A 130,967-nucleotide genomic window follows, 5' to 3' on the forward strand; every position below is an offset into this window, starting at 1 on the left:
AAAGCCGATTTAATAAGAAATTCCTCGTACACACACATACACACAAAAATTACAATAGGAAAAAAAATTTTTTTTTTTAAATAATTAGATGTATAATCTGGGCAACACTGAATGCCGCGGAAGAACCGGACACAAGGCCACAGTACGAGATAGAAAGATTCACCCATCATCCGGGAATATATTTCGAAAAGATAGGAATATTACACCAAGTAGAGTCTTCCTGGAAGGTGATAATCAAAGTAGACGCTACGTCACTAACCAAACGACTTACGCAATTAGAAAAATACATACATAAAACAGACAATTTATGTCAGATGATAGCCGTAATCAGCAAGGAAACATGCACAAACTTGCATGAAATTATTAAGAAAGGCTTTGAAAGAACCAATAACCTAATAAAGCGAATAAACGCAACGTACAAAAGACAAACCGCACAAAAGAGAGGATTGGTTGATGGAATAGGATCTGTGGCGAAATCATTGTTTGGTACCATGGATGCAAATGATGAAAAACTCATCAACAAGCAATTAACAACATTGCATAATGCTCAGGAATTAAATAAACATGCAATAAAAAACCATCTGAAAATAATGAAAGCGACAATAGCCCACATTGACAACAACGAACGAACAATACGACAAAATGAAAACACTCTTGCAGACGCAACTGACAAATTACGGACAAAACTTATCGAAGACGAAAAACAGAATAATCTACACGAACATTTCATAATTATTAACGCTATACTAGCTGACTTAACGCGAGACGTAGAAGACGTATTAGAATACGTAGCAAATGTCAAAAAGGGAATGTTGCATCCTCGCCTAACACCCATCAATGAAATAATAGAGTCTCTTAAAGACGCAAGCTCGAAATTGCCTGAAGGATTATATTTCCCATTTAGAATAGGCAAAGAAGAATGGTCGACAATAGAAAGATTCGCGGAAATAGGCGCGTATTGCGACCATTCTCACATATACACCATTCTAAAATTTCCGCTCATATTAATACTGAAATATGAAATTCAGAATGTAATTCCACTACCTATCCCAGATCAGAATAACATCTTCTCATTTATAGAAGTAAACCATCCTCTCGTAGCGATAGATACAGTACAGCGTACATACATAATACTAGCGAATAGCGACCTACAGAAATGCGTAAAAATAAATCGCAAATACTTATGTACGCAGAACCATCCGGTATATAGAATAAATGCAAACTCCATATGCGAAGTAAAAATATACGCGGAAATTAAAGAAAACAATAGAGACTGTAAAATAAAAAATACTATATCGAATAATAGTCTTTGGATAACATTAGAAAACTCACACTCGTGGTTATACTCGACACCGAGAAGCCAAGTAATCACTATACACTGTAAAGACCACGGACAAATAAAAGAAAAGATTGAAAGAACGGGTAGAATAACATTTAAAAATAGCTGTAAAATAGCGACGGAAAACGCTATAATAAAATCACTCAAGGCATCACATGAAACGCGAGTAGAAGCATATCTACCGCAATACAACATCTCGCTAATACAAAAGTCTGATTCAACAAACGACACAGACATAACGAGAAAAATAAAATTAAAAGAGGTTATACAGAACCCATCAGAACTAGAAGGCTATAAGCAGAAAATAGATGAAATAAATAACGAAATTGAAAAAAGACCAAACTCGATCTTTCAATCGCCACACTTTATTTTTCCAATGGCAACAAGCGGGACAACCATTGTAATAGTTGTAATAGTGAGAATAATAGGGATTATCGTGATACGTAAGAAAATGCGCGAATCACGCTAATACAAAATAGAATAGTACGCGATTCTATAATGATATATATATTTATATAATAAATTGTAATAAATTTCTCCCTACGGGAGAGGGGCGCATGGCAGTAACCAGCACGTCTCGAGTTAGCAAAACGTGACACACGATCACGTTACAGCGAATTGCCGGACTCTGGCAAGGAACGACACGTGCACCAACGGTGCACAGCTGACTTAGCTATGACCATATATGGTCCGATAATGGGTTTACTACCCCACCAAATACCAATTTTAGAAAATTATGAAAACCACAGCAGAGCCGCGCGACAAGAAAACTCGTATACCAACACGAGCCAAGTCGCGTCAGTCAAGTTTCTGTGAAAAAACCAAGATCAAAATGAAGATCCCGAAGGAAACCGAACAGCCAATCGATGGGGTGCGCCCAATTGACCACCCTACTCGCTACGAGCGGTTTCTGAGGAGCATCTGCCTGCGGCCGACCGAGAGGTGCCTCGTGGAGAACGAATTCGCCTGGAGGCGATGGTGCCACAGGTGTTACCGGCCACACAGGGCCCAGTGCAAGGTACGAGAACCAACCTCCCACGGGTACCGCACACAGCTGGCGACAGACGAAACATGAGAAACCATCACCCAGTGTTTCCTGTGCAACACCATCCTCATGGACGTCCGACCAACAAGGGACTGCCTACGATGCCTTGCAGTGTTTCTGGAAGACGAGGACGCCATCCAGGAGGCCCTCAACCTTAACGTCAGCTACGAGACGTTCCAAAACTGCCGATCAAGCGACCCCGCTAACTAAGACTACCAATGTATGTAATACAATACCTGCGTTTAAAATTAACTGCGCTCATAGAAAAAATTGTACTACACTTTATTGCGGACCATCCGCCGTATAGTCATATTAGCAATCATAGCGAAACTCTATTCCGTAACCGACAACTCAGCCCCCTCGTTGTCTTCCTAATAAGGGGGAGGGATGTTGTGAGTGCATCACACTCACATACGGCCTATTGCAAGCGATAATAGGTGTCAGATGACACCTCGCGCGCGGACATCGCCCGGCCTACATACCGGGCGTCGCACCGGGAAATACACCCAGTTGCCTAAGACTCAACACCCAAAATCATGTGATTTTGGGGTAGAATCCGCATAGCCAGCAATTGCTGGCTAAGCACATACACTGTCTAAAGGCCAGTGACCGTGGAAGTACCTTCCGCGGTCATACGCCCAAAACCGGTATATAAATACGCCGGTGGACAGACAACGAATGGGCTTTGCTATACCGTATACAGCAACGAACGTATGTCGCTGGCGCTCTCATACTTATTACGGGTTATTATATACGTGTTATCAAGTGTAACCAAGACAGAATATATATATATATATATTGTTAAAACTGACTACAATTTCTCCAAGACCTGACCCGAGGAGTATCGACAAGCGATCCCTATTACCTGTGACCCTTTATCTAAGAAGGGCCACAACAAATCATATATGTATGTATGTATTCTTATGTATATGTATGTATGTATATAAATATAAGTATGTACACACACACACACACACACACACACACACACACACACGTGTATATATATATATATATATATATATATACACTTCTCGCAAAAATTAAAGGAACAAAAAAATTTTCTAAATTTTTTGCCAATTTTCAACAGGCTGTATTTTAGTGAAAAATGGTCGTACAGGAAATAAAAAAACATAGCTTTTGAAGCTTGAAGACTCTAGTTTTAGAATTTTTTGGTTAAAAATTTTTCTGAGCACCGGTAGCCATGCAATTCTTGGATAAAGCACGAAGAAAAAATTTTCAAAATTTTTTACATTTTTTTTTCGCTCTACGAACATGAAAAAAATTTTTCGAGCTAAACCAATGCATAGGTCGCATAGCCTGTTCATTCAGCTTCAATTTGCTTTTTTCGGAAGTCAGATACGACTATTTGTCTTCGAGATATCGAATTTTGAATGCAAAAGGACCCTTTTTCACTCAACAGCCGATATCTCTGAAACTACTGGTCGCTTAGCGAGCTGACGAACGGTTTCGTTTTCTGCAGAAAATTTCCTACAAAATCTGTCATGGTTGATTGAAAAAAAAATTTTGTCCCACCTGAAACGGTAACGTGAAAAAAGAGCAAAAAAATGCCATTTTCCCCTTTTTTGGTAAATCGACTGTGTCTTCGACAATATTGGGGTAAAAGCTTAGGTTAGAAGAAATTTTTACAGTCTAATGTATCCCAAAAACCCCCCTAAATTTTTAGATCGATCGGTTCAGCGGTTTCCCCGGACCGATTGATTGAAATTTTGAAAAAATTAGAGAACAAGACTTTATTCCTTAAATTTGACCTAATCTTTTTAAAATTCAATAATTTCATTTTTTTTTACTTTTTACTCAATTTTGAGTTTTTTGAAGATTGAGTAACAAAAAAAAATCCAAAAAAATTTTTTCAAAAATTCCGAAAATTTCCAAAAAATTTTTTTTTGCGACCTCACGTGTTACCTTTAGCAAGGAACAGGAGAGGATTTATTTTTATGCAGGATAATGCTAGGCCTCATACAGCGAATATCACCCGCCAATTTTTTCAGAGAAACAACATTACATTGTTAAGGCATCCTGCAATGAGTCCTGACCTGAATCCGATAGAGCACGTTTGGGACATATTGGGCCGCCGATTGCGTCAAAATTATCCGAATCTGAATAATTTGGCAGCATTAGAGAACGCTTTGATAAGAATTTGGCGTCAGATCCCTCAACAGATGATCCGAAATTGCATTTCGAATATGCGACAAAGATTGCAAGCTGTGATTAGGAGTAGAGGCGGGAACACTCGATACTGAACACGAGACACACACACTTTACACACACACTTTACACACACACACACACACACACACACACACACACACACACACACACACACACACTTTAGAAAATGAGTTTGGAGTCGCAAAATACTGTGGAGCTGACGAATCACGGGGTCTCATTTTTTTCGAAGAATCATTAACACACGTGCGTAAGCACAAAAGAAGCGTAAATCCGACCGTGCAACCTCCACGTGGTATGCTTTGGATAACGCTAATGCCGGCGGTAAATCAATCATCAATCAAAATTTTCGTCAAAAAGTTTGATTTTTTTAAAAACGAAAAAAAAGAAATTTTTTTCAAATTTTTTTTTAAATTTTCAAAAAAAAATTTTTTTGGAAATTTTCGAAATTTTTGAAAAAATTTTTTTGGATTTTTTTTTGTTACTCAATCTTCAAAAAACTCAAAATTGAGTAAAAAGTAAAAAAAAATGAAATTATTGAATTTTAAAAAGATTAGGTCAAATTTAAGGAACAAAGTCTTGTTCCCTTAATTTTTTCAAAATTTCAATCAATCGGTCCGGGGAAACCGCTGAACCGATCGATCTAAAAATTTAGGGGGGTCTTTGGGGTACATTAGACTGTAAAATTTTTTTCTAACCTAAGCTTTTGCCCCAATATTGTCGAAGACACAGTCGATTTACCAAAAAAGGGGAAAATGGCATTTTTTTGCATTTTTTTCACGTTACCGTTTCAGGTGGGACAAAATTTTTTTTTCAATCAACCATGACAGATTTTGTAGGAAATTTTCTGCAGAAAACGAAACCGCTCGTCAGCTCGCTAGGCGACCAGTAGTTTCAGAGATATCGGCAGTTGAGTGAAAAAGGGTCCTTTTGCATTCAAAATTTGATATCTCGAAGACAAATAGTCGTATCTGACTTCCGAAAAAAGCAAATTGAAGCTGAATGAACAGGCTATGCGACCTATGCATTGGTTTAGCTCGAAAAATTTTTTTCATGCCCGTAGAGCGAAAAAAAAAATGTAAAAAATTTTGAAAATTTTTTCTTCGTGCTTTATCCAAGAATTGCATGGCTACCGGTGCTCAGAAAAATTTTTAACCAAAAAATTCTAAAACTAGAGTCTTCAAGCTTCAAAAGCTATGTTTTTTTATTTCCTGTACGACCATTTTTCACTAAAATACAGCCTGTTGAAAATTGGCAAAAAATTTAGAAAATTTTTTTGTTTCTTTAATTTTTGCGAGAAGTGTATATATATATATATATATATATGCAGGTGTGTGTATTTTATTTTTCATTCTGCTTTTTGTGTTCTTTTGAATATTATATAATATAATTTTCGTCTTTTCATAGTAAAAAGAGTATTTTATAGATAAAATTGACTAGATAATAAGAAAAAAAAGAAAAAAAATACAAAAAAATTGATACACCAAATAAAAAAAAGAAAACCCGAAAAAAGAGAGAGAGAGAGAGAGAGAGAGAGAGAGAATACACAACATATACATATATGTAGATACATACATCCTTATATGTACATACGTACATATAAAAATAAAACATACACATAAACACATTATCAGCAATGTTATTTTTTATTTTGTTGTTTCTGATATTTTTCCTCACTTCGTCTCTCTCTCTCTCTCATAATAATTTTTTATTGCAAAAATATATATACTATCTAAATAAGACGCTTAATACTACAAAATGCGTGATATCTAAACAAAATTACCTTTTTAAAAAAAGGTTAAAAAAGGCGCCAAGTGTGTGTGCGCCTCTAAGAAAAAAACTATTATATTAGGTAAGTTGTCTTATTATTCTATTGTTTTATTATCTTATTGTTTTTTCTACAAAATAATTGATATAAAGTAAATGCGCCAACTATGCGTTAACCTTGAAACGGAGAAAACATAGACCAAGTACATAAACGCTTTTAAAAATAAATTTAAGATCAGTACAATTAGTCAAATATATTTAAAAAATATTAAATAATTAAATGATTAAAATCAATCAACGGGATTATAGTGAAGCAAAAACTTGGCGTGCCCGGCTCGTTGAAACGCAATGACCCACCAATGTTATACAATGTGAAAATTATTTGTGCAAATGAAATTATGAAAAATAACCTATTAAAAACTTTACAAAAATAAAAAGAATATATCAAATACATAAACGCATTCAAAAATAATACGAGATCAATACAATTAGCCAAGTATATTTGAAAAAAAGAAACCTAGAAAAATTTTATAAAATCTATTAAAAAATTAATTAAAAAATGGAAATGTTACAAATAATAACAGATAATAAAGCAGAAACTGCTTATAGAGAGTAAAACAATACTCAAGCCACATTAATCGCATTCTTGTGTATTTTTTGATATCAATAACATAGAATCTTGGAAATATAGAAAAAATGCGAGCCGGGCACGCCAAGTTTTTGCTTCACTATAATTTCGTTGATTAATTTTAATCATTTAATTATTTAATATTTTTTAAATATATTTGACTAATTGTATTGATCTTAAATTTATTTTTAAAAGCACGCGTTTATGTATTTGGTCTATCTTTTTTCCGTTTCAAGGTTGATGCATAGTTGGCGCATTTACTTTATATCAATTATTTTGTAGAGGAAACAATAAGATAATAAAACAATAGAATAATAAGACAACTTACCTAATATAATAGTTTTTTTTCTTAAAAGCGCACACATACACTTAACGCCTTTTTTAACTTTTTTTTTAAAAAGTAATTTTGTTTGGATAAGAGCATACGCGAGCCACCGACAGGAAGCGTGGAGCAAGATAATCAGTTGAGCCGAGAACGTGATAAATAATACCGTGCACGCCAGCACGGGATTCACACCAAACGAATTGTAACGAGATAGAACCGAAATCTTCGGTCTACACAGAGATCTATTACCAGAGAGATACCAGACGATGAAATGGAGAGAAAAGATACGAAAGACAAGGCGAAACCTGGCAGAGAGCGCGCGAAAACGTAAGGCGCAAGCCGACAAAAAGGGACACGCCAACGACTACGAAAAAGGTCAGAAAGTATGGATAAAGCTGCATCGACAATCGGATGCCAGTCGAAAGGTGACCAAAAAGATTCACCTCGTCTATGACGAACCATACCGTATACTACGGGTACTTAGAAAAAACGCTTACCTGATAGGGTGACGATGAAACAGTCGTAGGAGCGTATAACACCAGACAGCTCAGACCTCACAGACGAGCAACGTTAAAACGATTGAAAGACGACGAACGTTACGAGACAAGCGACGAATCCGATCAAAGCAGTAAAAATAACCGCCAAAATACGGCAGATGTACGCGACAGCGACGCAACAGACGAGACGGAGGAGGAGATAGGCGAGGAGACGTCCGAAACGAACGAGTACGAAACGCGAAACGCGCGAGCAAGCGACTTCGACCAAAACGAATCGAATCACGAATGCGAGACGGATAGCGAACAAACCGTGCCAGCGTCAGAGCACGACATCGACAAGGACGCGATAGGCGAGGAGAGCGAAACTAGCAAACATACCGTAAGCAGTATCGATTCGCGAAAGAGCGAGCTAAGCGTAGGAATAAAAAAACAGCAAGACGAGCGTAGACGTCGTAGCGACAACGACCCAATATTATTCGACTCTAGCGAGAGCAACGCAAGCGAACGCGAACTAGCAAAAAGCGGCGTGATAACGCTGACGAGCGATATAAACGCGAGACAAGCGGATATAATAAATCTCGATATCGTGGAATACTACGATAAAAATAATTTCGAACAAGCGATAACGGCCGACAAAGGTTACGTGTTTCGAAGAGGCAGGCGAAGCCAAACACGCAACGGAAACGTAAATTATACGCTCGAGCAGGGTTACTACACCCCATGCTCAAAATACCGTGCGACTACAACGATCTATGGATAACAACCGAAAAAGCGAAAGCGAGCGAAGGTTACGAGACGCGCGATAGTAAAGTTGGATAATTTGTTAAAGAGATTAGAAGCCGCAACGCGTGACAAAACTGCGACAGAAAAACGGAAACGCGAAGATAAAAAATTAACGCAAGCGAACCTAGCGATCGACGATAGCGTTATATCCCAAGCGATCGAATCGTGCAAACGGCACGCAAGCGACCCCAACGCACCTACGTGGTATCAGTTGATCGAGCGAGTGCATCATAAAGACCAGACGACCAAGCGACAAGGACCAGATTTCCATGGAGAACGCGCGGATCGCAACGCCCGACTCAAGTCGTCGCCAAACCAGAAAAAAGCGCACCAAAAACAAACTCAGCGGAAACTACCGTGCTGAGAGACGATATATATCCCGATAATCAACAGCAAGATCCTCTATGTTGGGATATATCACCGATCATCGTGAACGAAAACGGAAGAATTAAAGAAAGCGACGAGCCAGAAAAAAAGAAATTGATATACTCGATTCCAACGACGAAGCAACCGCGAGATCAACCGAAGCGCCAGCTGAAATATCGAAAGCAGAGGCGAACGGCGAGAATTTACGGCAAGCGCGCAAAAGAAAGCAAACAAGCGATAAAGTCCGGAAGCAAAGCAAAAAATCTACCGCCAAAAATACCGGCAGAACGACCAGCACGAGAAATGGCGAGTATCGCGACAGTAGTACCGACGGAGGCGACAGTGGCGCGAACCACCAGCGCGACCGCGAAGCCAAGCCAGTCGCGTGTAGAACAGCGAGCGGAGAGGACGTGCGAACCAGTACGCTGAGAAATCGCGATAGTGAAAAAGGCGCGAGGAAAAGAAAGATGAACCAGCGAGAATTCGAGAAGCTGCTGGTGGAGGAAGAACGGACGAGTCAAGAATTCAGGAGATATTTGCGCAATCGGATTAACGTGACGCAGATCCAATCAAGGATCGAAACGATGCGCAGGTTTATGGATTCGAATCTAATTACAGATCCAACACTGACGAGACGATCGAGCGGACAAATAATATGAACCGCGATAATATAATCAACTGGTAGCCGAGCATAATTTAGAAACGCAAATTTTAACGCAGGTAAGATTACCGTAAAAAAACGAAACGGTGAAAGCTTAGCAAAGTTCAAAATCACAACGCACACCATGCGACATTCGACAGTGTCCGACGAGGAAGACGTAGAATTTTACGTAGTGCTGAAGTACTCAAACCGACAAATGACACTGACGCAATTTCACCCTAAAGCCGAACAATAGGAAAAAGCGCCAAATACAATGGACGCGAAGGCGCAACCACCAGTACAGACAGATCCGGCGACACCAAGTGGCAACTACGTGTCAGGATCACCTGAGCGCGAGACCGAAAGAGAAAAACGGCAAAAAGACAAAAACCAGCGACAAACGCAGAAGAAACGCGACAAGTCAACTACCGAGAAGCGAAAGAGGGACCTAACGTCATCGACAGTGAGGAGAGCGAGCCCCACCAAAAAACAAACCGGGACAAAAAACCCCTTAGACGCAAAGATCGAAAGATCGATGGGCGATCAATCAAAAAGCCCAAATCTTATGCGCGTGGTCAAGGCGGCAAATTCATAGCTAAGCCAAAGATCACGGACGTACGAGTGTTGAAACCGGCGAGCCGAGCGAGCGATACAGTAAACGCGAAAGACAAGGGCGCGGACAAATCTGGTAACGGTGACGACAGTGAAAAGGGCCAAGCGAACCTGACGCACACTGGTGGAGACAACCTTCCACAACAGCCCCAGCCAGCGACGTCAAGCGAGCCCAGACCATCTACATCCAGAGAGCCGGATTATTAAAAGAAAAAGACGACACACATGTAAATAACCGTATTTGAGACATGCATATGTATATAAACACTAAAAGTAAAAATAAGTCACACATATTAACCTTAATTCAAAATTAAAAACAAAAAAAAAATAATATATGTACATATAACAATAACATTTTTACCATAAATTTAAGATACCCAGGTAGCAAGCTCACGTCATTTTGACGTCCCAAAATGGTCATTTACTGACTATTCTTGACGTCACGAAATGACGCCTTTATGACGTTAAAGTGACGGCCGAATGTCACAAATTCCTGACGTCATGAAATTTACCGTATTTTGACGTCATGTAATGACGTGAACAATATGTTGTCAAAAAGATCTCTAAAAGATATCCTGTTTCTGAAAATGATAACATAAAGAGACTTCTAAAAGATAACATATAATGTCAGAATGTTAACCAATGCGTCGTTTTTTTAGAACAGAAAGATATCATGAAACTAATACCTAAAAGATTTCTTAAATCGGATATCTTTAAACTGCAACTAGAAATAAAAAAATAAAATAAAAATTTCATTTTTTTTTAAATTATCAACAGTACATACTAAATTTGGGACAAAATTTTTATTAATTAAATAAATTTAAATTATATTATTTTATTTTATTCTTACTTGCCGCTGGTAGGTTTCAAACCCGGGACCTTAGGATTACGAACCTTGTACTCTATCTACTACGCCAGTTTGAATCATCGATATAGGTATTTCCCAAAGAACACATTATAGTCAAAATGACATCACATTGATGTCATAATTACGTCACGACAGAAAAAGTCAAAATAATGATTTTTGGTAACAAAATTTGACGGTTTATTGACGTTAAAAAAATGTCATGCTAGTAATATATTTAGTTTTATAGTAATGTGTAAGGTTTTTCTTTGCTATAGTTAAAAAATTTTTTGAAATACAGTTATAGAGTAAAAACATATGTGAAACAAATTTATTAAAATTTTTATATCTTATAATTATAATAGATATAATTGAACAAACAATATATACAATATATAGTACTAATATATATATATACAGGGTGTCCCTAAGCACCCACGCCAATGCTTGTAAAGAGGTAGAAGGGATCGAGACAAACATAAATACCCAATATTGTTTGGGTTTGGTTTACCAATAATCGAGATATAAAATTTTTTAATTGTGCGCATGAGAGCGCGCGGAAGGAAGAGCTCGAGCCGCTCGAGCCGTAGCACGGCCCACTGTCTCGAGTATTGTCGCCGGCGGCCGGGGGGAAGAGGGAGAGTCGCGCCGCTCTGTGCTTCGCTGCTCCCACGTCCCACCGCACCGCGTCTAGACTCGCATCAATGGCCGCTCTCGCGTCCCACCGCACCGCGCCAAGACTCGCGTCGTTACACACATTCATGACAAATGACATAATTATGAATATAGTAAATTAATTAAAATTTTTGGTACATTCACGATAGATTCTTTCTTTTTCTTAAATATCTTATTTACAGTATCATACAATTCTAACTTTGTTTCTTATCGAATTGTATCGTACTGTTAAATCTTTGATAACGAAAACATTGATAAAAAATTATCCTAAAATTCACGATTGATTCTCAAATTGAGTTTTTTTATACGTGTATTATAATATTTGCCACATCGAGTTCTCTCATCGTTATCTTTTTCTCTTACACGATGTCTTCATAGATATTTTTTTATACTGCAACAATGAAACATACTTAACTAACAGGAAATGAGAGAACGATAGAAAATGATATCATTTCTTGAAATTTTTTCTTTTTGATTCAGAGAAATGATGGATTGTGAAATATAAAACGATTAGATTCTCGTGTTTTTTTTTTTAAATAAATCACTGAAAATCTATCGTAATTAGTAAGTATTTCGGGAGATAGGAGTACGGAGCATTTTAGGAAGAACGCTCAGAGGTAGCTAGAGCGATGAGAGAAGCCTCTGCGCGACAGGATGAGCGCTATCTCTAGATACTCGACGCGTCGCATGCTCGAGCGCGCTGCGTCTCGCTCTCTTGTATTCTCTCTCGTCGCTAGATCTCTCTCTCTATCCTCAGTCTCTATGCTCTCTCTCTCTCTCTCTCTCCTTCTCTCTCTCTCTCTCCTCTATCTCTCTCGTCTCGCTCTCTCTCTTCTCTCTCTCACTCACTCTCTTCCTCTCAAGTACTCATAAATACAATAAATATTATCACTTTTAACAACATCTTCACATTGTACTATCTACTTATATTTTGTGTAATTTAAATAAAAATTTTTATTAAACACGTTCGAAAAAAAAATTAGCGAAAATTATCACTAGAACTGCGATAAATAATCAGCGCGATATTTTCTCTCTGAGTTTGTATCGCGTTTAATATTAAAAGTGTTAAAGAAAAGTAATCTCGTTAAAAAAAAATTTTATGACACATAATGAAACTCGAATAGTATTGATTGGAACTGTTGTTAGAAATGCTGTTTATTGTAAAAAATAAACAAAGATAAAAAGATGTATGTCGCGAATTTAGCAGAATATCTTTCTCTCTAAAGTATTTACAGAAACACAATAAACAGCATTTCTAACAACAGTTCCAATCAACACTCAGAGAGAAAATATCGCGCTGATTATTTATCGCAGTTCTAGTGATAATTTTCGCTAATTTTTTTCTTCGAGCGTGTTTAATAAAAATTTTTATTTAAATTACACAAAATATAAGTAGATAGTACAATGTGAAGATGTTGTTAAAAGTGATAATATTTATTGTATTTATGAGTACTTGAGAGGGAGAGAGTGAGTGAGAGAGAGAGAGAGAGAGAGAGAGAGAGAGAGAGAGAGAGAGGTGTCGTACTAAAATGCGCGAAATACTTATCCGAAATACTTACTAATTACGATAGATTTTCAGTGATTTATTTAAAAAAAAAACACGAGAATCTAATCGTTTTATATTTCACAATCCATCATTTCTCTGAATCAAAAAGAAAAAATTTCAAGAAATGATATCATCTTCTATCGTTCTCTCATTTCCTGTTAGTTAAGTATGTTTCATTGTTGCAGTATGAAAAAATATCTATGAAGACATCGTGTAAGAGAAAAAGATAACGATGAGAGAACTCGATGTGGCAAATATTATAATACACGTATAAAAAAACTCAATTTGAGAATCAATCGTGAATTTTAGGATAATTTTTTATCAATGTTTTCGTTATCAAAGATTTAACAGTACGATACAATTCGATAAGAAACAAAGTTAGAATTGTATGATACTGTAAATAAGATATTTAAGAAAAAGAAAGAATCTATCGTGAATGTACCAAAAATTTTAATTAATTTACTATATTCATAATTATGTCATTTGTCATGAATGTGTGTAACGACGCGAGTCTTGGCGCGGTGCGGTGGGACGCGAGAGCGGCCATTGATGCGAGTTTAGACGCGGTGCGGTGGGGCGTGGGAGCAGCGAAGCACAGAGCGGCGCGACTCTCCCTCTTCCCCCCGGCCGCCGGCGACAATACTCGAGACAGTGGGCCGTGCTACGGCTCGAGCGGCTCAAGCTCTTCCTTCCGCGCGCTCTCATTCGCACAATTAAAAAAATTTATATCTCGATTATTGGTAAACCAAACCCAAACAATATTGGGTATTTATGTTTGTCTCGATCCCTTCTACCTCTTTACAAGCATTGGCGTGGGTGCTTAGGGACACCCTGTATATATTAGTATACAGGGTGTTTGGTAAAGATTTATGCAATTTTTATAAGCAGGTAGAGCGCATTAAGCTGAACATAAAATCCTCATCGTTTTTCCATTTTCACAATAGTTAATGAGTTATAGACTTGTAAAATTTTCTGTATTAGCCCGGCCTACCGGCAAATGCAAGCTCGCCGAGCGCCCGACCGCGGCGGCCGCCCCTCCCTAGCGCTTGAACCTTGAGATTGCTAGGCGCGCGGGGGGAGTTGTTACAACAAGCGGCAATGGCTACACACAATGTATACGTGTACATACATATGTACAAAAAAATATCAGTTCTAATGCTTAAAGAAGCAATTACTAAATTTATTTTTTTTTAATAAATAATGATTATTTTTAATAAAAAATTTTTTTTGGTAATAGTCTTAAATGTCGTAAACTGTCATAAATTTTAAAAAAAGCTATTATCATGTGCTCAAAAACAAATTTATCCTTCTTTAAACAACATTAGAAAATTTTATCGATTAAAATGGAAATAACAACCAAATAAAATGTTTGTTTCAACTTTATATTCTTAATAAAAATTAAATAACGAGGATATTTATATTTTTAATAAAATTAATCCTTGTGATAGACTTATAATACACGGAAAAAACTTTATGGTAAAAATTACTCTGGTAAGTAATAAACGCGTGACAAAGAGAAATTATGAAAATTTTTATTACGTTTTTCATCAAATTACGATAATATTTACATTACTTATATGATATAATTCTCTGAAATTTCTTCTTACAGTTCGTGGTTACTATCATAAATAATAAATCATACATAATTTTATTCTAAAATTTTCTCCGTGTAGATTTACGAATATATGAATTTATTAAATGTTTGAAAACTTATAAACAATATTTATTTAATTCAAGAAAATTTAGTATGTAATGTGTGTGTATTTGGTGTGTGTGTGTGTGTGTGTGTGTGTGTGTGTGTGTGTGTGTGTGTGTGTGTGTGTGTGTGTGTGTGTGTGTGTGTGTGTGTGTGTGTGTGTGTGGTGTATGTACGTACATACGCGAGAAAAGAATAATCACTTTGTGACAGGAAAATGAATAATCATTCCTTAGTTCGCGATTTTATATCACTATTATTATTCATGCTGATTACTATACAATACACGCACACGTAGAAAAATATGATTCTAGTTTTAAAAAAATCAATTATTCATTTTTAATTTTATTCTTTTTTAATAATTATCTTATTTTTAATGGTTGAAAAGAATATTCTATTGATAATAAGCACCTCACTTTACACAAAACAAATAATGTTTAACATTTTCGTGTATGTATCACACACACACACACACACACACACATATTACATACTAAAATTTTCTTGAATTAAATAAATATTGTTTATAAGTTTTCAAACATTTAATAAATTCATATATTTGTAAATCTACACTTAGAAAATTTTATAGTAAAATTATGTATGATTTATTATTTATGATAGTAACCACGAACTGTAAGAAGAAATTTCAGAGAATTATATCATATAAGTAGTGTAAATATTATCGCAATTTGATGAAGAACATAATAAAAATTTTCATAATTCCTCCTTAGCACGCGTTTACTACTTCCCATAGTAATTTTGACCACAAAGTTTATTCCGTGTATTATAAGTTTATCACAAAGATTAATTTTATTAAAAATATAAATATCCTCGTTATTTAATTTTTAATTAAGAATATAAAGTTGTAACAAACATTTTATTTGATTGTTATTTCCATTTTAATCTATAAAATTTTCTAATGTTGTTTAAAGAAGGATAAATTTGTTTTTGAGCACATGATAATAGCTTCTTTTAAAATTTATGACAGTTTACGACATTTAAGACTATCACCAAAAAAAATTTTTTATTAAAAATAATCATTATTTATTAAAAAAAATAAATTTAGTAATTGCTTCTTTAAGCATTAGAACTGATATTTTTTTGTACACATGTATGTACACGTACACATTGTGCGTAGCCATTGCCGCTTGTGTAACAACTCCCCCCGCGCGCCTAGCAATCTCAAGGTTCAAGCGCTAGGGAGGGGCGGCCGCCGCGGTCGGGCGCTCGGCGTGCTTGCATTTGCCGGTAGGCCGGGCTAATACAGAAAATTTTACAAGTCTATAACTCGTTAACTATTGCGAAAATGGAAAAACGATGAGGATTTTATGTTCAGCTTAATGCGCTTTACTTACTTATAAAAATTGCATAAATCTTTACCAAACACCCTGTATACAGGGTGTCCCAACGCATGTGGACCACCACTCGTAAAAAGGTAGAAGGGATCGAGATGAACATACAGGTCCAATATTTTCTTGGGTTAGGTCTACAAATAATCGAGATATCAATTTTTTTAATTGTGCGAATGAGAGCGCACCGCGGCGCGCCGTAAGAAGAGCCGAGCCGCTCGAGCCGTAGCGCGGCCCACTGTGTGAAGCATTGGCTGCCGGCGGCGGGGAGAAAGAGGAGAAGCGGCGCCGCTGCCTGTGCTTCGCATGGGTGACCTCTTTTTGGACACGTAACGATTGGACACCGCTCGATTGGACACGCACGATTGGACACGGCTCGATTGGACACCGCACGATTGGACACCACACGATTGGACACCGCACAATTGGACACCGCACGATTGGACACCGCATTATTGGACACCGCACGATTGGACACCGCATTATTGGACACCGCATTATTGGACACCGCACGATTGGACACCGCACGATTGGACACCGCATTATTGGACACCGCAGTCTTCTAGTGAATAACATTTATATATCATATGACAGATTATCTAAGCTTAGAAATATCTGGCAGAAAAAAGCTTCGATTTGCCAGAAAAAAAATTGAATTTTAAATATCTATATACGTATTTTTAGGAGCATCTCGTTTTGCGTGGAAAGTTTCAAACCTATGTGGTGCAGAAAATGCTCGCACGCACACACACACACACACACACACGGGGGGGTGCAAGGGGGGCCTTCGGCCCCCCCTCCCGCACCCACCCCGTCCAAGTCGCTAACCCATGCAAACTGTATTAGAAATCTGCATACACACACGTAAATGTGTGTGTGTGTCCAATTGTACGGTGTCCAATAATGCGGTGTCCAATAATGCGGTGTCCAATAATGCGGTGTCCAATAATGCGGTGTCCAATAATGCGGTGTCCAATCGTGCGGTGTCCAATAATGCGGTGTCCAATAATGCGGTGTCCAATCGTGCGGTGTCCAATCGTGCAGTGTCCAATAATGCGGTGTCCAATCGTGCGGTGTCCAATAATGCGGTGTCCAATCGTGCGGTGTCCAATCGTGCGTGTCCAATCGTGCGTGTCCAATCGAGCGGTGTCCAATCGTTACGTGTCCAAACGGGATACTCCCTATTCAAAGCCCCTCCGTCTATGATGGAGTTTTTGCAAACAAAGGGAGATAAGTTACCTGTCCCCACCAGTATCTACAGTCCTAGAACTTTTATCTACTATCTTAAGCGAGGTTGGCTCCTATTCCACATTAAATACGTACCGGTCGGCAATCTCTCTTCTCTCTTTCGACGAGGTTGGGTCTCACTCTCTAGTGAAAAGATTTTTTAGAGGAGTTGCGGCTCTGAAGCCTCAACGTCCAAAATATGATTTTATCTGAGATACAACCTCAGTGCTCGCGCGTTTAGCCTCTCAATATCTTCACGAGCAGCTCTCTCTCTCAAGTCCGTCTCACATAAACTAGTCACTCTTTTAGCGCTAACAACTGCTCAGAGGATGCAAACACTAGCGGCCATTCAACTTTCAAACATTATTATTGCGGACTTTCTAATTATTAAGATTCCGGCTAGACTTAAGACTTCAGGCATCGGGAAGCCCCAGCCTCTGCTCTCATTCAAGCCTTTCTCGGAGAAACCAGAGCTCTGCGTCTATTCCCTGACTAAACATTACTTAGAAATTACTAAGGATTTTCGTCAAAAAGATTGTGACACGTTTTTTATTTCCTTACGTTTTCCGCACAAACCTGTATCCGCCCAAACATTGGGCCGATGGGTCAAGGCAGAACTGAGTTCTGCAGGAATTGACATCTCGGTGTATTCGGCCCATTCCACACGCCACGCATCCACTTCGCTCGCTGCGAATAAGGGACTAAATGTCGACGAGATTCGTTGTACCGCGGGCTGGAGCAGATCATCCGAGGTTTTCGCCCGTTTTTACCAAAGACCGATCATTGAGAGCACTTCTTTTCAATCGGTGATCTTGAGCTCTTATTAATGGAGCGGATTAAGCGTATTACTTGGTTCGCCTTAGTTGAGTGGCAGTGTTTGTGTTTCCTTGAGCGCGTATACACATATGTATATATAGATGTAATTGTATACAGGTACACTAATAGACATGATCATGAAGCCTCATATACATGTCCATTATTTCACCCTTCACAAATCTGTGCTTTAAAAATCTACACTGATATCCCCATCCGGACGAGAAGTGCATAATTGATAGGTTGAACGAACTTACCACCTCTGTGAAGTTAGCCATCCAATTTCGGCTTTATTAATTTTCACTAATTGGTATCGTTTGGTGGTTAGCCGTTCTCCTGTAATATCAAAAATAAAATTTGGGTGTGAAGTTAGCCCGACATTGTTTATTTTTGCACCAATTTTAATTTCAAGTAGCTCATTCGATTCGGAATTGTTTGGTGGTCACGAATATGCTAATGAAAACGTTTGGTGGTCAACCGTTTTCGTAGAAATTAGAAAAAACCGTTTTTGAGTATCACTGGTTTTGGTATCACTGGATATTCCCCAGATAAATATTATTTATCATACAAATTCACTTTCAAAGGCGTCAACAGATGTAAAATCGTTTGGTGGTCACGAATAAACTAATGAAAACGTTTGGTGGTCAACCGTTTTCGTAGAAATTAAAAAAAACCGTTTTTGAGTGGCATTGTTGCAAAATTCCACAAACGAATATTATTTTTCATACAATTTCACTTTCAAAGGAGTTATTGGATGTAAAATTGTTTGGTGGACACAAATAAACTAATGAAATCGTTTGATGGTCATCCGTTTTCCTAAAAATTCGAAAAAACCGTTTACGACTGGCATCATTGTAAACTCATTAGACAAATATTATTTTTCGTACAAATTTATTTTCAAAGGCATTATTGGATGTAAAATTGTTTGGTGGTCACGAATATATTAATGAAAACGTTTGGTGGTCAATTGTTTTCTTTAATTGCAGAAAAAATGCTGCCGAATGGCCTTGCTGTAAAACTCCCTAGAACCATTTTAATTTTTCAAGCAAATTTCGCAAAGAATTATTCAATGCGTAATCATTTGGTGGTCGCTAATTTTGTAATTAAAACGTTTGGTGGTTAATGTCGTTGTGAAAAAAAGGTAAATGACGACGTGCACGCGTTTCATGCGGATAGGTCATTACACGACATCGCGGAATTAGCGGAAAAAATTTCATTTTTTTACCAATTTCACTTTGCGAGAGATCATTCAACACGTAATCGTTTGGTGGTCGCAAATTTCATAATTAAAACGTTTGGTGGTTCGTCTCATCGTCAAAAAAGCTAAATGATTGCGTGGGACTTTTTATTAGGATTAGGTCATGTCACACTTTAGAATTTGCTAAACAAATTTTGTTTTTCTCTACCAATTTGACTTTGCAACGGGTCATTCGATGCGTAAACGTTTGGTGATCGCGAATATCATAACGAAAACGTTTGGTGGTCATCCGTATTTGTAAAAATTCGATAAAACCATTTTCGATTGGCATCATTGTAAACTCACTAAAAAAATATTATTTTTCATACAAATTTACTTTCAAAGGCATTATTGGATGTAAAATCGTTTAGTGGTTACGAATATATTAATTAAAACGTTTGGTAGTCAACCGTCTTCTTTAATATTACAGAAAAAATGCTTCCGAATGGCCTTGCGGTAAAACTCCCTAGAACCATTTTAATTTTTCAAGCAAATTTACTTCGCAAAGGATTATTCGATGCATAATTGTTTGGTGGTCGCGAATTTTATAATTAAAACATTTGGTGGTTAACCGTTTCGTTAAAAAATAAACAAAACCCGTATGCGTTCTGTAGGTGTAAATGGGTGCTCAGATTGGTCGTTTGTTGGACTCGTGTTAGCCCGGATCTATAATAGTGTAGTAAGTCTTAATTGCCATAAGGAAAATTTGCAACCACCAAACGATTACGCTTCGAATAATCCTTTGCGAAGTAAATTTGCTTGAAAAATTAAATGGTTCTAGGGAGTTTTACAGTAAGGCCATTCAGAAGCATTTTTTCTGTAATATTAAAGAAAACGGTTGACCACGTTTTTTGATTAATATATTCATGATCAACAAACGATTTTACATCCAATAATGCCTTTGAAAGTAAATTTGTATGAAAAATAATATTTGTCTAGTGAATTTACAATAATGCCAATTGAAAACGGTTTTTTCGAATTTTTACGAAAACGGATGACCACCAAACGTTTTCATTAGTTTATTCGTAACCACTAAACGATTTTACATCCAATAACGCCTTTGAAAGTAAAATTGTATGAAAAATAATATTCGTTTGTGGAATTTTGCAATAATGCCACTCAAAAACGGTTTTTTCTAATTTCTATGAAAACGGTTGACCACCAAACGTTTTCATTAGTTTATTCATGACCACTAAACGATTTTACATCTGTTGACGCCTTTGAAAGTGAATTTGTATGATAAATAATATGTATCTTGAGAATTTCCAGTGATACCAAAACCAGTGATACTCAAAAACGTTTTTTTCTAATTTCTACAAAAACGGTTGACCACCAAACGTTTTCATTAGCATATTCATGTCCACCAAACGATTCCGAATCGAATGAGCTACTTGAAATTAAAATTGGTGCAAAAATAAACAATGTCGGGCTAACTTCACACCCAAATTTTATTTTTGATATTACAGGAGAACGGCTAACCACCAAACGATGAGACTGGACTACCAAAGACCACCAAACGACCACCAAAAGATACCAATTGGTGAAAATTGATAAAGCTGAAGTTGGCTGGCTAACTTCACAGAGGTGAACTTACCTGAGTGAAGTTCAACCTTAATTATGCTATCTCGTCCAGATGGATAAATCCATCCCTCCCGTTCCCTTTGGGACAAATTTGTGTTTTTAAAGAATGATGATACAGGGATGCGCAGGCGCGGCGGGGAGACGCGCCGCACAATATCGGCAGGACACCAAAAGATTTATGCTTCAAAATTACCTGTTGTGGGTAACGCAAGGAATGCGACTACACTGATATCCATCCGGACGAGATAGCATAATTAAGATCGAACTTTACTCAGGTAAGTTCGTTCAACCTATCAATTTTCTGTTGATCTATTATACTCGAAGTCCAGAGTCGGGCCTCTTAAAACTATTTCCATTCCTCGTCTCGAGCTCTGCTCAGCAGTTTTGTTGGCAAGATTGTGGAGTAAGGTGTGTTCCATCCTCGAGACAAAAATCGCTAAAGTTTGTTTGTGGTCAAATTCCACGATTACGTTGCGGTGGATCGCCTCATGCTCGAGAAAATGGTCGATGTTCGTCGTAAATCGCATCGGCGAAATACAGCGGCTGACTTCAGTTTCGGATTGGCGGCACGTTTCCTCATCCAAAAATCCCGCCGATTTGCTATCTCGGGAAGACGACCCGCTAGGTATTGCGACGTTGCTTTCCCCCGGGAACGCCAGGTCCAAGGGGGCTACGCCCAATTAAACGTACGAGAACGGTATTTTTACTAATGCTCGAGAATGCTTTCGAAGCGATAACGGTAACTTGCATACGGTATCCCCCAAATATCGGGCGAGATTGCTCTCGACACGATAGCGGTAACTTGCAAGAGCGGTATCTTCCCAATACTCTAAATTTTTGGGCGCCAGGCGCGACTTCTCGCGCCACACAATAATCAACGAGAATGCGGTAACCAACTAGAAAGCGTTACAAGTGCCGGTAGCTTTTTTAGGGAGCGTCCCAGATGCGCACAGTAATAAACGGACACCGCAGGCTGAGTGAAACGAACACAGTAACAAACGGACACAGACCAAACGGACACAGTAATAAACGGACACAGTAACAAACGAACACAGTAACAAACGGACACAGACCAAATGCGCACAGAGTGAAACGGACACAGTAACAAACGGACACAGACCAAATGCGCACAGAGCGAAACGGACACAGTGCGAAATGGACACAGACTAAATGCGCACGGACCAAATGCACACGGACCAAATGCGCACACTGCACATGCGCACACTGCACGCGCGCCCGGACCAAATGCAATCCATGTACATTGCAAGCAGAGTAAAGTCCACATAGGTTAGCGACTTGGACGGGGTGGGTGCGGGAGGGGGGCCGAAGGCCCCCCTTGCACCCCCCCCCGTGTGTGTGTGTGTGTGTGTGTGTGTGCATGCAAAGCATTCACTGCATCACATGGGTTTGCGACTTTCCGTGTATGCATTTGGTCTGTGCGCATGTGCAGTGTGCGCATTTGGTCTGTGTCCGTTTCGCACTGTGTCCGTTTCGCTCTGTGCGCATTTGGTCTGTGTCCGTTTGTTACTGTGTCCGTTTTGCACTGTGTCCGTTTGTTACTGTGTCCGTTTCGCACTGTGTCCGTTTGGTCTGTGTCCGTTTGTTACTGTGTCCGTTTCACTCAGCTTGCTGTGTCCGTTTATTACTGTGCGCATCTGGGACTCACCCCTTTTTTACTCCAGACGGTAGAGTGGCGTGGTTCTTATTGAGACTAAAAGTGTGGAGATGTCGGATCGAGGCAGGTCGTATAAAGACTCGGTACTCAAATTGTTAAACAATTAAATAGTATATTGTATTTCTGTAATAGTGAAAACGGTAACAATGCCACAATGAGCTTACTCGAAGCGTCTGCATACAATTAATTCACGGATATACTTTGGTAGAGACAGAAACGAATTATAGACACAAAAATGCGAAAACTACAGAATTGATAATATGAGGCGGGAGGCCGACGAGGCTCTCCGCTCGAACAGAGACAAAATTTATTAATCGCGGAAACAATTCGCAGTAACAATGATTCTAATCTATCTATGACTGTCGGCTCCGGCGCAGTCCGAGAGGGACGCACTCGCGTTATCAAATATTCGAGGCTGGTCGGTCCGGGCCCTCGTGCGGCCACAAAACTCTACTCTTTACTTCGAGTTACTTTACACAACAATAGCACTAACGGTATCAGATTCGGATGACCGATGTCACCAGTGGAAACGGTATCCGGTCCCGCACGAGGGTTGACCGCCTTTTCCGAACCTTACGTATTGATGGCTGCCGAGTGGTGGCCTTACAAAGTGAACGGTGTCCCGGTCTTCGAAGTCCTTAGCGGTAACTGTCGGTATCCTGGGGCTCGTCCTAGCCACAACGTATCCTGACACGGCCTGCCGAACAGTGAAGAGCCCCGGTCCCGCGCCGGCCGGCTCGAGCCGCCGCGCATGCGCGTGCTTCGATTTTCGGTCGATCCGCACGCCTCGATCTCATGCTGCGCCGCATCGCTTTTCTAATTGCCTCGTGATCCGCGCGTGACGACTTCCGCCGATGAGAGTGCTCTAGCTCTGCCATTTTCGGTTGGCCCGGCTGGCCATGCCGTGGCCGAACCGATCTGCGTGGCGGCGGTTGACAGTTTGACGGTCGCTCCCCCGGTCTGCAGTCCGGTGGCGTGCCCTCGACGTGATTCCTTCCAAAAATCTTTTATGTCGCCATGCGGTATCCTAGCTGCCACGGTTTACTTGCGGCAACGGTATCCTTGCGGCTCAGGACGGTAACAAACAGCGGGGCCTGACGCACGGCTTGGCTGAGAAACTCTTGGCGGGGCACCTCGCCTACTGTCGATTGCTCGCGATACTATTCCCCCGATGGCTGCTCCTCCTCCGTTCTCGGTACAATAAAATTAAGCCCTCACTCGGTGCCTTAGTCCTAAATACCCTAATTAATCTGACGCGGTAACACGGAAACTAGAAAAGAAAAGAAACAAAACAAAGTCGCATCTTCCTCGGCTCGGCGAGGAGGAGCCCCAAACCGACCCCCTCGGTCGGACTTACGCCCTTGTGACGAGCGCGACCGGACGCGTTACGTCACAGTATCGTGAATGGCGTGTCGTAGTGGCACGGTCTTGAATTTCTCAAAAGAAGCGAAAGCAAAAGATCATGACCTGAGAACGACGCGTTTATTTCGGAAACCAAGGTGCCTGAAATACGAAGGACGTCTGCTGTCGTTACTCATGTAATGATAACAAACCCGATCTCAGAGATTATTCACCGTTTTTCAAACTTAGATAAATTACGCCGAATCGTGGCCTATTGTCGGCGATTTATCAGGCCGCGGACTTCTCAGCGGAGAGAATCAGGGACGCAATTATTGCACGAGGAAATCTCGAGTGCGTTGCACGCACTTTGTAAAATAATGCAACAGGAGGAGTTCTCAAGGGAATTAGCTCAGTTGAAAAGAGGAGTAAAGATTGATTCCTCCAGTTCACTAATTTTATTGTCGCCTTTTTTGGACAATTGCGGTTTGTTACGGGTTGGAAGTAGGCTAAGAAACGCACAATGTTCGCGCGACGTGCGTCATCCCATCCTGTTACCGAAAAGTCATCATTTTACTCGGCTTATTGTAGAACGAGAGAACGTACATAATTTGCATGCGGGGTTGCAGGGCACCGTGTCATCGGTTAAGCAAAAATTCTGGCCACTTTCGTTGCGTTCAACGACGCAGAAAATTATTAGACAATGCATTGTTTGCTTCAGATGTAAACCAATTGCGTCGGAAGCGAGGATGGGAGATTTGCCGCCTCCTCGGGTAGTGCCGTCGCGACCATTTTTTAATTGCTGGGTTGACTACGCCGGTCCACTAACAGTGCGGGAAGGTAAACGTCGGAACGCTCGAAATACTAAGGCATACGTGTCTGTATTTGTATGCTTAGCCACTAAGGCAATTCACCTTGAGCTGGTGAGCGACTTAACGACGGAGGCCTTCTTAGCCGCCCTTAAGCGTTTTATTTCGCGACGGGGCAAACCATTAGCAATGTACTCAGATAACGGTACAAATTTTAAGGGAGCGTCACAACAGCTCACAGAGCTGCACGCGTTTTGCAATGCAAACGAGAGACGAGAGGAAATAAAACGTTTTTGTTGTGATTCCGAAATGTCGTGGCATTTTATTCCACCAGGCGCGTCGCATTTCGGTGGTCTATGGGAGGCGGCGATAAAGTCCGCGAAGCATCATCTTCATCGTATCGTAGGTAACGCGCATCTAACTTTTGAGGAATTGCAAACTGTTCTTTGTGAAATAGAGGCTATACTTAATTCACGTCCATTAACGCCGCTGAGTTCTGATCCGAATGATTTAACTTATATCACACCGGGACATTTTTTGATTGGTGACGCGTTAAACGGGTTTCCGTGCCATGATTTAACTGACGAAAATCCAAATTGACTCATACGTTGGCAAAGAGTCGAGCAGCTCCAACAACACTTTTGGAATTGGTGGAGCCGCGAATACTTAAATAATTTGCAGCAGCGGCACAAATGGAAGGAGAATAAGGGCGAGCAGCTGTCGATCGGCCGAATGGTGCTCGTGGGGCGGTCTGCAATACTACCAATGCAATGGATACTTGGCCGAGTAAGCGAGACGCATCCTGGAACCGACAGCGTCGTAAGATCGGCTACTATAATCACATCCAAGGGAAGCATCATCCGACCATTGTCCAGGCTTGCAATATTGTCGCTGGAGGAAGACAAATGAGACGCGTGATCGCGAAACGTCACAAACAAATAAAGTTTTTCAAACAGAAATTTGTAAAAAAAAAGATTTAATCAAAATTCTAACGACGACGACGCTCAAATGACTCTTAATAAATATGCGTCGTCCAATTATCTGCATTTAGTTAGCTTATTAATATTTATTCATTTATTTATTTATTAATAACTTATTTAATTTATTTGACTCTATCACTTATATTTTCATTATTTATATTGCTCTGTTTATTTATACTTTTGTACATTTCAATATTTACATCTATTTTATTATTTATGTAATGACGAAATTTTAATTATTTATTGTATCTAATTATATTAATCAAATGTTTCAAATTTGAAAGACACAGTCTGCCAAGGCGGGCGGTATTTCGTATTGCTTAAAAATAAAAATATATATATTGACGCGTTGAGTAAAGGCACACGGTTCTAACAGATGATGTACACGGACACGCCGCGTGTTTATCTCAGTTTAGTTTATAACGAACCCGACTTAACTTGAATTCAGGAGATTTTTGGAAATCCCGTCATCTCCGTTTGTACATCTAATCAGGTGCGATCCTGCTCGAAGATTCGCGCCACGGGCACTCCTATAAAAGACGTCGACTCGTTACGAACCTCCGCCCGACCTATCTTGAACTCAGATTCTAATAAAACTCAAGATAGTTGCACGATAAGACAGTTTTCATTTAATTATCTGCACCACCATCCGCGCTCGTCTTCATTATAATTGAACAAAGGCCAATGCCTTGAATTGCGTCGCCCGTGGATCTACAACACCCGGGATTTACACGCGAAAGAACAAACACCTTTCATCGTATTTATAATCATAATGATTGTGAGCATAAAAAAACTCCTTGTACGTGCACAGCATATTTGTTATTTTAGAATTTTTAAAAGACACTTTAGCCATGTTGTTTATCACCAATTCGATACACCTTCCAATACCAGCAGGAATTTTTAGGTACATGGCATCGGATGTATATAACATTTCTTGAGCGACTTGCTTTGCTCAATAACGATTACAATGTTCTGGATACACGATTTCATCGTTCCGACACTGATTTAATATCATGATATATATTTTCCGCCTCACATGATAAGGTCAATTATAAATATATATATATTGTTTATATACACTCTATTTATCGCAACGCGTTTAAGCGTTTCACATATACCAAGTTCTCGATCATGTATAAATTGCACTGGTGATATTCGTTGCACATTCATGTTTTTTTCTTCTTGCCAATCTTCTAGCGGTTCATTGTTAAAAACATGTTTGATATCTTTAATGTCTTTCTCATCCATGTTGCGCAGTTTTATAGTAAAAGTCTCTACAGTGCGCACTCTGGGCACATATTGCATGGAATTATTACATACACGTGTTGACAGCAGTTCGAGCAATCCCGATAATTTAAATTTTCGAGACGATCGGTTTGATGCTCCCCAATAGCACTCATTCGGAAGTATCCCGTTTGAACACGTAACGATTGGACACAGCTCGATTGGACACGCACAATTGGACACGGCTTAATTGGACACCGCACGATTGGACACCGCATTATTAGACACCGCACGATTAAACACACACACACATTCACATGTGTGTATGCAGATTCTAATACAGTTTACATGGGTTAGCGACTTGGATGGGGTGAGTGCGGGAGGGGGGTCGAAAGTCCCTCTTGCCCCCTCCCGTGTGTGTGTGTGTGTGTGTGTGTGTGCGCGCGCGCGCGCGCGTGCGAGCATTTTCCGCACCACATGGGTTTGAAACTTTTCACGCAAAATGAGATGCTCCTAAAAATACGTATACAGACATTTAAAATTCACTTTTTTTCTGGCAGACCGACGCTTTTTTCTGTCAGATGTTTTTAAGGTTAGATAATCTATCATATAATATATAAATGTTTTTCACTAGAAGACTGCAGTGTCCAATAATGCGGTGTCCGATCGTGCGGTGTCCAATAATGCGGTGTCCAATAATGCAGTGTTCAATAATACGGTGTCCAATCGTGCGGTGTCCAATAATGCGGTGTCCAATAATGCGGTGTCCAATCGTACGGTGTCCAATCGTGCAATGTTCGTGTCCAATCGTGCGGTGTCCAATAATGCGGTGTCCAATCGTACGGTGTCCAATCGTGCAATGTTCGTGTCCAATCGTGCGGTGTCCAATAATACGGTGTCCAATCGTGCGGTGTCCAATCGTGCAATGTTCGTGTCCAATCGTGCGGTGTCCAATAATACGGTGTCCAATCGTGCGGTGTCCAATCGTGCAATGTTTGTGTCCAATCGTGCTGTGTCCAATCGTGCGGTGTCCAATCGTGCGGTGTCCAATCGTGCGTGTCTAATCGAGCGGTGTCCAATCGTTACATGTTTAAAAAGAGATCACCCCACTTATTCCCTTTCTAATGTCTTACATATCAATTATACACTCGGCACAGAAGGCTTAGAGCACCACTCGTAAAATAATAGAAAAATATTGCGCAATGTTTAGTGCGTCCGTTTAACGTAAAAAGGTCCGCATGTGATACAAAAAGCCTTTGCTGGAATAACTCGCGGAATCACTAATAATTGAAAATTCGTCTTTATCGCTTATCATATCTTCATCGAGATTTTCAATATCATTGTTTATAATAACGTTTTCATCGTCAGACACAATTATGATGCCTTCGTCGTTTGAAATACTCACGACGTCTTCCGTTGTTAACAGGATTGACCGTATTTACAATACTTAGATACGATTCGCACGCATCGTAAGCTTCGCACCGGCTGTGGTACTTTGCGCTTCCCAACCAATTATATATTTCATCTATAACCTTTTGTCTCTTTGTCTCAACCGGAGCATTCATCATTTTTTGTTTATACCTATACAATTTCAAAGTGAGCCGCTGTTTCTACGAACAGCCTGATATAGGCGCTAGACTGCGAATCGCATCCTGCAAATCGTGAGGCGCTAAAGTGTGATCTCAAATCGTGTTTACAAATTTTTTAGTCGCCGGGCGACACTTTTTGTTTACCGCTGATAGCGGAGGGGTTTTAAAGACTTATTTCCCCCTTCCCACACATCTTCCTTTATTAAAATATCACGAGCACGAGAGTACCGCATGGATGGGAGCGAGAGCGCGCAATGGGTGAGAGCGAGAGCAAAGATAGCATAAGAAAGAGAACGCGTGTTACATATCGCGCTTTTTTCCCGCCATCTCGCGACATAGTAGGGGAGAGAGGGGTAAAGAGCGATATTTTTGATACCCTTAATAAAAACATATTGACTTTTCAAAGGCGTCTCTGAAATTGTTTACGTCTGATAAGCGGGATATCGGTTTACTTCTGATAAGCGGTTTTTCTCGGGACCCCGGGTGACGTCATCTCTCTCCGCCGTAACACCCCCCTGCGCCTACAAGTCCCCCCGCACATACGCACCCCCTTCGGAGCTCCCGGTCCAGAACTGGTCTAGTATTCCTACTTTTTTTATATATAATAAAATCGATATAATAAAATTATCAGTATGTATCAGTAAAATAAAAGTCTACGTCTATGATATGTGTGCGCAAAGTTTAATTTTTTAATTCTAATATATGGGTAAACAATTTCTCGTTTTTTAATATTATTAATTAAAATTTTGATAAGATTGACACCCGCATACATAATGATGTTAGGAATATTGCAATTAAGCTCCGCTTGGTTTGATAAGGTATCACAAATTTATACGTACGAGAGGTCGCATGAAACCTACGCAAAGTACTGGTAAAGAAATCTACATAAATAATTTCTTTGGTCTCGATGCAATAGTATAAATACGTTTAATTAAAATTGGCTTAATAATATGTTTAAATCTAAACCTTTCTGAAATTTTTATTACAGTGCATGAATTAGAGTTGGTATCTAACTAAAGAAGTGCAATTTTTTTGTAATCGCTGTGATAATATTAATTTTATCGACTGTGTAAATAATCTATTATATTATAAATAGTTGTGTTACGTCCGGGGAATTTCATGTTTTATTACCCGCTGACCTTTTAGAGATAAACAAGATAGACAAAACGCTTTAAAACTTATCTGTCGTCGAATGGTTGCGAGAAAAAAAATTTCCGCGCCGCGAAGGTGTCTGGTTCTCGAGAAAAATTTAGGACACTAAAGTCATTAAAATTTGGCAGGGGTCAGGCCCCGGTGAAATAAAAATGAAAATATTTACTTGGTTCTTGACAGTTTAAAACACTTACGGAATTTTCCTTACGACTGCAGATAAGTGCCAGACGCGAGTTGGATTAGTTGAAAAGGATGAGGGCGCGTTTGGTTTCCAAAATAATAAAAAATATATAAATGGACCCAGTGTTTATCAAAACCGGACCACATCATGTCTGAAAACTATAAATTTTTTTTTTTAAGTCAAACACGCCTATCAAGGCGCCTGAAAAAATGCGCGGCTGGAAAACATAAATTTTCTTCCCCTTTCCAGATAAGAACATCCAAAAATTTTAACCCTTTCTCCTCTACTGGATCCGAAATTTTCAAGCGAAGACAAGAAAAAGCGAAACCAATGGTCGGAGAGCTTAACAAACACCACTCCAAAACCAAGCAACCACCTATCCAAAGGAAACTCTAAAAACTAGTTTCCACGCATTCCTGAAAGGAATCCCGCCAATTAACAGCCTCGAAATACCCACACCCAAAATTTTCCTTTTTGGGGAAATTAATAAAATCGATACTCCAAAAGTCGGAGTTAGTCGTCGTAGTCGTCGCCTTTATCGCCACTCCGCTTTCTGAATTCTTATGTTGCTCTGCAACTTGGTTTCTTCTTCTACCAAAAGTGAGTGTTAGTTAGAGTCGAACTCACAACTTAGTGTTGGGTGCTGAACTTTCGAGTCTTACAATTCGGTCCAGTGAGTGTAACCTTTATTCCGAGCCTTACCACCTTCGGCCCGCATTGCCTCTGACTCGGACCCGTTCGGCCAGCACCAGGTTCGACCTATCCGGCGGGAAACGCCCTGGCAAGGAAGTTTAATTTCAACCCCCCAGCGGGTGACCTTCTTTTAGACATGTAACGATTGGACACGGCTTGATTGGACACGCACGATTGAACACGGCTCGATTGGACACCGCACGATTGGACACCGCATTATTGGACACCGCAGTCTTTTAGTGAAAAACATTTATATATCATATGACAGATTATCTAACCTTAAAAACATTTGGCAAAAAAAAGCGTCAATCTGCCAGAAAAAAAAGTGAATTTTAAATGTCTGTATACGTATTTTTAGGAGCATCTTGTTTTGCGTGGAAAGTTTCAAACTCATGTGGTGCAGAAAATGCTCGCACGCGCACACACACACACGGGAGAGGTGCAAGGGGGGCCTTCGCTCCCCCCTCCCGTACCCACCTCGTTCAAGTTGCTAACCCATGTAAACTGTATTAGAAATCTGCATGTGAATGTGTGTGTGTGTGTGTGTGTGTGTGTGTCCAATCATGCGGTGTCCAATCGTGCAATGTTTGTGTCCAATCGTGCGATGTGCAATCGTGCCGTGTCCAATCGCGCGGTGTCCAATCGAGCCGTGTCCAATAAAGACCTATAATCAAAGATGCGCCAATGGTCCCCCACCGTGACTCTTGTCCGCCATCTTGTACCCATACTGGTGATTGGATGGGGATTGGGAGGCTGGAATCTGGAGTAGTGGAGATAGTAAAAGTAAACAATGCGAGCCTGCTCCAAGTTCTACGCAACCATATAGCAGCTGTAAATTTAATTTTTCTTGTTCTTCCTGAGTGTATCGTCAAAATATAGTGACTCTCAAGAGTGCAGAGATTGAATTACCTTATAATTTCTGACACATTCCTTTAACCTATATTGCTCAGCACAAAGCACTCTCCCCTCTTCCTTGCCCAGCGTGGGTACGCAATGGCGGATAAACCACGTGACTCAAGTGACCAATCAAAATTGTGTTCGCCATTGGCGAATCTTTTATTATAGTTCTTTAGTGTCCAATTGTGCGTGTCCAATCGTGCGTGTCCAATCGAGCCGTGTCTGATCTTTACGTGTCCAAACAAGATACTCCCATCTGAAACTTACTGAAAGATTGATATTTCTGAAAGATTCTAATTAATCAATAGTTATTTGTGCAAAGTGATTTAAGGCAGCGATCCCGTAACTTTTTTCTTAAGGTAAAAAAGTAAAAAATGCAAAAAATGATAAAATTTTTCTTTATTGCCACCACGTTTCTAATCCTTAATTGCATTTATTTTTTACATATCCATCTTAAGGGAAAAATAACATGATTGCTACCCTAAACTCACATTTGCACAAGTAACTACTGATTTGTTAGAATCCTTCCTTAATCTCTACAAATGATCAATAATGTTAGCAAGTTAAATATTCTGTTCAACAAATCAAACGGCTAATGGTTTGACATGATCATTCGCTACACAAATGATTTGTTGGAAGAATCAAAGAATGTTAGTAGTCTTTATGGTAATAATTGCTGCCACAACAAATAAAAAATAACAAATTAAATTTGTTCCTCGAACTGCTATATTTGTTGTCACTATAGTTACAAATCAAATTTGTTACAGTAGCTTTTGTTAATTTAACAAAAATATTTGTCTCAGTGCGGTAATCGAATTTTCGGGGCCCTGCGCACGTGAAATTTTGCGCTTCCTTCTCGGCAGCGGCTCCTCGTTTCTTAGCCAAACGCATCCTCCGTCTCCGAGACGTGGTCCTCGCCTCTCCATGAACGGAAAATATGCAGTTGATCTGCGTAGCCTTTGCCGGGAATTTTGCGGGATTTGCTCCCTAGCTGCGCCGTCCGGGCGCCCTTCCTGCGCGCCTTCCTCGGATCCTACAATCGTAATTCGTCAGCAGTAACAAGACCTTTTAATGTGCTGAAAAATTGCAAGCAAGGTAAAGACGACTTACGGGCCCCTCGCTCGAAAGGAGTCTTCATAATTCCCTCGTCGGTAGCTCACTCCATGATCCCCGGGAAGGTCCTCAGTCGAGACGAGACGTCAAAAATTACAAGATAGATCCCATTGGTCACCGATTTCCATAGCACTCACGAGGCAACACTCTCAAAAACTTTAGTGATTAGAAAAAGAACAACACACGAGATGGTACACATAAAAAATACGACGCGTCACGTTTCCGCGTCCGCTTCCGAGCAGGAGGACGCAGGACCCGCGTGATGTAAACGCATAAGGCCCACACAGTACACATCTTTCAGAAAGCTTTCTGAAAGATATCTTGTAAATTAATATTGAAATATAACATTGTAATTATTCAGAAATATTTTTAAAACATTTTATTAAAAGAATTTCCGACTATTTCAAAAATATTTTGAAATACTTTAAAAATATTTTGTATGCAATGTCTAAAATATTATTAAAAGTTTTCAAAAATATTATATTTAAAAGCTTTGTGAAAGATATCTTGAAAATTAATATTGAAATATAACATTGTATGCATTCAGAAATATTTGTGAAACATTTCATCAAAATCATTTCCGACTTCTTCAGTGAAATATTTCAGAACTATTTTGCATGTAATGTCTAAAATATCATTGAAAGTTTTAAAAAATGGTATATTTAATATAACAGCCGACATTGAAATAATCCTGAGTGTCATTAAAATATTTAATACAAATATTTCTTATTTGATTTCTAAAGTAAAATGTAAAAAAGTTTTTAAAATATTATTAACATGACTACTTTTGCTTTATTTACATTATTAACTTTTTTTTTCGCGTCGATGTGAGCTGAGTACAGCTCCATACAGCACATCTTTCAAAAAGCTTTCTGATAGATACTATATTTGGCAGTGTGTTATGTGGAAACTCAGTAAAAAACTGTAAAAATTTACTTTATATTTATTTATAAAAATATAAGTTAATTATACATGTTTTATTCTTCTGACAACATCTATTAAAATGATCTATAACAAATTTATGGATGCATAAACATGAAGTATTCGTGGATCATCACTACGCGTTAGGTTGCGTGCGATCATTAAAGTCAAACAACGTCGATGATGGCAGACACTTGGATGGGTGACTGTTTTTACACAACATCGGAAGATTTTAGAAAGTTTTTAAAAAGCTGTCAATGGAATATAAAATATGTCAAAATAATATTTTGGACATGTTTCGAATATATTTCAGACACATAAAATGTCCACTTACATGTCAGAAATGTATCTAAAGTATTTCTGAAAAGTTTCAAAAATATATTTCCGATACATTTTTGAAGATTTCAGAAATATTTCAGATACATTTCTGACATTACATGAAAGCGGACATTTCATGTATCTGAAACATATCTGAAACATGTCTGAAATGTTTTTTTGAAATATTTCAAATTTTATTGACAATTTTCTGAAAAATTTCTGAAATCTTTTAATGCTGTGTGGAACATACACACAAATTATGATACTAAAAGTTTCTTGAATTAAATAAATATTGTTTATAAGCTTTCAAACATTTTATAAATTTATGTATTTGTAAATCTACACGGAGAAAATTTTATAGAAAAATTTTAGAGAATTAAACTATGTGAGTAGTATAAATATTATCGTAATTTGATGAGAAACATAATAAAAATTTCCATAATTCCTCCTTGGTTCGCGTTTACTACTTACCATAGTAACTTTTATTGTTTTCTCTGTGTATTATAAGTTTATCACAAGAATTAATTTTATTAAAAATATAAATTTTCTAGTTATTTAATTTTTAATTAAGAATATAAAGATAAAATGAAAATCTTATTTGGTTATTATTTCGATTTTAATCGATAAAATTTTGTAATGTTTTTTCAAATTTAAATTTTATTTTCGAGCACATGATAACAGTTTTTTTTTTAATTTATAATGACAATTTATGACGTTTAAGACTATCATCAAAAATATATTTTTTATTAAAAATAATTATTATTTATTAAAAAATTAATTTAGTAATCGTTTTTTTAAGCACTAAAAATTGATATTTTTTTGTACACATGTATGCATGTACACGTACACACATACTTTTTGTCGTTAGAAAATTTTATTTTCATTAGAAAAAGTAAGAAACTATCATAACTCAAAGGGAGAATCCAGCGTCGCTCGTGCGTAGCCATTACCGCTTGTTGTAACAACTTCTCCCGCGCGCTTAGTAATCTCAAGGCTCAAGCGCTGGGGGGGGCGACCGGGCGCTCCGCGCGCTTGCATTTGCCGATAGGCCGTGCTAATACAGCAAATTTTACAAGTCAATAACTTGTTAACTATTGTGAAAATAGAAAAATGGTAAAGAACTTTTCTGTTCAGTTTGATGCGCTCTACCTGCTCATAAACGTCCCATAAAGTTTTACCAAACACCCTGTATATGTTTTTATATGAAACATTTTTTCCCGGGTGCTCTGCAAAAATCTCAGATTAAATCGTGGCTAATACTTTTTAGTGAGATATTAAAAATAAAACCATGAAATTTTATATGCCTCTAAATTTGATAACAAAATTAGCAGAAGAATTTGAAAGGACTTCGGACGGGATTCATAGACCGATCTTAAGCTCAAGCATTGTCTTAAATCTAGCTTCGAGCCGACTTGAGACTTACTTAACCAATGAAATAACAGCATTGACATCTCAAGATCGTGCTTAAGCTGGAACTTGAATAAGATTTGACTATGAATTCCGGCCTTCGTTTGCCTACAATCCCGATTGCCTACAGCTTTGTTTGCACACAAATTTAGCAAAGCTGTTCGATTGCCTACATTCCCGATTGCCTACCATCCCGATTGCCTACAGCTTCGTTTGCACACATGAAAATAATTAAGGTACAAGAGTAAGATTGCACACATGACATTTCGCATATGTACATTGCACACATAACATTATTACGCTCATACACATTGCACACATGATATTATTTCGCTCATACACATTGCATACATGACATAATTTCACATATACACATTGTACACATGATATTAATACGTTCATACACATTGCATACTTGACATTATTGCGCACATACACATTGCACACATGACATTATTGCGCACATACACATTGCACACATGACATTATTGCGCACATACACATTGCACACATGACAATATTGCGCACACGCACATTGCACACATGATATCATTGCGCTCATAGACTCTGAAGGCACGATTCCAATAACTTGAGCGCCTTGATTTGATGATGGTTTTTGATAGTATTTTTTATGCTTAACAAAAAAATGTATAGATCTTATTATAAAGCTAACTGCTTTAGTTTTCGAGATATATCATATTAAAAATAAAAATAAAAGTAGATTAAAAATAAAAAGAAAAGTAGATAAACCTCGCTTTGCATGGACAGTCGCAAACCCATGTGATATAGTACAAGCGTGGACGTAATTTCAATCAGATTACTGTTTTAGTTAATGTTAGGATAAATTTATAGAATTTGATTGGTGATGTTCGTTTTACACTGTGCGCATCTGGGATTCTCTTTCTCTTGCTTACAGAGTGTATGAATGCAATGATATCATGTGTGCAATGTGCATGAGCGTATTAATATCATGTGTGCAATGTGTGTGAGTGTAATAATATTATATGTGCAATTATGTGTATGAACATTTTAATATCATGTGTGCAATGTGTTAATATATGTTTTTTTAGCTTATGTGTGCAATAATGTTATGTATGCAATGTGTTTGTGCGCAATACCCAGATAGCACAGGACGTCCTTAGGATCATCCTGAATATGTCCCGGGATGTCCTGGGATCTTGTCAGGATATAATAGTTGTATTATTGTAAATATTTTATATAAACATTTTATGTATAAATTTGACTTTTAAAGTAAGTTTAGAATGTTAGATTATATAATAGTATTAATATAAACTAAAATTGTACTTATGTCTTGAGGACATCCTTGGGATGTCCTGAGGATATATGTATTCTAGCTGAAAACGTTATTCTTAAAATATTGTATAAAGAGTTTCATTAGTTACAAAATGTCTGAAGAAAAACTTAAATATAATGACTGTATAAATACCAGACATTTTAGATAGCACACAATGTTTTAAGAATATGATACCCTGAGAGTCCTCAGGACATTCTAAGACAGGCCTCAGGATATTCTAAAACAATCCTCAGGACATTCTGAGACAGTTCTTAGGACGTCCAAAGAGAGTCTTCAGGACATCCTACAAAAGTCCTCAGGACATCCTAAAATAGTATTTAGGAACTTCTTGGACGTATAGTAATTTTGGAAAAAAACGGGTAAATTAATATAGCAAGTGAGAAATTTTTGAATATCGTACATATTTCTAGAATGTATTGCAAAATCAAATGTGTAAAAATGTTGACTTCAAAGTCAGATTGAATGTCTACACTTATTGAAACAATATGGCATATTAACAATACTAAAAAATTATAAAAGATGACATTAAATGATTTGTTTATTTTATTTTATACAAACGGCGCAAAAACAGTTTTTTTAATAAGTTATTCCACATGCTATTTCGCGCGCATATGTAAAAATGATTTTTAAAAACTGTAAAACTTTATATTTATTTATAAAAATATAAGTTAACTATATATGTTTCATCCTTCTGACAACATCTATTGTAATGATCTATAACAAATATGTATGCATAAACAAAAAGTACTCATGGATCATCAGCGTTAGGATGCGTATGGTTTTCGAAGTCAAGCAACGTCGGCGATGGTTGATACTTGGATGGGTGATCGTTTTCTCGGGTACAGAGATTAAACATGCTTTAACAGATACAACCGTCGCTGAAACATGTATAGTCTTCTTCTTCTTACAAAATTATCGTAGAAATAATTTGAACTTTTAATTTTTTGTTAAAGTTTTTTTTCAATTCTCAAAAACTGTTAAAAATACTTACAAATATTAAAAAATTTTCTAAATTAATTGGAGTTTTTTATTTTTTAAATTTTTCTGAGAAACGTTTCAATTCTCATAAAAAATCGATACATTTATCAAAAATCCTAAAAAAAATCTAAAAAATCTGACAAAAAATGGTCATTGTTTGCTATTCCTGAGAATGTCTTAAGGAAATCCTATGGTATCCTTTAGGACGTTCGGTGGACTGTCCTCAGGATGTCCTGAGGACTAAAAAGTGGCGCTCGTTTGCTATTCCTGAGGATGTCCTGAGGACGTCCCGAGATAAAATCAGGACGTCCTCAGGATATCCACGAAGTCTGTCCTGGACGTCCTGAAGACGTCCTAAGGACGTCCGTGTGCTATCTGGGTAATGTCATGTGTGCAATGTGTATGAGCAAAATAATATTATGTGTGCAATATGTATAAGCGTAATGTCATCTGTGCAATGTGCATATGCACAATAATGTCATGTGTGCAATCCTACTCTTGTACCTTAATTATTTTCGTGTGTGCAAACGAAGTTGTAGGCAACCGGGAATTTAGGCAATCGAGCAGCTCTGCTAAATTTATGTGCAAATAAAGCTGTAAGTAATCGGGATTGTAGGCAAACGGAACCTCTTCAAGAATTTTTTTTAATGCGAAGATTTGCATTCATTTAAATGCCTTTTTTATTGAAATTGAATGCGAAGAATATGTTTAAAATCAAATAAATTCTTTTGAATGCGAGAGTTAATATTTGAAATGAATTAAATCTCTCCAAAAACAGAATTCAAAAGATATTCAATTGAATATCTTCTGAATTCTACTTTTTGCAAAATATCAATATTTTTTAATTTTTTTCAATTCGACATTTTATGCAGAGTACATATTTGTAATTGTAAATTAAAGGTTTTTATTTTTGTAAGAAAAATGCTGTGCCATCAAAACAGTAGATAAGTTTGAAAGCACAAAACAATAGTATTAATTTAATTGTTTATACTTCTTCATTATATGAATAGAATAACAACAGTTAGGTATATGTACATGCTTCCGCAACCTACACATCAGTAAGTCGGGTTGCCTATCGAGAGGGGCATGCTTTACCGGTAAGGTAATATCGGCAGGATAAGATTAAATCGCAAGTTTAGCGGGGAATGAGGCAAAAGAAATTGAATTTTACCATTCTATTACAATGTATAATTAATAATGTAATAAAAAACTATATTTAATGATACAAATATCTGACTTAACCTAACATAAATAAAATTTAATAAATATTTAAAATTATAATTATAAATATTTATAATTATAAAACAATTTTTTTTAATATGCTTATATAATAAATTTGTTTTTAAAAAACCACAGGATTGCGTTTTTAACGCAATCCTGCACATAAAAAAAATTTTTTGCTTAATTATAAGGAGAGTAATCTCTGAAAATAAGTTACGATTTCTATTTTTTAAAATTTATTTTCCAAAAATTGATACTTTAATTCGTTGAAAGGCAAATAAGTTTTGTTTCTTTTGTAGAACATGATTAGACCTGCTGGATTCAAAAGATTATCCACTTGTTTTTATAAAAGAAAGTCTTTCACAGAGATAATAAAAGAAACCGTAGTCTGGATGTCACTCGAAAATTTTGGAACGCAAAATGCTGTCACTATGTTTGATTTTTTCTATTTAATATAAATAAGGATTATGTTCGTTAACTGCATTTGAATTTTAACAGACGCTATATGTTGTTTATTCGATGTGTTATTTTTCTCCCTGCACTTCTTGCGCTTCTCGTGTCGTAGCCTTCCGATCATTTTTTGTTTGACAGACATTGGCGTGAGTCACAGAGGTTAAAATGCGTTAAAATTTAAGATATATCATAATGGAACCGGAACAAAATCATTATTTGTATAAAGAATTAACAGACATGATTCTTATTTATGGCGAGTGTCGAAAAAATCAAATGCAAACAGCTGCACTTTACACCCAAAGGTTTCCGGACAGACGACACCTAGACCACGGTTTTTTCATCGTCTTCACCAACGGCTAGAAACAAATGGGCAATTTTATAAATTGAGCAAACCGATCCATGTTCCACAAAGAAACCAAGAGGCAATTGAAGCTGTTCAACAAGCTCTTGAGGCAAATCCTCATACAAACACAAGAGCAATTGCCACAGATTTAAATATGCATCATGTTACGGTGCATAAAATAATTAAACATTTGCTGGGTTTGCATTCATTCAAACAACATACAACACACAAACTTAAACCTGGTGATATGCAACGACGTTTAAATTTTTGTGAATAGGTTATTGATCACGTAAGTTTAAATTTTCTATTTTTTTATTATTCTATAAAACCGGACATATTATACCAGACACGTTGTTACTATTTATCGACTTGCAACGTTAATTTTATACTAAATTATTCAGTTTTTACGGGTAGATTTTAATGATGCTGGAAATAATATACTTTAAAAAAATATTTTTTTGAGTGATGAAGCAATTTTCGGAAGTGATGGATGCATAAACCGTCATAATGAACGTTATTATGCACAGCACAATCCACACTGTATAAAAGAAAAAAATATTTAGGGCAGGTGGACTCTAAATGTGTGGCTTGGAGTCATAGGAAATCACGTCATTGGCCCTGAATTTATTGACGGAAATGTGGGTAAAACATCATTATTCACAATTTCTTCTCCACCGGCTTGATGAGCTTTTGGAAGATGTTCCACTAGCTAATAGGTTAGAAATGATCTTTCAACAAGATGGACATCCTGTCCATACTTCTCTTTTGGCGAAAAGAGTTTTAAATCAAAAATTTCCTAGGAAATGGATCGGACTTCATGGTCCTCAGGAATAGCCACCACGTTCTCCGGATCTTACGCCTATGGACTTTTTTGTGTGGGGTTTTTTAAAAATAAAATATATCAAACTTTACCAATAAATAAAGAGGATTTAAAAAATAGAATACGCAACGCATGTGCAGAAATCACTTCTGCCATGCTGGATAGAGTAAGAGAAAATTTTATGCGCAGAGTCGCGTTATGTTTAGAAGAAAATGGTGGTTATATTGAGCATTTATTAGTATATTTTACTATAAAAAATATTAACCTTCTTTTGTATTAAATTCTATTATTTGTTCAACGTTTATTAATTTTATTATTATGTAATTATCAATATTTGTACCATTAAATATCTTTCATCTATATTATTGAATTATACTTGAGTACAAACCGATTCTTCCCCCCCGCCCCCTTGCTTCACCATCGGACTTGCAATCTGAGGTTCTCTACGAAAAATTTTCGCATACGAAAAAGATGCTGCGCGTTCACTGATAACTAAAAGGTATGTATCAATTAGTAAAAATTATAGCGCCTCTTTTGTATGCGAAAATTTTTCATATAAATTCGAAAATAGAACTCAGATTGCAAGTTCGATGGTAAGTGAAACAAGGGAAATCGGATTTTACTCAGGAATAGTTCATATAATATAGATAAAAAATATGTTTTATAGGATAGATATGTTTAATAATACAAATGTTAATAATGCCGTAATAATTAAATTAATAAACATTAAACAAGTGACACAACAAATTTATAAAACAAAGTTAAATATTTTTTATTTAAAAATATGCTTATAATAAATGTTTAATGTAACCACTTTTATTAAATACAACACAATTCTGTGCATAAAATTTTCTCTCATTTTATTCAACGTGTAGGAGTAATTTCTGCACGTCTTAGAAATTTCATTTTTTTAGAATTTTTTAATTTTTTAGGAATGTTTCATATACTTTATTTTTTAAGAAGTCCCATAAAAAGTTCATAGGTATGAATTCCAGAGAATAATGAGCATTTCTGAAAACCATGCAGTTCGATCTCCCACTCTAAAAAAATGTTTGAATTAAAATGATTCTAGCTAAAAACGAAGGGCGGGATATCCGTTCTGTTAAAATATAATTTCTAGTTTATTCGCGAGTGGCACGTCTTCAAAAAGTTTATTGAAACGATGGAAAAGAAATTCTGAATAATAAACATCCCAGTAAACACATTTTATAGCGGCAATATAACATGGAAGTTACATGTAATTTAACATTGTTATTCTTGTGATATGTAGGTGATATATAACATGGAAATAACCTGTTACGTAATATTTGTTATACGCAAGTGATCTAGCTGTTATACATCGTTTTGGCGTTACAGTTATTCAACAAAAATTGTATAATCGTAACATAACACGTTCGTATCAATGTTATTACGGAACGATGTGTCGTAGTTGACTCAGAAATCAGACATTATAACATCCTGAATGACAGATCTATTTAATAATAAAAAAAATTATTATAAAGATAATGTTTTCAAAAATAACGGTTTGTCTACAATTACTGCAAACAAAAAATGCACAAAATCTAAATTCATCATGTGCTGAACAAAAACAGAATAATAAATGTATACTATTCAATTTTTCTTAAAATTATGATCTATACAGGATGTCCCAGAATGAATAATTTTTATTTTACAGAATGAAAGAGAATAAAATTTTAAACTAAAAGTTCTTTTAAAAATTTTGGCTTAGACTATTATTTACTGAATTATTAATAAATAAAGTTGATCAATCAGACGGCGCACGGCCGGCATATGCAGCAGTGTAGCGTGCCATGTGACTCCATGGGCTCTCCACGCGCTTATTACAATTTCCCTTACTTAAAACTTTATTTTTATTTTTTATATTAATGAATAATTAAATAAATTTAAATTAATAAATAAATAAAGAAGTAAATAACTAACAATAAGTAAACTAATAAGTAAATAAATAAAAATAAATAAAATTAGAAATTATTTCAATTTCTTATTATTTTTTATTTTTAGTTGTTAATTATTTATTTGTGTACTCGTATTTAATTACTTAAAATATTTATTTGATTCAATTACTTAATTCTCATAGTTGACTTAGCAGCGATAGACAAAATTAACTACGGAGAGTGTGTTATACAAAGGTATAAAAAAAATTGTTGATAAAAAGTGTTAAAATAAATTGTTAGTGAACAATTTTTTTAAACAATTTTTTAAAGAATTATTTCAACATGTGTTTTTTTAATTATTAGAGTGATTTCTTTTGTAGCAAAGGAGCTATCAATTTTTACTTAAAAACAGTTTTTAAAAAAATGTTTAAACAATTTCTTAAATAATTTCTTAATATCGACATGCATCATGCGTTCCTTATGCAATTTTTGCCGTAGAACTCGGTGTTATTATTTTAAATTTAATTAATAAAAATAGTTCGTATTCTACCATTTTTTATTTTTTTCTTATTATTTGAAAACATTTTTTAAAGAGAAAAGGAAGGAGTAAAAAAAATTTTTTTTTATTTAAAAGTAAACATTTTTACGTAAATTGCGGCTAAGATTTGTTTCACGTTTTAGGTTTTTGTGGCCCTAAAACACATGCTGAAATAATTCTTTACAAAATTGTTTAAACAAATTGTTTATTAACAATTTATTTTAATATTTTTTATCAACAATTTTTTGATACCTTTGTATAACACACTCTCTGTAGTTAATTTTGTCTACCGCTGCTAAGTCAATTATGAGAATTAAGTAATTGAATCAAATAAATATTTTCAATAATTAAATAAATACAAGTACACAAATAAATAATTAACAACTAAAAATAAAAAATAATAAATTGAAATAATTTCTAATTTTATTTATTCTTATTTATTTACTTATCAGTTTACTTAGTTATTTATTTCTCTATTTATTTATTAATTTAAATTTATTTATTTATTTAATTATTCATTAATATAAAAAATAAAAATAAAGTTTTAAGCAAGGGAATGTGTAACAAGCGCGTGGAGAGCCCGTGAAGCCACATGGCACGCTACGCTGCTGCATATGCCGGCCGCGCGCCATCTGATTGATCAACTTTATTTATTAATAATTCAGTAAATAATAGCGTAAGCCAAAATTTTTAAAGGAATTTTTAGTTTAAAATTTTATTCTCTTTCACTCTGTAAAATAAAAATTATTCATTCTGGGACACCCTGTATAGTTAACCATCTAATTAATCATTTGAACGCTTCAAAGATTAGTGCTAAATAGATCGCAACTTCCATCAAATTATTAAGGTTATGGAAAAAGATAAATTTAACAATAAAATTAATAAGTAAATAAATTAATGCTATTTATTTTTAATGTTTTGCAAAATTTAATTGCTTTTATAAAAAATAATATAGTTGCGTCAGTTTACATGTGTAGGTACATGTAGACAATAACAAGTACCCATATCGATGAGTCAAATTGGCGTAGCAGGTAGAGTACAAGGTTCGTAATCCTAAGATCCCGGGTTCAAACCTAGCAGCGGCAAGTAAGAATAAAATAAAAAATAACATAATTTAAATTTAATTAATTAATAAAAATGTATCCTAAATGTAGTATGTGCTGTTGATAAAAATAATTTTAAAAAAATGAAATTTTTATTTTATTTTATTTTTCTTTGTAACTGTTGTGTAACGGTTAGATAACATGTAATTATAACATGTTATATTGCTGAGTCGGAAATTGTAACTTACATGTAAGTTACGTGTAATTTCAGAGTAACGTAACCTGTTATATTCGGTTACATTGCTGTTACACTGCTGCTATATTACTGTGTTCACTGGGATGCATCCACATTTTCTTGAACAAATTCGAGGTCAACAATGTGATAAGCTTCTAGCCACGTATCCATCGGCCTTAAATATTTTTTATACAGTATGGATTGCGTATATAGTAATGCAATATGTCAGATTATACAGCTATTGGTTCTAAAAAATATTTTGTCAGAGAATGTTTTTCATAACTAAATAAATTTTTGGTATCACTGAAATCCATCTGTTTAAGTTAAATAATTTAATATAAAATTAATGACGCAAGAAAATAACCAAAAATATATTGCAATAAAATATTAAAAAACAAACTTACGTGTTCAATAAACTATTCACAAAAATTTAAGCATTGTGACATATTGTCAGGTATAAATTTTTGTTGTTTAAATGGATGCCAACCCATAAAATATTGTAAAAATGTAAAATTGTTTTACACTTAGAAGAAATTGGTTACATATCAAACATTTATTATATAAGCGTTTCAAGATAAAAAACATTTTTTGTTCAAATATGTTTATCAAATTTTATTAGATTAGATCAGATATTATTATTTAATTAGTAAATATATATTTCATATTATATTATTGGATTTTACACTATATTAAGTTATAAAATTCAATTTCTTTTGCCTCATTCCCCGCTGGACTTGCGATTTAATCTTATCCTGCCGGTATTACCTTACCGGTAAAGCATGCCCCTTCTGACAGGCAACCCGACTTATTGATGTGTAGGTCGCAAAAGCACTCTACGCAGTATTTTATAGATAAATTTAAAATTTTCATCAAAATATCAACAGCATAGCTATAAATTACTACACAAAAAAAAATTGTTTGTATAAAAACAAATATAAATATATAAAAAATATGTCCAGATATGTTTATACTAGGTTTTTTGTAAAATTTTTGGTTGATATAAAATAAATAGTAGTACGTCATATTAAAATTATTTAAAAAGATATTTTTGCATTGTTTTTTTTATGAAAAGTTAAGTTTAAAGAAATGAGAGAAAATTGCTTATATATAATCATATATATTTTTTATTCATAGAATATACTATGTGATTATCTATGGATAATTTTTTCTTATTTTTTATACTTAACTTTTTGTAAAAAAAACAATGCAAAAATGATGTTTTTAAATAATTTTTGTCTTTTCAGTATGACGTACTATTATTTTTTTATACCAAACAAAAGTTTTAGAAAAGAAAGAAATTAGTATAAACATATATGAACATATTTTATATATGTTTTTATATGAACAATTTTCTTCCGGGCAGTATTACATATAAGATTTTCTTATAATATCTATCTAAAAATATAAATTAATAAAGCCAAGAATTTTTTTCTTATATAAATTACAATATAATAAATACAATAATATAAAGAGAATTATTTTGTTCATTTTTATTTTTTTGAGATTTGTATAGTTTTACATTTTACACATTGTTTTATATAATATAGTACGTTCTATCTATATTTCATACATACATAAATATATAAAATATAGATAGAGCATTGTCTTAAGGTAATATTAGCTGAGATAAAATTTTTCTTTTCCACGCATGCATGATCGCGATACGATATGTATTTTCTTATCTTATTTAACGGTTATCTTTTAAGAAGACGATGCTCCAGCTTACATTTAATATAGCTATGATTTGTATTCAATGCTGTGTGTGTAATAAACCTTTTTGTCTCTTTGATACGAATAATTTATAAATTGCCTTAAGACAGTTTAAAAAGTTTTAAAGATAAAATGAGATACGTATTATACGTTTTCCAATTATATTTACGATATATAGTTGGAAAATTGTTCCTATCAGGAAAATAGTTAATGATTACTAATAAGATAATTACTATAGATCAATTTTTTTTATTACTAGAATGCATATAAATGACGTACAAAACATGAGAATATAAAATCTCAAAAATGTAAAAATGATCAGAATAAGTCTTTTCATGTTATGTTGTAACAAAAAAAATTTTTGACCTTATATTAATCTATATTGCATATTTTATTTTTATTTACACATCTTATACATTTTTGTTATTAATACTTTTGTATTAAAAATCCAATAACATTTCCAATACATATAGACAAGAAATAAAGTTACACCAAGCAATTTATGGAACCATGCAACAACAACACTCTATCATTAGGGTAATGAGATAAATTACATTTTCGTGTTAGATAAGCGGCGATGCGCTTATAAATTTAGGTGCGAAGATTGCACGCGACGTTCTTAATATCTGAAAATCGTGGAAGCAACATGGCGCAAATCAATGTTGCTTTTTCGCTATTATGTGTTCTGTGCGGCATAACGTTCTCTTTTGCCTTCGTTTTCGAGGACTGCGGTAAGGGTGTACCCTAAAAAAGTTTGGAGAATTTTTTAACAAAAAGCTCAGTTATTATTTCTTTAACAAAATTGTCCGTTAATTTTATATTAATTTAATTTAATGGTAATTTAATTAATATTAACTAGTTAATTAAAATAATTAAAATGGACAAGAATAATGTTACTGGTCTATCACTTAATGCGGTAATTTCCGTTGCCTGTAAAATAAATAATTTTGTTATATTAAAAATAATTTTTTATTGTCATAACTGCATCTCAGACAGTATAAAAATTGGAACATCAGATATCTTCAAAATGAGAAATTCTTTAAACGCCATGTCATTAAAAAATTATACTGAAAAAAAATGTAATATATTCAATAAGATATGTCATTGCGGGCTGCCAATTACAGATATACTTAATACAATAATATATGCTATTGCAGTATCAACATTGTACTTGCATTAATAGCAAATATTATTGTATTGAGTATTTTATGTAGTTGGCAGCCCGCAATCACATATGTTATTGACTACATTTTTTTTCTGTGTATTAAAATGATTTTAAGTCGTTTGATTTGCGTGCTATTTGGAGTGAGATATTTTATGCTACAATTTATTAAACAATTTGAAATCGATTTTAATGAACAAAAATGTAGCTTTTATGTTTAATTAACATAAAATTAACATACAACATATAATTAACATATAATAAAATATAATAAATTTAAATATAGTATAAAACGCTACAAAGTTTAAAAATTGAAGAAAATGCAATCAATAACAATGTACAAATATTTTTAAATTATTAGATTTACTATAAAAAAATTATTTTTAAATTTATCCAAGAATTTGCAATTAAAACATAATTTTAGATTATTCTGTACACTTATATATAATTTTTCTTAATTTCTTTAAACACTGATAAACACTTTTATTAAACAACAAATGTAATTATTAATTTTGACCTGACTGGCCTTATAAATATATTTAATTAATTAGCGCACAACGTTTCGACCGTAGGTTTCGGTCCTTTTCAAGTGCGTGAGTACATGGAATATATTCGCTTATTGCCTTCGGGTTTCAGATATATATCTGAGAACATGTCCTAACTCAAAAAATGTGTACAAAACCATTTTATTCCATGTACTCACGCACTTGAAAGGGACCGACACCTACGGTCAAAACGTTGTGCACCAATTAATTAAATATATTTAAGGCCAGTCAGATCGAAATTAATAATTACATTTGCTGTTCTTTAGACTCACTGGCGAACAAACGATCATATTACTTTTATTAAACTTAGAATTATTTCTTAAAGCAATAAATGTTATATTTTACGTCACAAAAGTCAGTTATTAAAATTGATCATTAATTTCCATCAAAAAGAATTAAAGTTAATATAAATAATAAGTAAATACAATATTAACTTCATAAATAACAAACAATATATAAGAATCTCATGACATTGCTTAAAAAATCTTAATAAGCATTAAGTGTATTATTAATGATGTAATTTTAGCCGTTAATTATAAATTAGAGGACGATTATTTACACAATGAGGATCTTTAATCAAGAATCTAATAGCGGAAGCTATTATACGTTAATTAATTTAATTACTTATATTTGAGTGTTTATCCGATGTATATAATCATTTTGCAGCAATTAGCTTACATGTAACTTTTTATTACTACAAGACGTAATTACAGTAAATTAGCAATATAAAGAGAATATCTTCACGTGATGTCAAGATTTATACGATCTTATAATTTATAAATATATCATTAAGAAATTTTTGAAATTTAAAAATGTAATTTTAAAAAGTTTATTTTATTAATTTTGCTTAAATTAAATTAAATTTGTGTTGAATAAACATTTATTTCTTTTCATTAAATTTGTCCAATATATGCTATAATGCATATCATTTATTTGTAATAATGTGTGCTTACTAATTTTAAACCTACTTTAGGTTCGGAGATAGGAAAGATGACTTCGGTTTCGATTTCAACTTGCGATGTGGCCGATGAGAAATGCTCATTTCCTCGTGAAAAAAAGATAGATGTAGCTGTCAAATTTATACCAAGTTAGTACAAAATAATTATATTTCAATTGTATGCTTTTTTTCTTAGAAAGTTTAATATCGGTAGGAAGAGTGATTATTCAATGAAAGTGTGATTATTCAATAACAATTTTATTTACTTACTTACTTAATTAGAACTTTCAATCAAATTTTTACACTGATAATGTAATAAGTATATTTATAAAAGTAATTAAATTATATTAAAATATTTTCTATAGGCATTGATGTTACGGATGTCAAAGCATATGCATTTGGTGTGTTGATGGATGTGCCTATACCCTTTCCCCTAGAAAAACCTGATGTCTGTAAGGATCCGAATTCTGGGCTTAAATGTCCTTTAAAAAAAGATCAGGAGGTTGAGTATAAAAATTCATACGTCCTGGAGAAGAAAACGCCCACGGTAATTTTTCTTTGAATTACAATGTTAATTTTTTTAAAAATCCATTTAAATCTAAGGTAGATTGAGGCAAATCGGATCAAAATAAAAACTGAGATCATATTCGTTATATTCTTGTCAAAACTTGTAGCACGCAAATTATTTCGTCTCTTTCTCTTCCGTACCTAAAATGATAAACTTAAAACCGTACCAATTAATCAATTCTTTTGATCCGATTTGCCTTTATCTATCCTACATTTTCCTTCTAGATCTACATTTTCTTTTTATTATATTTATTTTGTTATTACTTTTAAAATTGTGTAATTATCTTATCACTAAATCATTTCCTTTTTTTTTAGTTGAGCATCGATGTTATATGGGAATTTAGAAACGACAAGGACCAAAAGATTATGTGTATAAAATTCCCGGCGAGGGTTGTATAAGAGTATGGAATTTTTGTAGCGATTATGACAGATTATTCAAGTGAACACGTTACCTATACATTAGTTTCTAAATAATAAATCTCGCTACACTTTCAATGCATGTTGATGCGAATTTCACTTATTGTGAAATTATGAAAATAATAAACAATAGAAAAAAATTCTTGATAACATTTGTATTTTTTAAAAATATTTTATGGATATTCTTTTAATCTTATCTAATTCTTAGTTTACTTTTCATGGGTTTCAAAGATAAAGAATATCACACAAGCGATTTCTATTTTTATATGTACCATATATATTTTTTCTAGTTTTATTGGAAATGTAATAAAAAAATTTTCTGCCAATGTTTTATGTTCTAAAATATGCAACGAGAACAGTTTTTATTTTATTCAGCATTGTTTTAACGCTATAATTAATATTATATTATATTTAAATTATATTTAATTAACTGCACGCGTATAATCTATGTAATTTTTTTATTAAAAAATTTGTTCTTTAAAATATTACACAAAGATTAAAATTAAGTAATAAAAATATTAATATAAATATAACTTAAAAAAACATTGACGATAAAAAACAACAAATAGAAAAAGAAATATTCATTTACGTGTTTAATTTTGCAAATTAGAGGTATTTGTTTTTTTTATTATCTGAAAAATTTATTTGGTAATTCACATTTTTCTGCTACATTTATTTTATCTCATCCGTGTTCGGCATTTCTTAAGCTCCTTGATCCACTTTGGAATCAAAGATCGTGTTCGAAGGGATAATGTCATACGTGCTTAAACTTAAAATTATCTATATTTATATATATCTAATAATAAATGTATGGAATTGAATTCGTTATTAAATATAGTATATCTGGGTATATATAACAAAAAAATTCTTGCGATAATGTAAAATAATTAAATGATAAGAATTTTAAATACCTCTATTAATAACAAAGTGATTAAAATGTTTATATTTAAATAATTACGTTTAAAATTTGTTCTTTTAAACTTTTAACAAAATTTAATTACAAGTTATATTTGTAATTTTGTGTTTATAAATAAAATAACATTTTCACTACACATTTATTATAAAAAAACATTCGTAATTTTTATCCTTTTTTGTCATATTTTTGTTCATTGTTAATGTTTACCAAAACCCAAATTTATTTTCTCTTGCACAACATGCAAAATATGTATACTAAATCTATAAGTTACACAAAATATTGGAATAATTCCTATATTGTATATTACACCTAACAAAAAATTAAAAAATTCTTGGATTTACAGATAAATATTTTATTTATTTTTGCACACACATATTATATAAAACAAATTATACATATAATTAAATATAAATATAAAAATCTATAGTATATAAAAATTCAAGTAGATACTCATCATTTTATCTTTTATTAATAATTCAGAAAAAAATTTGATAACATTTTCCAATGAAGATTTTCTCAACGAGAGCGAGAATAAAGTTGCATGAGACAAGTCATTTATAAAACCATTTGCTATAACAATAATCTGTTATTAGCGTAATGAGATAAATTACATTTTTGTGTTAGATAAGCAGCAATGCGCTTAGAAATTTATGTGCGAGAATTGCATGCAACATTGTTAATATATGTGTGAAAATCATAGAAGCAACATGACGCGGATCAGCGTTGTTTTTACACTATTATGTGTTCTGTGCAATATAATGTCTTCCTTTGCTTTTGTTTTCGAGGACTGCGGTAAGTGTGCATCTCTAATAAGCATCTTTAATAAGTTTGGAGAACTTTTCTGCAAGAAGGTTATTTTTCAGTATTTTTTTAGTACGAATGTAAGTATGTTCCTAATTTAAAATCTTAATTAACTATAAAGTATTAAAGTTTTACTTCTTTATTAAATCTTTAATTTTAAAATTTATTAAGAGCTAAGATTACAGTGTGGCAATTTGGTTATTAATAAGCAAAAATGCAAGAATTGAAAAAAACTAGATTTGCTATAAAAAAATCTTCTTTACATTTCTAATAAAATTTGCAATTAAAAATAATTTTAGAACATTTTTGTTTTTAATTTTATATGGGCTTTTTTAAAACTTTTAAAAGCATCAATAAAAGTTATTATTAAAATTTAAAGTTCTTAAAAATGAAAAATTTTATGTGTATCATGCAAGTTTCTATTATTAAAATTCATCTTAATTTTTTTACTAAAGACAAGAAATTAAATTAACGTAATCAATTAAATATGATTAATTTCGTAAATGCTAACAATTTACAAGAATTTTTTTAAATCGTTCTAAGAGCAATCCAGCAAATATAACATAACACACTATTAGTAATGTTCGTGTTACTAATAACGTATTATGAATCGCTTTTAGCGTTAAATATAAATTAGAAGAAAAATATTCGCATGATAAAAATCTTTATTTAAAAATATAATACCGGAAGCTATTAGCAACATTACCCACGTTAAGCTATTTAATTACATATCATTATGGATGTTTGTCTGATTATTTATGATTACGTTGCAGCTTACAGCTGTAAGCTTTTATTACTGTGAAATATAATAAGCAAATCAACAATATAAATTACTTATATAAAAGAATATCTTTACGCTATGCGGATACATTTGTGGAATTATTAATTAAGTCCCTTTTTTTAAATTAAATTAATTTAAATTTATGTTAAGTATAAACATTTATAACGCTCATCTATAGCCCAAATTATTTATAATAATATACTTATGATTTAAAAAAAATCTATTTCAGGGTCGGAAATAGGCAAGGTTAATGAGATCTGGATTTCAACTTGTGAGGTGTCCAATAAGAAATGCTTGTTAACTCGTGGCAAGGACATACATGTAAAAGTAAAATTTACACCAAGTTAGTAAAAAATAATTTAATTAATAAAAATAATAAAAATAATATAATAATATATTCTATTGTGTAAAATATAATATTAAAAATAGTTACATAAACACTATGTAATATTTAATATATAATAGTATTACATGTAACATTATATTTAATTTAAATAATTGTATTTTAATAGTGTACTTCTTTCAATGTGTTAGAAAAAAAATTTGATATTTTTGGTATAATTTGATTATTTGTTATAAATAAATTAATATAGATACATATAGGTAGATTTAAAATTCTTATTTAGAATTTTAAATTATAATTTTATAACTATAATGTTACAATTTTATATGGAAAATATTAATTAGATATTATATATTAATATATTCTTTTACAGATAAAGATATTTTGAACATGAAAGTATATGCATTTGGCATGTTGCTCGATGAGCTTATACCCTTTTCCATAGAAAATTTTAACGCATGTAAACATCCAGAATCTGGAATTAAATGTCCTTTAAAAAAGAATCAAGAGACTCATTACAAAGCTACATTCACTGTGGAGAAGAAAATTCCCTCGGTAATTCCATTTAGAATCACACTTAATCTGTGCCACTTTTTCTCGTTATTTAAGTATCTCGTAAATTAAATAATCTCGTAAATTAAAAATCTATCATATGTGTGATCTACATTTTTCAAACTTTTCATTATTATATTTTTTGTTATACATTTTAAAACAGTGTTAAAAGCACTACAAAAGCTATTGGCTTAGATTTTATTTTGAAAATTCAATCTATTTGTTGTTTAAAAAAATGTATTAGATATATAAAATTGTGCATCTATATTGTATATCGTCATATCTCAAACATTGTGAATTAAATATTGCGTAACATTGAGAATAATCCAATAGAGAATTGAACGCTTGTTAACTCTATTTAAAGAAAAAAATATATACACATAAGAAATATACACATAAGAAAATATACACGTAAGAAATATACACATAATAAATACAAAGGGTGACTTGTACAATTCTCATATAGCTCCTTAAATATTGTTTGAATTTTTATTGTTCTAAGTTTTGTTCTATGTTTTTTGGTTTTATATATTATTTTTTAAATATATTTACTATAATTTAAATATATTTACTCAAATATATTATTCCATTTAAATAAAAATAATGGAAACATCTTAAGAAAAAAAGTAAAATTTATTTTTAAAATGGTAAAAAAGTTGTATGATTATCTGTCCCAAGTAACAAGCTAGGTCAATTTGACGTTAAAAAGTATGTATTATTAAATATGTCACTTTGATGTTAAAATGACAACAATTAAATAACGTTAGCTTGCTACCTAAAATGTGTGTGTGTGTGTGTGTGTGTGTGTGTGGCCATTTTTTAAAATAAAATAAAATAATTTTTTAAAACAAATCTATTAATAATATTGTTATAAGCAGAATAATTGGAGAAAATGTATTTATGAAAACAAATTTATGACCTTTACGTAATTAAAAAAACTATTTTTTGAAAAAATTAATTTTATTCTATTATTTGTTTTTCTTCAAATCATATATAATTTTGGTTTGCAATGTTTTTTCTTCCAAGATATTATTTTATTGTATCTATTACAATGAGATATCTATCGCTTTAAATTACTATCTCTTTAAATTTTTATTATCTATTGTTTTTAACTTGTTTTTGTTTTTCTTTTAGTTGAGCGTTGACGTTATATGGGAATTTAAAAACGAGAAGAACGAAAAAATTATGTGTGTAAAATTTCCGGCGAAAATCATGTAAGAATGCAGCTGGCATTTTTGTCGTAATATATTATCTCAGCTTAATATTTAAGTTTAAATAAGTTGCCTATATAGATTAGTTCTTAAATAACGAATCTCGCAGCGTATGTTGATGTAAACTGATTAAAATTATAAAGATAATAAAGGATAAAAAAATTCTTCAAAGCATTTGTATTTTTAAAAATAATCTATGTGATTCTTTTAATCTTATCTAAGCTTACTTTGCATGTACTCGACGAACAGCAAGGATAAAATGATGTACCTGGGAGTACCCGGGTGATGTTTCGGAATGCAGTCTAAAGATAAAGGGAATATATCATAAAGTTTCTATTTTCATTTTCATTTTCCTTACCATTTTTAATTATTATTAAAAATATAATATTATAAAAGAAACATTTTTCTATAATTTATATTATACAACAAAAGAATAGTTTTTATTTTATTATATTGTAATAGCGTCGCGCGCGTGTGTTTTAATTGTTTTATTATCTTTATTTAATCGTGCGTAATCTATGACTTCTTCATTAAGAAATCTGCTCCTTATATAAAATATATCGTACAAAAAAGTACTTAAAGATAATATTTATTGTAAAATAAAAAAATCCTCTATAAAAAAAAAGTCGATAAACAAGAAAATATATTAAAATACTTATCGTTGAAAGATCGTAAACTTCTGACTCGATCGGTACGTCAATAATCAAAATGGTTTGAAGACTGTACTCTTTTGTTAGTTGCTACCGGGGGACGCGGTACGTTTTGTTTGAGACAACTGCCAGTAGACGCCTGCAGACCCCAATACAGGCCTGAAATCATCGTAGCCGTTATTAGTTGTGTGGCAGTCGTACGAGTAGTAGCAACATGAGCCGAGTTACGATTGTTGCGGTCGCGTTCTTCTGCGCGCTATATTGCTCCGCATGTTGTCTTGCCTTCACGTTTGACGATTGCGGTGAGTGAGCGTTTATTATTGTTAATCTGTTACTGCGAAAAAGAATCATTTTGTAATAAACTTGTGCTGGATGAAAGATAATAAAGTGATTTACAACAAATCTACGTCAATGAAAAATAATAATGAATTATGTTATAACAATAATTGTACGATGCGCCGAAGAAATGGTACGTTTTTGACAAATGTCCACTGCGCGTTTATTTATTTAAATAATAATAGAAAAATTAAAACTATTATAACAAGTTTACAAACCTAAATTAATTGACGTTAATTCGCTGAATATATAAAATATCAATTATTAATTATATTATTAAAAAATATCGAATTCTCGAAAAGTTATTTATGTTAAATTATCATGTTAGCGTTTAAAATTACAAAAGTTTTATTCAGTATTTTGAACAATACATAAAAAAAGGATCTAAAGAAAATCTTAAAATTGAATAAGAAAGAAAAAAGCATTCTCGATATTCTCCTTATAATTAGTGACGTTTAAAAAAATTTTTTTCTGCCTTTGCAATCTAAAAGCCTTTGTTACAGATAACGAGCAGGAAGGCATAATGTATACATTATACATATTGAATGTATGTACATATATAGATCTAGTTTCAATGAGTTCAGGTTACAACAATATATATAGTTTCATTATATACATATACATAAAATAGGATTTTTTCTTAATACTAAAAAGTATTTTAAATGCGTCCAGCATCTTCCTCTCATTGCAATTTTTTAAAAATTACATTAAAAATACGTTTTAATTTTAATTACCTAAATTAATTAATTAAATTAAAAATACATTATAATTTATAATAGATTTTTTTCCTACCTGATCAAAAATTTTTCATGTAAAAGTATGTAAAAATCTGTAGAATTATGTATCAAAAATGTCCATGCAAAATTTTACATTGTATATTTTTATGTAATTTTATATAATTTTGATATAATTTTAGAGATTTATACATACTCTTGTATAAAAAAATTTTTGCCAGGAAACAAATAGCTTATTTACAATTATATATAATTACATATAATTATACATAATTATATTTAATTATATATAATTACATATGAATAATTCTTTCTCAATAAAAAATGTTTCATGTAAAAGTATGTATAAATTTATAGAATTATATCAGAATTATATAAAAGTATATAAAATTATGTAAAATTATATAAAAATATACAATATAAAATTTTGCATGGACATTTTTGATACATAATTCTACAGATTTTTATATATTTTTACATGAAAAATTTTTGATCGGGTAATTGCCTAATTTACTTTAATTTTTAATTATTTTGATTTACTGTACATTTTTTAAAAGAAAAATATGATTGTATTAATCAATTTTCTCTTTTGAAAAAGACAGCAAGAAATTCTCTTTTTAATGTTCAATAATTTTTTTGAAATTAAATATATTATTTTTTAGTGGCAATGAGACCCATGCTACGTTTTGTTTATTCTTTATGAAAGACTGATTACGTTATCCATTCAGTAATGTGAGAACAGTTCTAAATAAGGGATAATGATATATATGACGTGTATTTTCAATGTGAAGAAAGAAATGATATGACTCGCACCTTGTAAACCACAAGAATTCAGTTATCATCAGAGATAATGCATAATAAAAGCAGGACAAAGTACAAAACATAATTGGTGTCACTGACACTAAGTTTTATCATCTAAAAAATTTTATTTATAAAATTTTATTTATAAAATTTTATTTAAGAAATTTGTTCAGAAATAATAAAATTATATTATTATAATAAAATTTTCTAAGCAAATATAAATAAAATTCTTAAAATTTTGGTATATAATGTTTTATTACTAAATATAAGTAATCTGATTTTTGGATATATAATTTTTGTTATTATGATTATCAAAAAAGGATTATAAGAAATTTAATTAAATATGATATATTATTTTAATTATTTTTTAATGGAAATATACAAAAATAAAATTAAATATATATTATTATTTTGTACAATTACAGATTCAAGAGCACAACTCTTTAAATTTGAATTTGTTCTAATTAATATATAATAATTATTAATAATTATATTAATTACAAATATATATTTAATATATTTAATCTTATTTGGTTTAACATATTTGAGATTAAACATATGTATTTAATATATTTTATACTTATTTTTATCCCATTTAGGCTCAACATTAGGAAAATTCACAGAAGTATCAGTTTCGGGATGTCCAACATCCGGAGAAAAGTGTGCTTTAGTGCGTGGCACTAATGCATCTATATCTATTAAATTTATACCTAGTAAGTGTACAAATTATATCCTAACTCGCAATTTAATTTATCCATGAGACTTCAATTTTAATTAATACATATTATTAAGAATATTATTTGCCAATATTATTAATTAAAATTCAAATTATTTATGATCAGTAATATTATTAAATAATAGTCATTATATAATTGCAATTTGTGTATTTTTTGTAGATAAGGATATTTCGCAAGTCAATGTACGTGTATATGGTGTACTGATGGACGTACCGGTACCTTTTCCATTAGAAAAACCTGATGCATGTAAGGATCCTAATGACGGAATTGATTGTCCTTTACACAAGGATCAAGAATATCATTATACGACTACGATGTTCGTGCAGAAGAAGTTTCCTTCGGTAATTGGGATTTAAAATACAATATATTTTTGATTTCTATATAATACGTACATAGTATATATTTTTCCATTTTTAATTGAATTGTATTCAGAAGTAATTTTATTAATATTTAGGTACAATTTGAGTAAAACATTAAATTAAATTTCTAAATAACTTTTGAATTAATTTAACAAACTCTATTTTGATAAACAAAAAAATATGACTCTTTATCTTTAATTTAAATTTTTTTAATATATTGAAATATATACTTAATCGTCAAAGATATTTTTTATATATAAAATGTCATTAAAATCATTAAATTTCAAATAATTACAATATAATAGATAATATAATCAAAAATTTATATTTTTGATTATTTTTCAGGTAAGCGTCTATATTAAATGGGAGCTTGTAAATGATAAAGCCGAAAAAATTGTATGCATAGAGTTTCCAGCCAGAGTTAAATGATTCAATTATTATTTCAACAATTTGGAAATAATACTAAAGATTATATCTTGAGAAATATAAATGTGCCATTTTAAATAAAATATTTTGACATAAATTCAATGTATTTTTTATTTAACTTCAAATATTACTGTCAAAAAATAAATGACAAAAAAGATAAATTAAAAAAAAAAACATTGATGTCTGTACCATAAATATGAAATTTCTTAACCCTTGTGTGCACACCCTGGTACTCGGATGCCCATTTTGTCGTATTTTTGCTTATAACTTGAATAAAAATTGGAATCTCGACATAAGCTTCCGAATCCCCATTATTTAATTCTTTTAGAAACTAAAAACACACTGGTGATTTTTTTTCAAATGTTTTGAACTTAAACTAAATGACGTTAAATTTAAGTACATGTGCTTACACACACACCCGGGACACATCCGGATACCCGGATACCCACTAGATGAAAAATGATCTTTTGACCCAAGAGTTAATTAATAACATTAATAAATATTTTGAGGTAACAGGAGTTAATAAATAATTATAAACAATTACAATAATTTTTAAAGTAAATTAGATTATTCTTACATTTATTTAGCGCAATCAATACATTTAATTGTCGATACACAGTGTTCATCGCAAATAGGCTTTTTGCAAAATGAACAACATTTTCGCGATTTTCTGCGTCTTTTGAGTTTCTTTGTAGTAAGCGTGACAAGAACCTGTAATTTTTTTTCTACCAATACTGTCTCGAGGTTGAGTCAATTATCAATTCGCAAACATTTTGTCCAATTTATTTCCCGTTGAAAAGATGAGATGAAAATCCAGATGATTATCCACATGTATGTGGATTCCATATTGTTATCTATATAGAATCCATACAAAACCATCTAAAATCCATTGGAATCCATATACTACATGTGGATTCCCATACAGCACACATCTTTCAAAAAGCTTTCTGAAAGATATCGGAAAGATATCTTCTGTCGGATATCTTTCAGAAAACCTTTCTGAAAGGTGTTTCTGAATGCTGTAAGGGTTATAACCATCTGGATTTTCATTATCTTTTCAACGGTGTTGGCATTATTACCGTCTGTTTTTACTATTAATATTAATATTAATGTTGTGTAAAATAAACAGGTTTTAAATTAATTTATATTTATTATTTCCGATATATCTGCATAGAGAAATAATTTTGCATAATGTATAAAAATTATAAGAACTAATTTTCCATTATAAAAAACATACTGTTGCGACTGTTACACCTTTATTTGGCTATCTGGGTAAGTATGCATCTGAAAAATCTGTCGATTTAACTGTGTCTACATGTTAATAATCGATTTTATTTGGAGTATGCATGCTCTAGATATTAATTACTCTATAATCTTTGATATCAATCGCCATTTCGTCAAAACTAATCGCGCGCTACTTGTGCAGCGCTGGGAGACCTTACTTCTATTTTTTTCATGAAAACTGTAACAGGCTAGGGGACTTAGAAATGGCTTAGATAGTTTCTATTGATGTTTATTTAATAAAGTAAATTGATTCCAAACGATTACGTTCATATACAAACTGAGAAATTAAGAAAAACTAATGGTAGGCATCCAGGTACCCTGAGTGTGTAACAACGTCGTAAACGCTGGGTGTGCACATAAGGGTTAATATTTACTATAAATAAGGTATTTTTGGATTATTATAAATAAAAATTACGTGTAATATTATGCATCTTTTACTTATTTTATTAAGAATTTATCAAATTATTAATAGATAATTTTCTTTGTAGCTATTACTTTAAATTGTACTAAATTTTAAATAAATAAAATTTCTAAAATTAATAAATAATTGATGTAATTACTTTATTTTAATTTGATGATCATTAAAATATTAGTAAAATTGGTATTCAGATTTAGCTATTTTGTTTCTGTAGTCCAACTATGTATCTTTTGCATAGTCAAATAGTTAAATATGAAATATGAAATAAAATAAAAAGAAATTACAGTAAAATGCAGAGTTTGGCTAAAAAATGAAAAATATTTTCATTTATTTAATCTAATATGAGTCTCGGTAACTTTAATTTTCTCTCAATTTTTTATAAATTATCAACTGTCCATTGCGTTCTCGATATTATCTTGCGATCGATTGTACATTTCAGTTTGATGAATCGTTCTTTTATTACGTTGAACTTCTAAACTTGGTAGATCCTTTCTTAAGGTTTTCTGCGCCTGGTAGATAGGTTCATACTCTCTTAGCTGCGTCATAAAACCTAAGTTCGGATTTATACAACCTCTTTTTTGTTGCACCAGCGCGAATGCACGCCTAAAATAATATTTTAAAGATTTTTTGATATCACAATTCAATAAACAAATGTGTAATTATATAATAAATAATATGTAAAATAAATAAACAATTCTGTCAATAGATCAAAAGAATATGAGAACATACATGATGATATATGTAGTTTTCATGAAAAAGAAAAAAAAATTACGTTTGTGAAATTTCGAGCGTTTCCATGACATATGCCAAGACTAACGCGGCGGATCTAGAAATACCCGCGTTTCCATGAACCAGAACTCGACCACCCATATTCAAAGCTTCATCAATGAACACTTTCACCATTTTGAAATGTTGAATGATATTTTCCGTCATTGTATCAGCAATCTCCAAGACTAGATATCTGTAGAAAATATAAGTATGCAAAATATAATTAAATATAAATCGGTAAATAAAATTTAAAAAGAAAAAGGAAATAGAAAGATTGTATAGCATAAAATTATATAAAAAATTATGATTATCAAAAACATTGATATAATTAAACTTTCAACCAACATTATGATGAAAATATGAAATTAATAGTAAAATCAGACTAATGTAAGAGAATATCAAGACAAGATTAATTATTAAAAATATTAAAAGAAAAAAACTCAAGTCAGAAATAAGACATTTTTTTAGGTTCTTCTTAGAGTCTTCTTTATTAACCATTAGTAGCAACCATTAGTAAGCTATCACAGCCATGATTACTTACTTGAAGATGTTAGGAAAATTTGGCTTTATAAGGTTTGCCTCAATAGCATGCCTGACACAAATTATATGTGTTATTCCATGATCAAGCAAAGATTGCAATTTAGAGCGACTGGCAGCACTGTATGGACCGAGAAAGACTCCAGGTATTATCTCCTGCCATACATAATTAAATATCAAATTAAGGGCTTTTTCTTATAAAAATAATAATAAGCAAGAAAAATATTTTTAAAATAAACTTTAAAAAACTATAACTTAAAAAGAAAGTATTTTTATATATTTATGTTTGTACGACATTTATTTATCAATAGAATTAATAGATTATTGCCATAGTAAAGTTTTTGATCATTTTGTAAATATTTGTTTTATTGTTTCAGATTAATATAATTACCTGCATGTGCCTTCTCATCGTATAAGTCCACTCTCTAGATTCTAAATTTATCACTTTATCTGAAGAATTCTCTGAACTATCTTGATCCGATTCTGATTCAGGGGCACCTGCACCACTGCTTCCCTATAGTAATAATAAATATTTCAAATTATTCATTATGCTTATAAAGCTACAAGACGTTGTAGTGTTTTGAAATCATATATAATATTTTGTATCGAATTGTATGCTGAAGTTTTTTTCTAGAAATTTTCATGATTTAAGAGAAACAAAATTCTGTGGCTATCTGAAGATTAATTAAATTTGTTTTAGCTCTTAATGTTACAGAACATTAGAAACATCAGAAATATTATAAACATAATAATGCATTATGCAAGAGCAATGAATCTTTTAGTATTTTTATCCATTTAAACCATATAACGTAATCTTTGGTGAAAAAAAGGAAATCAAAGATACGAAATGCATTCAAAATAGAACAAAATCTGTATAAATGTTATTACTAAATTCTAATACTTTGCACATCATTGCACGTTCTTTGGTTGATCGTCGTTGTTTACACTGTCGAAGTGTAGACAGTGAGCGTATAATTCCGCCCTATCAGGTGTCCGACAGTAATCCGATGATGAATTATTGCCGATTAATGACAATTCCTTCGCGCTAGGATCCTATATTAAATGGGACTCTCCTTCGCGCTGGTGTATTTGCCGTTAAATAAGTGCTCGAATTATTAATTGTCATCGTTAACGACCACTATAATATAAGAATGTATGATTTTATAACCTATCATAACAAATCTTTTATATATAAATATATTTCTTCTTCTTCACCCAGCTGGATTTCCGTCTCTTACGAGACAAGGTACCATTTATTCGATTCTTACGATAGACAACAGTCGTGGGAAAAAGCTGTGCCTTTATTTAATTCAATAAATATATTTGAATGAAGTATGTTATGTATTTTTCGTAAGCAGCGTTTGTGGCGCCGCCGCTGCAATTAGCCTACATTAAAGACCTATAATCAAATGGTCTGTTCTTTCTAGCTGCACTGTTGTACCGGTGCAATAAGTTAAAGTAAAGCCTTCGGCACACGATACGAGATTTCATGCTAGATCGCATACGAGGCGTCTTACTACGTATCCTCATTGGCTTACGATTGATGACATAATCATCCGAGCCAATCGGGACATATATTAAAATGCCTCGTATGCGATCTAGCATGAAAAATCGTATCGTGTGCCTAAGGTTTAAGAAACAATTAGTCTGTTCTTTCTAGCTGCACTGTTGCACTGGTGCAATAAGTTAAAGTAAGACAAGTATATTTTTTCTCATTCTAACTTATTGGACCAGTGCAACAGTGCAGCTAGAAAGAATAGACCAAAGATGGTTGTTTAAAATCAACATATGACCGTATATTAGGCTGAAATCACATGGTGCGGAATAGAGCTGCGGAATAGAACGTGCGTCATAGGCTGCGTTCCGAAATTTACTGCCAGTACTGAAAATCTATAGTACACGTTACATGAACTATAGATTTTTAGTACTGACAGTGAATTTCGAAACATAGCCATAGAAGCAGCCAATCAGGGGCTCGATTCTTGAATTCATTCGCAAGAAAACGTATGCGAAAATATCCGCTCTAACAGAAAAGTTGCAAGTTTATTGGTTAAAAGTCATACGATAGCCAATAAATTTCCAACTTTTCTGTAAGAACAGAATTTGCGAATACGTTTCTCTTGCGAATGAATTCAAGAATCGAGCCCTAGAGCTTTGCCGCAGTGTCTACAACCTTTTCTGCATGCGCGTTCGCGTCATTGGCGTCGTTGCGTCATATGGTCTATTCTTTCTAGCTGCACTGTTGCACCGGTGCAATAAGTTAAAGCAAGACAAGTATATTTTTTCTCATTCTAACTTATTGCACCAGTGCAACAGTGTAGCTAGAAAGAACAGATCAATAGCGTCATAGAACATCACAGAATTTGCAGCCATAACCAAGGACGGGATTCATAGACCGATATTAAGCTCAAGCATTGTCTTAAGTCTAGCTTTAAGCCGACTTGAGACTTACTTAACCAATGAAATAACAGCATTGACGTCTCAAGATCGTGCTTAAGCTGGAACTTGAATAAGGCCGAAATCACATGGTGCGGAATAGAGCTGCGGAATAGAACGTGCGTCATAGAAGCAGCCAATCATAGCTTTGCCGCATTAGAATGCGTTGATGCGGCAAAGCTCTGATTGGCTGCTTCTATGACGCACGTTCTATTCCGCAACTCTATTCCGCACCATGTGATTTCGGCCTAAGATTCGACTATGAATTCCGGCCCAAGTAACAGTTGATCTGTGTATTTGAAGTTGAGCCAGTTTACTTTTTCTATATTTGATAAAGTGAAAGAAGTATTGTTAAAAGAATGGATAAATGTGACTCAAGTCGAGTACGTGATAATGTAAGTACAAATGTAATTATTCATATATTACTTTAACATATTAAGATGTGGATTAAATAATTATTTTTTTGTAGTATTATACCTGCTTTTACTGCAAATTTTTACTGCCAAAAGAGAATTTTAATTATACGGATCATTTATGTTTTTCGCGCATGAATTTTAAAAAGGAAACATTGTGTGTGGATGAAGAAAATTGTTTATTTAAAGGTTAGTTTCCTGTTTTGCTATATAGAATTTGATTGAAATTTTGTTGTACTTTATTATATATGCACACATAAATAATATCAAATATATGTTAAACAATTTTAAAATTGTAGGTGAATTAAGCTCTGCTAAAAATTCTTCAGAGACAATGCCTGAGAAGGAGAAATTGCTACAAGAATTGGAAATACATAATGATTTTGATGTAGATGAAGATGATATAGATGAAGATGATGTAGGTGGAGATGACGAAAGAGAGACGGAAGAGAGTTATTACAATCCACCAACAAAAAAAAAATGTCGAAACAAGCAAGACAAACGTTGGCTGGAAGCTGACGAAATTTTAATTACGGCAGTTCAAATGAGACCCTGTCTGTGGGATCATACAATAAACGTAAAAAAGAGAAATACGTTAAATGTTAGCGAAGCATGGCTTGACGTTTTGAAAGAACTAAAAGGTAAGTAAAAAGTAAATATATTTAAATTTTTCTGGCATTGGAAACTTATTTTATGAATAATTTATATATTTATAGATTATAAATTTAACTTGGAAGATGTAAAGAAGCGTTGGAGAAACCTACGAGACTCTTTTAATAAATCAAGAAAGAAGAAAACCTTGTATATACCTAGAGGTTCAGCAGTGCCTACAACAAATGATAGTTTTCGACATTACGGAAACATGTTGTTTTTAATAGATAAAGTGAAGCCCAGGCCGTAAGTGTATAAAAACTATTAATAATAATTTTTTAAATAATGGACAACATATTTTATAAAATAATTATTTTATTTTTCAGCACAAAAAGTAATATTTCAGAGAAAATGTCACATTCATGTGGCTCTAGTGAATCTTTTTCGATTTCCATTGATGCAAATGTTATTACAATTGAAAATCCGATGGAAGACATTGATAAGGATGACTCCTTAAGTACATCCTTAAGTACATCTGGAATTAATAGTAATGTTTCTGAAAACAGCAGCTTTATTGAGCACACTAAACGTAAGTTTGCGTAAAACATTTTGGAAAAATATGTATTATAGTATTAGCATCTTATTTTAATATATTTATTGTATTTTTATCAAGTTTTATGCTTAATATTTTTGTTATGTTTTAGGTTCAAGGAAGAAACCTGAAGAAACCGTTGAATTTAAAAAACAGTTAGTTAATAATCTATCGGAGTGTAATAAGTCTGCTGATGGCATCGATGGATTTTTAGTTCATTTGGGTGACATTCTAAAAAAATTGCCATACAAAGAAAGAAGAGCTCTTCAAAAAGAAATTTTAGATTCAGCTTACAAAGCGGAAGAAAGAGCAGGACTTATTTAATAACTCTTATAATATGTAATACTCGTCTATGATTCCGGTTGAAAATATTAAGATCTTATCTGAACTGCAGTAATTAAAATTTCATTAGCTTCGAGCCAACGTCTATTTTACTTTGACATTTTTTTTGTTGGTGGATTATTGTAAGGCTGAAATCACAGTGCGGAATAGAGCTGCGGAATAGAAAGTGCGTCATAGAAGCAACCAATCCGAGCTATTCTGCATTTTCTATCATGCAAGCTAAGGTGTTTTTATTATAATAAAGATTGTTTTTACTACGTATTAAATTAAAAAATTATATATGAATAATGGAATTTTATATTAAAAATAGTGAAGTAAGTAAAGAACAAAAAGATTTTGTAAGTCTATAAAATCTTAAATATTTATATGTATTGTTTTCTTAGTTTAACAATTAGAGGTTAAGTATAATGTTAATTGTTTTTTGTTACAGTATTATCAGTGTTCATACTGTCATTTTAAACTGCCAAAAGAAAATTTTGATTTATTTAAACATTCATGCTTTGCAAACATGAATATTGAGACGGAAAGTATTTGTGTTGATGAAAACAACTGTTTATTTAAAGGTTAATTTTTTGTTATGTTACGTATTTGTTTTTGAAATACTTATATCTTATTTCTTATTAAATATTATCAAAGAAATTAAAAGTGACAGTTTAATATATAAATGTTATATATTATTCGAAGTTAATTATTTCATTGTTAGTATATGTTTTATTGGAACTTTTGGGTGTACTTCCGAAAAGGTGAAACCTCCAATCGCGCTGAAATTTTAACCAAAGCTTACCCTTGATTAGAGAAGAAAGTCCCTAAAAGGATTTTCACTGACAAAGCTTTATTTGCCCTTTATCATTTCCTAAAGTTGCAAACATTTTTACTGTATATCTGAAAGTATTGATTTTAGAGAAAAAAGTTTCAAACAAAAAATGAAGCTCATAAAATGCTCTACAAAAAAGGTTATATACATTTTTTACGTAAACCTATTATTTTGGCAATTATAATAACTGTTATGAAATAAAATAATTTTAATTTTGGATTAACAGGATTTTACTCGTATAAACACACGCGCGTGGATGGGTCTATTGTAGGCACTCTCTTGGTTTATGTATATCCAATTGACATTGTAACATGGTCAATTGGATATTCATAAACTTAAATAATGACTTAAAATTGATTGGATTAAAGTTAGGATTACAGTAACAAATGCGCACGGATCAAATGCGCACGAACTTATCACATGGGTTGCAACTTTTCAGAGCACCCCTACCGACGGGATGGGTGCGGGAGGGGGGCGAAGCTCCTCCTTGCACCCCCCCGTGTGTGTGTGTGTGTGTGTGCAAAGCATTCTCTGCACCACATGGGTTTGCGACTGTGTCCGTTTCGCACTGTGCGTATTTGGTCTGTGCGCATTTGAAACGAGATTCTTATTATATACGTATTCATTTGAATTTTGCGCATTTCTGTTCAGGGTATCTCTATTAGCGGGATACGGGAGGGAAAGAGCCAAAGGCCCTCCTTGCATCCCCCTGCGCGCGCGCGCGCGCGTGTGTGTGTCTTTATAGTACGCATTTTCTATACCTATTTTTTACGCTAATCTTTTCTGAGATACATAATGAAAGCTTTTAAAATGTTGAGAGAAAAAAAGCTTTTTTTCTTCATGATAGCCAAAATAATAGGTTTACGTAAAAAATGGACATAACCTTTTTTGTAGAGCTTTTTATGAACTTCATTTTTTGTTTGAAACTTTTTTCTCTAAAATCAATATTTTCAGAGATATACAGTAAAAATGTTTGCAACTTTAGGAAGTGATAAAGGGCAAACAAAGCTTTGTCGGCGAAAATCCTTTTAGGGACTTTCTTCTCTAATCAAGGGTAAGCTTTGGTTAAAATTTCCGCGTGATCGAAGGTTTTACCTTTTCGGAAGTTTATCCGAACTTTTTTCAGAGAGAATAGATGAAGAGTCAACATTAGATAAAAATAGCAATATTAACGAGTTTGAAACACCTTCTAAAAAAAAGACCCAGAAATAAAGCAAATAAAGTTTGGAATGACGTTGACGAAGTGTTAATAAATGCTGTAATGAAAAATCCATGTTTGTGGAATCATACCATTTCTGTGAAGCTTAGAAATCCATTAACTGTAAAAGAAGCATGGCTGAAAGTAGCAAAAGAATTAGATGGTAATATCGATTTTAATTTTATAAAAATAAACTTTATTAAATACATATTTTTTCAAATAAATTTGAGGTAGAGGAGATAAAGAAACGTTGGCGAGATCTTAGAGATTCTTACAAGAAAGCAAGAAAAAAGATAACTGCTTATATACTTAGTGGCTCAGCAGCATCTGCATCAAACAACGAAGACAGTTTTCGATTTTATGATCAAATGAATTTTTCGAACGACTCATTGAATTCTAGACCATAAGTATATGAGTTTAAAGATAATATTTAAACAAGAATAAATTATAATATAACTTTAAATTATATTAATAAAAAAATTTATTTTAATATTGCAGTAAAAGTAATATTTTACAAGATTTTGATTTCAACGAAGCAAGCAACTCCGATGTATTTTCTGCTACAAATGAACAATCTATTGACAACTGGTTATACGTTTAGATTTAACAGGAACTAAGAGCAAGAACCAATCGTGTTGAAGAATTTTACAACAGTTGCAAAACTGCTTTTTCTGCTGAACGCAGCCATTGACACAGCAGTAATTTTGTCCTTGTCCCTCATTGAATATTAAACAAAGACAGAAATACTGCTGTGTCAATTTGTGTTACTTGCTGGAAAGTTCCCATTGTCAGTAAGAGCTACTTGCACCAAACTCTGATTAACTTAATTGTTGATTAGCCCATTGAAATTGACCAATCGCATTTGTTAATTTTGCTTAATGACAAATACGATTGGTCAATTTCAATAGACTAGTTAACGATTAAGTTAATCAGAGTTTGGTGCAAGTGGTCCTAATTCTATTGGTACCGACAAAGTATGGTGGAACCAATAAGGTGTTTCAAATTAATACTTTGCTCGCGGTATTATTTAACTGGTAGGAATCAAACAATGGAAAACAAATTTGTTTTTAAAAGTTTTATTTTTACAAAAATACAAACAATATAATTTTGAATTAAAAATAGGTAACAATGTTTAATAGCAGCATGCTTAGTCATGGGAGCACCCGATTGACCACGTTGCAACCACAACCATTTACAGCAATGAATGCTTAGAGTTTTTCCGTTGGACGACCAATTAGAAAAGCGGTGGTCAATTGGGACGTGGTCAATTGGAGCGCTCCCCTTAGTTATATTAGTTTTACTACTTAAATCTTATTTTTTAATCGTCCTTTTTGACAATCAATTTTTATGCGAAATAAAAGAAAACATTTTATTATTTTATTGAATAAGTTTCCGCAGCAAGTTTCTAGCGTCACAACGAATATTAACCATTTTAAAAATGAAGAATTTTATTAAATTACAATTTTTGTACATTGAATAAAATTTTTAAAGCAACAATACAAATAACTATAAAGGGTTCGTTAATGCTAAGCAAAAATAATATGATAAACAGGTTAACGTATCGAGCCAAGACAAATTTTCTTAATACATTATAATTAGATAAACATTATATAATTATAAACGCGACTAATAACACTGTACGTGTTAAAGATTGTTGAAACGTTTCGACTATACTTAGTCCTCTTCAGTCATAATAAATTACCAATATGTATGATAAAATTTTAAACATTAGGAATCATGATTTTTATGATTATGCATTACATCATGCATTATGTTTCTTTTTTCTAACTTTTATTTTTTATAATATTATGTTTTCATTGTTTATACCTTTATAAATGACAATATCTTTTACACAGTGAGAGTGGAGTCCCATGGAGCGGATTATGCGGAACGAGCGGATAACCAATCACACGAATCATTCTGAATCTAGAACTCTTTCAAAGATTCCGTCGAAACGGTCCTGTGATTGGTGATCCATTCATTCCGCTTCCGCATAATTCGCTCCATGGGACTTCACCCTAACACACCACTGTTTATGTTTACGACGCCATGTTTTGTCGAACTAGAAATGATGTCCAGACTCTTATTATAGGGATTCTGGTATCGGCATGTTTTACACAGTCAGGTGAGAATCTTCAAAATTTTCAGAAATCGTAAGTTACGAGAGCATCAGAGACAAAAATAACAAAACAATTATGTGCACATGGTGCACAGCCACGAATTCTAGATGTTTAATTACAGATGATAAAGACGATAGATCACTATCGTGTCTTGATATTGTAATTGAGTAATAAATCTTAATTCTTCTGAAATAATAGTCAAGCACAAGATGGTAAGAGCTTGTTGTGTAAACACGTGTAAGTCGGGAAACAATGTGCCAAGCCATGCATTCCCGAAAGATAAAGGACGGTGCAGAAAATGGTTGGTTAATTTGTGCCTCACCAATGTAGAGGATGAAAAAGAAATTAAAAAATTAAGAGTTTGTCATAAACATTTTAAAGAAGATGATTACAGTGGATCTGCAACCAGACGTGTCTTGATACATTCAGCAATCCCATCCACAAATATCGCACAAGAAAATGTGGAAATGATTGAGGCAAATATTACAAAAGAGACATCGTTAATAGATGCACCATGTAAACAAGAAAATGTGGGAATGTTTGAGGCAAATATCACAAAAGAGACATTGTTAATAGATGCACCATGTAAACAAGAAAATACAAATCAACATCAAGAAATATCGCTGACAGAGATTCAAACTACATGGCAGAAACAAATTCAAGAAGTGTTACATAGACATGACGTAAAATTACAGCAACAACAAGAAGAAATTGAAACTCTCAGAAAAACATTATACGTGCCAAGGAACCAAATACGACCTGATCTAAAAGAAGTTACCAGGAAAAACAGATTAAGTTTTAAATCTAAAAGACTTTATAAAGCTAGACGTTATACAATAGAAGAGAAAATGTTCTGCATAGGTATTTACCGTAGATTACGTTGTTCATATAAATATCTTTCAAAATATCTTCTATGTCCTTCCGTGACCACTTTAGACAAACAAATGGAAAATATCACTTTTGATACTGGGTGCAACAATATCATATATAAATATTTAAAATTAGTTGCAAAAGAAATAGATCCTAAAGATTTAAATATTATTTTAATATGGGATGAAATGTTGTTACAACCTTCTATTGCCTATGACAAGAAGAAAGACAAAATAATTGGATTTGAGGATTGGGGAATGCAGAGGACAAGAAAATTTGCAGATCATGCAATCTTGTTCTATATTCGATGCCTTTCATCTGGTAATCGTATGCCTCTTGGATATGGCTTTTGTAATAGTACAACTCGTACTACACAACTGGTGAGATGTGTCAAACAATGGATTACATTTCTTGTAAAATGTGGATTTAAACCTGTGACGACTGTATGTGATCAGGGAGGATCGAATACTGCAGCAATAAAAACATTAATTAAAGAAACAAATGAAATGCGACAGAAGCAGCATAAGAAGTTGAGTAAGGAAAACATTTCATATAAAATTGTATCAATATTATTTTTATTCATTACTACATACACACACACACACACACACAAATATGTAAATATATATAAATTATTAACTATATAATGAAATATTAAATATATGAATATATGTGTGATATTGATAATAATGTGATAATAATATATATATGATATTAAATATATTATAAAATTAAATAATATATATATATATATATTTAATAGATATATAAATATAAAAAATTATAAAATATAAATAATTTAATATAATGTTGTATAGCGAAATTTATATTAATAATACATTTAAAAAATTTTTATATTTCCACAGAAAATACATTTATTGTGAAAAACCAGGAAGTAATTCCATTGTACGACTACGTACACTTACAAAAAGGAATTCGTAATAATTTACTTAATAATGATATAGTAATGAATAAAACTGTGAAGAGCTCGGAAAAACGTTTTGCAACTTGGAAAGATATTGTGATTGTTTATGAAATGGATAAAAATTCTTTCTTAAGGCAACGGCAAATGCCAAAATTAACTGACAGACATATTTTTCCACATCTTATTCCAAAAACGAAAGTTAAATATGCTACACAAGCCATAAGTCACACTGTTGCCAATTTTATTGATGTAGTGCTTACATTGAATAAAGGTAAAATAAATAATTGATAATAATATGCTAATTATGTGTATCTACATAATGTAAACATAAAATGCAAAAGCACTTTTCATTATTACAGGTAGTATAAATACAACCAAAGGAAATATGCACTTGCCAGCTAATGCTGAGGCAACATCGGAATGTATTTTATTTTTTGACAATTTATTTGATTCGTTCAACGCTAAAAAAGGAAAAGAAAATTGCAGTATCATTACCAAATCAAGTAATCACATTTTATTTTGGCACAATTCTATAGATATGCTTCGTAAAATGGACTTTATTGAAAGTGACTCCCACAAGTACATTCATCAGAATGCAAAATGTTTATCAAATTGGATTTGGACAATTCGTAGTGCACAACGCTTGTGGAACACGCTGCAGAAATCAGGATTTACCTCGCTCAATTTAAAGTTTCTAAATCAAGATCCAATAGAAAATTGTTTCAGCCAAATTAGGGATCACATAAATAACAACCCAACACCTTACCAATTTTGTGCTTTGTTTAAAACTCTTATTACAACCAATTTTACATCAAAACATTCCATTTCGTCTAACTGCAAAGAAGAATACGAAGGTAAACCAATGTCATTGGAAAAAATAATTTCCAAAGCTGAAAATATGGAATTAATTAAAAATGAAGAACCAGAACGTGCAGAAATGCCCATACCAGAAGTATTGAATATATTTATTAATGTGGAAGAACTGATAAGTATTTTGACTGATAAAATTAAATGTGAAAACTGTGCTAAATGCCTTCAAAATGAAGAAACTGTAAGAATTATGCAGTATGCATTACAAAATACAGAATTAAAATTTTTGAGCTTTTGTCACGAGGTAAATATAAAAGTAAAAGTAAAAAGTATTTTGTATTTGGAAGCATTTACAAAAATATCTATACATTGTGCCACACACGAGGACTTTTTAATAGAGAAAACTGCCCAACATTTTATTATTCAATGGTGTAAATACGTAAACAAGTTATTAAAGGGAACATTAGAAGATAATTATTCTGACAATTATATGTACAACGAAGCAAGAAGAATGTCAATGAGATTTCAAAAACATAAATTAAAACAGAAGTAAACATTCCAATTAAATATACATTAAAAGGAATTGGATTATTTATAATGTAAGTATTTCTATAAGAGAAAGGCTACTCTATGGTGATACTTCCGAATGATATAGTTTATTGCATTTGTTTCAGAACGGAGCAATTTTCGTTCAGTATATCGCTAGTGGACAGAAAGCCAATTTTGTCATTGTCTTTCCTAAAGCACGGCATAGTAAAAAATGTAGCAAAAGCATCATCTTCTAATCAAACTAAGGATGCGAGGACAATTCAATTAGTCCTTCATCTTTTACATTCGAAATCCGTGGAAATCTGAATTGAAAAACTTTTTTTACAATCACACACTTTTCTTTCTTCTTTTCTTTTTTCCCCTTCATTTTTAAATTACTGTTGATAAGATAGAATTTTACTCTTCCTACAAAACCAGAACAATAACACTGTGTCTCTGCTTCACAACTATCGGGAGTGATGATTCGGTTACATATGAATGTATTATCTTGAAATACTTTATCATAATCTAAGAAAGCCACTTGTGTTCCTTTTCATGTGTAATAACATCATTAATATAAGATATATTAGAATTTTTAAATAAAAGTTCTATTGGTTCTTAAGTTGACTTATCGGATGAACAATATTTAATGATAAAGATTTCTCAGTTTGTTGAGCAACCAGTTTTTGTTGTCATGTTATCCATTAATTTACTTATCTCTTTAACACTAGTTTATATCTGAAAGTAAATTTTGTTCATTATTTAAATATAATAATTACCTTGATAGGAAAAGATTTATAAAATTGTATGACAAAATATTGTAAAAGATTTTATAATCCATCATTATGAGGGCATAGTTAAGAAAATAGATGTAGAAACATTAACCTTTTATAAAACATTAATAAATATTTGTGCAATTAAATTTTGAAATAATATGTTGGCATAACAATAGCGATATGGCGAATCATCTTAACACATTTGCAAAATTAAATTTAGAAATAAATTGTGCAATAACTGAGAAAAATATTTCAGTCATAACATGTTTAAAACATTTAGAAATATAATTGTGCACAAAAGACTCAAATTATTCCTCAATTATTCCTAAAGTATGATGCACAAATATTGAAACATGGAATGTGTAATATTGCATGTTTCAAGATTTGCATTATAATGTAGGAATGATTTAAGAGTTTCTTACTGCTATTACTATCAATGAGATATTTAACTCTCCAATGAACGCAACTAATCTGTCAGACAAAGTGCCTCTTTTAATCTTTATTAAATGTCTAGTGAATAAGCGATATTTGTGTTAAATTCATTGTAATACCGTTTTATATTAATTTTGAATTAAATATTAAAGATTAAATGCTGTAAATATTGCACATTAGTATTGCTGCATTATATTGTGAAAATATTGAAGATTATGTGATAATTTTAAATGTTGAAATAATTGCAAAATATTTATGTTTCAATATTTGTCTAATCTTTAACAAATATTATTTAAGAATTATATTCTGACAAAACTGTTGCATTATGGCAAATTATCTTAACACAATCTTTAAATGTCATTATTGTGTAATGTTTGTAAAATCTTCCTATCGGGGTATATAAATACAACAATACTAATAAATAATAAAAAAAAACAAATTTACCTATTTATAGCAGCAGTTGGATTTGAACTTTTTCTTTTATAAATTGGAGGAAATATTGTGGGATTGAAGCTTGGACTACGAGATCTTCTGACTTTTTATTTCCAATAAAATGCTGACTGCAGATCCGACTCTTTCTTCCTGGTACCCAAGGAGATCCATCAATGCTAGAAAATATTATAAACAGTTAAAAAAATATTTCTAATACTGAATATATTGGTCTGTTTTTTTTTTGCTGCACTGCTGTACTGGTGCAATAAGTTAGAATGAAAAAAAATATATTTGTTTCACTTTAACTTATTGCACCAGTGCATCAGTGCAGCTAAAAAGAACAGGCCATATATCATACATGAACTTGCTGTACATAAACACTCAAGTATTTACTTTCAGAGTCGTAATGCTTTTAACTATACATTTCGTCTATTCAATTTACATGGTGTAATTGATGATGGAAATGTATAAAAATCCATCTTTGGCGATCTCTAGAGTTATTTGAACAGTCGATTACATAGCACTTTTTTACGTTATTATTAGCAAGCTGCCTGCTTGTTGCCGCGTACAGCTGTTGTCCTACAAATTTATAGTTATGTTCGTCAGTACATTTATCCACTTAATTGCATATTCTTCTTTGTTTACACAAAAACATAACTACGTATTTACATGAATATTTATTAATGTTTTTAACTTACTTTGCAACATTTTTATTACTGTTAATTTCAAAAACTAATATTTTTATTTATATCTATCCTTCCTATATATTTGCTGGAACCCAAAACCGCCACGAGACACGAGTATTGCTGCAGTCAATTTTATAAATGTGTACGGAGTGAATAGTCGGTAAGTGGTTACAAAATAGCACCCCAGGACATGTGACCCAATGTGACCCAAGGTCTGTAGATGAACGACGGGAGAGAAAGGAAGGTCATCGCATGAGCGCCATTTTGGAGTCATAAAGTGTATGTGTAGTGTTTGTTGTACGAGAAAGGTGAATGAGTAGTAGTAAGGAGAAGGTGGAATTGATACATTGTATTGGCTCCGGCCATTTTGGGGCCAAAAGACTAAATATGAGTGGGAAGACCTTCTTTCCCCTCCCGTCGTTCATCAACAGACTTTGCATGTGACCCACTGACCCCAGTTCAATCTCCCTTAATCTCCCTTATGCGTTATGCACAGTTATGCATTATGAGTAATGACTAGTGAAGTGAAGGGAAGCCAGCCAAAAACGTGTCTTACCTAAAATGAGAAGAAAGATGACTTGGTTTCTCTATTCTTGCATTAAACAATAATAGAGAGGATCATTGTCTGATTAAATTCAGTGACTTTATGCGTTACCCTCCGTCGGTGACTGATTAGTATCAAACCGGCGCCATCAGAGAGCGCAACCAGTTTTGTTTCCTCGTTACATAATTGTATCACAAATAAGGATCAAATTGTAATTAATCTTGTGCTTTATATATGCAATTTATATATGCAATTTTTTTAATAAAAAAATTTTTTTAATAACAATTGTCGCTCAGTACGTATGGGATTAGTATCGCGTGATAAGTCAAAGGGAAGGAATATCACGAACTTCCCAGATAGCACAAAATATTTATAAAATATTTATAAAATATTTATAAAAAGGAAAAATATTTATGATAAATATTTTTTACATATTTTTATGTCCAAGTTTGTCAAGTATAAAAAAAATTATGATAAACATTTATGAAAATATTTAAAATAAATATTTATACCATTATTATCAAAGAATATAAAAAATATTTCAAGTTCTTATACCATAAATATTTTTTAGTACATGTTAAAAATATATTCTATATATTGCTGACAATAATGTTTGTATCATTTCTAAATGGTTTATGAAAATAATTATATAATCTTTAAAAAATATTTTTTGAAAATAAATTTGTAAAATATTTATAAATATTTATGATAATATTTTGTGTTATCTATTATAACTTATTAATTATTTGAAGAGCTATAATTTGTTTTTGTTAGAAACACTTTCTTAATACCGATCTTAATACCAATTGCAATATTGTTTAATCTGTTATTTAGCCCATATAAAAAAATTTAACCAACTAAACAATTTTAATTTTAATTTGTTTTTTTTTAAATTAAATTTTAATTTCTAATTTACATAGCAATCCTTAACTTTTAATATAAGTTTTAGGGTAACCAATTTGTAATAAATAATTATTTACAAAATCTGTAAATAATTAATAACAAAAAGGACGTGTATAAAAAAGAAAAAGTGAGAGGACAATATAACTTATTACAAATGTGATAGAGATAATTAATAACTTTTTTGTATTACTTGCATGTACATGGTGTATAATATTTCTTATATAATTTCCTATAAAATATGTTTTAACTAATTTATTTCAAATGTGCGTTTATATATAAAACATTACGTGACTAATAATTAATAGCAAAAATGTTTACATAACGAAGTGTGTTATGCGTTATTATGAATGTGACGCTATTAATATGATTTCTTTCATTTCACTAATTACATTAGACTTGATGGGCAATAGTATATTTGCTAATCATCTTATCCTTATCTTTTTCTTTTTTTCTCTTTTTTCTCTCTTACTTTTTCTTACTTATTCACTCTGCAGCGACATGAAACAGCTTAGTCTTTCAAGTTTTGACTATTGTTACTCTTATGCTCTACCCTGTATTTTAATTATATTGTGAATTTTACATTTGTATTTATTATCATTTTTTGTTTTTATTACTAGATTATAATATAGATAAGAAAAAAATAAGAATAAGACAAAGCAATTGAAAAAATAGAAAAACAAAAGATAAAAAAGAATAAAAAATAATACAATGAAATTAGAGAATAATACAATGAAATTTTTCATTCTTTTTTATCTTGTATTTCTTCTATTTTCTCAATTGCTTTGTCTTATTTTTATTTTTTTTCCTTACCTATTTCTGTACAAGTTGATTCTAGATTCTATAAGGATATACGTTCTTAGGCTTACCTTGTAAGAATAGTAGGCAATAGATTCAATCAATCATTTAATTAATTTTTTTCTGACCACAACGAGAATCACAAAAGTAATGAATAACTATATGCAATAAAAATAATATCAGACTTCTCTTATTTCTTATTTAAAATCATGATTGTTATTTGTTAATTGGGGTATACATTAATAATAAAGCTAAGGTAATTATAATATGAAAGATTTTATAATTAGATTCTATTTGTTTTGTTTTATAAAAAAACGAAATATCTTCATGTCAGATTGAAGCTTTGAACGATCTACAATCGGCGTCAAATTAATTGAGATGTATTTAAAAACATCTATTACAGAATTCTATTTATAATAATTTTATGTCCCATGTATTTTGGTATATGTTAATCTGGATGTATATTATTATACAATATATTTTATATGCATTTTAATTCTTCAATTCTTTTTGTATTATATAGCACAAATAGAACATCATTCTAAATTCTAACGCAAATAGTTTAAAATGGATTTTAACAATGAAATTATAAGCATTATAATAAATTTTCAATATAACAATTTGAAACTTTCGGAAACTAAGTATCGAAAGTGTTTAAACCAATATTACGCCTTGATCGCTTCTTTCTTGTTCAAGTACACTGTAGCGCGTGATACCTCAAAGTTCATGTCGATCTCGCAGTTTGTCAGGAATAAATCATGCGTACGTCCGGTACCGTAGCGAGAGATCGGCGATGCGGATAAACGTTCTCTCCTTCGGGTTCTCTCGCCGGATTCTGCGGCGTAAAACTTTCCGCTGCGGGACTTTCCGTTGGGAGCAATATGCTGTGGCTGCTTTTCAAAAATAATAGAACATTCCGAAAAAAAAAACGTGTTGCTATACACAGACCGTTATCCGGCGCCGCGCCGTGGCGACACGATGGCGTTGCGTAATCCGGGCATCCTGCCAGTGGAAAAGGATTCCACTCGCCTTAGCCACTTATATCCTCTCGCTTATGCCTTCCCAGCGAGAAACGACAATGAATTCGACATCAATTCGACGTCGAATGGACATCGAAATGATGATTTCGATGTCGATTCGATGTACTATTTCTCATTGGGTTACGTATCTTTCCCGTCTCCAGTAATCTAAAATACAAAAAAACTGTTTCTTTTTCGTCATATTATAACTGTTTACTTTGGTAATAAAATTTAATAATAGTCCCGCGTAAAGGCGTGAGAAGGAGAGAGGGAGAGAGAGAGAGAGAGAGAGAGAGAGAGAGAGAGAGAGAGAGAGAGAGAGAGAGAGAGAGAGAGAGAGAGATTTTTCGTCTCCCGTGTTATCGATTAATACGACACAGTTATGAAATGCACTCCCTTCACTCGCGCGCACTTCGAATTGCGCGCACGCGAGGAATGTGCAAATGACATTCCTTATCTCCTCAGAATTTATTAATATGTTAAATGTATATATCTCTCCTGGAGATAGAAACGTATAATGTCATAGAACGTAACAATCTAACAGTCTATGTAACAGTCACCGTTTCCTACATAACATATCAGCATCATATCGCGTCCTGTGATCGTTACCGGCGAGATCGCCGAGAGCCGTAAATAATTTATCAATCAGCAAAACGCCCGACAGGAAGATTAGGCGGCGTGTAATAGTCACGTCGGCTCCTATCCTTTCGCGGCGTGATTTTCGAATGCAGGAAATCACGCGGTATACAGAGCGCTTTCGGATGTCGTTGTCGGGGGGGGGGGAAGTGGCGTGGTGGAGGAGGAGGGAAGGGCGAACGAATGCAATTTGGTTACGAGCTGTTTAATGACTTTTACGGCGCGCTTCTGGGTTGCGGTAATCGTCGGCACGCGTTTTCTTCCGGGTGATACGGTAATACGATTCTCCCCTCGATCGGCAACGCTATACGCTTTCGCGATGAAAGTCCGCCCGGCCTGTATACGTATAATATACGCACGGTTTCAGCTTATATACCCGCCGCTCGCGGACGGCGTGCGTTTTGCATATTAGCGATATGGGACTCGCGCGGAAAATGCAAGAAGCGAATCACTTCCGTGGGAATTACCGTTGCGGTCGGTTGCGCATTTTCGGGCTATCGATGCACTCTCGATCGTATTTCGACGCGCCGCGCCGTTTGCGCGCGCGGCTCTTCTGTTCGCGTGCAAATAATCCCGACATATGTAAATACGCGTGAAAGGGCGTGTTGTTAAAAAAAAAAAAATTCGACTGTCAAGATTTTCACACAATTTTTTGTTTATGTTTACTACCATTGTCGTCGAAGCTTATCAAAAAATTTACCAGATCTTTTTTGCGGTCAGCTCGAACTTCGACATCGATTAAAACGAGGGTTCGGGATGTTTGCGTTTTCCCGGCCGTCGTTTTATTTTATTTCCCGCGCGGAGCGCGGAGAATAAATCGCGCGGCGGGCGCGGTAATGTTTCTCCGCGCGGGTGAATATAGCGCTCGCAATAAATCGCTGTCATTTGCACGGCGCTCGCGATTCGAAGTACTCGCGAGTGAAGGGTATTGGATAGCACCACCCATTTCGTCACCGTGGAGAACCGTGTTATTCCGCGCGTCGAATAAGAAGCGTCATTTCCCATGTTTGATGCTCTCAAAGTCATCGCTTGGCATTCTGGTGCAATTAGATGGCACTCGATTGCGCTGGGAATTCCATCCCGCATCCCCTACAATTTATTTATTCGGCAGAATAATTAGGCCTACGTACGTTTCCGATAGTGTAAATAATCGACTTTAATGGAATTTTGATCGTAATTAATTGTGTAGATCGAAAACAGGTAGGTCGTAATTCGTTCGTTCTTAGTGGTTTAGTTTTTGGACCTTTTCGCCGTTTTTCTTTAATTAAAACAGAGTCGAACAAAAATACTTATTGATAATTTAATGAGTTACCTTGACCCCGGTATACTTACAAATTAGCGTTTTACCCGGATCTTTTTTATTCAGACATTTTTTATGTTCTCAGCATGAAGATTTATGGCTTCTGTTATTCAAGAACCGACAAGTGCCTTTTGCGTTCTTACACACTTTTGTGTCATGCTTGCGATTACCATGACAATAATCGTAAAAACCTCTGAACTGAGAGATATTTTTTGTCAATGGTATATTTCTGAAGCAATTAAAAAAAATTCCAATACTAAAATATTGAGATTACAATACAGTTTTTAAATGGAAAGTATTTAAAGAAATGGTTGTCCAAAAAAAAATTCAAGAAAATTTGATGATTTTGTCGGATAATTTATTAGATCTTTTCAATTATTAACATAGCTTTTATAAAAATGTAATACTGAGCAATATTCTACATAATACTTATTTTTAGTATTAAAAGTATTACATTTTTATAAAAGGCATGTATTTTAGTTATACAATAACTAAATATTTTTATAATATTTTTGTTATTATGTTTTAAATATGACTTTTGAAAGGTTTATAAGAAGAGGAAAAGAAATTTATACAAATTTATAGAAAGGATTTTGTAGATTTAATAGACGATATACCCTTAAAGTGACGGCAAAATTTAGTTTTAGCAAAATTTCAATATGATGAGGCGCCACTGTATAAATGCACGTCAAACATTAAATGCTAATTTACCGAGGAGATGGATAGGACACGAAAGTTCGAATTAGTTGGCGAGGGCAAATGCTTTTAGATTTTTTTTTCTGGGGTTATTAAAAAATGGAAACATTTAGAGGAAAATCGCCAATATATATTATACATTTTTTAAAGAGATAGCTTATTTCTTTTTATTATTAATATTAATAAAAATTGTATTAATACTGTTAAAAACATAGTCTAGTTATATAATTAAAAAACATATAGTTTACTTGAATGGTTTTTTTCTATACAAAATCTGAAAATAAATAAAAGCTAAAAATAAATTCTTTAAAAGTAGAAAGAATAAAATTTACATGTTTTATGTTACATAATGATTAAATAAGTAAAAAAAAGTAAAAAAAGTTACGAAAATATAAATTCGTTAATGTCGTACCGCAAAATTTTGTTAATATTAAAAAATTAATATTTAAAGGCATTTTTACTATATAATAAATTTAATGTGTGAATATTCATAATTTTATTGGCCATCTTTGAACACTTTCTATTTAAAAACTATTGTATTCACATTTTAGCATTAGACATTGAAATTTTTGTTTTACTCTAAATGACTTTAAGAATCTGCCATTAGCAGATGGTGCGGTGAGTCTTGACATCCTGTATATAACAAGATTATTATAAATTTAATAATTTTTAGTTTCTAATAAAACTTCGTGTGATTAATCGCAATTGATCAAGATTTTATGGTCTCCCAAGCCAATAGGTCGGGTCAGTTTCCAACACGTCGCGCACGTCGAGCGCATTGCTCCAGATTCGCGACCAAGGATGGCAGTTGCGCCACGATCCCCGACGGCTAACGTGGATTCCCATATCTGCGAGGAACGCAAGTGAACGACAGAGTCACTCTCGCCTAGAAAGTAAACTTCCACGCCGCCCGGAGACAGCTACGCCCTCGAGTCTGGTCAAGTTTTAATCATTTAATTATTGCGAAGCGGATGCCAGGATCGCGGAACGGAAGAAGAATCAGCGTAATTGTTATCCAAACATAATTATCTCTTTTTTTAAAGTTAAAAAAAGCACTAACTATGTGTAGATTTAACCATCAAGAAAAGATCTATCGTAAATTAATAAAATTCCTAAAAAAGAAACTATTGTAAATTAATATTTGTCTTCTCTACAAAAATAATGATATAAAATAAACGCGCCAACTACAAGTGGAGTTATTTATATAAAATTCAATAATATGTATATATTATTTTGTACATATTATTAAACAGTATATATTATGGTAAAGTGTTTGGATTAACATATTCACAGAGATTATACAGAAATAAAAAAGCTAATAAAGAAAATGTTTTATTAAGAAAAACCTTGGCGCTACTATAGGGAAATGGTAAATAACGGTTTATTGTAATATTAATAATAAATAATAAATTGTTTATAATTATTAATTTTTTATAATTATATTATTAAAATTTTAGTACTCTCCAAATTGCAATTAGTGTATTATCACTAATTTACAGCGGTATACTTATAGCTATAATAATTGGCGAGTATTCACTGTCTTTTAATGATTTTTTTCAAATTATACGTCGAACGCAAAAATTTGTGAGATTCATGAGATTCTTGACTGAAGTTTAAGATTCTTTTAATGATCATCCTTGGATGGGAATATAGAGCAGTTGTCTCGGCTTGGTAGACATAAAAACTAATCGACATTGCTCGTTGAGTTTGATGAAAACGAGACGTCATCAATTGGCATTCCGGTCGTTCGTCAAGATCACGATTTAGCGAACGCACCTGGCGATTGTTTTTATATCTGCTCGTTTTCTTTGCCTACGAATACGCAACATTTTATATACCATTATAAGTAAAATTAAAAAATTTTTATTAAAGATTGAGTTGATATAATAATTTTTTAAAATGATTTATGTATATTTTATTCAATTATTATTTGTACTTATTATTTATTTGTAAGTATTAATTTTTAATTTATTGTAAGCATATATCTGTGATTACATATTATATTTATTGATTGTTCAGTTTTCTTCAAATAACATTATAATTTTTAAAGTCTTGCATACTAATCTACTGATCTCATTTCATTAAACTTTATTCTGGACAACTAGCGGTATAATGAAATCATATATAATGAAATCATGTTCGGGGTAATTATCGTGCTTCATTAATTTTAGCGCTTATAATCACCTTTCTTTCAGCACTAACGTCTCAAATAATTTTCTACATTCATTATCTGCGTATAAAGACAGTCTTCTTATTATCTGCTTCCTGCGAAGATTTTATAAGATTTAAAGTGAGTTTGTATGAGGAAAAAACAACGTTTTCTTTATTAATTTTCTTAAAATATGGAAATTAAAGTATATGCACCAATTTATTTCTACAATTTAGAAATGATTAACATGTAACTTAAATTACTTTTTTATTATTATTTGAATGCAATATACTTCTAGTATATAATACTTTATAGCAAATTTTTATACATTTTTTGTAACACGGTGACATTTAACACACGTGTGATTAAAGCACATTTAATGAGAATGGATAGAGAATTGAAAAATCTTTATCTCGAAATATACACTAAAAAGGTATTTTAATTGATATATATGTAATAATTGTTGTAATTGTTGTACACACTTAATAATTTACGCTAGAATAAAGGTGTTGGCCCAGATAAGCAATTGTTGAATTTAATAACTATTCTTAGATCCATACTTTATATCATTTGATTAATATGTAACGTAGCAAAACTTGAAAAATATATACATTATAAAGAAAATATATATTTTGACATACTTTTTTTTAGAACGATATAAAATTTTCTGCCACAAATTTAAATCACGTACAATTTAAACTCAATTAAAAGTGATGAGCCTCCATTTCTTATATCGCGATCTTTTACAATGAAAGTTCTTTATGTAATATCAGCTCTTACGTAACGAATCTCACCTATTTAAACGATTTTTTCTCATCAGCAATTATTCGCGAATATTCTCTCCTATTTTGGTGCGCGATCGTACTCGCGCTATCGGTGCGAAATCGCTTTTTCGCGCAATAGAACAGTCGCGTTGCTACAAACGGAGCACAATGCAACATTACACAAGAGCGTCGTAAATGCGCCGATTAATAACGAGCAAAATTCGAATACCCATGCATCGAGATTACATCCGTGGAAGTCGGAGGAGTGAAAGATTTAAAAGCCTATATCAGATTATGCATTGGAGAATTGAAGATTAGACTCGAAGATTAGAATTAGAATTCTACCATTAGATAATTTTAATTTTTATTCGTTTCGTTCTTATTAGTTGATTTTTAATCTCCAATTCGTGATCCTCAATATGTAATGCGAGCTTAAACGCGATATATCTGCGCATTTGCATTCGTTTGTTTGTTTATCACTCGTCACTCGTTTATTCATTTCAATCTCGGTTTTTCATGGTCGGACGCGTAAATCGTGACTCCGCCGGATGATTCACACGATGATTCGCGTCTATTAACCGCAAATTGCGATATCCACTTTATTTAGAGTTATGTTTTGTCAGCCAATTGCGTTTTCGCGATTGATTCTCGGCGCGCAGCAAGAGGTAATAAACGGGAATAGATAATTAGCTGCTACCGCATAATCGCCGCTATTATGGCGATAAGCGTTTGCCTTTTCGCTAAATGTATGCGGGAGATTGTTCGAAAGAACGATGCTTACTGTTTAGAGTAATTTTAATTCGGGAAAATTTTCCCGAATTAAACTTCCAAATTTTAGGAATATTTTTTCTTTCTCTCTCTCTCTCTCTCTCTCTTTTTTGGTAAATGTATTTCTATTTACAAATTAAAAGAGCAAATAAACGATCCGCATGAAAGATTTAGTGATCCGATTAACGTATTTTGTATTACAAGCGGGAATTGTTTTGTACACATACGGGAGATCTGTTTATCGGGTGTAGCGATGCGCGAATTGTAGCAATGCGTTTTCTGCGGGGGAAAGCGCGTTCGAGCCGCGGCGCAGTGGTGCATAAGCGAACGGGACATGAATTTTCGAGCGATTTTTTCCCCCTTCAGATTCCGTCCACGTGTGTCAATTATCTAATCAAATTGCACAGATTGCACCTAACGGCTAATAAGAAACTGTATAACGTAATCGCGTGAAATTACACACGACACACGAGCGAGAAACGCGAGGCGACATATTTGCGTGTTATTACTTTACATATACTTTTACTCGGTTATTTATTTATTTATTTATTTACCTTACCGTTATATTTCTACTTATATTATTCCGTTGATGTTTTATGCATTGCTGCACTCGGAGAACGTCGCTGTGCACCTTCTATAAATGTCAAATTTACCGTCTCTCTCTCTCTGTTTCCGATACTTCTCTGAAATTTTTAAAGAATTGTTTGAAAGTTTTACTCGCAAAAATTCCCTCGGGCACTTCTGCGCGATGCAACGCGGGCGTTGCATTAATATTTCTCGTGCGCCCGTTGCATCGTCTCTCTCTCTCTCTCTCTCGTTCATCTGATCCGAACGGAGCGAGCGTGATACATTACAAAATAATGAGAATCGTTAAACTTTCCAGGTTTTGCAACGATTCCACTGCACGATGTATCTACATCCACGCGGGGTTGTTCCGCGCATACACTTGCGGGAAATGCAACGAATCGTGCACGGCCGCGCGGGGTTGCGCAAATCGCGTACCCGAGCGCACCGTGGCTTTTATACCGAGTAAAGGCGACTGTCGGCCTTATACTCTTGCCGGGTAATTGCTAATCGGTCTGAAAAAGCGCGGCCGACGAAGAAACGCAGGGGCGTTCACTTCCATCGTTCGGAAACGACGATTTTGCGCTCGCAAAAATCGTACTGTGCGGTTCGGGAGGGAGGGAAAAAGAGAGAGAGAGAGAGAGAGAGAGAGAGAGAGAGAGAGAGAGAGAGAGAGAAAAAGAGAGGGAGGAAGAGAGAAGGGGCCAGATGTACTCAGATGTGACCCAGAACTAAATGCGTTCATGGCTATAACCACCTCTGGTATAGCGATGGTGTTGCGAAATTAGCGCTGCTCGTAAAGCGCGCGCTTATTAGACCCGAGGGTGAATGACGCACGAGGGGAAAATTGTTGGAGCTGCTTTGTGCTACTAAAAATTCAAAGGCAGGGCTACCGTGCGTACCGAGACAACCGTCCCTACTACCTCGCAGTATGACTAGAGAACTTTTTGCGCTTCGGAGAAACTGCACTAAAGTGGAAAGGAGCGATGCTGTTTATTGCGTTAAAATATAAAATACAATTAGCGCATGGAAGTAAACTTGATTTTAAACTTGAATCTCTTTACAAGAAAATTTAAATGTAAATTTAAACGTTAATGGCATAATCGGCGTTACTTAAGTTTACTATCTCCAGTAATATGATATCGTTTTTTTTTTTTACTTACTATACGCGATGTCAGTGATTTTATACAATTTTTATTAAATCTGTGCTAGAGAGTAAGTAAGAAAATTTTGTTTATAAAACATTTGGTAATAAAAATTATAGAAACGCTTTATTTAAAAGATTACACATCTATCGCCCAAAGATATTATTCGTTGTACTACATATTGTCCGATTAATCCATGAGAGGAGGCAGTGATAATTCTAAAAAAGGATCCATTGTTAGCTGCACGTGGTGCATGTGCACCGATTTCTCAGCGTAATACCGATTTCAACACGAGGCCGAGTCTAGTGAGACGAATGACTAGAACAGAAGAAAAAGATCATACGGTTTTCCACGTGCGCCGCGGAGCTAAAACGTCGATTAAGGGAACACGCGCAGATTTCGCTATTGCGGAATTAATGTAACACGTAATACACAGAACGAAACTATACATACATCATCAGTTAATTAAACTCGAGTGAGGAAACGGCGAATTTCGCCGTTGTGAAATTAATATGCTGCACGTCGAACGGAATTGTACTCCGTATAAATTAATTACATCGGGAGGATTTCACACCGTGGCAAAGAGAAGAAGATTTATTTAAGGTTTCGAGAGGAAAACGGCGAAACGAAGCGGCTTATCCGCGCCTCCTTTGTATGTCGTAATGAGAAATCGATTCTCCTTTCCGTTCTCCCTGCATGCTGTACTGAAAAAAAAAAGTTAATTTGACAAAGTTTTCTCACTCGATTATATTTCTTCAGTTCAAGTATTTATTTGCTTTACTTAAATAGATAAATACTTGAATTAAAGTTCAAGTATTTTATGTATTTAGGTTAAACGAAAAAAATTTAATTGAGCTGAAAAAATTTAGTCAAAACTAAGAACCTTCTTTTCTCAGTGTGTAATACGTATAACGTTCACATCTTTCTGAAGTCTTTTCCGAAATATAAGCAATTGCGATTGCACTAAAAAAAATGTTGTTTATAGTATCAATGTACCACGTTTATTGACTAAAATTCATTGATACAATAAAGTTTTTTTTAATAGTATAAATATTACTATACATTGAATGTTTTCATTAGCCATAAATGAATTTCTTAATATAACGAATTATTGTTTGCTACAAAACCTAAAACATCATGACAATAAAATAATTCTTTGGACTAATTTTAATAAATTTTCCATCAGCAGAATGAACATTTCTTTGAAATTTATGTACAGTTTTGGCTCGGTGTGCAATTGCGGAATCGACCGAGCCCACGAAGAACGTTTCACGTTGCGGAAATCCATTGTTCCCAAGTCGCTTGTCAAATTCGCTTTAATTGAGGTCCAGTTAAGGCGAAGTTACTTTATTTCTCTCACCGTCCGAAAGAGTCCGAGGAAAACCTAAGGCGGCCGCCGTCTCTCTTCTGCGTTTCGGGGGATTGGCAATGTAATTGCGCCGCGTTGCGCGAGCCGTATATATTTTATTCGAGGCAATTGCGGGGAGATACCGCGTGGAAAGATAGGGGTCAACAATTGTTGTTTTTACGGCCGCACGTGCGGCGTATGTACGTCTTTTACGCAAGTCGCGAAGAAGAAAAGAAGAAAAACACGCCCGGGCGTTTTCTTTTTCCTACCTTCTCACAAACCTGCCTCTACATTTTCCGGTGAGCGAGCGTTACATCCTAATCGGCCGACACCATCAGCGCGGCCGATACGCCCGGCGCACCTGCAATACGCGCGGACTCCCTGGCGAACGTTACTTGTTACACGCCGGGTTAGTAACCCAACCTGCGATCCAGCCTCGTGACCGATACATCACGGCCGTGATCCCTGGATCCGCGGTGATAGATCTTAGACGAGATGCCGGCAGTGCTTATTATCGAGACGATTGTGAATATGACGTGGCGCCGTTTGTCAAAGTTGTGCAACCGCGCAGGGTGATCCGTTCACGAGCGGGCGGTGTCTAACGTTAGATGAACCATTGGCAGAAGATAAATTTAAGTACATCGCGATTATCGGATAATGTTCACGGTTTAGCACACGGTAAACCAACTCGGCGGCAATAGTTGTTGATTTTCTAATTACGCGACGGGGACTTTCTAATTGCGAGTAAAAATCTTTCCTTTTTTTTTTAACTTGGGGCATTTTTAGGAATATTATAAAGTGGAGTCACGTGAGTATACAGTCCAGTTCTACTTTCCTTTAGCTTTATACGTATATGTATCATGTTTGCCCGTGCGATCTTGCGAAACGCAATAATTTAGCTTTATCTTACTTCTCCACGTAGCCTTACGAAATAGAATAATTTCTTTAAATATGACGGATTTTTATTTATAATTATTTTAGATTTTGCAAACTATTGATAAATCTGGTGGCCGCGTCGCAAAACAGCGATTCGCCGTTCTTTATTCGTGCGACCTGCTTTCTCTAACGAATCAGATCAACGACATCGCGGGCTTCAGTTCATTTTGGCGTGCCCTTCTCCGACGGTCCGTGATCCTTGATCATCACTATAGGAATGTCATCCTGGTACCGGAAGCCGGTCGCGATCACGGCCGATTGGCACGCGGGCTCCCAATAAGGGATACGAAAGGGTCGCGCTATTGGTGAAAGGGGTCCGCATCCGAAGCGGTGCAATCGTCGGTGCCCCCCCCTCTCCGCCTCATCCCCTGGGTGCCCCTGGGCCTGGGCAGGGCTCCGCTATAAAAGCATACCGCGTCGCCCCTCGGACACGTAGTGTTTTCCCGCGTGCCGTACAAGAAAAACTGTCATCACACACCATGAAGTTCTTCGTAAGTTTCTCCTCGCGAGTATAACGCGAGGAAGTAAAAGTTAATTGTGGGCCCGCGAGAATAATAATCCCCCTAGCAATTGATTGTGGGGGTTCCGTTATGCGGTGTAGCGCAAGCTTCGCGTCTGCTTATGTTTATTTTGTATTATGCAAATACATTGAAATTATTTTATTTCGTAAAATTGTAATTTAGAAATCTCACTGCTATTAATGTTTAGAAATAAAATAAAAGATAAATGGTAGTTTGTGATTTACACATATAATTTATTATATGCGTATATAAAATATATATGTTATAAATTATATTTATATATTAATTATTTATTTAATTTTTACGTTGATTTAGTTCTTAATAACTTTGCTTAATTGCAAATTTCAATTTACGATATGAAATATTATATTGTCACAATAATGAAATTATTATATAAAAAGAGAAAGTTTTTTATGATTTATAATATTTGTACTGATTGCTAATATTTGAAATGTATAATTGAGGATATTTATTTAATTCTCTGTAGTTTTTATCGTATCATGACAGAAAGATTAAATATATTCTGAATATTAAAAATTATTATGTGTTCTTATATATTCTTATATGCTTGCATTGCATTGCACTATTATATTGTTATATTGTATTATATTGTTGTATTATTGCAGATTGTTTTGTTCGCCATTGTGGCTGCCGTCAGCGCTGGATACGAGGCAAGTACTTCATAATTATCATTTAAAGAAACTTATATTTACATAAATCTTACATTTTATATTATTATTTCTCTTTAAATGTATACGCTAATATAGTAATTAATGTTCTAATTTTATTATAACAACGTAAATCATCTGTCAACGTTTCTGCTACTTTTCTAGATTTCACTCGTGTGATTAATTAAACTTTCATTGTTTCACTCTTATTATTAATTTTTAGCGACTCTCGATGATTCTTTTTTCTTAAATAACTGAACATTTCTCGTTACCCTAGTGACATTCGAGCGACTCGAGTCTCAACGAGGAGACACGTGTTAACAAGGTATCTGTCTGTATGATCATCATTTCTTCTCTTAATATCAGCCATTTTGAGGAAGATACAGGTTTTTAATCTGTCGGTTCGTAAATTAATTTTTCAAAAGTGAATCATTGTCATCGCTGTCGTCGTTCATCAAGCATGACTGATATTTCACCTAACTGCACTTTTTATATTCTGATACCTCAACAACTTGAGTTTCTTGAGTTTTCTTTATGCCTCTCTGTAAATTCTTTTTAATATACTGATAAATCTCAATAAATTCATACAACAAATATTTCTTATGTCTATCTAGTAACAAAGTCTTCTTTTAATCTTTCTCTCGTCTCCGTGAAAGTTTCTACATCGGCCGCTATTCTCATTCTACTCTTTGCAACATTCTCTCGATCTACGATAACTTCTCATCTCTTAAAATACCATCCGCTGGCTGATAAACGTTATGTGGGGACCACGAAGGCTCGTTCTATTTCTTTTCTGACGGCCGAGTAACTCTGGACGGGAAAGTAGCTTCACGTAACACCTGTGTTACCGAGGCGATCGATTACGATCGTATGAAAAACGACTGTTTGATCGCATCTCAGATAGCGCAGCCCTGGGTGGCTCCTGTGGTGCACGCCTCTCCAGTGGTGCATTCCGCTCCGGTGGTGCACGCGCCTCAGCCCTGGCTCGCGCACCAGCCCTGGGTCGCACCTGCGCCTAAATACGTCAAGGTCGCTGCTCCCGTAGCGCACGCCAAGGTAATGGTGGTAGAAAAACTGTCATCGGGAAATCGATTCCACCTTATCACGGGATAGATATTTAATCGCCTCTTAGGGTTCTTTGGCCCAGAAACGATACGAAACTCAGACCAGACAATTTATTGCCCGATGAAGCAGGTAATGTGCCACGATAGCGGAGAAATGAATAAATAAGAAAAATCGGTAATAACGATGGAGAAGTATTGCCGAAGTATTTGTAGTAGGCGTTTAGAGTTTGACGTTAAATCAAGTAATAATATATATATAATTTTTCATTCGGTTTTGTGAATTCGACAAGACAAATTGAGGTAATGAGCAAGTTATTAAATGTTAATTGCAGTTTGACGCGTGATAGAAGTCGAAAAATGTCTAGGAATGCACTAGGAAATGAAAGACATAATTATTATACCTTTCACGGGTATGGCTTAAGATACCTGAGACGATAGTACTATAATTACATGATTACACGACGATGAATAATAATAACGGTCTTCGGAAAATGTCAAACGAGAGAACGAACAGAAACGGTTATTTCGTGTCGTCGATTGCGCCTTCTCTTTCGTTTAATGACCGGTCGATTTCTAATGTTACATTACGTTACTAGATCTGATCGGTAGTTACATGTCTCTCTTGCTTTACGGTGCAGCCGAACCGGCAGCGGAATAGGCGTTCGCGAGCGCTAGCTAATTGGATTTTCTATTAATCGGAGATCTATAAACAGGCTGTGACGAAATCGGGCTCAATTGCACCGAAATAATCGATGCAATTTATTTACGTAACGCCTATCCCGCCTCCAAGTCTCTGTTGCATAATTAATGATAAGCAGCTTACGTTTGTTCTGTTCGTTTTCACAACTACTCAGAAATCTGGTAGTAATGCTGATACCTCATTGAGGAAATGTGAAGTTTCTTTTATAAAATGTTTCGAATTTTTTCTTTATAATTACTATTTTGTTATTATAATTCCAACGCACGAATGATAAAAACGCATTACATAAATTTACACATGAATTATATAATAATTGATTTTAATATTAAAAAATTAATTTGATATCTTACTGGCACTTATTTCTTAAATAAATTATTATTAATATCATTCAAGATAAATCACCTTCGATTAACTACAATAATAATACTGTTTTATCAAATAGCAATAAAAATATTTTACATAATCAATACTTTACGATGGTTTATTTTTTACTTTTGATCGCATTTTGTGTAAACAAAAAAAATAATATAAATTAATACTTTTACATTTATTTAATATACATATGTAACATCGATATATAACATACACGTTTATTTCTTATTTATTTAATAGCTTTATTCAATATACATATCACATATACATATTATTTTTCTTATTTGGTTTTGTTTTGCGCAGCTGCGTAACTGTCCTACTTGCACTTTAGAAATTATGTTTAATAATAATTCTAGTAACACAATCCTGATACCATTTTCTTATCACTTACAGCAAGTATACCACGCGCATTACATCCCCCAGCAGCCCGCCATTCCGCCCCCGCATCCGGGTCCCCTGCATATCAAGGGAAATGACCACGTCACCAGAATACATTATGGCGCTCCTCATGTTCCGCATCCACATCTCGTTGGCGTCGAGCATTACGTACCCGCCCCGGAACCAGCGATCTCCGTCGTGAAGACTGGACACGGCTGGTAAAAAGGGAACCCCCGTCTAACGATGTCCCCCGACTAAACCCGTTGGTCCAGAGTGGTCTATACCGGAAACGGCAGTCACATTCCGAGTCTTATCAAGCAATGACAGCAGACAACTTCGTCGACGATATATCTAATTTCTGGCGTATATACCCGAATAACAATTGAAGAGGAAAAAACACACACGGCCAAGGATCTATCGACAACCATCAAAATCAGCCCACAAAATCCCCAAGGAATTTCGAGGAGAAACGAAAAATCGTGGACCACTCGCGGATCGCAGACCAGGCAGCTAAACTCAAGAATAAAGAAAAACATTCGTCCTGATTTTACCTTAAAGCTACATATGACACGCCTTACACAAATACACATGGACACCAACACCCGCGTCTATTTCTGTTCCTGCGTCTTTCCCCAACACCGAAATTCTCGTGCGGCAATTGTGATATTGAAGAAGACATCACAACATCGAAGAGAGCGTTTTCCCTTCCCCTCCTCTCCCCCCCCCCCCAATTTCTTGGATCCTATCCCTATTTTTCTTCACTGTCCGCAGCAACACTTTTATTTATTTTCTAATAAAAGTTAATTTGTGTACGTCTTGTGATAAACCAGAAATTGCGTTGTCGTTCTTTATTCGATCACCCAATACGATCCGTTTTTCTTCCCTTCGTTCTGTTCTTTTCCGTTTTTTCGTAATTCTATGTACTTTTATTACTTAATTTTTTCCCTTTTTCTTCTACTCTCGAAAGAAGTGGTAATGATTAGTTATGATAGCTCCCTTGGAAGAAATAAATACCGGAATGATTACGTGTAAAACGTGGGTAAAATAGCAAATTGTGCAATATATTATTAAATGAGTACATGCTACACCGTTCTACAATTTTCCTCTCAACTTTTCCCGAGCTACATTCTCAAAGTCTGCAAGATCAGTCGAGTGTAACAGGGTACAGACACTTGTTTACAAGTCAATCATAGCTGAAAACGAGTGGTTGCTTTTAAAAGTCTGTAAAAGTTCGCCAGCACTGATAAACTGGGTCATTTTGCAAGCAGAATTAATTATCATTTAATTAAATTATTAGTAGAAAGATTTTGATTATTACAGCAAAGCAAATATATAATGTCTGGTTTAAGCTCGGTTTAATAATAGATAGAGATCATAATATCATTATTATATTATTAATAGCTGCCATTATAAATTGAGTTAATATGATATTAATTTCGATATATCTCAACCCATGCGTACATTTTACTGTAATTAATATAAAACAATTTACAGTTTTATGTTGTTGGAGTATTGAACAATCGTCAGTCCTATTTTTAGTAGAACATGATATCATTCATGTCTTGTTTTTCGATATTCAATTTCTTGCGTTATTGATAAATTATTAATGTTGTATATAAATGCTGCATGATGTATATAAATAAGTAGAACGAAGTGGAACTAAGGAAAAAAATTCGAAAATGAAAGTAAAACTACAGTTAAAACATTATTGTTAAGATACAGTAATGAATAATAATGAAATTTATATATTTTAATATTTATATGTAAATTAAATTTATGTTAAAATTATATATATAACAAAATCTATAATAAACCATATTAACAATAATAGAATATATTAATAATAACGCAAATTATGCAAGGTATAATATTATTTTTGTTATGAAATATTAGTAAAAATTGGGCAAAAAATATATTTTGTAATTAGAACCAGATTAAAATGAATGTGGAACTTAATGTAAAATTAATTTAAAAATTAAGCTATGCGTGCATAAATGGTTAAATCACAGCTTCAACTGGCGTAGAAAAAGGTTTTTATTCTGTGATTCCTTAAAGAAAAAAACTCGCATCGCGTGGATCGTGTCAATTTAATCGTTGTAATTCAGCATCGCGATTCAACACGCCGTTCTGTTGCATTCAAGTGAAGCACATTTCACTTCACTGCATTCACATTCACACCCAATTCACCAATTACCGTAATGAATCAGGTTAATAAGACGAGTCTAGCGCCTCTCTTTGATGGTCCGACGATTATCTCACGATCTTCAGTCTCATGATCAGCATCAAGGGTGAGGCTGTCATTGATATCGAAAATATCGGAAGCGTGACAGGGCGTGACGGCGCGGTTGGGCGGGCAACCTAACAAGGGGGCCCGAAAGGGTGTCGGTCGCGTGGTTAGTGAAAGGGGTCCGTGTGACGTGCAACATCGTGCCCCCGCCTGACGCCCCGAGAGTGGGTCTGGACTTGGGCAGGGACCTGCTATAAAAGCATACCGCGTCGCCCCTTGAAGACATAGTGTTTGCTCGCATAACACGCAAGAAAAACCACCGTTCGCCATGAAGTGCTTCGTAAGTTTTTCCCTTCACCCGCGACACACAAGTTCGCCACGTCGATTTAGCACACTTATTTTTATCTTACATCTTCATTTGCATGCAAAATTGCAAGAATTTGTATAGAGAGATACATTAAACTTTGCTTAGACAACTTAAATACTTGAATTTTATCATACTTGTATCCATTTTATATCTATTTATAATACATTGCTTTTATACATGACACATTTTATTTTACTTATATTTTTTCGAGTTTTTACTTGAGCTTAGTTCTACGCGTCTTTTTATCTATTTCTTATTTCATTTTTTATCATTCTTAAATGTTGGTCTTTTTTTAATGCTAAAATTTAAATTAAAAAATCTAAAAATCTAAATATATTTTTATCAATGTATTAAATGACATGTCCTCTTTGCAGATCATTCTGTTCGCCCTTGTGGCTGCCGCTAGTGCTGTGAGTATTTTACACTTATCTATACATATATATTAAACAAAATTATTTACAACAATTTTATAATTTTTCTACCAAATCTAAAACCTTTACGAATAATTTTTTATTTAATTCCAAGTTAATATACCGTTTATAAATTTGAAATTGCAAATTATTAATAAAATATATATTATAAAAAGTGTACAATTACATATTATAATTATTTATTAAATAGTCATACAATATAATTATTTATAACAAAAAATATATTTTTTAATATAATATTAATTGTTAAAATTAGCAGAAACGGTAATTAACCACAAAGCAACAGCTGAACAGTATCAATCTAATTATTGGTTTATCATTTGATTTTCTACTCAATTAAATCCATTATGTCTGCGTCGAAACCTAGCCGCAACTGCATCAAATTGATCACGCTCACTCGTGTAATTTCCATCCCGAATCCCGATTGTAGTTGCTCAACCATTCTAAACTCCCCCGCGTTCACTCGCAATTTCATAATGGCAAAATATACATATAATATACGTTCCCTAAAGAAATCCCCTGGAGAAATTCTGATTTTTTAAAATTGTTTTAATTGCACAATTCAGATAGATGTCTTTTTCATGTTTAGGGACTCCATGCGGAGCACATCCACGTCGCTGGCAACCCCCCCATTCCGGGTCCCAAAGCCGCCCCCCTCGCCCTCCACGGTAACGACCACACCACCCGCATCCACTACTCTGGACCGCACGTAGGGCATCCGCACTTGGTGGGAGTCGAGGTTTTCAAGCCGGCGCCGCATTACGAGCCCAGCTGGGACAACGTGGCCGTCCACGGACACGGCTGGCATTAGATCCCCTCACCTGAGCCAGCAGACCCGCTGGTCCGGAGTGGTCCACGCCGAACGCGTCATCCTGAGGCTGATATGAGGCAGCGAATCAGCGACCACCACGATTGGTGATACCGACACAACGAGCGAAGTCTCTGCCGAAGCCACTTCGACAGGGCGTTTCAATTCCGTGCGAGAGATCGCTCGCCGAGGATATCTCCGGCCCCGAGGGTTGAGAATCTTCGTTTCGAGAGTCGAGGTTCACGGAGGAGTATCGTTGCGAAATTACATTGTATTGGCAGATCGAAAATGGAATTCGACTGCTTCAGGATAGCCGCCATTCACTTGGGCCACTCCCGAGGACCGTTCCCACAAAAGACCAGGCAATCAAACTTTGAAAAAAAAAAAATAGGCCTTCCCGTCACTCCCTCATTTTCTTTACGTTTTACCTTGACGCTACACATATGACACGCATATCGTACGAACATCCTACGAACAATCAGGTCCTTTCGTCCTCCCATTCTCCCACTTCATTTAGTCAACGTCGAAATTCTTCTGTGCGGCAATATCGAAGAAGAGACCACAACATCACACCGCGGCCATCTCTTCCTGTCCCCACTATTCGTCTTCCGGCAGCAACACTTTTATTTATTTTATAATAAAAGTCGATTTTTACGTCTTGTGATAAAAAAAAAAAATTGCGTCGTTTGCTTTATTCGATTTCACCCTGAGCGCATATACATCTCGCATAATTGCATAATGTTGCGTTACGTCATAAAAGTTATTTAACTCATAGATCGTATGTAAGATTAGATGGAATAGTGCGATATTAGTGAAAAGATAAATAATTTCAAAGTAAAACTAGTATGAAAGAGCTAGGACTAATGGAAACTAGGTAAAGAGACATTTGAAGCAGAGCTGTATTAGTTCAAATAAAACTGAAACAAATTCGCAGTTCGTTTGACATTCACTGAAGTTTATTGGATTGGAAATTGGGAAACGGCTAATAGTGCAGTACGTATCAAGTCAATCATGCAAAACGGCTCGATAGCGGGGCTTTGTTGGGGCTCTCGGTAACGACCGGTCAACGATACGTCAATTTCGCGTTGTTAACTTCATTAATATTGCTACTCGACTGTATTTCATGGTCTTGACTACGTAACTCGATTGCACAAACTGATATTAGGCTAACGTTTTCGCATGCACTTTGTCCGAATAAACCGACCATGTCGTTTATTCAATGAGCACAAATCGTTTCGACATGTCACGTTCATCTAAGCGTGTGGCCCCCTAAGGATTTCTTCTTTACGAGATAAAGAACGTTTTTTTCTTTTTTTCAAATTAGCGTAAAGAAAGTTTACCACTTCCACGCGTTATTTGCTCAGATCGGGCTGCACATCCGTCAGATTGCATTGTCCATTTCGCGGGGAAGGTTCGTTTTGTAGAAAAACTTTGTGCAAACGCCCCGACCGCGAATCAATCTAACGTCGCCGAGCAACGGACAGTCCAAACAGAGCCACCCCAAAGCCGGCTGCCGTTCTTCTTCTCTTCGCGCGACGATTCGTGTCGTGTGCATCCGATGCCGCGATTCGAATCGCGCATGTTTTTTGTCACGCATGTAATTAATCGACTCGACTTTATGGAATTCATCGCAATCGCACGCCGTCGTTCAGCTGACGGGGGACAGAGGAGAGCTCGCCCACGAGGATTCCACAAGCGGTAGCATCACGAATGACATGTCATCACCTTGTCGACACGAACTCGCTGCGTCTAAAATGTACAACAAGATTTCTGCATGTAATTCCTCAATTGTGTATATATGTCAATCTTCAAAGTTCGTACAAATTCTTTAAAACACATCCACGTTTAAAAATAGTAATTTTTTAATAACTACATTAAAATATCTGTGAGGTTGAAAATTCCTTACGGTAGCTTCGGTTTTGTTGCACAGTTTTTGATGGATTTTTTTGACACTTTTTTGACACTAGACTTTTTCTATGCAAAAACTTCTGTAACGATCCTTAATACTGATAGTGGATTTCTTTTAAAATGACAGTCACCTTGCGATACATTTGTCGAGGGGAATATTTGATCAATATGTTTGCTGTGTAATCATCAATAATTACGTTGAAATAATTTTAATCAATGTTAAGCTCCTTATGTTCAGAATTTTTATACGACTTCGTTCAATTCTTTCAATATTAGACAAAAACAATAAAATAATAAAATAATTCAATATTCCATTATTTTAATTAACAATTAGAATTTCTAGTTTCTGTTTACATCTTCATTGTTATTGATTATTTACTCTAATAATTAATAATTTATTAATTTTGTTTTGTATACTCTTTCTGCAATTTTCAAATTTTAAATATTTATCTTATTATTTTATTTTTATTATATATATATATATATATATCTTTGTTTTCGTTTAATTAAATATATTTATTAATAAGATTTTATTAAAAAAGAAAAAAAAAGAAACGAAGTCCCCGACAAAACTTGCCGGCGAATTCAGCCGATTTATTAATCTTGTTAAGTTCTTAGAATCGTTTGCGGTCTCACCGCGGGATTTCAGCATCACGTTGGTGCTTTTCTAGATAATTTTACGAGTGTCTTTATGGTTTGTTCGTTCATTCGGAAAACACTCTGGGCGCTGCTTGCTTAAAGGCAAACGATTGTGCAACAGGAAAGAAGGAATTACACATACCTCGGCGAAACTGTTCTATGGAAAAAGGGACACGATATCCGATCGTACGATCGTTTTACCGATTGTATGTTCTTGTTTGCGCGACGACCGTTTTGCTCTATTTCTACCCCATTCGCGAAATGTTATGCAATCACGCTCGTAATCATGCTGGCGCATGTGCTGGCAATGCGTTACGTTCTTGTGAACTCTTATGAGGATTCTCGCATACCCGCGAGAGAAAGCAAACTGCGCATTATTGAGACTTGTAATTAATGATTAAAAAGATTACATAGAATATTAAATTAAACTAGAAATGTATAACATAATGTATAACATCAAATTGAATGAATTTCTAAGTTTGTTTGATTTTATTTAAAACATTTAATTACTAACGTATTATGAAAAACATTTAAGTAAAATCCGAAGTTAATTTATTATTTTGAAAGTCCTGAATTCTTTTTCAAAGTTTATCCTTTTTAATTCAGAGTTAAAAAATATAAATTGGAAAATTATTACTTTAACAACGTAATACGTAAGTCAGATATTATCGCGAGTAACGAGAAATTAAAATAGAAATGACGGTATTCCATTGAAAATTCTTACGTTCTCCAATTTATTGAAATGGCACGAGCGAGTTATTTACATCGAAGTGAACGTTATCGCGGAGAGCCGAGAGAGTGTCGGAGAGTCTACGTTGCCCACCCGCTTATAATTATACTGCATGTCGCTCTCGGAGATTTTTAATTTTTCTATCCGAGGCTCGAGAACACAAAATGCCAGCTAATCCGTACAACGAATAACATATGGAAACAGGTGTTTTTCTTCATAAAACCATCGCCGCGAGCTCAGTTCGCAGCGGTGCGTAGCCGACTGGCAAATATACAATTACGACTGCTGCATTGCGAATTATTGCTTGCGACAAGCTTTTTCTGCATACGGATAGGTAGTTGGTTTTTTTCGCGCTGCAACGACAGTGGTAGAACCGTTGTGGCCCCAAAATGCGATCACGCGAAGTATATTATCTATTGCGATCGCGAAGTCACCCATTTGTCGCAATCCGCCGTTTTAAATTCTATTTAAACCTACTTTATCATCGGCCTTCTTTTTCTCTACAATATATTTTGATCTTATTCGTATTTTACTAAACTTTTTATTTGTTACGTAATATTAAGTTTCTATTTAAAGTTTTTATAAATAGAAAATTATGCATATTTTGTTATGGATATATCGGGTAATCCTATTAGCTAATAATTTTATTATCCAATAGCTCTTTACTAATTCTTTAAATTTTATTAATATTTTCTCTTAAATATACATTTCTTTAAGATCAATGTAAACAGAAAAGCAAAGTAAATTCCAGAAAGCGCTATACTGTCTACATTACTAAATCACATAATTATATATGCGTTATATCTATTTAGATATTCAGCTGATAATCACCAAAATGTCTCACGTTCGAACCGGTTGGTAGAAAATCCCGGCGTATCGACAAGTTAGATCGAGCCCCCCGTTAATGATCACGCCTCCAAGTCGAGTAATGATCATTCGAGCGTATAGTTCGCCCGTACTCAAGCATGACACCAACACGTATATAATAATTTACATACACGGGCATTTAATTAGGTTCCCAGTCGCGCCCCCAGTCTGCCAGTAGCACATACCTCATGACGATAAATCTTGATTGCTATCCCGACAAATGTATCTTTCGGTCAGCCGGTGGAACTATGTATTAATGTTCTCAATGGCAGTTAGATAAGAATCTATTCGTTCGAATTTACATGATAATCGGGAGATGCATTCGGCGATATGATTGATAATGACGAATTACGAGAATGCACTGAACTACTGGCGAATGGAACCCCGTTATGAAACTTGAAATGCACCTTCCATTACGTTGGTCAACAAAATTATATTATTTGCAGATTTTTTAAGGAGATTTATGGGTTATTTTTATTAGTTTGCATTAAACGTGAATTTGGCTTTAAAAAATATTAAATTTGTTTTGGTTTTGAAATAAACAGAGTAAAAATGCAAAAAAAACGTGTTTTTAATCGTTTTTTAGCATTTAAACAGAAAAACAACGAGAACTTTTAGAAACTTTCTCAAGATAATAAGAAAGCTTAAATTTCGCGTTTTTAGACTATAGGTCGCAATATTAGATGCCATTAACTTGAAGTACTCAGTAAAATATTATATTTTTATACGAGCGCGCACTGAGTTTGCCACATGTTTTTCTAACCGCGCGTATACTGTTCTCTTTGCTCTCTAACTGGCTTTTTATATTATTTACAAATCCGGATGTTAACTAATGTCCTTTACGAATAAAAGTGCTTTCTCATATAAATCTCTTTGGTTTTTTAAAACACTTTTTTGCCCTTTAAAAATAGAATAATCTAGTAATTTTATTTCTGGAGCAGAATTTTATGGGAAAAAAGCTTTGCGAAATGAGTTGCAATTAAATCAGCAAAAAATTGGAGAGCGGAAAGAACACTGCGCGCGGCCAGAAAAACATGTAGCGAAATCAGTGAGTACTCCTAAAAAAAATTGTTGCTATGTATATTAATAGCACCTAATATTTCAATCTATAACCAAAAAGAGCAAAGTTTCGACTTTTATTTTATCAATTAGAAAGCTTTAAAGACTTTACGTTATTTTTTTTTACGTTTTTTTATGTTCAAACGGCTTAAAATATGTTTTTTTGCACCTTGGATTCCGTTTAAAAATTAGAGCAAATTTACTATTTTTATTTTTCATAGATTTAGATTCTACGGGGAAGAAACTTACCTAGAATCGGTTGTCCGGTCTTTTTGTTTACTAATGTAATCGGAACTTGGAAAAAAGCTGCTTATCTTGCTTTCACTATTAGCTTTCATTTCTTTTTTATTCAATTTCCAATTATAAATCGTCATTTAATATTATATATCTTCTCATGTTTCCTTTTTCTTTTCCTCTTTTCTTAAGCATAAGATATACGTTTGAGATATTCGTGATGTCACAAGGGATTGTCGGTTTTCTTAATCGATTTACCTATACGTTTGTGAGGTGGTTATCGATTGTAATGTCATACTCGTGTCTCCGTCGTCTCGAAATCATAATAATTCTAGACGGGTAAGCGGGCACCACACGAAATAAATTTCCTTTCTATTGACCAGGAACTGCTTACCAAGGAACTGGAGCAACTTCCCCAATAACGGGAGCACGTTCGCGAATACGCGATCACACGCTATCTATCCGATGGAGCGGTTGCATGAATAATGAATGCATGCAGCGTGCGGTGCATTACGTAGCACGCGTTGTTGCATACTTTCTCTCTTCGTAATAAACGTTTTTCCATGATAAAACGTGTTTCCTCGGACACCGCCCGCTGCACGTGCGCTATGTGCAGCAATCTTGACACGTCCTGTCAGTTTGATATGCAATATATCTTAACCATGATATTGAGATGACAGCTTTTAACAATGATGATCGATTAGCAATGACTACTGTTAATTACTTATTGGTTCATTTGTTTCTACTTTTATGTAATGGTATGTAATTCTATTCTCATCAATTTCGCATTTAATACTTACCTATATAGTTTGCAATTGTTACAAATTAATAGAGCAGTACGTTAAACATACGTAATTATATAATTATATATAAAACATTTTTAATTTTATTTGGTACAAAAAATTAATTAAGTCTGAAATTATCTTATTAATTCTTAAAATTATTATTGTGCTTTATAATTTTACTAGTTAAATTCTAAATTGATTATCTTTATAACAAAGATTTGATTAAATTTATGTTTATTATATTTATATAATAGTAGAAGAATTCTTAAAAAATTGATATGTAAAATAGTAAATAATAGTATAATAATATAACCAATATTATTTATTAAATATTTTTACAATAATATTACGTCTTAGTATTTTTTAATAATATTACTTTCAACTTCAATAAAAAAGATTTTCTTTCTGCTATTTTTTTTATTTCGCTCATATTTATTTTAGAACTTCGTTCTTAAGCTAGACAATGAAACTTACATTCAGCTAGAACTTCAACGGAAGTAAAATTACATAAACGTTTAGTGTACTTCGTAACTACCTTGAGGAAGGTGCTTTTGCGCAAACGGAGCTTCTTAATAGCTTAGCTATAGCTAGCAGAGCTTGTGCCGATTCTGCCCGTGCTGTATATTGTAATAATAATTGTTAATTGTTTCGTTTATCCTAACCCAATCGTCACGACACGACCGATCGCGTGCGAAAGATGGATTTCACTTTGCGCAAGGTGGAAGTGACGGAAGTTGTTAGGAAATCGTTACAATTTCATTTTCGCTCGCAGAAATTCCGTCGAACAATATGAGATAAAGTGATTTAAAAGGGAACTATAAGAACTTTAAGCTTATTTATTACATTTACTGTGTTTATATCTAATTAATATTATTATTTTAATATAAAATTTACTATTCAAATAAGATTTTGTGGAACAATTTAAGAATACAATTTTATGAGACGTAAAGGTTTTAAATTTTTATTTATTATTTTGTTCTAGCGTATTTATTTCATATTTTCACTTCATTAAATGTATACAGATAAATGCCATTCACGAGCACGATTTCTAATCTGATTCACGACGCAGGCATAAATGGGAGAGCGAAACAACAATACTCATTGATTTACGATTAGTTAGCGTTCAATTCCGAATTAATCTTTCAAAAGAAAAACGATGATCAGCATGTTTAAAAGTACAAATTACATCCGCGCGTTTGTAGAGAACAAACATTATTTTTGCCAATTGTAGTGACAATATTTTCTTAAGATTTATTATAGAAAACCGTAACCGCATTGTTACAACTGCATTGCGCAATATAAGTAGTTCTAATTTCTAATTATTTTATTTTTGCACAATAAAAATGCAAAAAAATTATAAAACTTACAAGAATAAAAAAGTAGAAGTGTATAACTTAAAAAAGTTAATAACTTACAATAAAATTTAGATTTTTTATAATTTATATATTATATAATAAAAGAAATCTTTATTTAATACTTCCTTAATTTCCAGTAAGGTTTTTTTATTTATCCTTGACACGTGGATGAACTATCAAACTCGATGGTATCAAAAGGGTTGAAGACCCGTCATCAATGGTGGTCAGAAGATACCGAAGAGTCCATTTCTCGCAGGCGTTTTACGCGTGGGTGTTATCGCGGATGGTCGGAAGGGAAAATTGACGTTCGGTCGTCGTTGTTATTCGTTCGACGAGGTACGAGAACCACTGGGAAAATGTGAACGTATGGACACCCGACGTTGTCTGACTCGACTAGTGTTCAGTGTCGTCAGTTCGATCCGGTCAGTGGGCCATTCAGCATGAACAACGAGCGCAGTAAGTTATATTTTTATACGCCAGCCTGTCTACCTGACTTTTCTTTTCCGGTGCACCGTATATATGTATAACCCGGTAATGTTCCCGTTGCCGGTGATATTTTACTAAAGTTAAAGTCAAGAAAAGTTTCTACAATTCTCATGTTACGAGCCTGTTATTCTTGTTCCGCGAGCTACAATTGCGGATACGATACTAACGCACGTAACTAACAATAATGGAAATAACATAATAATTGCATAAATGTATGACCGCACTAAAATTATACTTGTATGATTTCTTAGTCCTTAATAATACTTTTTCTTCTTACAAGGGAAGTGTCACAGGCGTCCGACGCTGATTTGATTCTCCATGAAATATGTTGTTGAACACAAAAATCAAAGACACGTATTTTCTTTACGTGCGAAATTTCATGTTTAGAGGGTAAAATATCCCCCCCCCCAAAAAAAACGATTTTTTCCCTTTCAGGGCAAATATTGTCGGAAGTATGAGAGATAGAAAAAAAATTTTCAATTTTTTTGTTTAACAATATAGCCCCACTTTTAAAGGGGTGTTTCATTCTCTAAACATGAAATTCCGCACATAATAAAAATACGTGTCTCTTTGATTTTTGTGTTTAACAACATATTTTATGAAGAATCAGATTGACGTTGGACGCTCGTAACACTTTTCTTGTTAGTTGCATCTTTTAAAGCTCCTTTATTAAAAAGTAAGAATAAATATATATTGCTTTTAAAGAAAACAATGGAAAAGAAAAAGAAAAAAGTAAAGAATTGCATAAAAAGGTAAACCTATAGGTAGATCTGTTATTAGTTATTTAATTGTGGGTTAAAATTTTTGTTTCAAGTTTGTTTAATTATATTATTTTAAAGATAATAAAATTTTGTTTTATACATTTTATTATTAATACTAAAAAAATTATTTAAAAATATTTAAATTAAAATTATTATATAAAAAATTTTACTATTTTATAATAATAAAAATTATGTTAAAAATAATATATTATATAAATAATACGTATATTTAAAAAATATATAAAAAAATACATTTATAAAAAGATTGATATTTTGTTTATTTAAAATATTTTAAGTCAATTATAAGAAAAAAAATAATTGATTTAACTTTTTAAAATTGTATGTTTTTGAAATTTGACTAAACGTAAAGATGATATCATTTTAATAATGATAAACCTTATTTTGATAATGCAATAATAAAACTAAATTATATGAAAATAATCAAAAACTTGTATTAATAAATGTAGGTTGTTAGATTGTTTAAACTTTTTTTAAATAAAAAAGTAATTTACGAAATATTAATTTTTTCTATATATCGTTGCGTGCGAGCTCCATTGTAAACGCGAGTTTGTACGAAACAATATTTTATACATAGTTATGTACATATAAAAAAGCATATATGTGTGTACGTGTTTATGATACAAACAGTTATGTGTAATGCAAACCTTTTATTTTATTTGTAAATATAATCAATATTTGTATTTTTAAAGACATTACTTATTTAGAAAAAAAATATAAAGTTAAAATAAATAAAAAATTTAAATTTATAAACATACAATTTTATTATTTTTTAATAAGAAAATTAAATTATATATTGAATAGATTTTTTATTACAAATAAATATAATTAAACATTTAAGAAATAATAGATATATATTTTAAACAAAAAATAATTTTTTACATACGCAAATTTATTTTAAATAGTAATTACAGTTTTTTGAAATAATATCATAATTTGTCTTGTCTCGTTGACTGGTTAATAATTATTTTCATATTTTCTTTTTTTCAGAGGATAATGGGTCCGTTTACTCGGTCGGAAGCCAGAACCATCTAATGACGATAAAATCTAGGAAAACCTTGTAAGAAAACGAGAGATTGACAATTTTCTAATTAACGATGACCAATTAAATTGAAAATATACATTTTCTACTTATTACAAGTAGTTCAATCCAAGTTTCCTCTAACTTGATCTATTATATTTGTAGCTTCAAGAAAAAGACTAAGATTCCTAATCTGTTGGTGATAATTTTTTGCTTCCTGGTGGGTTCCTTGTCTGTAACAGTTGTGGTGCTTGCAATACTTTGTAAGTTTCTTCTTTAAAATATCTTATTCGTTAATAGACTAAATTATATTAAATATAGATATATTATTCTATAGATCTATTAAATTATGTTACTTATCAAATTACATCAATTAAAAAGATATATTATTAAAAAAATTTTTTTTTTGCAAATATAATATCATACATTTTTTAAATAAAATATAAATATTGTTTCTATTAGGACATTATTTAATACAAATTTGTTTTACGAAAATAATATATACAAATTAGAATTACAGTAAAAACATTTAAAATTTGTTAAATGCCATCGCACTTGTTACGTCTCGATATCGTATCTAAGTCCTTCAACTGTAAGCTTACTAAGCTAAATCAAAATTATAGTAGGTATAACTTTTAATAATAGGTATGAGAACCGGAAATAGTTTCTATTTAAAAAGAAATGACTCAACTCTTACGATACATTTTCTGTACTTCCTTGCAATTAGATATCCTTGACGAAGTATTGAGAAACCATTTAGCTTTTAGCATCTTCGATCGCCATTGACATTGTATGAATATTTTAGCGATCATGGCTATGGATTGTGCATGCCACGTGTGTTGTTTCAAGGAATAACTTTTATTGCGTGTTTATCATGCTGTTATTATGTGACATTGCTTTTCATGTAGTTATTTCTATAAATAATTCCTATTATATACAAAGTATTCCTAGAGAAAATTACTGTAATAACGCTCTTTTAATTACCCCCCTTGTTTTCTACAAAATTTGAGAGTAGTTTCTTTACGGTAAAAATATGGAAATACTTTTAATTTTGGAATAATTAAATAAAAATACAATACGTTGTTGCAGATGCGTGTAATAGTATGGTAAAGATATGTGACAGTGAGGATTGCGTGCGAGTCGGTAAGAGATACATAGTTATTATACTAATGGGGTGATATATACTTGCCCTATTATTTATAGTCCTTTTCACAAACACATTGCGCAAAATGATAAAAAAGGAATTTATGGCAATTATCGTAATGTGGAAACAATTATTTTTCTTTCTTTACTCAGCGGCTAGTTTGAAGGAATCTATGAATGTGTCCGTAGATCCTTGCGACGATTTTTATCAGTGAGTAAAATGTCGCGTCATGCCGTTGTTATGTACTGGACGGATGCTCACTTCGCGATATTACACCACATGCAAAATTCTATCGTTCTGCAAATCTATTATTCTGCGTTACATAAATACTGCACTTGCGTGTTTCACTTTCACTCGCTTGTGTGAGACGTATTATCACGAATTTATGCCATTCTAATTGAAGTCTTCTTTATTTATTATTATTGTTTTATTTTTATTTTTCTTATTTATGTGTAATTTATTAAACTATTATACCTTAATTATTTTTACGAAATATAAAGTCTTTCTTCTTTAGCTACGTATGCAGCAGATGGCCGCAGGAGCATCCTATTCCGGATTCCAGCTTGACGAATTCCTGGTTCAACGAGCGCAACGATCGTATGCTTAGGAAAATCAGAGAGCTGCTGAAAGTTAATATGTCTGCCAGTGAGGTACCCTGGGCAGTGATGCAGGCCAAGACTATGTTCACTAGCTGCATGGACGTGCGTACGTGCACTGTTTTTGTTTAATTAGGTAGCTGTCAGTCAAAGAAACAATTGCTATAGTCAGAAATATATTAATTATAACACAATGTATGTATATAGAAGTAATAATCAGTAATATTTAATACAAATTTATAATTATTTTTAAAATTCGTAACTATTTATCTTAATTTTGGATTTACTTCCGAATTTCAGATACCATGAATGAGCTCAATTTGTCCCCACTATTCGATCTGTTGGAGTTATTAAATTTACCTGTGATCCCCGCAAGAGACATTAATAAAACAACCAATTACATTGAACAACTCGCTAGGATAAAGAAAGTTTTAAACTATGACATTTTTTTTGGCTTGGATGTCATGCCCGATTTAAAGAACAAGAGCAAGAACGTAATCTCCTTCGACCTTCCGGATCATTCCAGTCCTTTCCCCACGTATGTATACCTTTTTACGGTGTTTAATTTTTATTTTCTAATGTTTTGTAAACTACTTAATTAATATATATATATATATATATATATACTAACAAATTTTTGATTATAATAAAAGTGAAAAAGAATTAGAAAAGCGGTTGCACACTGTCAGATCACGATTGCGAAAATTAGACGAGTTAGATGACGAAGCCATGCTGAGCGAGAACGAAAATATTGAGCTTACTTATATGACTGATGTTATTAAAGAAGTTATCAGCAATGGCACCATAAATGAGTGCACGTCGGAAGACGAAATTATGATATTAGAAACTAAATTAGAGAATTTTGTTGAGATGCTTTACAATATTAGCAATCTTCTCTATGACGTAAGTATTTTTTTGGTTAAATTAATTTTAAATTAAAATTTATTAAGGATAAATGTTTATTTTTACAAGAAAACTGATAAGATAAAAATCTATCTTTATCACATTTTATTATATCTGTTGCAAAATTTTATAATATTGAATCTTAAGAAATACTATATATTCAATTTAAGAGAATAAAAATTCGTCTTACAGATAACTGGTGCAGAAAATCAGAGTGTTTCTATGGAAGACTTGAGTGATAGCGATTACATGCTGGTAGATGATCTACAAAAGTTGACAGACCAATATGTAATAGAGATGAATTCATCCCTCACGCCTAATCTGATTTGGCGTCCTTTTATTGAATCCCTTTTTAAAGGGATTGTTAAGTTGGATCTTGATGAAAAGGACAAAGTTCTCATTAACAATTTGGACTTTTTAAAAAATATTGCACTGTTGTTTGCTATTATGCCGGAGGAAACCATAGGTATGTATTTTGATATGTCAACTAAGTCCAATTTAAATTACTGTTTAAATTATTAATTAAATTAAATTTGAAATTATTAATCTTATAATCTCTATAATAGTTGAATTATTTTTAATAATAATACTTAAATTTGGTATTTTGTTTTTAATAAAGTTTTTCAAAATCCGATATTTTTTAAAATTTGATTCAGAAAGCTACATTTGGTGGACCATTGTGGACATTGTGGTGCCCCATTCTTCCAATAAGCTCAGGAATATTTGGAACGATTATGTAAATAAGTTAATAGATGTGGAAGTAGGTGAATCGAAATCGTTGAACTGCGTGTCGGTAGTCAATGAATTAATGGGTATACATTGATGCTTAATGATTCTATTTAAAATTTAAACCTCTCATTATATTATTTTAAATTATGTTTAATGTTGATATATATAATTTTTTCTACAATTTAGATTTTATAAATATATTTTTACAATTTACAATTTTTTAAAATCTTGGATGCTTTCAATTAATAGTATCTGTTGACTTTTAGGAATGGCGGTGTCATGGCTGTTCGTAGATCCGACATTTCACGAGAACAAAGTTAATAGAGTACAAGAAATGTTAGAAGACATAAGAGAGGCGTTCGCGTCGCTTGTGATCAAGACAGATTGGATGGATCAATCGACGAAAACGGCAACGCTGGAAAAGAGCCAGAAAATGGTCTCTGAAATTGGATTTCCCACATGGCTCTTTAACGAAGAAAAGCTCAACGACTATTACAAAGGTGTAAGTCTCATAAAAAAATTAATCTTAAATATTAATCTTAAAATAATTTTTTGCAATAGTAAGCAACAAATATGTTTTGCATATAATCCATAATTAAAGTTTCTTATTTAATTGTATAATTTATATATAATATATTTTTGTACATGTTTGTGTGTGTGTGTGTGTGTGTGTGTGTGTGTGTGTGTGTGTGTGTGTGTGTGTGTGTGTGTGTACATTTATATATATATATATACAATATAAAATTTTTTATTATATTTTATTTATTTTATCTATCTCTTTCTCTCTTATGTGACTGACAATTGCAATATTTATAACATTATTATTTTGCATTGATCTGTTAATGTTTAGATAAGCCTATCGGAAATAAACTATCTAGAAAATATGATACAAATCGTGCAATTGCAATCAAATACCACGTTGGCGAGTCTGCACGACGATAATGTATACAACGAGTCATAGTAAGTAAAAAGTTTTGACAAATATTATCAATAAAAATCAGTGCTGAGATTTTTCTTCTTCATGCTTCTTTTTATTGCGGATGATCAGCTGGGCAACTGATCCTACTGTTGTAAATGCATTCCACACCTTTCAACTTAATCATATAAGTACGTAACAACTTGCTAATCCTTTACAAAGAAAGCATAAATTAATACAGATATGTTAATAATCTGTTTAGTTAAAAAGGTTAAGCTTTTTTTATTATTATATTACATTAACATAAACTCTTGTTTTATTATTCACGCATGCAGCTATACCTGCTGGAATTCTGCAATTCCCATTTTATGAATTGGGTCTTGAGTAAGAATAGGAATAATTAATTTATATTATCTTTATGTATAAAAAATAATATAACATTAAAAATAAAAGGAAAATATACGGAAAAGAATTGTTTTATTGAACAAATTAAAAATTTAGCTAGATACAGGTCTACAAATAATTTTTGTTAGACCATCAAAATAATTACAATATGTAGAACGTTCGAGTTGATTGCTAGGATATCAAAAATTTTCAGCTGCATCGCTCATTGTACTACATTTTTCAGTATTATTTTGATGATCTAACAAAATTATTTTTAGTTTTATATACAGCTAAGTTTTTAATTACTTTAGCAAAATTGTGTAGAAAATAAAAAGCATAGATTTTTCGAGACGTTATTACATAAAGACAAAAAGAAAAAGTTAACACTTGTTTTAAAAATAATTGCAGAGCCTTAAATTACGGCGCTATCGGTACGATACTTGGACACGAGTTAACTCATGGATTCGACAATAGTGGTCGGCATTACGACGGTGACGGAAATCTTCGACAATGGTGGACCAATGAAACCATTTCGGAATACTCGGATAGGACTCAGTGTTTTATAGATCACTATAACACTTATTATATGGATGAGGTGATTATATCAAGTAATATTTTTATAAAGCGTTTAATATTAAAATAATAATTTTATAAAACTTGATTTTATAGAGAAAAAAGAAAAAAAATAGACAAATAAAAAAAAAGTTACAATATTGAATATGAAAATATTTTTAAGCATCTTATAAAATTGTTATATTAATTTTAATCAGAATGTAATATTGTATTTTATTAGAATATTATTTTCTAATTTTTATTGATTTATATATTTCTTATCGTAAGTTAAACCACAATTCTATGTAAAAATTAATTTCTATGGAAGAATCGGCCTTAGTCTTACGGAGTTAAATGACCCGAGCGTGCCAATGAGTTAATATATACGTTTTGCATAGGTCGACGATTACATCGACGGCGAGCTAACCCTGGACGAGAACATCGCCGATAATGGCGGCCTTCGCGAAGCCTTTCTCGCTTACCAGAGATGGAAGAACCGGCACGGTCGAGAGCCTATACTTCCGGGATTCACCCAGTTTACGCACGATCAGCTATTTTTTCTTTCTTACGCACACGTAAGCTAATATTCTAGAATTATAATATATAATAGCGAACCGTTCCAATTACTATATTAAGTTAAAACCCCACAGATTTATTGAAGTTTTCAAACTTTAAAAAGTGAAACAAAAATAATATATTAAAATAATATATCAATAAAAATATCAAGAAGACGAGTAAATTATGATGTAGCAAGAGAATAAGTAATTTTATTAGAAATAATTTAATATAAATTAGATTTAAATCTCAAAATTTAAATCTAATTTATATCAAATTATTTCTAATAAAATTACTTATTCTCTCGCTACATCATAATTTGCTCGTCTTCTTGACCTTTATTGATATATTATTTTTATAAATTACACGAGCGTTTACATACTTATCTATTGTTTAATATTAAAATACTTAGCAAAATAAAAAGTTAAAAAATTAATAAAAAAATTTTACCTGATAATGAATATTTAAAGTTCAAATATTTGTAGTTTATGTTTTCGTAAAAAAATTATTTTTAAGTTTGTCAAAGATTTTTATGATAAAATAGTTGCTTTTTTTAAATAATAAAGAGAGAATTCGTTCACGTGTCAGGAATTCACGGATTTATCTGTCTCGTATTTAAATTATTGAATCGTATATTTTTAAGTCGTAAAATTCTTGGTGGATGATGTAGTAATCATCAATTTATAGGACTGGATCCATCGTTGCTTGATTTCTTAATATAAATTTCTTTTATCAAATAAATGCGCTTCATAACGAGCAACCTTCGCTAAAAGGATGATTCTCATTTAAATACTGTCTCGATCATTCGGATAAATAAGAATTAGAGATGGCGAGATTAGTAGCAATGAATTATAATCGATATTCAGTCTAACAGCAATAAATTACAAATAGCATTCAGTGTATCCTTGAGTCGCGCGTTTGGATCCTATTAATTTCACTTCTTTAATTCCCTTGTCGGTTAAAACTTCTCCATATAATTATGCGATATATTACATAAAAAATCATTTCCATTTTGTTAAATATTTTCTTTTTATAAAAGTTTAAGTTCTTCCTAAAAATTGTTTTTAATATTGTACAAATTATAAATTAATATTTATTATATTACTAGTTATGCCCTGCCACGCGTTACTGTGGCCCTCTATTTTTATGCTACGTTTTTTTCAAATTTTCTTTGCTTTCGTTGTTTAACTTTCAAAAGTTACTTTACTGTTGCTCTTTTTATTTTATTTTTGAATAAGCATTTATCTATCTTTAATAAATCTAATATTCATTTATTCACGTACTTCTAACTTACTTTATTTATTTATTGTTTTGTATTTTTTTAATAATGTAATATAAATCTTATTAAAACTTTGAAATAATTTTCAATTAAAAAAAAACAAATTTTTTTTAAATATCTATTTTTTTAAATTAAGCATTTTGAATTAGAGTGTATGTATTTAATTTATTATTGATTAATTTTGTAAATCAATATTTTGTTATTTTTTTCTAAAAGCTGCCATGGATTTAGAAATTCATTCAAAAGACTGTTTTAAATAAGTTCCTTTTTTTCAATAAAATAACAGCTATCTTTATTTTTCTAATTACCTTAATTTAAACACAATAGAAACATTCTTCGCCTCTCCCGGTCTCTCCCGGTCTCTCCCCGTTTCTCCCGGTCTCTCCCCGTCTCTCCCCGTCTCTCTCCATTTCTCCCGGTCTCTCTCCGTCTCTCCCGGTCTCTCCCCGTCTCTTTCTGTCTCTCCCGATCTCTCTCGGTCTCTCCCGTCTCTCCCCGTCTCTCCCGGTCTCTCCCGGTCTCTCCCGGTCTCTCCTCGTCTCTCCCCGTCTCTCCCCGTCTCTCCCGGTCTCTCCCGGTCTCTCCCGGTCAATATAATTATTTCGAAATTATTTAATTTAAAATGATTTAATTTAAAATAATTATTATCATATCTGTAATTATTTCGAAATTAGTGTTCAATTTTACTTTTTTTAATATTCTGTATTTGTTCTTTAATATAAACATTTTTCTCAAATTCTTTATTATTTAAATTTTATTATTTAATTTATATAAATTCAAGCATTTATCTATCTTTAATAAATCTAATATTCATTTATTCGCGTACTTCTAACTAAATTCAATACAATGTTGTGTCAAAATTACAAAAAAATAACATTAAAAAAATATTGTTTAAAATTAAATTATGGCCATCATTTTTGAAACAAACGGTATTTCCATAATCAGACCCCATAAGAACACTACCGGTTACGAATGCAACGTTGTGTCAAAATTTCAAAGCAATCGGTGAATAACTTACGGAGATCTTAAATGAGTAATAAACATTTTACATTTTTATTTATATAGATTTTATTATTTCAGTTATGGTGCGAATCTTATACTGCTACATCATTGAAGTGGCTGTTGAAAGATTCTCATTGTCCCGGTCACGTGAGACTTCAAGCTGTACTGAGAAATTCCAAAGAATTTAGTGCCGCATGGAATTGTCCTGTAGAGTCAAGCATGAACCCTTCGAAAAAGTGTCATATGTGGTAAATAGCTGCTTTTATCTTTGGCAGATAAAAGATGACGTTTGTTATTTAATATCGTTGATTAATCAAATATTTACCATTTTGTGATATGGAACTAAAAAAACTCAGAACGATAATAATCTAATAATAATTAAAACAATTTATTATTTTGTGAGACTCATGACAACTTACAGTAATGTAAAAGCATTATCTAATAATAAGATTTTCTTTTCTATTTATTTTTAATCAACAATGATTGATATGGAATTAATGTGGACACGGAGTTTGTACGAAGTTTTGTACTGCAGTCGCTATAATTATTGTTGTCCGTTTAATGTATGATATGTGACAAATTGTTTTTATGTAATTTCCGTAAGATCTTTCGCACGTTGGGGACTAGCATCAACGAGAAATTAAAGAGTGGTTCAATAATGTTTGTAATAAAAGAACTTTATTTACGTATAAAAAATATTTTTCAACTCCTACATTCTTTATTTTTTTACATGTCTAAATAGAATTTTTAATCTTGTTTTGCCATTTCGATTGGTACAAGATAGAAAATTATACACAATAGTATGTTATATACATGTAGTACCGCTTAAAAGTTTGGAAATGTTTTCCTAATTTTAGAGTTAGAAAAAAATTTCAATATCTCCGTGAGAAATAGTTGTAGAAAAAAAAAAACATTTAAAAGTACGCAGAAATAGCTTTCCAACCATGTAGTTGAAAAATTTTTTTAGATTTTTTATCATGGTTAAAAATAAATTAAAAAATATACTTTTTCAGGTTTTTAAAAAATACGTTGTGTCAAGTCAACTTGTTAAATAATAACGTTAAAAAACTTTTTTGACATTTTATCGGAAAGTACTCAAAATAAACTTTTATTTGCTTGTTGCAAATTTCTTTAACGATTTTTTTCCGCAATGTTATAAGCTTTTAAAGTTGGTGACATAGTATAAGTTAAATTCGTACACAACAGCAGATTTCCAAGTCGTCGAAATAGTTTGCACTGTTTTGTTTATTTACATTAGGCTCCTGAACAGATACTGATTCGGTCGAGATAATATTGCTAAGTGAAGTGTTGTTGTCAGAGCACATTTTCAGTATCGAATAAGTAGCGTTCTTGAACTTTTGAGCGGTAGGTGTGTTTTAAATTTTATTTCCATTAAGTTCTCTTATTATTTTATATTACTTTATTTATTTATTGCTAATAAAGAGAGAATGTTATTAAAAAAGATTGATGATGTAGCTTCTTTATTAGAGTAAAACGTTGCATAGAAAATTAAAAAGAGTATTAACATTTTGGAAAATTTATTTATTTAAATATTAAGTAAATTTATAAACTATTTAATCCTTAGATGTACATGATTTCTTCATAAAAATTTATAAAGACCAAATAACAGAAATATGATTTTGATAAGTTAAGTCATCAAAGATAGAGTTTAAGATTCTTCTTCAAAAATTATACAAAACACCGATAAGATACTTAAAAATCGATTATCTTCTGGAAGCTTACATATTCACATTCACTATTATCAGTGTTTAATAATCATGGAAAAAACATAATAAAAATATAATATTATTACGCCGTAAATATGTATGCTTATGTTTACTAAAAATTTATATAATAATGATCTCTACATAAATGATAATTTTTTTATATTTCTGAGCTAATCATTCCAATATTTATGTTAACAATTGAAAAGACAGTCAATAACATCTACACAATTTTCACAATTATTTCCAGATTCAACCGAAGCCACTAGATAAACGCAAAAATTTATCTAGGGACGGTCGTCTTTTATAGTACCTTGTTAGTGCGTAAAAGAACACACCTTCCCAATAGCTTCGATTTAATCGAAGATATAAATATTATTAGGAAAGTAGCTACGTAGACCGTTATAGAGGAAAAAGCACGAGCGAACTTTTCCGATCGATTCGACACTTCAGTGATGAGTTGTGCTGAGCAATTCTCCGGCGTAAATACGTATTTCTATCAAGAAATTCCAGTAGCCTATTTTATTGTCCATATTACAAGATAAACATTCTAATATACGTAACCACCGTTGGCATCAGTGGGTTGCACGTATTCCTGCTTGCTGCTGGCGGAGGTGACGGTGCATCCGGCGCACGCAGTGGTGGGCTTGTACCCCTGTGGGACCGTTTTGATGTGCGTGATGGTCGGTTGGACTGAGGTTTTGGTAACTGTGGTTTCGGTCTTCAACGCCGGGTTCTCGACCGCAACCGAGTCACTGCCGACCGGAGAGGGCTCGGGCGTGGGTACTCCCGGAATCTGTTGCGGTATAAGCGACTGTATGGGGCCAGGTATGAAAGATATGCCTGGAATGGACGAGATGTCAAATCCGTTCTCGAACGGATTCGGGAAGCTCTCCAGCGGATTCGAGAAGGTCGGCAGGCCCGCGAACACGTTTTGGAACGTCGACTGGGTGTTGTCGAAGAAGGTTTGGAACGGATTGGCCTTGATGCCGGTGGCTACCACGTGATGAGCAACTGGTACGCCAGTTTTTACGTAATGGTGCACGGGGTACGGCACTGGACGAGGCACTTCTACGGGATACGGACGATCCACGGTGACCTGGACGGGTTGGGGGACGCGAACGTAGTAGGGTTTGGGGATCTCAACGGTGTGCGGAACGGGAACGGGGACGGCGACGTGTTTGGTCACCGGTACATGGTACGGTTGGGGCACTTGCACTTGTACGTGGTGATCTATGGTTTTCACGGGTAGGTTGCCGTACGAGGAGTATGCGTAGTGATTGGGGAAGTTGTTGACAGAGGTGTAGGAAGACACGCCATTCCGAACCGCACCTGAAACAGAGGAAAAAAATTTTTTACTGAAGAAATGTCATCAGTTGTTTTGTTCACGTTTTTACATGGAGAATATACATATGGGTGGAATTGTATAATTACAATTTTAGAATTATATAATTAATTTTCTGTTTTTTTTTTTTCAGAAAGTGTATAGTAATAATGACAACAGAATTTAAATAGCACTTTTTTCTTAAAGTTTAAAAATGCAAATCCACAATACAAGTTAACAAATTAATTATAAGTAAGTAATAATAAAATAAAATAACTACCAACAAAAGAATTAAATTGCCAAATAAAAAGATCTACCCTGATTAAATAAATATTCACATATTTATCTATTTGTAAATATCTTTCAAAATTCTTCTATTATAATTTTCTGACATAAATTTATGTTTCACGTTGGATACAATGCAGAATTTCGAAAACTGAATACACGGATTTCTTTCTGATCAAGCGTAAAACGACAAACGCCACGAAGTTGGAGAAACTCTCTGTTTTTTTTAATTATATAACATAATAAATATTCATAAGCTGGCTGCCGAAAATTTGCATTTATCTTCGATGAAAGGCGAACAAATCACTCAGCCCGTGACAGGTGACAAGGTGTTTTCATATGTCATCTCGACATTAGTCAAGCATTAGAATAGTTCTACGTGACTCTCTTGGCGATCGGCCTCGAACTCGACTCTCTTGACCGCGAATGGAAACTCCCGAATACCTTACGCAATATCTCGACGCAAACGGTATATTCATGCTTATTTTTACAAGTCTAATTTAGATTTAGAAGAGGTGCCGTAAATTCTCGATGGGCGCGGCGTGACCGAAGGAGGTCGTAAATTCTCTCAGTAGTTCGATGCTCACCTTGGGTCTCCGTGGGCAGATGAGACGCCGACACCTTCACCTGTGGAAGGGAGACATGCGGAATTTCCACGTGCTTTTGAACGACCGCTGGCTGCTGCACGTGGTGGACCTCGGGGATCACGGTCTTCTGCAGATGCACAGTATCGAATTTCGGCTGTTCCTGGACGGTAGTCTACGACAATTCGATATTTACGCGTTAAACAATTGTACGATAAAAGGACCGATTTGAAAGACATACTTAATATATACTATCTTCTAAGAAAAGGATGTGCGACTGAGTTTTTTTTTTCTTATTGTATCAGACTATTAAATCTTTAGTTTTTGAGCTTTTTCAAGAAAGAAATCAAAAGAGACTGAAGTGTGTTTAGCCGTGTTTATTATTTTATGGATATTTATGTATACATGAGGTATACAATGAGAAAGACTTAGCAGTATATATTCCCTCCTTAAAAGATAATATTGAATATCTCTCTCAAGTCAGTTCTTCATGATTGAAAATTTACATTTGGATTGATGCATGCTCTAACTATTTTGATAGTTTGCACTGTTTTCAGAATGGTGACCAATTAAAAATCTGATATTGTTCTCGATGGATTTAAACGTGAATCTTTGATACAGAAAGAAGACGCGCACCTCACACAATCATATATGATATAATAATAAAGATATTAATGTGAAAGCATACATAAAATACAAATTTTACTGCAACGTTAAAAAGAAGTCAACTATAGAATTAAAATTAGAGAAGGGGATTAATTAATTTGAGATTAGAGTAACAAGATAATGCGTAAGCAAGGTAAGAATAAAATGTAAAATTATAATATATAATATAATGGATTGATAGTAACACGATAAATTAGAATTTATTTACATTAATTACATTAATTGTTGCAGCACAGGGACGAATTTAGTAACATATTAACAAGCTTCCTAATTAATATATATTTTCGGAAAAGAATAATATAAATTTATATTATATAATTAACATATATTAATTAACAACCGCCATTTTCTAGATGATTATTTCGATTATTACATAAATTTAATAATTGATAATATAATTTAGTATTTAATAAACTATTATTATCTTGACATAATATCAAAGATTTGAATATTCCTCATTTCATATGTATGCATTGCGTGCAATTTTCGAAAACGCTGAGAAAGATTTTGTAAATAAAAACATAAAAGCAGTTACTCGTTACAATGGGCCGGTTCATCATTTATGACATCTCCATAGTGTCAAAACGTCATATTCTCTCAAGAATAATCGATTACATTTTAACAAGCAGTAAGCAAAATGGATCACCGAGAAGATATTGATCATTTTAAAGAGCACTAATTGAAAGAAAAAAGCGTAGAGTTTTACGAATTAATTTAGAATTAGTATAAAGTTGTATGATTGTGGAGAAATGATATGATCGATAAATGTACCTTGATAACAATAGGCTTTTTATCATCAACGACAGGTCCAATGTAATTGTTAAGAATCTGCGATAGGAAAGTAAATGGGTTACTGCAACGATTCAACAAATGTTGAAGTTTCACACATACTATACCTTATTTATAAGTTCTAATAGTTCGACTGCAAGGAATAAATAATTTGATAGAAGAGAAAAAAATTATAAAATTTCACTCTTTTATCAAAATCAAATTTAAAGTAAAATTAACATGACTGAATGACTTTGACGAGCTTTTTGATCACCTGAACGGTATCGGGTATCCCGTAGGAGGTAGATGGCACGAGAAGGGAAGCGCTGTTCTTGTCGGCATCACCGGACTCGAAGACATCAGCTACCAGAGGCTTGCCGGGTGTGTGGTTGGGCAGACCGTATTCCGGTTGAGGTTGTACCTGGAACGATTGGTCCGCTGGAACCGTGTCGTCTGGAACTGTGTAAGAACCTATGTAGCCGCCGGCGGCTTTTGAAATCTGTACCTCATTTTCGTTTTCATGATGCTCGTGATGATGATGATGATGCTCGGTTCCATAGCGCGGATCGCCTGGCAGGATGTCCCTCTTTTGCTTATCGGCCGGCGCTGCTAGAGCTGCCGCGAAGCAGACCTGGAAGTGTAACATTTGACATAAATTAGTGAAATAGAATAAACAAATATAATATATAGTCTTATTGTCTTCTAATTGTGTGTGTGTGTGTGTGTGTGTATACATAAAATAAAATAATATGTAAAATATTTTTAAACATTGAATAATATAGTTGCTATATAATAGAGATATAAAAGTGTATATTTATATATACGTGTTATATTTGTGTTTACTGGTTTGTTTTCTTTCCTTACACTATCTTGTATTACTTCATAGTTTATTTAATTACATTAGAATTATCATCCATGACAAACTAAAATCAGTTTCTTTTATTTATTGTTTTGCAATTTTTTACATAATTTTAAACCGGCTTTAGCAATTAAATTTAAATATTATGAAATTGATACGGGATCCATACATTTTAATGAATGCAAAAATATACCGAATTCAAACTTCCACATGTTATCTCATTTACCAACGCAAATGTGACTTTTTCTGCTTCTCTAAAGATCACAAAATGCAAAAGTGATATTAATAATTAATAACTCTCTATACAAGCTCATTATAATTTATTTAATGTACATAATTAACAGTTTTTGTTTGAAAAATTTGTTTGTTTTTTACAAAATAATTTTTAAATATAAATCTAAGATTATTATATTAAAAAAATTTATTTCTATTTGTATGAAACAAATATTGTTTTTTAAAAATTACAATTTGAAGCTAATTTGTCTAATTTTTAAATTATAATATTAGTCGTTGTCAGCACAACAAATCTGAAGCACTCAATTCTTTGTTATTAAAAAATTGTTGCGATTGAATAATAAGTAATTTTGTCCGCATATTAGAGAATTATTATTAAATAATTTACAATACGTATGCACACAATATTATAAAGTTTATATAAAACACTTAATATTTTTTAATAGTGTACATATTAAACCAATATTATTGTAGAGATTATAAGTTAATCTGAATTTATGAAAGTAGAGAGAGAAACACATTGCAAACATGATTTTTTAAAAATTGTGTATCAATCTTTTTACTAAAATGTTGCAGACGGAGGGAGGCAGAATTACAACTTGAAAATAATCAAAAAGCCACAAAGTCGCCTTATGAAATTTGTCATCTGACGATCACAATTTCAGGGATAAGGAGAAAGAGAGATAGAGAGAAAGAGACGGAAGTGCGGTGGTCTCTTACCACAAACGTGAACAGGAGGAGCTTCATGTTAGCCGTGTGATGCCAGGGCGATGAACATCTGCCCGGAGACATTTCGACCTTTTATACTCCGGAGTCTTCCTCCCCCCAAGACGATCTTCCTTCGCGTGTCGCAATCGCGGTGGCATTGGCAGAAACTAGATTTTTTTAATTTACTCCACCGACTTCTCTGGCTCACGCGTTCGTTTATTCTCTTTGACACTGCCCTCCGAAAACTCCGAATAAAAGACTAATGCGAACATTTCGGCGGTGTTGTACCCGTCGCCATTGTCAACCGGGGTTTCCTAAGAAAGGTTGCCCATTCTTCAACGACTATTCGGTTAAAGCTGCCTCCATGAGAATGATCACGATCATTTATGTAAATGAATATTATAATGGGTATAGACGTCAGCACGTCTTGCGTATTTTTACAGGTCCGTTGGCCTTTCGCTTCTTCCGGTCTTTTTCCTTCTTTTTTATTTTTTCCTCTTTCTCCCGAGATACGGTGCAAATCAAACTCGTACATCTCCGAACACTCGACATTATCGCTGAGAGACGTGGGAGGCTTTTAAAGGATGAAGAGCAAATGAATGACAAATTTTCGTAAGGTTTAATGGACCACACACTGCATCTCGATCAAACCGATTTCTTCTTGAATCCTTTGATTACCGTGCTGATGTGTTTTCCTTGTCGGCTGGATGTTGTACCTTCTTAACAGTATTTTGATATACTAAGGATCTTATGTATGGCTAAGTGATGATTAGCCTACTTCGTTAGAAAGCACTGCCGAATTGACGTGATTAATCATTTGTTGAACGATCGGTTCTCACTTTACTTTTGTGCCTCTACTTTGAAAAAAATATCAATATTAAAAAATGAGAGAAAAATAACATTTTTGTATGAGAAAGAGACTAAAACAAAAAAAATATTTTTAATAGAGAGAATGTTTCAAAATATTTCAGAATTTGATATTTAATCAATAAAATTTAAATGAATACATATGTAATAAATTATTTACTAAATTGTTTGTGAATTTACATAATTTTAAGGTGTAACTTTAACATTAAAATAAAAAAGTACAAGTTTTTTCATAATAAAGATATGAGATATAAATAGATATAAAGAAATAGATATGAAGAAATATCTTATATTATTCAGGTATATACTTTTATCTTTTTAAATAATAATCAAAACATATTACGTCTTTTTTTAAGAAGACAACAATTTTATTTTATTTAATTAGTCTAAAATTTTAAAATTAATAAGTTTAAAATTTTATCTTATTTAATTTTTATAAGTAAAAAAATATATTTAAACTATGAAAGCTACTTTTGATATTTTAACTTTTTTTATTTTTATGTGTATAATAATATATCAATAAATTAAGAAAAAATGTAAGAAAAAAATATGTTATTTAAATAAAAACTAATCTTAAATAAAGCATCCGGAATTACATTATTCTTAAGTATAAAACACAGTTCCTTGACCATTTTATTGTAGATGCCTTGACATTTTCAGAGAAAGAATACTATCGATTGGGAATTGATCAAAGAATCTATGAGAAGCAATTTCTGATTTTGGAACATATCATATAAATCATGATATCATAAAGTTGTTATGCAATAAAAAATACATTTTAAATTTATTGATTAAACAATTACAAAAATATTTTACGCATAAATTTACGCGTTCATTAATATACTTTCATTGAATATATAATAATAATTGTTGATCATTATAAGAAAACTTTGTGTTGTTTTGTGTGAACTGTAAAGATAAAGAATTTAAAAATGTGGAATCGATTCTCTTAGTGACGCTCTATTTTACAAAGAAACCTGAAATTGAACTTACAAATTTATCAAACTGTCGCTGGACAAGGCCGTTGCTTATAAATCGGTTATTTAATGACGGTGACTTAAAAAAAAGTTTTTTGCAACATGCATTTGCAAGAGCTTTGTTAGTAGATGTAAATCGATCATACAAATATATGAAAATATTTCGCTTTTATTGTAATTAATTATTAATATAAAAATTAATTTTATATCTAAAAAAGTACAAGTTTTATATAATAACTCATATTTTGAAATTTTTTCTATTTTAAACATATTCTTTAAATATCGATGTTGCTTGTTTATTAATTATTTTGTGACAATAAATAAGAATATATATTTGTAATGAATTCTTGAATTGTAATCTTTAATATAATATATGATATTTATATAAGTTATAATAAATATATATAAAATAAGAAATAAAATAATATATGTATAATTATGAATATAATTTGTAATAAATTCTTAATAGTATAAATTCTTAAATAATAGTCTCTAATATAAGTTACTTTATTCCGTATTTTTAAAATAAAAGTAGTCCTTCAAGAAAAACTTATAATAAAGAAATACAAAATTATAAAAAATTGTAGTAACATTAATAACTGAAAATTAATAGTTATAAAATATAAAAAAACTATAGTGAATTTATAATTTTTCACATATTTTTTTGTCTCTTTTAATATCTTAATTTACTTGCGAAGGAAAGCAAACGTGGGAGAAAAATTTAACGTAAGAGGATTAGTTAGCATAACTGACATGTTTGAAGCATGTATGTTCAAAGGATATCGAGCAAAAATCGATGCACTCAGCTTCCGGATGCACTTTGCATAAACTGGCCCGAGAGCTAATTGACTCGGGTGGTCCCTTTCCCAAGTGAAAACAAGATGATAAGATGATAAAGACATTAAAATTTGTGATGGTCGGAGTAACGCTACGAACTTCTCCCTTGATCTTCCTCCGATCTCATACGATTCGAAACAGAATATGAAAGCATGAAAATTTATTTTACGTAATATAAAATTAAAAATTTAAAAAATTTTAAATATCTTGTTAAAAAATTCTTTCAATGTAAAAGTTGTGTAATGTGTCAAGTCTTCCATAGCTCTTCAGAATTTCCGTGGCTTTTGTAATCTAAAATAATTAAATAATTTAAAATCATAATACATTGTATCTAAACGTAATATGTAAGGTTGTAACAATTGGTTAAAAAGTCAAAAGATATATAATAAGGGTAAAAAATGATAATTTTTAACCTAAGTTAATTTTAATTGGGTTAACTTTGAACTTTTATCAATTATTTGTAAAACATATAAACTCATTTTATAAAACATTTTATAAAACAATTTAATTTAGTAACTGCTCTCTTACGTTAAAAATGTATCTATGTAAAAGAAAAAGTGTAAACGCGAAGAAATACATTTCCACATAAGAAACAAAATTTCTGTATTATATTTCATATAAACTTAATTCACAAATAAAATGTTAAATTTATTTGATAATTTATATTATTGCGTGTTTTAATTTATTTACAAAAATTATAAATTTGTAATTTTTAATATAAATAACATTTTTCAAAATTAATTTATGCATATAATTTAATTTGGGTTAATATTAATGTAACTTTTAACAAAATTAATTTTTTGTAGTTAATTTTTAACGTAACTAAATTAATTTTATAAATCACTTACTTTAACTTTAATTAAAGAAATATACAAACTATCTAATTTTATTAATAATAATAATCTAAAAATTTAAATAACATTAAATATTTAATATTATTACTAATATTATTTTTTTTATAAAAGCGATAATATATCATTAAATTATTAAATTCTGTAATTTATAAAATTTTATATTGCAAATTTTGCCCAAAATGAAGTGGATCGTTTTTCATTCAAAACTGCAAAAATAAAAGGAAACTTATCGGTATAATCGAAGATCGCTGCAATTGAGGTGCAGCCCTAAGGCAGAAATTCGACATGCTTTAATCAATTGATCATCGTCGAGAAATTGGGCGTTTTTGTAACGGATAATTGCATTAATTCAAGGCTTTGGAATATTTTCTCAATTTTCTCTCCCGCTAAAGATGTTTCCGACATAAATCTAATAGTATAATCAATATCACTCAACCCATTTTGGCTAAAAACAAGTTAGCCTTCTTTATATAAATATCCTTACGCTATTCTGCGTATACTCTGTACTTTTTATTAAAAAACGATAATACGTGGACAATTGTACATTTTAAATACACATAATATGTACATACATGTGAAATTTTAATTTCTTCAACTGCGAGGTCAAAATATTATACTTACAATGTAGTAAAGGGGTATTTTTATGATTTATAAAAAAAAAATACAAGTAATAGAGAAAAAGATAAAAGAAAAATTTGGGCGGCAATGAATTAAAAACCAACATATTTTCGTAATTCGTATGTGTATGTACATAAATTATTTCTACACGGCCTCTTCGTAGATGGGCGGGGACAGATATTCTTGTAAAATTGATCGGCCGACTTACATCTTTTACGACTGAAGCAACAAAGTTAACTGTGCAACCTTGACGGCAACTCATTTTAGTCGAAACTCGTGATATTTTGGTCGTATCCGGTCAGACTCGTTTACTAAAAAGGAAAAGGAGATGAAAGAGTATTATGTATTTCTATCTAATTAATCTTAACTCTTGATCGGAGAGAGAAAGAGTTTCACAATTGAAGAGGTTACTTTTTCAGACCATTCTGAATTGATATCTTAAAAAAGAGTATTCACACATGTCATACCCATAGTTTTTAAAAATGGAAATAGATAATTTCATAAAAATGGAATGAGTAAAATTTATAAAGCAAATAAATTCAATAACTTAATAATTATTAATTAATGTAAATAAAAAAACTGATATTATAATGCAATAAATAAAATTGGTAAAAGATTCTAAAAATATCTTTAAATAGAGCAATAATTTCTTCACTTATTTCTGCAAAATAAGAAAATCTAATTTATTATATCATTAAATCGGTGCGATACTTATTTCAATGTAAACTGTTACACAATCCTTTACATCGGATCGAGATGTCGCGCAGACGTGTGAAAGTATTAAGAAGTATATGTAAATCGAGAAATCGCAATCAGACTCGCGAGGTCAAACCAGTATAATGCATTATGAGGATCAAAAAAAAGAAAACTGGATTGTGTAAGGCGGACACTTAACGGGTAGACAACGGGATTTATCGTAAAGACGACGTAAAGGCGATTACTTTTTTTAAAATGGTGACGTAAAACACAACTTAAGAGCGCGGTAGAGAAATTATCGCTGTCTGCTTATGAATGAAATAAGAGCTTCCAACTTTCACTCCATTTATTTTTGACGATGCTTTTGTCTACGCTCATTGATGTCTTTATAGACGCATTGATTTCCATATAATTGCGAGAGTTTATAAAGTTTGAAAAATTTTGCACGTATTTTGACAAAAATTCTTGGTTGAGTGTATTGAACAAATAAAGAAAAAAATTAATTATTTTAATTGCTTCTGCATGCGTAACTAGTTAATTTGATACAGTTCTTTGATTTAAATAATTACATGGTAATATAAATAATTTTATTTAAACAAACATGAATATAATGTATTTAACTTTTTCAAGATTTGTTATGTTTTCTTTTCTTTTTAAGAATCTAAAATTTAGATTAAAATTTATATCTGTCTACTATATCTTGCTACACTATTGGCAGAATTAGTTTAAGCTGTTACCACGCTATTGATGTAGCGAAAGAATTTTTAACGATCTGTTGCTACGTTAATGGTAGTGACGGCATTTAGTTAAAATTTTTTAAATACCTAAACATTAAAGTTGTTTTTTGGCTAAGTAATTACCTTCAATAAAGTGTAATCAAATTTAAATAAGCAATTTTGAATCAACAACAAGCAAGTTTAATTAAATAAAATTAATAAAACTAAACTAAAACGCTTTGGTTTTCTAATTTATATTTAAATTTCTCCATTAATTTTTCCCATATGTAAAATTATTTCTTAATAAAAAAAGATTTTTTCTCAAAGTGTGCCCTATGCTTGATCAATTATAACTCCCGATATCAACAAACACTTGGTACTATTAAAAACTAAATTTAAAAAATCTATATTCCTCTACTGTGCGTCGCATTCCATTGTTTTAATGTGAGCTTCTTGATTTAATTACTTTGAAGTTAAAAATGAATAATATTTGAATATTGACACGTATATAACATCTTTCCTCTTAAAGTATACATGGTATGTTATGCTACCACGTATGAGCTTGATTTAGAAATTAATAATAAATAGAAATTCTTATTTAGATAAAAATTGTATTTTATTTTGTACGTTACAGTAACAATTGTTTTGATAATATATTTTGTATTTATTAATTACACTAATTAATTAAAACGAACTGATCAAGATAATGGCGCCATCTTTGCAGATAATATTATAGTTCATTAATTCCGCCTGTATACACGTTTCTTGTAGCACTTTGGTGTATTACTATTGCGTGTTATCAGGAGAATCAATATATTTAAATTGCATACCCATTGTAAAATGTAGAAAATTAAAAAAATTTTTATAATTTACAAATATTAAAATATTATTTTTTTTTAATTATATTATTATATATTTTTAAAAAATCAAAATTAGGGTTATTCTATCAGGTTAAAATTATACACTTAGCTAAATTAAAAAATCTTTTAACCATTTAAACGTTATTATAATTATTGAATAAAAAAGATTTTGTTATAACAGCATCAAAATTTTAATTGTAATAACAAATTTTTAGGATCTTACATAAGATTCCATAAGATTAAGAGCAAATAAAATATTAAATAACTTTCAAACCAATAAAATAATTATGCTCAAATTTTACATATTTATTTAAACGTATAATATAATAATTTATGAAATTTTTTAATCCTTGATAATTTTGAGATGTGACACATATTTTCTTAAATGGTATGGATTTGACAGCTCTCTCCTAACTGGCTCTAAATGTAAAACCGTTACATTTATGTATACATTCTCAAACAACACAATCCAAAATCGGGACATAAGACATCTTTTAGACGTTTTTTTAGATATCTTTTAAAAATATAACTAAAATTAAAAATGTAAAAGATATAAAATAATAAAATATAAAAATATAAAAGATATAAAATTTAAAATACAAAAGACATTTTAAAGTCGTCTTTAAGACGTTTTATGTCTCGATTTTAAACATTGTGTTGTCTAGGTTATGTAGCTGTTATCTATGTTTATTAAGATTATGCTGACCTCTATATGTAATATCGCACCTCAATATGTGCAATTTTACGGTAATATATTATTTACGAATCAGTGAACAGAAAACTATTACGATATGCAGGTTAAGCGTCATTAACTTTCTACAAGTTGGTTTTTTTTTTACATAAAACTGGAGTTTGCAATTATATGATAAGAATACTAATAAAATGGCAAAATGTTAGAACTCATGAATGTATATGATATCGATGATTAAATTAAAACTTGCTTGTACTATTACATGGTATATGAGTACATTTTATATTAATTTAATCTAGAATAAACCACTGCATTAGTTTTTGAGCTTTCGTTTTAAAATGATATAGCTAGCAAATGTTGCATGATATTTAAAAATTTCTGTGAATATGTGAAAGTTATCATTTGTAACTCCAATATAATTTATTCTATATTTTCTCTCTCTCTCTCTCTCTCTCTCTCTCTCTCTCTCTCTCTCTCTCTCTCTCTCTCTTTCTCTCTCTCTCTTTTTTTCAAACTAATGCAGCATTTTATTTTATGTTAAATCAATGTAGTATATTTATATACATTTGTATGAGTGTGTGTGTGTGTGTGTGTGTGTGTAATAAATTTCTAATTCAAAAAAGTTTCTTAATTTTCACATATTTTTAATATTTTTTCTTAAAATTTTAAATGTACAACATTTAAAAAAACATAAAAAGTTATTAAAAAATTATATATACATATATATATATGTATAGTTATTTTTTCTTTAATAGATAATGTGTATTTCTCTTTCTTGAGGGAATTTTAATATATAATTATGAATATTATTTTTTTAATTATTATAATATAATACCTTATTTTTATTACAGAATTATTTTATTAATTGTATAAAAAATGTTTTTTCTCTTTCTCTGCAAAAGTTTCAACATAACTTTTCGAATTATTAAGCCTTTGTTATTGCTGAACAATGAATCAGTTTCTAGATCTTTATAAGCGTATTCTGTTGCAGTCGTAAGTCAATAATGGCGTTCATAAATATTTTATGCCTTTCTCTGGTTTGATTGAAAAAGTAGCTTACGCAAAAATGTTCTTTTATTAAATCTTTGTTCTGCATGTTCGAATTAAAAGTCAAGTGAAGGTAGGAAGCAGTACCTTTTCCCATACATTCACTTCCGCATCTCTACTTATAAACTTAAATTTCAATCTTATTATATTAATTACTTTCTGATCTAATTCTGTATGTAATTAATCTTTGACAAAATTTACTTAATTGAATTGAATTAAATTTAATTAAGCAATAAGTGTTTTAAGACAATTTTTAATAATTTAATTAAAAGAAAATAATTTTAATTATTAAATAAATAGTAAATTATTTAATTAATAAAAGACAATTTAATATATTAAGTTCATATATGTTTCTATGCATTTTATTATAATCCTAGCAAAATAATTTAAAATAAGAGAAAATAGATTTAAAAAATCTTTTCTGTTATAAATTTTGCTTATGCAATTACAGAATTAATATAATATAGTGAAATAATACTTCGAACAATGAACCGAGACTTTAGAGAAGAACAATAACCGGTTTGACACAAAAGCAAAAGTAAAATTATTAGCACGATCTTCTCTTTCTCCTCTCACTTCCAATGAAAGTTGTAAATTCATTCACTAAGATTGTTCGCAATAATGACACGTCGATCCATAAATTGGTCATTAATGTCTTAATAGTTTTAATTATTGCAGTTTACTGAGCATAAAGAGACGCGCAGATGTATTGTTTACATAATCTGGAAATAATCAGTTAATAATAATAGTTAAAATATGTTCAAATTTATTAAATTTAAAAATAATCTTTAATTACAAAAGACTTTTTGTCCACTTGTTTTTTATAATAATAATTAATTTTATTGAATCTAAATAAATTCTTATTGCCTGATTTAATCTTGGATTTTATAATTATTAATAACGAATTTGAGTATATACCAATGCATTTATATAGAATAAAAATATACTTTATCAAATAAAACAATAAAATATTGAAAATTTTTCGAAAATCAATTTGTTTATATATTTCTATTAAACATTATTTTTATTATATCAATTTATATTTTATGACGACTACGACTTTAAAGTGCACCAATATTTGCTAATTCAATCGAATTTTTTATTAGATAGTGGTTTTAATTTTGTGATTCGCCTATTAACTTTTATTTTTATAATGTAGACATTGGTAGTATAATATTTTATAATATTGATACGTGCTTATACGCGTAAATAATGTGCAATTGTTGGAAAAAGTACGTCCGCTTCTCTTTCTATGTTTATCAATAAAGGTAAAATATACAATATATGTATACAATAAAATAGTGCTGAAATCAAAATAGATTAAGCGCTTATAATCATTGTTAACAGAAATGCATGTTACTAAATAACAAT

The 130,967-nt window shown here is 32.6% G+C and overlaps 11 protein-coding genes and 2 long non-coding RNA genes across 22 annotated transcripts; 9 read left to right on the plus strand and 4 right to left on the minus strand.

Moving 5' to 3' along the window:
- The first annotated feature begins 23,349 nt into the window (after positions 1-23,349).
- Positions 23,350-25,891, plus strand: LOC105834777. The gene is made up of 3 exons (XM_036285815.1): positions 23,350-23,489; positions 24,895-25,542; positions 25,600-25,891. The coding sequence occupies exons 1-3, from the start codon at positions 23,350-23,352 to the stop codon at positions 25,889-25,891; spliced, it is 1,080 nt and encodes a 359-aa protein (XP_036141708.1).
- A 19,962-nt stretch (positions 25,892-45,853) lies between these two features.
- Positions 45,854-49,786, plus strand: LOC105838182 (NPC intracellular cholesterol transporter 2 homolog a). The gene is made up of 4 exons (XM_012683536.3): positions 45,854-46,739; positions 48,689-48,802; positions 49,018-49,199; positions 49,535-49,786. The coding sequence occupies exons 1-4, from the start codon at positions 46,655-46,657 to the stop codon at positions 49,616-49,618; spliced, it is 465 nt and encodes a 154-aa protein (XP_012538990.1). The 5' UTR covers positions 45,854-46,654; the 3' UTR covers positions 49,619-49,786.
- Positions 49,787-51,007: 1,221 nt separating this feature from the next.
- Positions 51,008-54,411, plus strand: LOC105838183 (NPC intracellular cholesterol transporter 2 homolog a). The gene is made up of 4 exons (XM_012683537.3): positions 51,008-51,344; positions 52,364-52,477; positions 52,851-53,032; positions 54,164-54,411. Exons 1-4 carry the CDS (start codon positions 51,236-51,238, stop codon positions 54,245-54,247), a joined length of 489 nt encoding a protein of 162 aa, XP_012538991.2. The 5' UTR covers positions 51,008-51,235; the 3' UTR covers positions 54,248-54,411.
- A 590-nt stretch (positions 54,412-55,001) lies between these two features.
- Positions 55,002-58,380, plus strand: LOC105838184 (NPC intracellular cholesterol transporter 2 homolog a). The gene is made up of 4 exons (XM_012683539.3): positions 55,002-55,192; positions 57,361-57,474; positions 57,658-57,839; positions 58,203-58,380. The coding sequence occupies exons 1-4, from the start codon at positions 55,105-55,107 to the stop codon at positions 58,284-58,286; spliced, it is 468 nt and encodes a 155-aa protein (XP_012538993.1). The 5' UTR covers positions 55,002-55,104; the 3' UTR covers positions 58,287-58,380.
- A 452-nt stretch (positions 58,381-58,832) lies between these two features.
- On the minus strand, positions 58,833-62,653 carry LOC105838185 (serine/threonine/tyrosine-interacting protein). Of its 4 annotated transcripts, none has more exons than XM_012683542.3 (6): positions 62,559-62,653; positions 62,192-62,428; positions 61,682-61,804; positions 61,295-61,446; positions 60,758-60,946; positions 58,833-60,588 (listed from the first exon to the last, which is right to left on the minus strand). In XM_012683542.3, the coding sequence occupies exons 2-6, from the start codon at positions 62,201-62,203 to the stop codon at positions 60,372-60,374; spliced, it is 693 nt and encodes a 230-aa protein (XP_012538996.1). In that variant the 5' UTR covers positions 62,204-62,428; positions 62,559-62,653; the 3' UTR covers positions 58,833-60,371. The 4 variants fall into 4 exon arrangements, with proteins under 4 accessions (XP_012538996.1, XP_012538995.1, XP_028044677.1 ...); XM_012683541.3 differs by having other exon boundaries at positions 62,506-62,653; XM_028188876.2 differs by having other exon boundaries at positions 62,213-62,653.
- A 1,309-nt stretch (positions 62,654-63,962) lies between these two features.
- LOC105838180 lies at positions 63,963-65,740 on the plus strand. 2 transcript variants are annotated; one of them, XM_028188877.2, is made up of 6 exons: positions 63,963-64,121; positions 64,196-64,328; positions 64,439-64,780; positions 64,856-65,036; positions 65,117-65,319; positions 65,435-65,740. In XM_028188877.2, exons 1-6 carry the CDS (start codon positions 64,086-64,088, stop codon positions 65,644-65,646), a joined length of 1,107 nt encoding a protein of 368 aa, XP_028044678.1. In that variant the 5' UTR covers positions 63,963-64,085; the 3' UTR covers positions 65,647-65,740. The 2 variants fall into 2 exon arrangements, with proteins under 2 accessions (XP_028044678.1, XP_028044680.1); XM_028188879.2 differs by lacking the exon at positions 64,196-64,328 and having other exon boundaries at positions 63,967-64,121.
- Positions 65,741-65,764: 24 nt separating this feature from the next.
- On the minus strand, positions 65,765-67,530 carry LOC118645031. Its single transcript, XR_004962800.1, has 2 exons — positions 66,627-67,530; positions 65,765-66,546 (listed from the first exon to the last, which is right to left on the minus strand). It is a non-coding gene; the product is annotated as an uncharacterized LOC118645031 (long non-coding RNA).
- Positions 67,531-69,455: 1,925 nt separating this feature from the next.
- On the plus strand, positions 69,456-73,551 carry LOC105836495. Of its 4 annotated transcripts, none has more exons than XM_012680556.3 (4): positions 69,456-71,200; positions 71,533-71,862; positions 71,951-73,000; positions 73,057-73,551. In XM_012680556.3, exons 1-3 carry the CDS (start codon positions 70,006-70,008, stop codon positions 72,952-72,954), a joined length of 2,529 nt encoding a protein of 842 aa, XP_012536010.1. In that variant the 5' UTR covers positions 69,456-70,005; the 3' UTR covers positions 72,955-73,000; positions 73,057-73,551. The 4 variants fall into 4 exon arrangements, with proteins under 4 accessions (XP_012536010.1, XP_028046886.1, XP_028046885.1 ...); XM_028191085.2 differs by having other exon boundaries at positions 69,456-70,657; positions 70,733-71,200; positions 71,951-73,551; XM_012680555.3 differs by having other exon boundaries at positions 69,457-71,200; positions 73,076-73,551.
- Positions 73,303-75,464, minus strand: LOC105836496. The gene is made up of 4 exons (XR_001139072.3): positions 75,268-75,464; positions 74,963-75,148; positions 74,582-74,745; positions 73,303-73,667 (listed from the first exon to the last, which is right to left on the minus strand). It is a non-coding gene; the product is annotated as an uncharacterized LOC105836496 (long non-coding RNA).
- Positions 75,465-89,024: 13,560 nt separating this feature from the next.
- LOC105837052 lies at positions 89,025-93,603 on the plus strand. Its single transcript, XM_028190117.2, has 3 exons — positions 89,025-89,313; positions 89,970-90,014; positions 92,541-93,603. The coding sequence occupies exons 1-3, from the start codon at positions 89,302-89,304 to the stop codon at positions 92,745-92,747; spliced, it is 264 nt and encodes an 87-aa protein (XP_028045918.1). The 5' UTR covers positions 89,025-89,301; the 3' UTR covers positions 92,748-93,603.
- A 1,402-nt stretch (positions 93,604-95,005) lies between these two features.
- Positions 95,006-97,035, plus strand: LOC105837064. Its single transcript, XM_012681539.3, has 3 exons — positions 95,006-95,092; positions 95,494-95,529; positions 96,140-97,035. The coding sequence occupies exons 1-3, from the start codon at positions 95,081-95,083 to the stop codon at positions 96,359-96,361; spliced, it is 270 nt and encodes an 89-aa protein (XP_012536993.1). The 5' UTR covers positions 95,006-95,080; the 3' UTR covers positions 96,362-97,035.
- A 6,962-nt stretch (positions 97,036-103,997) lies between these two features.
- On the plus strand, positions 103,998-115,106 carry LOC105837059 (endothelin-converting enzyme homolog). The gene is made up of 17 exons (XM_012681530.3): positions 103,998-104,391; positions 106,191-106,260; positions 106,387-106,484; positions 107,311-107,364; positions 107,518-107,575; positions 107,880-108,070; positions 108,262-108,499; positions 108,615-108,864; positions 109,057-109,330; positions 109,521-109,676; positions 109,860-110,095; positions 110,444-110,553; positions 110,642-110,700; positions 110,845-110,893; positions 111,302-111,488; positions 111,844-112,020; positions 114,360-115,106. Exons 1-17 carry the CDS (start codon positions 104,376-104,378, stop codon positions 114,531-114,533), a joined length of 2,397 nt encoding a protein of 798 aa, XP_012536984.1. The 5' UTR covers positions 103,998-104,375; the 3' UTR covers positions 114,534-115,106.
- Positions 115,107-115,746: 640 nt separating this feature from the next.
- On the minus strand, positions 115,747-121,593 carry LOC105837060. Of its 3 annotated transcripts, XM_012681534.3 has the most exons (6): positions 121,446-121,532; positions 120,138-120,263; positions 119,907-120,053; positions 119,636-119,692; positions 118,202-118,373; positions 115,747-117,337 (listed from the first exon to the last, which is right to left on the minus strand). In XM_012681534.3, the coding sequence occupies exons 1-6, from the start codon at positions 121,515-121,517 to the stop codon at positions 116,556-116,558; spliced, it is 1,356 nt and encodes a 451-aa protein (XP_012536988.2). In that variant the 5' UTR covers positions 121,518-121,532; the 3' UTR covers positions 115,747-116,555. The 3 variants fall into 3 exon arrangements, with proteins under 3 accessions (XP_012536988.2, XP_012536986.2, XP_012536987.2); XM_012681532.3 differs by having other exon boundaries at positions 119,907-120,263; positions 121,446-121,593; XM_012681533.3 differs by lacking the exon at positions 119,636-119,692 and having other exon boundaries at positions 119,907-120,263.
- Positions 121,594-130,967: the final 9,374 nt, after the last annotated feature.

This window comes from Monomorium pharaonis, chromosome 4 (assembly GCF_013373865.1).
Source record: "Monomorium pharaonis isolate MP-MQ-018 chromosome 4, ASM1337386v2, whole genome shotgun sequence".
Classification (NCBI taxonomy): Eukaryota; Metazoa; Arthropoda; class Insecta; order Hymenoptera; family Formicidae; genus Monomorium; species Monomorium pharaonis.

What these genes read in the sequence shown, in the direction of transcription:
- LOC105834777 (XM_036285815.1), top strand. Translation starts at nt 23,350, where the DNA reads ATGTCACCAGTGGAAACGGTATCCGGTCCCGCACGAGGGTTGACCGCC. An exon ending in GTCCTTAGCGGTAACTGTCG is followed by an intron (nt 23,490 to 24,894) that starts GTATCCTGGGGC and finishes TGTTTGCTTCAG; the next exon opens with ATGTAAACCAATTGCGTCGG. An exon ending in ATTGGTGACGCGTTAAACGG is followed by an intron (nt 25,543 to 25,599) that starts GTTTCCGTGCCA and finishes ACGTTGGCAAAG; the next exon opens with AGTCGAGCAGCTCCAACAAC.
- LOC105838182 (XM_012683536.3), top strand. Translation starts at nt 46,655, where the DNA reads ATGGCGCAAATCAATGTTGCTTTTTCGCTATTATGTGTTCTGTGCGGC. An exon ending in CTTCGTTTTCGAGGACTGCG is followed by an intron (nt 46,740 to 48,688) that starts GTAAGGGTGTAC and finishes AACCTACTTTAG; the next exon opens with GTTCGGAGATAGGAAAGATG. An exon ending in TGGAGAAGAAAACGCCCACG is followed by an intron (nt 49,200 to 49,534) that starts GTAATTTTTCTT and finishes CTTTTTTTTTAG; the next exon opens with TTGAGCATCGATGTTATATG.
- LOC105838183 (XM_012683537.3), top strand. Translation starts at nt 51,236, where the DNA reads ATGTGTGAAAATCATAGAAGCAACATGACGCGGATCAGCGTTGTTTTT. An exon ending in TTTTGTTTTCGAGGACTGCG is followed by an intron (nt 51,345 to 52,363) that starts GTAAGTGTGCAT and finishes AATCTATTTCAG; the next exon opens with GGTCGGAAATAGGCAAGGTT. An exon ending in TGGAGAAGAAAATTCCCTCG is followed by an intron (nt 53,033 to 54,163) that starts GTAATTCCATTT and finishes TTTTTCTTTTAG; the next exon opens with TTGAGCGTTGACGTTATATG.
- LOC105838184 (XM_012683539.3), top strand. Translation starts at nt 55,105, where the DNA reads ATGAGCCGAGTTACGATTGTTGCGGTCGCGTTCTTCTGCGCGCTATAT. An exon ending in CTTCACGTTTGACGATTGCG is followed by an intron (nt 55,193 to 57,360) that starts GTGAGTGAGCGT and finishes TATCCCATTTAG; the next exon opens with GCTCAACATTAGGAAAATTC. An exon ending in ATCTATTAAATTTATACCTA is followed by an intron (nt 57,475 to 57,657) that starts GTAAGTGTACAA and finishes TATTTTTTGTAG; the next exon opens with ATAAGGATATTTCGCAAGTC.
- LOC105838185 (XM_012683542.3), bottom strand. An exon ending in CGATGAGAAGGCACATGCAG is followed by an intron (nt 61,447 to 61,681) that starts GTAATTATATTA and finishes TATGTATGGCAG; the next exon opens with GAGATAATACCTGGAGTCTT. An exon ending in AATTTTCCTAACATCTTCAA is followed by an intron (nt 60,947 to 61,294) that starts GTAAGTAATCAT and finishes TATTTTCTACAG; the next exon opens with ATATCTAGTCTTGGAGATTG.
- LOC105838180 (XM_028188877.2), top strand. Translation starts at nt 64,086, where the DNA reads ATGGATAAATGTGACTCAAGTCGAGTACGTGATAAT. An exon ending in CAAGTCGAGTACGTGATAAT is followed by an intron (nt 64,122 to 64,195) that starts GTAAGTACAAAT and finishes ATTTTTTTGTAG; the next exon opens with TATTATACCTGCTTTTACTG. An exon ending in CGTTTTGAAAGAACTAAAAG is followed by an intron (nt 64,781 to 64,855) that starts GTAAGTAAAAAG and finishes ATATATTTATAG; the next exon opens with ATTATAAATTTAACTTGGAA.
- LOC105836495 (XM_028191084.2), top strand. Translation starts at nt 70,006, where the DNA reads ATGGTAAGAGCTTGTTGTGTAAACACGTGTAAGTCGGGAAACAATGTG. An exon ending in GAAGCAGCATAAGAAGTTGA is followed by an intron (nt 71,201 to 71,532) that starts GTAAGGAAAACA and finishes ATATTTCCACAG; the next exon opens with AAAATACATTTATTGTGAAA. An exon ending in AGTGCTTACATTGAATAAAG is followed by an intron (nt 71,863 to 71,950) that starts GTAAAATAAATA and finishes TCATTATTACAG; the next exon opens with GTAGTATAAATACAACCAAA.
- LOC105837052 (XM_028190117.2), top strand. An exon ending in CCGTCAGCGCTGGATACGAG is followed by an intron (nt 90,015 to 92,540) that starts GCAAGTACTTCA and finishes TATCACTTACAG; the next exon opens with CAAGTATACCACGCGCATTA.
- LOC105837064 (XM_012681539.3), top strand. An exon ending in TTGTGGCTGCCGCTAGTGCT is followed by an intron (nt 95,530 to 96,139) that starts GTGAGTATTTTA and finishes TTTCATGTTTAG; the next exon opens with GGACTCCATGCGGAGCACAT.
- LOC105837059 (XM_012681530.3), top strand. An exon ending in CCTTGCGACGATTTTTATCA is followed by an intron (nt 107,576 to 107,879) that starts GTGAGTAAAATG and finishes TTTCTTCTTTAG; the next exon opens with CTACGTATGCAGCAGATGGC. An exon ending in GGTAGTCAATGAATTAATGG is followed by an intron (nt 109,677 to 109,859) that starts GTATACATTGAT and finishes GTTGACTTTTAG; the next exon opens with GAATGGCGGTGTCATGGCTG.
- LOC105837060 (XM_012681532.3), bottom strand. Translation starts at nt 121,517, where the DNA reads ATGTCTCCGGGCAGATGTTCATCGCCCTGGCATCACACGGCTAACATG. An exon ending in GGATACCCGATACCGTTCAG is followed by an intron (nt 119,693 to 119,906) that starts GTGATCAAAAAG and finishes TTCCTATCGCAG; the next exon opens with ATTCTTAACAATTACATTGG. An exon ending in TCTGCCCACGGAGACCCAAG is followed by an intron (nt 117,338 to 118,201) that starts GTGAGCATCGAA and finishes CCTCTGTTTCAG; the next exon opens with GTGCGGTTCGGAATGGCGTG.